General features: G+C 39.1%; 1 protein-coding gene across 1 annotated transcript; it reads right to left on the reverse strand.

Moving 5' to 3' along the window:
- Nucleotides 1-4,235: 4,235 nt before the first annotated feature.
- On the reverse strand, nucleotides 4,236-95,925 carry LOC126473286 (vigilin). The gene is made up of 21 exons (XM_050100243.1): nucleotides 95,771-95,925; nucleotides 95,210-95,412; nucleotides 92,060-92,275; nucleotides 88,323-88,529; nucleotides 75,568-75,783; nucleotides 72,773-72,956; nucleotides 71,438-71,568; nucleotides 71,011-71,304; nucleotides 70,766-70,922; nucleotides 68,796-68,971; nucleotides 68,344-68,475; nucleotides 63,739-63,885; nucleotides 63,082-63,375; nucleotides 62,770-62,988; nucleotides 59,903-60,038; nucleotides 45,664-45,812; nucleotides 45,125-45,253; nucleotides 22,437-22,547; nucleotides 22,126-22,323; nucleotides 12,709-12,927; nucleotides 4,236-6,218 (listed from the first exon to the last, which is right to left on the reverse strand). Exons 2-21 carry the CDS (start codon nucleotides 95,369-95,371, stop codon nucleotides 5,988-5,990), a joined length of 3,708 nt encoding a protein of 1,235 aa, XP_049956200.1. The 5' UTR covers nucleotides 95,372-95,412; nucleotides 95,771-95,925; the 3' UTR covers nucleotides 4,236-5,987.
- Between the last annotated feature and the right edge of the window lie 48,254 nt (nucleotides 95,926-144,179).

Here is a 144,179-nt window from a genome sequence, read left to right on the forward strand (position 1 = left end):
AATATCTGTAGAAAGGAGAGGTGTGACCTGGCAGCAAGTGGAGGAAGAAAAGTGGTGGGAGGACCGAGCCAAATGGAGAGGACTCGTCAACACCCAGACCTGGCAGTAGCTGGAGCGGGATTCGGATATAGATAGATAGATAGGTCATACTGTTCCTGCATTGTGTGGGTGGGTGGTTCATTGCCACAGTTCACATTCTCAGTTGTTTAGGTCAGGTTGTAGCAGAAGGAGTCTAGTTTTCCAGGTCAGTTTTTGTTTTATGCTTTTTTTCCTTACTCTCTTTCAACGTGGTTTTGGATTTGGTTGAGGCAGTCTACATTTCCCCCAGAGAAGAACACATCAGTATGCACACTGTTACCTGCAGCCCCTTTAACCACAAACTTACTTCATCAAGAGTCAACAATCAGATTCACTGGGGAAGACATTGACATCTATTTCACGATCTGTTGAGTAATTTAGGTCCTCAATCATGGCCGTATGAGGTGTCTTATGGATTTGAGACTTCCTTTGTCTAGGTATTTGCTTCGTGAGGTACTCAGAAGATTAGCTGCATTTGAGTCCAGTGTTCATTCACTGAAAGGACTTGCCTGAACAGCATTTGCTGTTTTCATTGTAACTATTTCCAGTTTTGCCTTGACTGGTGTATTCTTGATAGGGGTAATTCCACATTTACATCAATAGATGCAGGTCAATTTTAGGTAAGCCAAATGATCAACTGATTTATTGGAAGAATTCTATAAAAGTATCTTATCTATAAAGCAAACTATGTACAGAACACTCTCGCAACCAATTCTCAAGTACTGCTGGGGTGTCTGGATCCCCACTATGTCAGATTAAAAGGAAGACAATGAAGCTATTCAGCGGCTTGCTGCTACATTCGTTAAATTTAGATGCAATAGTAGATGTTGGTGCTGGTGTTTGTGGTATCCATTTGTGTGTCCTCATCAGCCTTTGGAGGCAAATGATTAGTTTTCGTGTGTATATTCTTTGCCTCTTGATATGTTATACACTGAGTTACGTAATTTCTTGTTTTTTCTGTTACAAAACTGGGCATTCCCTGTTCCACACTAGGTGTGCTTGACAGCAGTGGATGAAGGAGGGTTGAACTGTGTGTGTAAATTATTATTATTATTATTATTATTATTATTATTATTATTATTAGAGACTCAACTATGTGGTTATAATCTATCCTCTCATATGTCCCAAGATGTAGGTACTAGCTTTTTCCCTCCTCTCTGCTTTCATAGTAATAAAACTATGTTAAACATTTTGTAAAAGGAACATGAAATAGTAATTGGTCTTCTTCAATTCGACTGTCAAACATAAAATTAAGATCATTGGTCAAGTGTTAAAAGTATTCACCTAGTATATGTAGTTACTCCCTTATGTTCAGTGACAGAGATAGGTGAGAAGCCACCACCACTCCCCAAGCCAACAGGTAACAGTCTCATTTTTAAATCTTGTCATAATATCCACTCCTTCACTGGAAATGTACCACATGTATTATAGCTGCTTCATCATCCGCTAGAACCTCCAGTGGTGACCTAGGTCCTGCAGGTAGATCCATGTGTGGTCAATCTACATCTCTCACATGATGTTTGGCTCTTGCGGGACAACGCGGTGGGCCCAAACCATTGACATTTGAATTGTTTGGTCAGCTCTTTTTGTCTCATTTAAAAGTGTTCTATTTCATAGTTTCTTGATTGATTTAATTGTCCCCAAAATTCCTTCCCAGGCTGTTGTGTATGTAGAACGGGCATTATTATTCAAGTGTACTTCCATCTCTATTAATGACAAGTACAGCGAGAGAGAGAGAGAGAGAGAGAGAGAGAGAGAGAGAGAGAGAGAGAGAGAGAGAGAGAGGAGAGAGAGATCAGCAATAACACTTCTCCCAGGAGGAAACAAAATATTCTTAGCATTGTAGTAAGCCTGTTTTTCATTTTCGTAATGGGATAAATTTATGATTTCAGGAGATGTTCACCCCCTTAATACTGTCAGTAGAAACAATTCTTTCATACAACTACACACTTGTCTACGTTTACATAGCCACTCCACTGCTGAAGACTGTTTCATCCAACTGACTATTACAACAGCACATTACATGAAAGTAAAAGTTAACAAGGAATTTGAACAGAAATTCATTCCAGTTCTCTACAGATATAATGAATTCACAAATTAAACTGTACCAGGCTAATAGTTGGTTTCTGGAAGTGCAGGTTCCAGTACAGCCAATTAAAACAAAACTGAAAAATACCTAACTCTCAGAACCACATGTACTTTCTTCACAGCAAAAACAGACGGAAAAGGTGCAATTCCATGAAAAGAGGTTTGAAGATAATTTCTTATGGGGAGTAGGGCAGGATGAGAGAGAAAACGATCTTCTGTCACTTAAAATCAGTATATTTAGAAAACTTGTGAATTATGTATTTCTCATCTACAGTGGAACACCAATTTTACGTTCTCTGATTTTAGGTTTATTGCGATTCTGCAAGTTAATTTTGTAGCCCCTGTGAAAAAGCCATAAGGTCAATAGTAAAAATTCCCCAATTTTAGATTTCTTCCTAGTAAGGTTTACCTCAATTCTAAGTTCTTACCCAGTGTCTTACTCGACTTCATCCTGTTTTCTTCCTATTGACATGTGATGTGACTGAAAAAGTTTTAAGTGGCTCAAAACACAGATGGTTCACACCATCGGTGGTGGCGGAATTAAGGGAATATTTTGAACCATTGTGAAGAGAGGATATGTGAGGGAGGAAATGCTGACTTAATCCACAATCGGTGTTGCCAGCACAACTCGCAACATTTAGCTTCACCGTGCAGTTGTGATACCACTACTGCTGGATTGCAGAGGTAATGGAAAAATAAGACAGTTGGCACAGTGTTCTGGACCGAGCCGATACGTGACTAAGGGGCCCAGCCACCATCTTTTTTGTTCCACTTGTAACTCACACTGGGTCTCTAAGAACACACTCAGTCATAATTGAGGAAACATCGTCCATTTCCGGCTAGTGAACTCTTATTGGCTGGCAACTTGTTACGTCACCCAATAACCAGCGCAGCCATCACACCACACTAACGCACATACAAGGGTGAAAGCATTTTGTGAAGTGCTGAAAATATGCTTTTCATGCAGATGATATATTACGACAGATGTCACATGGAAATAGATAGCACATTTTAAAGACTTTTGTGATCAAGTCTGACATGATACAGTTGCAACAACTACATACACTACTATGTATATACTTTGCATCACACACTAGATCATAAAGATTGGCAGCAGTGATAAACAGCATGGAGCAACACTGTAGTATCTGAGCTTTCTTTCAAATTAACATTTTACACAGTGTACAGAAATTCACAGAGCCGACTTCCAGTACACACATAATGTCAATTGGTGAAAAACTCTCTCATCTAGCCTAAAATAACACTTCAACTGTGGTGAGCATATGAAGTGCACCTCACAAGAAAAGCATTAAACAAATAACAGCAATGGTGATAAAGTATGTAATTAAGCAGATGTCTGCATTTATGCTTATGGTTTAACCATTTAGCTGCTGTGATGTTTTTGGTTTAGTTCAAGTTCATCAATTTTTGCTTTTTCTAGGTGAGCACAAAGAATAATCTCTCAAAAATGCACGTTTTGAACGTATAATTTGTAGTTGGAGCAATTTGGGAAACAGCTCAATTACCTTGTACCCAAATACCAATTTCAATTTTAATGAGTTTTTATTTGCTGTTACACATCTGGAATTTTTAAGAACTGATGAAATGCATTGCCACAGGTTAGTGTATAACATTGTATTGTACATTTAGTTTCCTTCACTTGGATTTTATACAAAGTATTGGACAGGATTGCAATTATAAATCATATATGGCAATTACATGTGTTTTGCTCATATTTTATGGGATTTTCACATTTTCCTCAATTTTCTTTTTTTTTTTAATCTGGACCACATGAAAACACAAAATGGGGTTTCACCGTGTGTATAATATGGGTATCTTGCTTGCTAAACACAAGTCAGTGATTTTCGTCAAACTTCAAAGAAACCCCATTTTATGTTCATATATGTGAAACTGACAATTTCAATTTGCTAACCTAAAGTCAGTTTTACAACTGCCTTTCCTCATTCTCTCGATAGTACTAAGAACTTATAGCTGTAAATCTGAACACATTTTTCTGAACTGCTGAAAGAAGAAAGGATGGGGGGGAAAAAATACCTCAAAACAAAATGTTCAGTTTAACATAAGAATTTTATTTCAAATTTTGTCATTTATGTTCAGCTGTGTTCATAGCACCAGAGTTGGAGTCTATAATAATGGTTTGAACTGTGTTGTACAATACTTCTATGCAATACAAATTTTTTTTTGTTTGTACAAATGTATCTCACGATTCATATCACTTAATGGTGTTCAAGAGACTGTCTTTGTAAATATAAACTCAACATTTATAAATGTCTAAATCTCTTTCATAACATATAGTGTGGAAAAAGGAAGTGGTTTGTGGAAAAATGACTACAATCCGTTTAGTGGTACCGTTTTGCACCACAATTTAACACATCAGTATTTTGGATGGTATGGTTCCCAGTCACACTTTTAAGAATTCATTCCACAAGTGTAAATAACTATTGTATTACTACTAATAATAACAATAATAAAAAGAACAACAACAATAACTATGCAACAGACTTACATGCCAAAGGAACATGACAGAGGTGCTCAAACCTCATTCCTTGCATACCAGATAGTTTGGAATACACACACACACACACACACACACACACACACACACACACACACACACACACACACACAATCAAACAAACATACGTACATTTGCAATAAAGAAAAGTAGGTCAAGAATGGTAAATAAGAATTGAGTTGAGACTGTAACAGATGTCATACATTCTTATTTCACTTATTCATCTGATACATGATATCTCTGTATATGAAGACACATGAGATGTATGACAAACCATGTTCCACTTTTCCACAATATATACATGTGTATATACATATGTATATTGTATATATATATAAACCTCCTTCACCCATATTACAATGCTAAGGCAGTTTCGTTTGTAAACAGCAAAAAGAATGAGGAGGGACATAAAATAAAAGTATATAAATTCCCACATTTCAAACAAAATGTCTATTAAGAAAAGCACTCACACAAAGTTGAGAAGAGGCTGCAATCAAGGCACCTTGTTGTATGTTTCATGCCTGCTTCCACAAGAAAATATATATTTCTATCATTTAAAAAAAATGCTTTGGCAGTCTGAGGTCTGCCCTGGGCATGCTGAGGTATCCAAAAGTGATATAATCAGCACTAATAATCACAGTTGTGTAATAAAAATCCAGCTTTCCTGTCCCATCTCCCACTAAAACCGATCCTTTTATTTCAAACACTAAAACCGAAATCCAAACCAACAGGGACCCCAATAAGAGTCCTGTGGCCAAAGTACGCCAAGCATGCCTCTGCAGAGCAATATATCTGAACTTTCGTATCAACTTTTATTGGTGTTATTTAATAGGGAGGATGGGGGAAGACCTTTGAAACAACATCCAATCTGCAATACCAATTGTCGGAGTCCAGAGACGCAGGCCTAGGTCGTTAATGCAGCAGTCAGTGAAGGACAAGGGAGCCAACATACAGAACCGACATTTCCCACACTTGGTTACACAAAATCACAAGGGACATCTCCCAATTAGTTTTAAAACTGTGCCATCTTCCAAGTCAATGAATATATAAATTGATCATTTTCATAATACAGCTGTCTATGTGTGTTATATTAAAATGCAGTATACTTACCAGCAATATGTATTAAAATTTTAATTTAACTTGGAAGTGGTGGTTTTCAAGTGCTTTTATCACAATTACTTGATTCTTTTAGGTTAATGTGTAAATAATTAAACAACCCTCATAGTCACCCCAAAAAGGAATATATATGTGAGTATATTTGGAGGTACCACGAAAGCAGTGGGTACTAGCGTCTCGCTCCCCACGCTCCTGCAGGAGCTACACTTTGCGGGATGTCACCACCTCCACCGAAAGATGGGAACTCTGAAGTACTAGCAGTATCTGGGGCTCTCTGTTCCCACGGTGCTCCTTTGACCACAAAACCCGGATTGCTACCTCCCTGAGATGAGCTCCCTTCAGCATCGTGTCCAAAAATTGAACGGTTGTCAGGACGCTCATTTTCAGCTACATCCTGCAACTGATCACAAACAAGTCAACATTAAAACAAGAAGAAGAAACGCCATGGCCCTAATATAAACAGGAAATGTAGTAACTCCTCCTCTTTTTACAAAATACAATATATACTCTTTCTCAAATAATTAAACTTATGACATAGAAGTTATTAACAGAAAAGGAATATGTTAGCAATTGTGTTCAGAAAAACTATGCAACAGTTTTTCTCAGTAGATACATTTCAGCGCCAACCTTTAAGAAAAATTGTTAACAATCTTATGTCAGACTGCAGACTTCCAAAGAAAAAGCAATCATAACTAGTTCTCTCTGACTGCCATTTTTTTATACTGTATCTTCGTTTAGAATGAACTACAGTCTCAATTCTACCTGCTGTGTATCATGTTCTGATCAACTACAACATCTCACTGACCTTTCTCTTAAATATATCCTTGAGAACAAACGATACGAGATAGACCATTTCCCGCTGCAGGAGTGGAGCTACAAGACTCCTCTATTTACCGCAATGGTTTAGTGATACTTTGTTTAATAGCTGATCTGGTAGTGTGATTAATAATGAAATAAGTCTATATTATAATGTATTGACAAAATCAAACAATAGAAAATCCAAGACAGAATAACAATATTATGACAATATATATTATTTTCATGATATTATCATGATGGTCCGACAATCATTTTCATCATGACACACAGCACAAAAATATAACTAAGGTGTATTATTGTGTGTTTTTACCTATCTATTCATGAGCATTCTTGCAGTTAGTGGAGGGAAACAGAAAAATATTTCCTGCAGCACACACAACACACATGCAAAGGCATGTTTTCCGGAACACTGTCCATGGTAAACACATCTCAGTGTATAAAAACATTTCTTAAAAGACAAGTGAGGACAACTGGATATGTATCAATGCATAAATTTTGATAGCATTCACACTCTCTCTTAATTCTCTGCTCTGCTAAGATGTCGCAGGATTCTGAAGTCGTGCAATGACGTTCTTTACCAGTCGGAAAAAGTAAATGTCACATGACTGACAAAGAAAGGTAACATTTCGGTGGTATCACTTGCACCATGCAGGTCGGATCATCATCATCATCATCATCATCATCATCATCATCATCATCATCATCATCATCTAAAAAAGACCTATCCACTACATCATGTATCTCTAAGAAAATAACTGTCAATACATTAAAATATATATTTATTTGATAATTAATCTCACATTCCAATTTTTTACTTCCAAAAAGGCAAAGAAAGTATTCCAATTACCAGTATATCATCAGATAAACCAAAAAATATAGAATGAAAACAAAGGCCATGACCAAGAAAGGAACACAAACCAAAGTTTGGTGTTCTATTGCCTTGATCGCTCAGCTGCTGACTTCACTCTGCTGAACACACTGAATGATGGGTACCCGAGATACAGCATGGAAACACAAAAATGCTAATAACTAATAATTAACTTTGGACCCCATATTATAATAATAAAATGTTTGTTTTTAGATTATCTTTGGCTGTGTAACAGTGAAAATTTGATTTTCAGTCAACTTTAACCTAACTTTTTTCAAAAAATAGGGAGTGTCTAGGAAAAAGCTAAAGCACATGTGTGTGTATTTTCAGTATAGAAGATCCTTGCAAAAAATGAACAAAATTGGTGGACCACATGCAGATCCTTTGTTAGTCAAATATTTTGCAAGTGAGTAAATTCCATTCCTGAGGCACTAACTGAGATCTCCAAAGGTGTGTGGCTGCCACATTCTTAACATCCTATGCTAAATCTTTTTCTGGTTACACATTTCTTTAAATGTGGAAACAGTTTAAACTCAGTGAGCCTAATCTAGTGAATATTGTGCACCTTCCAAAAATTTCTACGAAAAATCCTTCCATGTACCTACAGTCTAGTACATCTGCAGGCAGTTGCCTTTTCCTGGTAGGAGGATTCCATTCTCTAACAATTCAAACATTCTCTCTTATTTTTTAAATCTAGTTCATGCAGAAGTTCACATATAGCTAGATAAGCAATATGAAGAATTTCTTTTCCATTCCAGAAAACTCTCAATAATCCTTAAGAGTGTGACAAATCAATTTCATTTATTCTGTTGCAGGACCTCCAACTTCCACTCAACTCCCTGAATGCCATTTTAATTTCTGTTGGTATTTGGTGTACCCTAATTTCATTCACAGTAACAACTCAGCACACAAAAAATGCAATCCTTTTTAAAATTAGTAACCCTGCCGAGAAACTGATTGAATTTGACATTTACTTTTCATTAAAGCCCTATAAGTGCCTCACATCTCTGACAGAACTTTCTCTTAGTTATTTCTCATGTAACATTAATCCTATTCCAATATGCTAAGAGGAGGGACATGAAAAGTGTGTGTTGCAAATAATAAAGTGATAAATGGAGATTTTTGTCATTAATACAAAACAGGAGTCTTTTATTAAATGTAATAAATTTGTCATTTTCTTTGCTCCTACATAAAAATGTCACAACTATAAGGGCAGCGGTTTACTAGTACTGGTAACAGATAATTACTGAAAGCTGAAATTCAGATTCTGAGTTTTTCTGAAGGTTGTGGCTCACATACAATCAAAATGAGGGATCATCTTCCATGCAAAGAACTATGGCTCTAGATGTAATGTCAAAAATATTCCGCTTCCAATGAACTCCAGTCAAGTAGCAGTTTTAGTTACCAATGTTACACAACCAGAAGTACCACAAATGCAGCATTTTTAATATATTCAATGTGGTGCATCAATTAAATTGCATATTTTCAAAGTACACCAGTATAAATATGAAAACCATCAGCTGTAACACATTGGTTTTGTAAACATGTAAATCAACACATCGGCTTCATTTGCTTCTAGCAGCCAAACATAGCACAGAATATACTACAGTATGCTAACATCACTGTCTTCACATAATGATACGCTGCAGAATTTAAAACATGCTGCACAAATAGTATGATAGTGTCTTACAGAATCATACTCAATGGATTATAACCAACTCGCAACCTAAAGTGGACCTCAGGCTGCACACGGATCAGGCTGTAGACACACTTTTCTTACACAAAGTTCTGTTTTACCACCAGAAAAAAAAATTGTGTGTAGTCACATGTTGTGTGCAGTGACTGGCTGATAGAAACAAACTGAGCATCTACATCTACATCAATACTCTGCAAATCACATTTAAGTACATGGCAAGAGTTCATCGAACCACCTTCACAATTCTCTATTATTCCAATCTCGTATAGCGCACGGAAAGAATGAACACCCATATCTTTCCGTACGAGCTCTGATTTCCCTTACTTTATCTTGGTGATCGTTCCTCACTATGTAAGTCAGTGTCAACAAAATATTTTTGCATTCGGAGGAGAAAGTTTCTAATTGGAATTTCGTGAGAAGATTCCGCTGCAATGAAAAACGCCTTTCTTTTAATAATGTCCAGCCCAAATCCTGTATCATTTCTTTGACACTTTCTCCCATATTTCGCGATAATACAATATGTGCTGCATTTCTTTGAACTTTTTCGATGTACTCCGCCAGTCCTAGCTCTTAAGGATCCCACACTGCACAGCAGTATTCTAAAAGAGGACGGACAAGCATAGAGTAGTCCGTCTCCTTAGTAGGTCTGTTGCATTTTCTCAGTGTCCTGCCAATAAAACACAGTCTTTGGTTAGCCTTCCCCACAACATTTTCTGTGTGTTCCTTCCAATTTAAGTTGTTCGTAATTGTAATACCTAGGTATTTAGTTGAATTTACGGCTTTTAGATTAGATTGATTTATCGTGTAACCAAAGTTTAATGAGTTCCTTTTAGCACTCGTGGATGACCTCACACTTTTCGTTATTTAAGGTCAACTGCCACTTTTCGCGCCATTCCAACATTTCTTCTAAAACGTTTTGCAGTTTGTTTTGATCTTCTGATGACTTCATTAGTCGACAAACGACAGCGTCCTCTGCAAACAACCGAAGACGGCTACTCGGATTGTCTCCAAAATCGTTTATATAGATAAGGAACAGCAAAGGGCCTATAAAACTACCTTTTGGAATGCCAGAAATCGCTTCTGTTTTATTCAATAACTTTCTGTCACAGATCCAGTCACGTAACTGAGACGATATTCATTAACACGCAATTTCACTACGAGCCACTTGCATGGTACAGTGTCAAAAGCCTTCCGGAAATCCAGAAATACAGAATCAATTTATTTATTTACATGTCAAGTTCCGTAGGACCAAATTGAGTAGCAAATCTCCAAGGTCATGGAACGTGTCAGTACATGAACTTACAACATAAAAGTAATAACAGATAAAAATAAATGTTCATGAACCTGAAAGAAAATCAGTCCATAAGTTTAAGCAAACGCTATCAGCAATACAATGAGAATCAGCTTAATTTTTCAAGGAACTCCTCGACAGAATAGAAGGAGTGACCCATGAGGAAACTCTTCAGTTTCGATTTGAAAGCGCGTGGATTACTGCTAAGATTTTTGAATTCGAGTGGCAGCTTATTGAAAATGGATGCAGCAGTATACTGCACACCTTTTTGCACAAGAGTTAAGAAAGTCCGATCCAAATGGAGGTTTGATTTCTGCCGAGTATTAACCGAGTGAAAGCTGCTTATTGTTGGAAATAAACCAATATTGGTAACAAGAAACAACAGTAAGGAATATACATATTGAGAGGCCAATGTCAAAATACCCACCCAACGGGGGCGGGGGGCTGGAGGTCACATGTAATATCATTTGATGTCCCCATTTGAGCTTATGAACTTGTTTTACCCACTATTTTTACCCGATGTAAAGTTTGAGACATTCTCATCCGAAACTTCAGATGGATCATCCTATATAATGGGAATGTCTGGCTACAGCCAATAGGGATTCTGAAGTAATCCAAATTCCTTGATAACTTAGTGTAAGAGCAACTGTCCATGCCAGCAGGAAATGTGGACATTGTAAAATGTTTGATGTTGCACTAAAGGCAATTTGTTTCCTGTGTTCAAATATATAGGTTGTCCCATTTATCTTAATCATCCCAAATAACTTTGTCCAGAAGCAAAATAAAAAATGTATCATACAAATGTTGCTTGTGTTTCAGGAGGACATTAACCAGCCTGAATCATTATCTGCTGATTTTCTTTGTTATTTCTTTAAACAGCACCTTATTTTTTTTTATTTTGAATTCACTTCCTCCCCTCAGGGTCTGTTGAAAAACTTATCACAGAGTGTCATTCACATAAACATGACATCATTAAAAATTTAAAATAAAACTGACTTTGACTCTCTTACACACAATGCAGGTACTTTGAGTAATGTAACTCTTCCACTTGCTGGAGTTGACAGTACACACATGGAAAAACAAGGTAAACGTACATTGGACATTCAGTCCTGTTTATCTTTACCATTCCAAGTGAGCAGCAATTTTACTTTCTCTTCACACAAACCTTCACATGAAGATTTTTTAACATCATGTTTGTGTGAATGGTATGCTGTGCTATGATTTTGAATAGGTCTTGAGGACAGGAGTGTATTACTGAACAAAAGAAAACTTACTGCAATTCACAGCTTCAGAACAAACGAAGTCATAAGAAAGGCAATTGTGCTGGTTTATGAACCCCTGGTATGAAAAAATTATTTGCTTTGTAACAAAGTTATAGGGGTGGTTAAGATAGATGAGACATCCTGTAGACTCCAGGTGGCTTTTTTCACACTACAGTGAATTGCTGACAGATGAGCACTGTAATGTCTTAGTAGGCAACTTTGAAGTTATAACAATTCTATTTTATGGAAATCTTTAAAGTCCTTGGTTACAAGTTATTTTTTCAGCAACTGACTAGATTAAATAAGTATAGCACAAACTTTTTTTCCTTCAATAATGTAATACATATGATATTGACGTTGATAAATAGAATGGAACTGATAGGTATATCTTCATTTTCAATGTAACACATTGAGAAGCTGGAATAAACCAAAAATAAAGGACATACAATACTTCAAAAATTAGGCATAAGAAACTAATACGAAAACTGGAAGAGGGTAACTATAAAACTGACAAAAAATTAACACCAGAATCAGCAAAAAAAAAAATAAATAAAAAAAAATAAAAACCATTATTTCCAGTCCCCAGCTAAATAAATTATTTCATTCAGATTTAACTGCAACTCCTTCATTCCGGGATTGTACACTTTTGCTACAATTAGTGACTGTTTCCAGAAATGTGAATCATCAGAAAGTTAAGTATGACACAAAGACACAATAAAACATAGAAATTTAAATTTGTTTATCACACAAAGAGACCAGTAATCCAAACTGTTAAGTATGTAAATGAGAAAAATGTATTCTTTTCACAGTCATGGTCACAATATACTTGTGCCAACTGCATACAAATATCTTTCCTTTTACTCCACAGACTGGATAGTTTCTACACCATTGAAAACACAAATTAACATTCAGGTAATTTTATGGGACATGCTCGACAACATGTATTTCACTTACATATTCTTCTTCAAGGTTCAACAGGTGGTCCCGAGCATCGATAACATTGTCTTCCTGGCCAATAACAGTCACAATATTTGGTTCCGCATCCGTACTTCGAGGAAACTTTATGTCAACCTTGAACTGCTCCATTATTTTACGAATGTTGCGTCCACGTGCACCAATAAGTCTTGAATGTACCCTAGAGTCTATACACACTTCTTCCTTCACCAAATCATTCTGAAAAAGAAAGGAGTAATTTTTTGTAATATAATTGTAACAGACAACTGTACTCAAGCAGACTCAACCAGAGTCAAAGCATGATAGGGAGGTCTTGGGAATTCAAATCCATGCAGAAGCAATAGAACCTAAGTTATGTTTTTGCTGATAACATTCTATCAGAACCAGCAAAGGACTTGTAATATCAACTGAATGGAATGGAGAGCCTCTTGAAAAGAGGTTAAAAGAATAATAGCAACCAAAGTGAAAGAACAGTAATGAATTGTAGTCAAATAAAGTGATGCAAACAGAAATACGGTAGGAAATGAGATACTAACAATAATGAAAGGTTTTTCTGTTTGGACAGCAAAATAAAAAGTAGTAGAGAACATGTAAGATGCAGATTGACAATAGAAAGAAAAATTTTCATGGGAGGGAGAAATATGTCAACACCTAACATAAATTTAAGTGATGTTCATGTTCTACATATAAACAATTATTATTCTCATATTACAATTTTTATTGTTTTAAAAAAAATTTATTTCAACAAATTTTATTAGTTAGCTTCAGCAAGAATACCTAGAAACAAACTACTTTCATAAGCTTTGAATCATCTGCACATCACAGCCTCCTCCTTCACAGCACTTAACCTTACAGAAGTACTATAGAAGCACAGTGAAATACTGAAGCGTTAAAAATTTTAAAATAGCACATGTGTATTAAATGAAAACGACTATAATATACCACTGCGCCATGACAGTTGGTGACCAATATGACGTGATAGAGAGGGACGGGGGAAGAGGTAATATAATTTGTGCGCGCGCGCGCACCCACCCACCCACCCACCCACACACACACACACACACACACACACACACACACACACACACACACACACACGCGCGCATCTATTGTTTGTATTATAAGACACTATCTTAAGACGTCTGAATTTCAGAACAGTATTTTGGTTGGTTTGTTTGGGGAAGGGGACCAAACAGTGAGTTCATCAGTCCCATCGGATTAGGGAAGGATGGGGAAGAATGTCGGCTGTGCCCTTTCAAATGAACCATCCCTGCATTTGCCTGAAGCGATTTAGCAAATCACAGAAAATCTAAATCAGGATGGCCAAACACAGGTTTCAACCGTCCCCCCCAAAATTGAGTACAGTGCACTAATCACTGCACCCCTCACTTGGTGAAACAGCATTCCGTAATAAGTTTTAATTAAAGTCTTCAAAAATTGAAACTTGTGATTTTTATGTTTTGGGGGAGAGGTGGGGTGGGGGATATTGTACGGTTGAAGAGATGCATTCCAGCATGTAAAATTAAGCACTGGTCCAAACCTAGAACTCTATAATACATCAACTATTTCTTTCACTACAGCCCAGGTATCTGTGGCAAATTTATCTGTTCCAACTTCAAATCCATTAACACCTACAGGCTGTCCTAGCAGGAATGGTCAATATTCAGGCATATGACAGGAAAAATCATTCAAAGCAAAATTTTCTAGAAACATGAGCTCTAAAATGCATATGTTAAAAGCTATGAGCCTGGTTCAGCAGAAAAGACGTGTTTCACAGTAACTAATATGAACATAGCTCTTAAGGTGTGCACTTTAGAGCCCATGTTCACTGGACTTTTTTTGCTTCGAATTATTATTCGAGTCATATCCCTGAATACTGACTATTCCTCTGGAGACATCAACAATTTTTCCTGCCTATTCTGCAACAACCCCATAAATCTTGTCCCTTAACAAAATTTCCTGGACAATCTTGTCCTTTCCTTCAAACACAACTCCCAGGAAAGAGAAAAATCTTGCTCGTCACCCTAAATGCCTCATTAAATCGTTTCAACAGGACTATCTCAAGTCTAGCCCTGAAATGACAATGTCTCCCCGATATCCACCCACACCATCCACTGTCACTTGTCAGCCTCCTAACCTTCATAAAATCCTTGTCAGACCATTAGAGACCTACTATCTCAAGATTCCTACCCGCTGCAAAATCTGCTCCTTGCATCTGCATACCACCACTTTCATCAGTCCCACCACCGGTAAATTCTACGACACAGATGAAATGTTCTCCTTGCAGACACCAAGCGCCCTATTATTGAACACACTATACAGTGTGGCTAAAAGAGACTTGACAACCTCCCTGACTAGTACTTTCCCTGTAGTTCAGAGAAGGGAATTTGCTCTCCAACATGTTCTCACACTCTGTCATCCTGCTGGAATTAACCTGTTAACAGACCCTCCCTCTCTTTTTCTCAATGGTAATATTTCGTTATTTACTAAATTACTTTTTTATCTCCTCCTCTATTCACTCAAGTTTTCCTCTTCTATTGTTCAACCTGTTTCTGAATGGAATTATTCATACCACTTTTCATTTTCCTACCCTTTCACTCATCTTTATTTCTCACTCTGTCTCTTTGATCATCTCTGGCAGTTCAATCTACCTTTAATCAAATGTAACTATATGGTTCAGGAGAGCTTTTCAAGTCACGCACATCTGTGATTTATATATGCAGACTGAAGGGACGAATGAAATTTTGTGCCAGCCTTTGTACAAATTTTCATCTCTCACTTCAGTCTGCAATCTACCTTTAACATTCATTTCATATTCTCTCTCTCTCTCTCTCTCTCTCTCTCTCTCTCTCTCTCTCTCAACTTATTTCCTGTGGAAGGAACTTCCACCTCCTGAAGCTTAGAACTCGCCATTCTCACTCAGTTTCATTGCAACTAAAGAAACAGTATCTAAATATTGTAAATTTAGGAATGATATGAGGTTATTTGATGCAAAATGAGGTGCTACTGCTACTACTACCACTACAATTGATAGTAAGCACTATGGACAAAAAGATCTGTCACCCCCAGGAGATATAATACTGACACTGTGCATAAGTGCCTCTAGCTTTAATAATAGTCTTAGCAAGGAAAAGAGGCCACAAGTTTTTTCAGGTATGCCAATATCTAGATGAAGCCATTCACTGCTGATTAGATCCCATCAACCTACTAAATTGTGGGAATATGGACTGCTATGTTTCACCAATCATTCCAAATTTAGTCCTAGACATGTTCTTTGGGCTCAAGGTCAGGCAATTTAGTAGACTAGACGAGGTGCGATGGGGGCTCGTGTCTTCATCACATGGAATATATGTGTGCATCCCAGTGAGCATCATCCTATCTCGGAAGACAGGAGTGACTACAGTAAAAGTCACCATGAAGATTGGTTGCCGAGAATGTTGAACAAACAGTAAATGAATGAGCGAGCCCAAATAATGGCATAGAAAGCACTCCCAAAACATTATACAACCTCCTCCCACCTAAATTACACTCTGGACACAGAGCAGTTAAAATAACTCATTGTATCATTGAGGCAATCTACACCTTGCATTCATTTGAAAAGACACAAAATAGTGATTCATTGGACCACACTACACATCTTCTGTCAATTACTGTCCAGTTTTTGTGTTTTGACCCACTGAAGATGACCAGCTTAGTGTGCCACTGGGAGCAAGTTTGCCTTCCAATAGGTACTAGGCTCTAATGTGCATTGTATGCAATATCATTTACAATATTCATTCAGAAACTGGTTGAGATGGATCTGCATTCATTGAAGGAAGCAATTCCTGTCTGATTTGAAACTGACTGCTATTGACAGGGCATGACACTAGTCTCTGGCTCCTGATGCATTTTTTTATGAGCATTGTTCGTCCACCATGTTATGTGGCTGGGGGTATTACGTGGCTTGTAAACACACTAGAATCTACATCGGAATTTCAACAAAACCTGGGATGCTGATGTGGGAAGGCTGGATCAGCTGGCCAGGAAAGAGAGAGTAATATATCAATAAGTTATGCTGAAAGATTATAACCACTTCCACATACTCATTTTTAGGATAAAATGTTAAGAATTCAAGTAAATATTATTTGCTTCATCGTGCAATACCAGTGATTTGAATGAATCATTATCTTGCAGTGCAAAGTACTCTATTATATTTGCCTGAAGTTGATAAAAAATGTTTACGAACTACAAGGATAACATGAAATATAGGTGCTAGTAAGTGAAACCAATTCCCATAACAAAGTTAAGAATACTGATCATAACTGTGGCCAAAACAATGGTTTCATCTGTAACAGTGTTTTTTACAATATGACACAATACCATACCCAGAAAACTGTCACATTAACTGACTGGCTGCAGAAACCTCCACAATTACGTAAGGTAAGAATGGCTGTACTTTAAAGAAATGCATATCACAAGAAAATTACTTCATCAATTATCTTACTGACAAGACGTCCCCCACACATGGAATCAACTTTTTAAAACTATCTATAGGGTGTAGTACATAAGATCCCAGGTATCACACCCTGCAGCTTTTCACACTGGGGGGCCCTCCTTTGTGAATAATTTTTGGAATTTTGCATCATGCTCTATAGCTTTAAAAATGGAATGTTACATGGATTGGTTGTGTATTGTAATGGATAGGGTATAGTCTTCATGTTCCAGGAGTTGTGGGTCCGAATCTCATCAAGTGCTTTCAAATTTTTTATTTTTAAATCTTTATTGAAACCACTAACATCCTTATTTTTTCCATTAATTGATTTAAATGTATTTTTTTTTTTTTGTTTCTATTTCTTTACCACATCATTTTAATAACCATATGAACTCATCTGCTCTCATTTTTTTCCCATCATTCTTTTTCTACTTGGAATTTTTGTGCATGTGAATTTAATTATTTTTATTCATCTATCATAATATTTGAACATATGAAAATGCTGATCTATTGGATGAAAAGACAAAATAATCTATTGATACTGACAGTGCAATGGTATCAAAGAAGTATTTTTCATTAGAAGATATACATTTCTCTGGGTAGCCATACAAACATTTGAAAGATAAATACCTATTTCACTATGGACAAAACAAAGCAGATGAAGATTTAAGTGGAAGAAGGGATTATAAGTAAAGTGAAATACAAACAAAACGAGGAATAGAAATAATGACCAACAACATTGACGAAAATAAAGGCTGCTAATAGGAAAGAAATTATATCAAAGCTATTATGTAGAAATAATTAACATCACAAAAAAATCCTAAGTGGAAAGAGAATAGGAACAAATATATGAGCAAATGGAAAAGTATCCTCGGAGTCTTTCATGGCGGCATGACTGGATAAAATCTTCACGGTATTCAAGCAGTGTCAATTCCAATAAAATTATCAAGCTTTCGATGTCTAGCTCCACCACTGTCATCAGGAGTAAAACTACTGACTGCCAGGACCAGCACCATTTCCCACTTTTATACCTACGATTAAGGCCATTGGCACCAATCAAAGAGGGCCAAAATGACGAGTGCGCAGAAGGCAAGTTGGGCAGCTCACAGCAGCTCCAGCCCGCCACGGGACCAAGCGATGTCAGGGAGTGTGAGGGGCCAGCGCCATGTTTGAAACTGCAGCTCCCGTCTTCCTACAAGCGTTAAGCATCTGCCATTGCAGCCTTTTGACATCTCTGATTGGAGCCAGTGGCCATAATTGTAGGTATGTAAGTGGGAAATAGTACCAATCCTGGCAGTCAATAGTTTTACTCCTGACGACCATGGCAGAGCTATCCATCAAAAGCTCAAGAATTTTATGGGAATTAATGCAGCTTGAAAACCAAGAAGATTTTATCCACCAAACAGAAAAATTAATTTGATAATTAAAATGGCATGTGATAATGGAATACAAACAAACAAAAATTAGATTTATACCAGTTAACTGATTCAAAACATTGATCAAAGCCATTTTGCTAAAATTGAAAAATATGATTTTTAAAGCACCTGAACAGGTTTAAAACCATATGAGGACAGTACCCTAGCCGTTATGCTACGCAACCAGTCCATATATCATCACTTTTTAGAACTATAGAGTATCACATGAAATTCCAAATTTCTTTGGTCGATTACTTGTAAAGAAGGGCCCACCAGGGTGAATATTTTTAAGATGTGATACCTGGGATCCTAACCTATATCACTACATAGTAGGTTTCAGAATGTCAATCGCATCAATGGTGAGAATTTAATGCCTTATCTGGATGGTTAACCACATTCAAACAATGTCACAGGATTTGTGAACTTACTGTGCAAGGAGAGTGGCTTAGTTCAAATGTTACCAGCCAATTCCTTCTGGGAAGAGTTCCAAAAATTTGTGGAAGAGGAGAATTTCACATCAGAGCAAATTTATAATTCAGATGAACATGGCCAGTACTGGAAATGTATAGCAACCAGAACCATCGCTTTTAAGAGCAAAGTTTGTGCGCCTGGATATAGGTCATCTAAGGATGCATTGCAATTTTGTGCACAGCTAATTCTTCTGCGAACCACAATGTGAAATTACAATATTAGTAGCTGAAAAATAAACCCAAACATTCAAGGATATCACAGCTAAGGCTCTCCCTAGGCATTATTACAACCAAAAAATAGCACAGATGGATAGCAAAATTTTCAAATACTGGTTCCACACACATTTTGTACCACAAGTTCAACAATTTCATTAAGAGAAAGGATTGCCACAAAATTCTGTTCTATTGCCTGATAACACCCCATTACACCCCAATGAGAGGATTCTTTTTATCTGATAATGATCTTATCGTAACAAAGTTTTCATCTCCTAACATGACTGCCATTATAAAGCCAGTGGACCAAGGTGCAACTGCACAGTAAAATGGTGCTATCGGGCTGCTGTACTGAGATTGCTAGTTCAGGACCATTTGGTGGCATTCTGGAAGAAGTTGACAATTCCAGATGCCATACATGGGATTTCGGATGTCTGGTGTGAAGTCAAGCCAGACTCAATAGTTTCACCACACAGGAAAATTCTTCCAGATACAGGAGAATGTGATTTTCAAGGTTTCAGTGATGACGAAAAAAACAACTGCACAAATGTATCTGGCACAGGTTTAAATGATTTTGAAGTAATTGATGAAGAAAACTTGAATGAGGGGCTGAAGATTGACGCATGTGAACGCACTTCCAGTACATGAGTGACACAGAAATTGTGACTGCTACTTCACAACAAAACAAAGAGGAAACTGAATGTGAACATGGGGATGGAGACAGTGTTCTTATCAGTCACTGTACTGCATTGCAATTTAGTTAATTTTCTTGATTATATGGGCCAGAGAGGGTTTCAATAAAATATTAATGCTGCAAGAAAACTTGCAAAGGCAGTGCGAAAAAGTATTAACTCCTTTCAGAAGCAGACCAAAATCACAGGCTATTTAAGAAATATACAGGCCTACCATACCTACACGAGAACTTGGATAAGCTTAAAAAACAAAGCATACATGTTTGAAAATATCTCTTTCTTTCTCTACCTTTTCGGTTATTAGTGCACCTTATCCCCACATTGCCCTGAATAATCGGGACTATGCTGTATAAATACATTATGACACTCTGGTACGTATATAAAAAACAAGCGCATATTCGAATGCAACGTTGCGTCAAAATTCCAAAGCAATCTGTGGAGAAATTTAGGAGATTTATTTAAGATTTTGTACAAATGAACATTTACATTTTCATTTATATGCATAATGTTAAGATCTTCAATTATGGCATCTAACAGTAACAACCCATGTTCTCCAGAACCACTGGCACACTTTCTTTCACTCCAAAAATCCATTCATGATTTATGCACAAGTAGAAAACTGTTTCAGAAACAATAATAAATTCTGGACTTAAGTTCTGGAATTTATTGTGTTCACTGACAAACACTGAGAATTTGGAAGGCCCCAAAGATAGAAGTAACAAGATTTCGAATTACATAATTTTTATTAACATATTCATATTGCCATTATAAGAAACTTGCCAACCACATAACCTGATGAGAACTCTTTTACATTTTCTGCACCCTAAACTGTTTTATAGTCTGTATGCATGGGAAGTCTATTTTGCTATTTCACGTGAGCACACAAGTCTTGCGTGGAAAGTAATTTACACATTTTGGAGCAACATCAAATTCAAAAAGCTTTCAATTAACTGTCCACAATTCCTAAGCAACCCATCAGTTGAACACTTCAGTGGATCAAATACAGAGTGCAACCTGGGAAATGAAAAAGTCTATCATTGCTTACAAATAGTGAAATGCATTTTAATTGTATATGATGTTACACAAATTTCTATCCTGATAAATAAGGTGACGGTAGAAGCTATTTACTAGTTTTAGACTGGACCTACATTTTGTGTACTGTGGACTATACAGCACGTCTTTTTTTGAGCAAATTTCAGTACAGGTCCAAGAGCACCACCACCTTTCCCTGTAAGAGACTTGAGTCTGGCAACTATCTTTCATGTCAATTTCAGTGTTCAGAATCTAGCAATTAATTCAATGATGAGCCTACATTTGATTTCCAGTGACTATTATGTGGATAAGTTCTTGTCCTGGAACATTGAATCACAGACAGATGCAAACATGGTTGCATTTCTGCACCACTGCAAGCCGTTTTGGCACACTTGCCTTACAGGCTTTATGATATTTACATGTGACAGATTAATAGATAAGAAAAACCAACAATAACTAAAGAGGACAAAGTAGCTTACCATTTGTTAATACCTTCTGTCAAGCATGCTTTATCTTCTTCTTGGTAGGTGAGAGTAGTTCTTCATACAACATGACTGGTTAGCCACTTTTGAAATTTATCCATTCACTCAAATTTCTGTTACACTAAGATTGTCCTTGTGGTATAAACCTTTGATGAATTTCAACACTCATAACCACAGCAACTTGTTCTTTTTTCCTGATTCTCCTTTGTGTTTACAAAGGTACAGCAGTAAAGAAATCAATGCTATCGCAAACAAAGTTCTATAGCTCATCCAAAACATACCTAACTTCGGTTGTATATGTGGATCACATTCTCTCATTCACTTCGTGCTTTGGAAATGAATAATTTTGGATGCACTGTTGTGTTTATGAATGTGACCATGGTATTTGTGTGATTTACTTATTAACGGCACCTTTAGACTGCATTACTTTGCAATAACTTATTACAGATATTCTCACATTAACTATCATTCCCATCTGCTTCACTGCAACTATGAACAATTGCCACCAAAATAATTCTGTACACTCTGCTCTGGTAACTGCCCAGTCCTCATTCTAGGCCTGGCCTTCCTTTACTACCAGACTGTCCTGATTCTTTGTAATCCCTCTGAGCAATGATCATTAAAATAAAATATATAACTTACCAATTCATTAACAATCTTCATTATATCATCTTTGGCTGCTTGGGCATTCTTTTCATAGCCAGTGATAGTTATTATATGTTCCTCAGGATCACCTTTCTTTGGAAAATTTATCTGTACATCATGATCAGATCGAATTTTACTTATAACAGCACCTTTTCGGCCTATAATCTTTGGATGGTAGTCAGGATCAACTTCTATCTGCAAGAGAAATTTTATAACAATTGTGATTTAGAGCCACAGAAAGACATCTAAAATTCTTAATTAAAGATCTCTGCATGTCTGTACACTATTTGTTGAAAAGCAATGGTTACCTTCAATTCGTATGACTTCAGCATTTTATCTTGTTTTTCTTTTTCCAGCTCCTCACGGCGTTCTTCAAGTGCTATCTTTGCCTGTTCAACATTTGCTGGTGTTCCAGTAATCTGAAAACAAGATTTAATTATAATTTCAATGTTTATGCTTTAATTCTAATGTGACACAAAGGTGTCCAAATCATCTGCAATTTGTAACACCTCAAAAGTGAGTTGAAAAAACGATGGAGACTTAACAAGTATAAATTTGCTATGTTTATTTTATTAAATGTTTTTCACTATTTGGTTACATTCAATTACACACAAACTATAAAGTAAATCCGGTACATAGCAGAATAGTCATCAGAAAGAATCACTTTCAATAGGTCAGATACCAGTGATCTGTCTAATGTGGAAGCACAAAGCAAATTTCAGTACCTCTGAAAAATGATTTTTAAATTAATCTTGGTGAACTGAATTGCAATCTAGACCTATTACTTTTAAAGGTAACATCCTGGAAAGTAAATTTGCACATACGGTGTGCATTGAGTGAAGTGCCTCAACATGTGTGAATTCCTCCATAGTTTAAAGAATGAAAAAGCCATGGTGGAATGTAACACTATAATAGTTACTAATAGTTGCTACTCACCCTGTAGCGGAGATGCTGAGTCATAGAAAGGCACAAGAAAAATAAAGTCAGAAAGTTAGCTTTTTGCCAACAAGGTCTTTGTCAAAAATGGACACACACACACACACACACACAGTCTCTGGCTCCAGCTGTGTGTTTTTGAGGAAGGCTGTGTTGGCTGAAAGCTGAATTTCCAGTCTTTTTGTTGTGCCTTTCTGTGACTCGGTATCTCCTGTATAGGGTGCAACTCAGTATCTCACCTATATGGTGAGTAGCAACTATCCTTTTCATTATGTTGTTTCATAGTTTGACATAACAAAACTGTTGTCATGTCACATGCCAAGATGAGAAAGGTGGTGGAAGAGATTCAGATGGTAACCTCAGCCTAAAATTCAAGTAATCTGAATTCAGTTTCAGTGAATGAAAGAGTTTTCAGAGGCTAGCTTTTATCACCACAACTTTATCAGTAAAATGCAGCGATAGTGAACAACCTCCATTAGTAAAACTGTGGAAGAACTGATGGGGAAGCAATTGTGTCACCACATTTTGCTATGTGTCTCATCGATTTGATAGTTCCCTTTTAATACTTCAATCACCCACTACAGCAATGTGTCATTACTACCTCCAGACAGTTGCGCAAAATCTTTTCTTCGTTTAACAGACTGGTACTGTGGAGCATTTATTCATTACTTTCCTAGATGCAGTGTACTGGGTAAGCTGTAACGAACTATTTCCTGTGCACGAATGGAGAGCTGCAGGCAGGCTTTCACAACTTACAGAATGCATTAAAAACTAAGAAAAGGTAACAATGGAACTTTTGATTTATATCAAATTGCAAACATTGACTTATTAAAACAATTCCATCTTTTGACAAAGACTTGTTAGTGTGCAAAAAGGTTCCACATTATCCATTTGGTAAAAGAGGCACAACAAAGATGAATGATGGAGCTGATGTGCAAGAAAATAAACACGACATTGAAGTCTTCCCTCTAGTAATGACAGTGGTGTCACCTGCCACAGAAAGAGACTGCCCCCTGTGCCTAAATATCCTCTAGAGATAAATGGATCTTTTCAGTGCTGCCCCGAAATCATTTTGGCAGACAAGCACTGAAAATTCATTAATCTGTGTTCAGTGCACCAAGAAAACTGTATGTTTTGGCCACTCTGAAAATACCTACACCTACAGTCATTTTTCACGGTAGACGGTACACTGCACCATTGCCAGTCATTGACATTCTTTTAAAACTCACAAATAGAGCATGAGGAAATGTTGGCTTGTATGCCTTGGCATAAGCCTTAATTTTCCTTATTTTATACTTGTGGTCATTTCACAAGATGAATGTTGGTGGCAGCAGAATCATTCTGCAGTCTGCCATAAATGTTAGTTCTCTGACTTTTCACAACAGGGTGTCCTGAAAAATTATTCTTCCTCATCCCAAGATTTCCCATCTAAGCTCACAGAAAATTTACTTGACATTCTCATACTGGCTGAATCAACTTTTAACCAATCTAACAACATGCCTCTGAATTGCTTTGATGTCTTCCTTCAGTCTGATCAAGTGAGCATTCCAAGCACTTGAGAAGTACTCAAGGATCAGTTGCAAGCTGTTCTGTTCGCAGTTTCTTTTATCGGTATGGTGTTCTTTGCCAGAACTCTCCTGATAAACTGGAGAGTCACCTCCCATATAAATGACATCACAGTGCTTGCCATTTCATGTTATTTCCCTATGTTATGCCTATATACTTAATCAGCATGAATTAGTCAATCAGCATACTACAAACTTTATTTGAACACTGTAGAAATGTTCTCCAGCCCAACCCCATTGATAATACGAGGGCGGTTCAGAAAGTAACCTCCGATTGGTCACAGTGCGGGTTGTGGGGGGAGTAGCGACGCCATCTGTGCGTTCACGCACTCAACAGGTCAGTCGACATCAAGCCGTGGTCGAGTGAACGTCGTACCTGCGCTAGTTTAGTTTTTGTGGCAGTTTGAAATGTGTGCTGCAATAGAAAACCCCGCCAAATGTGAAGTGCTTGCTGTCATAAGGTTTTTTACAGCCAAAGGATATTCTGCAGCAGCTATTCATCGTGAGCTTTGTGCCATGTACGGACCAAGAGTTATGAGTGAAGGAGTTGTCCGTGAATGGGTACGTTTATTTAAAAGTGGACGAGAAAACGTTCATGATGAAGAGAGGAGTGGTAGACCATCATTGGTGACTGACGAACTCGTTCAGACAGTTGATGCAAAAGTTCGTGAAAATCGACGTTTCTCAATGTCGGAGTTGTCTACTGGTTTTCCACAGATTTCTAAGACTCTCTTGTACAAGATAGTGACAGCAAGATTGGGTTACCGTAAGTTCTGTGCACGATGGGTGCCCAAAATTCTTACCGACCACCACAAAACTCAAAGAATGGCCTCTGCATTAGACTTTCTGTCACGTTATGAGGACGAAGGAGAACCATTGTTAAACAGAATCGTGACCGGTGACGAAACCTGGATTAAGTACGTGAACCCTGAGACAAAAGAACAATCAAAGATGTGGGCACATTCAAATTCGCCTACCAAACCAAGAAAAGCCTCGCAAGATTTTTCTGCCAGAAAACTGATGGCAACGGTGTTTTGGGATGCCAAAGGGGTGTTGTTGGTTGAATTCATGGAACGTGGTACGACCATTAATCAAGACGTGTACTGTGAAACAATAAAAAAGTTACGACGGGCTATACAGAACAAATGCCGTGGTATGCTGACTTCCGGTATCGTTTTTTTGCACGATAACGCCCGTCCTGACTCTGCTCGCAGAACAACGGCCCTTCTTGAGTCCTTCAAGTGGGACGTTATCAACCATCCACCTTACAGCCCAGACCTGGCGCCAAGTGATTATCACGTCTTCATGCATTTCAAGAAATGGCTCGGGTCACAGCGGTTTGATGACGACGAAGAGCTCAAAGATGCGGTCACAGGCTGGCTCCAGGCACAAGCGGGTGATTTTTATGCAGAAGGAATTTCAAAGCTTGTGAAGAGATACGATAAGTGTCTCAATCGCTATGGAGACTATGTAGAAAAATAGTACAAAGATGTAGTTGTAAGATGTATATATTAAAATATTTTTATTTAACTTGGTGTATTTTTTTAAATCAACCGGAGGTTACTTTCTGAACGGCCCTCGTACTTATCCACATTTTAAAAAAGCTACCAAATGCCAAAATAGGAACTCTGTCCCAATCATTCCAAATTCCTTTCCAGTCACCTGACGGTTGTTTCTCATCAACATTTGTCCAGTACAAGTGTTGTAACTTACAACATACAAACACACAAGACGACACCTCCAGAAGAAGTATATTTAACAAACTCACAGGATAATAGTTCACAACAGATACAATGTATGGCATAGCTACCTGGCAAGAACGGCACAGTACAGTTCTAACTGCCATAATAAATAGCACAGTGTGTGAGAGCAGCAACACAGTTGCTCGGTGGTGATGGATATTTAGAGGGCATGTCCAAGGTGGCGCTAGGCTACATCTATGCAGCTGCCGTGCAGGGTCGCTCAGCCATGTTGTCTCCTCCTGACTGCCACACTTCACAATAGTGGATGCAGAGTGACTATCACGTATGAGGCAACCATGTGATGATGGTCGACATCGGAGACAAAGGTTGGTGGTTCAGACCTTTCTTAAAACTCTGTAGTATGGCATAATGATAAACATTCTAATGAAATCTAGCAGACTGCTGTTATAAATCCATTGTACACAGAATATTGTATGTGAATAGAGAAACCTGTGTCTTGTGCAGCAGAAGCTTTCAAAATACATGCAGATTTAAGGATAGAATGCCCCGATCTTCACAAAGCACTGCACGGGAACAACAGAGTCATGTCACCACCACAACTCTCTTCCTAAAGCACTGGTGTGGCACATGTTTACAGGCAACAGTCTAATGAATATCACATGAATAACTTGTTGCGCTACTGCTGACCTCTCGTGGTGATTCCAACAACTTTTCAAACCACCCTCGTACTGTGTGAGAAGGCCCAGAAATTACTCTGAAGTTCAGTGTCAAAAGTTTCAGCGCATCAAATGACTGGCTTTTTTTTCTTTTTTATCATAACCTCTTTCGCTGAAATGAATGTGTGTGTGTCTATATAGTGAAACATTCCATGTGGGAAAAATTATATATAAAAACAAAGATGAGGTCACTTACCGAACGAAAGCGCTGGCACGTCAATAGACACACAAACAAACACAAACATACACACAAAATTCAAGCTTTCGCAACAAACTGTTCCCTCACAAGGAAAGAGGGAAGGAGAGGGAGAGACTAAAGGAAGTGGGTTTTAAGGGAGAGGGTAAGGAGTCATTCCAATCCTGGGAGCGGAAAGACTTACCTTATGGGGGAAAAAAGGACAGGTATACACTCGCGCGCGCACACACACACATATCCATCCACACATACAGACACAAGCAGACATATTTAAAGACAAAGAGTTTGGGCAGAGATGTCAGTCGAGGCGGAAGTGTAGAGGCAAAGAAGTTGTTGAAAGACAGCTGAGGTATGAGTGGCGGCAACTTGAAATTAGCGGAGATTGAGGCCCGGCGGATAACGAGAAGAGAGGATATACTGAAGGGCAAGTTCCCATCTCCGGAGTTCGGATAGGTTGGTGTTGGTGGGAAGTATCCAGATAACCCGGACGGTGTAACACTGTGCCAAGATGTGCTGGCTGTGCACCAAGGCGTGTTTAGCCACAGGGTGATCCTCATTACCAACAAACACTGTCTGCCTGTGTCCATTCATGCGAATGGACAGTTTGTTGCTGGTCATTCCCACATAGAATGCATCACATTGTAGGCAGGTCAGTTGGTAAATCACGTGGGTGCTTTCACACGTGGCTCTGCCTTTGATCGTGTACACCTTCCGGGTTACAGGATTGGAGTAGGTGGTGGTGGGAGGGTGCATGGGACAGGTTTTGCACCGGGGGCGGTTGCAAGGATAGGAGCCAGAGGGTAGGGAAGGTGGTTTGGGGATTTCATAGGGATGAAGCATTTCCTTTCATGCTGATCACCTGCCACCCTACCTAAAACCTCTTTCCTCATTACCTTAGTCAGCTTCATCCTGACCCACAACTTCTTCACTTTTGAAGGCCAGACATACCAACAATTAAAGGGAACAGCCATGGGTACCAGGATGGCCCCCTCGTACGCCAACCTATTCATGGGTCGCTTAGAGGAAGCCTTCTTGGTTACCCAGGTCTGCCAACCCAAAGTTTGGTACAGATTTATTGATGACATCTTCATGATCTGGACTCACAGTGAAGAACAACTCCAGAATTTCCTCTCCAACCTCAACTCCTTTGGTTCCATCAGATTCACCTGGTCCTACTCCAAATCCCATGCCACATTCCTTGACGTAGACCTCCACCTGTCCAATGGCCAACTTCACACGTCCGTCCACATCAAACCCACCAACAAGCAACAGTACCTCCATTATGACAGCTGCCACCCATTCCACATCAAACGGTCCCTTCCCTACAGCCTAGGTCTTCGTGGCAAACGAATCTGCTCCAGTCCGGAATCCCTGAATCAAATCACCAACAACCTGACAACAGCTTTCGCATCCCGCAACTACCCTCCCGACCTGGTACAGAAGCAAATAACCAGAGCCACTTCCTCATCCCCTCAAACCCAGAATCCCCCACAGAAGAGCCACAAAAGTGCCCCACTTGTGACAGGATACTTTCCGGGACTGGACCAGACTCTGAATGTGGCTCTCCAGCAGGGACACGACTTCCTCAAATCCTGCCCTGAAATGAGATCCATCCTTCATGAAATCCACCCCACTCCGCCAAGAGTGTCTTTCCGCCGTCCAGCTAACCTTCGTAACCTGTTAGTTCATCCCTATGAAATCCCCAAACCACCTTCCCTACCCTCTGGCTCCTATCCTTGCAACCGCCCCCAGTGCAAAACCTGTCCCATGCACCCTCCCACCACCACCTACTCCAGTCCTGTAACCCGGAAGGTGTACACGATCAAAGGCAGAGCCACGTGTGAAAGCACCCACGTGATTTACCAACTGACCTGCCTACACTGAGATGCATTCTATGTGGGAATGACCAGCAACAAACTGTCCATTCGCATGAATGGACACAGGCAGATAGTGTTTGTTGGTAATGAGGATCACCCTGTGGCTAAACACGCCTTGGTGCACAGCCAGCACATCTTGGCACAGTGTTACACCGTCCGGGTTATCTGGATACTTCCCACCAACACCAACCTATCCGAACTCCGGAGATGGGAACTTGCCCTTCAGTATATACTCTCTTCTCGTTATCCGCCGGGCCTCAATCTCTGCTAATTTCAAGTTGCCGCCACTCATACCTCAGCTGTCTTTCAACAACTTCTTTGCCTCTACACTTCCGCCTCGACTGACATCTCTGCCCAACCTCTTTGTCTTTAAATATGTCTGCTTGTGTCTGTATGTGTGGATGGATATGTGTGTGTGTGCGCACGCGAGTGTATACCTGTCCTTTTTTCCCCCTAAGGTAAGTCTTTCCACTCCCGGGATTGGAATGACTCCTTACCCTCTCCCTTAAAACCCACTTCCTTTCGTCTTTCCCTCTCCTTCCCTCTTTCCTGATGAGGCAACAGTTTGTTGCGAAAGCTAGAATTTTGTGTGTATGTTTGTGTGTGTATCGACATGCCAGCGCTTTCGTTCGGTAAGTCACCTCATCTTTGTTTTTATATATATATATATATATATATATATATATATATATATATATATATAATAGAGGGAAACATTCCACGTAGGAAAAATATATCTAAAAACGAAGATGATGTGACTTACCAAATGAAAGTGCTGGCAGGTCGACAGACACACAAACAAACACAAACATACACACAAAATTCAAGCTTTCGCAACAAACTGTTGCCTCATCAGGAAAGAGGGAAAGACGAAAGGATGTGGGTTTTAAGGGAGAGGGTAAGGAGTCATTCCAACCCCGGGAGTGGCATATATACATACATATACACACACACACACACACACACACACACACACACACACACACACACACATATATATATACAGGGTGTTTCAAAAATGACCGGTATATTTGAAACGGCAATACAAACTAAACGAGCAGCGATAGAAATACACCGTTTGTTGCAATATGCTTGGGACAACAGTACATTTTCAGGCAGACAAACTTTCGAAATTACAGTAGTTACAATAGTCAACAACAGATGGCGCTGCGGTCTGGGAAACTCTACAGTACGATATTTTCCACATATCCACCATGTGTAGCAATAATATGGCATAGTCTCTGAATGAAATTACCCGAAACCTTTGACAACGTGTCTGGCAGAATGGCTTCACATGCAGATGAGATGTACTGCTTCAGCTGTTCAATTGTTTCTGGATTCTGGCGGTACACCTGGTCTTTCAAGTGTCCCCACAGAAAGAAGTCACAGGGGTTCATGTCTGGCGAATAGGGAGGCCAATCCACGCCGCCTCCTGTATGTTTCGGATTGCCCAAAGCAATCACACGATCATCGAAATATTCATTCAGGAAATTAAAGACGTTGGCCGTGCGATGTGGCCGGGCACCATCTTGCATAAACCACGAGGTGTTCGCAGTGTCGTCTAAGGCAGTTTGTACCGCCACAAATTCACGAAGAACGTCCAGATAGCGAGATGCAGTAATCGTTTCGGATCTGAAAAATGGGCCAATGATTCCTTTGGAAGAAATGGCGGCCCAGACCAGTACTTTTTGAGGATGCAGGGACAATGGGACTGCAACATGGGGCTTTTCGGTTCCCCATATGCGCCAGTTCTGTTTATTGACGAAGCCGTCAGGTAAAAATAAGCTTCGTCAGTAAACCAAATGCTGCCCACATGCATATCGCCGTCATCAATCCTGTGCACTATATCGTTAGCGAATGTCTCTCGTGCAGCAATGGTAGCGGCGCTGAGGGGTTGCCGCGTTTGAATTTTGTATGGATAGAGGTGTAAACTCTGGCGCATGAGAAGATACATGGACGTTGGCGTCATTTGGACCGCAGCTGCAACACGGCGAACGGAAACCCGAGGCCGCTGTTGGATCACCTGCTGCACTAGCTGCGCATTGCCCTCTGTGGTTGCCGTACGCAGTCGCCCTACCTTTCCAGCACGTTCATCCGTCATGTTCCCAGTCCGTTGAAATTTTTCAAACAGATCCTTTATTGTATCGCTTTTCGGTCCTTTGGTTACATTAAACCTCCGTTGAAAACTTCGTCTTGTTGCAACAACACTGTGTTCTAGGCGGTGGAATTCCAACACCAGAAAAATCCTCTGTGTTAAGGAATAAACCCTGTTGTCCACAGCACACTTGCATGTTGTGAACAGCACACGCTTACAGCAGAAAGACGACGTACAGAATGGCGCACCCACAGACTGCGTTGTCTTCTATCTCTTTCACATCACTTGCAGCGCCATCTGTTGTTGAAAATTGTGACTACTGTAATTTCGAATATATCTATATATATATATATATATATATATATATATATATATATATATATATATATATATATATATATATATAAAGATGAGGTGACTTACCGAACAAAAGCGCTGGCAGGTCGATAGACACACAAACAAACACAAACATACACACAAAATTCAAGCTTTCGCAACAAACTGTTGCCTCATCAGGAAAGAGGGAAGGAGAGGGGAAGACGAAAGGAAGTGGGTTTTAAAGGAGAGGGTAAGGAGTCATTCCAATCCCGGGAGCGGAAAGACTTACCTTAGGGGGAAAAAAAGGACAGGTATAAATATGTCTGCTTGTGTCTGTATGTGTGGATGGATATGTGCGTGTGTGCGAGTGTATACCTGTCCTTTTTTCCCCCTAAGGTAAGTCTTTCCGCTCCCGGGATTGGAATGACTCCTTACCCTCTCCTTTAAAACCCACTTCCTTTCGTCTTCCCCTCTCCTTCCCTCTTTCCTGATGAGGCAACAGTTTGTTGCGAAAGCTTGAATTTTGTGTGTATGTTTGTGTGTCTATCGACCTGCCAGCGCTTTTGTTCAGTAAGTCACCTCATCTTTGTTTATATATACACTCCTGGAAATGGAAAACAGAACACATTGACACCGGTGTGTCAGACCCACCATACTTGCTCCGGACACTGCGAGAGGGCTGTACAAGCAATGATCACACGCACGGCACAGCGGACACACCAGGAACCGCGGTGTTGGCCGTCGAATGGCGCTAGCTGCGCAGCATTTGTGCACCGCCGCCGTCAGTGTCAGCCAGTTTGCCGTGGCATACGGAGCTCCATCGCAGTCTTTAACACTGGTAGCATGCCGCGACAGCGTGGACGTGAACCGTATGTGCAGTTGACGGACTTTGAGCGAGGGCGTATAGTGGGCATGCGGGAGGCCGGGTGGACGTACTGCCGAATTGCTCAACACGTGGGGCGTGAGGTCTCCACAGTACATCGATGTTGTCGCCAGTGGTCGGCGGAAGGTGCACGTGCCCGTCGACCTGGGACCGGACCGCAGCGACGCACGGATGCACGCCAAGATCATAGGATCCTACGCAGTGCCGTAGGGGACCGCACCGCCACTTCCCAGCAAATTAGGGACACTGTTGCTCCTGGGGTATCGGAGAGGACCATTCGCAACCGTCTCCATGAAGCTGGGCTACGGTCCCGCACACCGTTAGGCCGTCTTCCGCTCACGCCCCAACATCGTGCAGCCCGCCTCCAGTGGTGTCGCGACAGGCGTGAATGGAGGGACGAATGGAGACGTGTCGTCTTCAGCGATGAGAGTCGCTTCTGCCTCGATGCCAATGATGGTCGTATGCGTGTTTGGCGCCGTGCAGGTGAGCGCCACAATCAGGACTGCATACGACCGAGGCACACAGGGCCAACACCCGGCATCATGGTGTGGGGAGCGATCTCCTACACTGGCCGTACACCACTGGTGATCGTCGAGGGGACACTGAATAGTGCACGGTACATCCAAACCGTCATCGAACCCATCGTTCTACCATTCCTAGACCGGCAAGGGAACTTGCTGTTCCGACAGGACAATGCACGTCCGCATGTATCCCGTGTCACCCAACGTGCTCTAGAAGGTGTAAGTCAACTACCCTGGCCAGCAAGATCTCCGGATCTGTCCCCCATTGAGCATGTTTGGGACTGGATGAAGCGTCGTCTCACGCGGTCTGCACGTCCAGCACGAACGCTGGTCCAACTGAGGCGCCAGGTGGAAATGGCAAGGCAAGCCGTTCCACAGGACTACATCCAGCATCTCTACGATCGTCTCCATGGGAGAATAGCAGCCTGCATTGCTGCGAAAGGTGGATATACACTGTACTAGTGCCGACATTGTGCATGCTCTGTTGCCTGTGTCTATGTGCCTGTGGTTCTGTCAGTGTGATCATGTGATGTATCTGACCCCAGGAATGTGTCAATAAAGTTTCCCCTTCCTGGGACAATGAATTCACGGTGTTCTTATTTCAATTTCCAGGAGTGTGTGTGTGTGTATATATATATATATATATATATATATATATATATATATATATATATATATATATATATATATATATATATATATATATATATATATCTCTGCATCTATACTCCGCGAGCCACCTTACGGTGTGTGGCGGAGGGTACTTATTGTACCACTATCTGATCCCCCCTTCCCTGTTCCATTCACGAATTGTGCGTGGAAAGAACGACTGCTTGTAAGTCTCCGTATTTGCTCTAATTTCTCGGATCTTTTCGTTGTGATCATTACGCGAGATATATGTGGGCGGTAGTAATATGTTGCCCATCTCTTCCCGGAATGTGCTCTCTCGTAATTTCGATAATAAACCTCTCCGTATTGCGTAACGCCTTTCTTGAAGTGTCCGCCACTGGAGCTTGTTCAGCATCTCCGTAACACTCTCGCGCTGACTAAATGTCCCCATGACGAATCGCGCTGCTTTTTGCTGGATCATGTCTATCTCTTCTATTAATCCAACCTGGTAAGGGTCCCATACTGATGAGCAATACTCAAGAATCGGACGAACAAGCGTTTTGTAAGCTACTTCTTTCGTCGATGAGTCACATTTTCTTAGAATTCTTCCTATGAATCTCAACCTGGCGCCTGCTTTTCCCGCTATTTGTTTTATGTGATCATTCCACTTCAGATCGCTCCGGATAGTAACTCCTAAGTATTTTACGGTCGTTACCGCTTCCAATGATTTACCACCTATGGCATAATCGTACTGGAATGGATTTCTGCCCCTATGTATGCGCATTATATTACATTTATCTACGTTTAGGGAAAGCTGCCAGCTGTCGCACCATGCATTAATCCTCTGCAGGTCCTCCTGGAGTACGTACGAGTCTTCTGATGTTGCTACTTTCTTGTAGACAACCGTGTCATCTGCAAATAGCCTCACGGAGCTACCGATGTTGTCAACTAAGTCATTTATGTATATTGTAAACAATAAAGGTTCTATCACGCTTCCCTGCGGTACTCCCGAAATTACCTCTACATCTGCAGATTTTGAACCGTTAAGAATGACATGTTGTGTTCTTTCTTCTAGGAAATCCTGAATCCAATCACAAACCTGGTCCGATATTCCGTAAGCTCGTATTTTTTTCACTAAACGTAAGTGCGGAACCGTATCAAATGCCTTCCTGAAGTCCAGGAATACGGCATCAATCTGCTCGCCAGTGTCTACGGCACTGTGAATTTCTTGGGCAAATAGGGCGAGCTGAGTTTCACATGATCTCTGTTTGCGGAATCCATGTTGGTTATGATGAAGGAGATTTGTATTATCTAAGAACGTCATAATACGAGAACACAAAACATGTTCCATTATTCTACAACAGATTGACGTAAGCGAAATAGGCCTATAATTATTCGCATCTGATTTATGACCCTTCTTGAAAATGGGAACGACCTGCGCTTTCTTCCAGTCGCTAGGTACTTTACGTTCTTCCAGCGATCTACGATAAATTGCTGATAGAAAGGGGGCAAGTTCTTTAGCATAATCACTGTAGAATCTTAAGGGTATCTCGTCTGGTCCGGATGCTTTTCCGCTACTAAGTGATAGCAGTTGTTTTTCAATTCCGATATCGTTTATTTCAATATTTTCCATTTTGGCGTCCGTGCGACGGCTGAAGTCAGGGACCGTGTTACGATTTTCCGCAGTGAAACAGTTTCGGAACACTGAATTCAGTATTTCTGCCTTTCTTCGGTCGTCCTCTGTTTCGGTTCCATCGTGGTCAACGAGTGACTGAATAGGGGATTTAGATCCGCTTACCGATTTTATGTATGACCAAAACTTTTTAGGGTTCTTGTTTAGATTGTTTGCCAATGTTTTATGTTCGAATTCGTTGAATGCTTCTCTCATTGCTCTCTTTACGCTCTTTTTCGCTTCGTTCAGCTTTTCCTTATCAGCTATGATTCGACTACTCTTAAACCTATGATGAAGCTTTCTTTGTTTCCGTAGTACCTTTCGTACATGATTGTTATACCACGGTGGATCTTTCCCCTCGCTTTGGACCTTAGTCGGTACGAACTTATCTAAGGCGTACTGGACGATGTTTCTGAATTTTTTCCATTTTTGTTCCACATCCTCTTCCTCAGAAATGAACGTTTGATGGTGGTCACTCAGATATTCTGCGATTTGTGCCCTATCACTCTTGTTAAGCAAATATATTTTCCTTCCTTTCTTGGCATTTCTTATTACACTTGTAGTCATTGATGCAACCACTGACTTATGATCACTGATACCCTCTTCTACATTCACGGAGTCGAAAAGTTCCGGTCTATTTGTTGCTATGAGGTCTAAAACGTTAGCTTCACGAGTTGGTTCTCTAACTATCTGCTCGAAGTAATTCTCGGACAAGGCAGTCAGGATAATGTCACAAGAGTCTCTGTCCCTGGCTCCAGTTCTGATTGTGTGACTATCCCATTCTATACCTGGTAGATTGAAGTCTCCCCCTATTACAATAGTATGATCACGAAACTTCTTCACGACGTTCTGCAGGTTCTCTCTGAGGCGCTCAACTACTACGGTTGCTGATGCAGGTGGTCTATAGAAGCATCCGACTATCATATCTGACCCACCTTTGATACTTAACTTAACCCAGATTATTTCACATTCGCATTCGCTAATAACTTCACTGGATATTATTGAATTCTTTACTGCTATAAATACTCCTCCACCATTGGCGTTTATCCTATCCTTGCGGTATATATTCCATTCTGTGTCTAGGATTTCGTTACTGTTCACTTCCGGTTTTAACCAACTTTCCGTTCCTAATACTATATGCGCACTATTTCCTTCAATAAGAGATACTAATTCAGGAACCTTGCCCTGGATACTCCTGCAGTTTACCAATATTACGTTAACTTTTCCTGTTTTTGGTCTCTGAGGACGGACATTCTTTATCAACGATGATAATGTCCTCTCTGGTAAGCCGTCAGGTATTTTATCGTTTCGCCCAAGGGGGGGTCCCTCTAACCTAAAAAACCCCCGTGTGCACGCCACACGTACTCTGCTACCCTATATATATATATATATATATATATATATATATATATATATATATATATATATATATATATATATATATATATATATATATATATATAGAGAGAGAGAGAGAGAGAGAGAGAGAGAGAGAGAGAGAGAGAGCAGGGAGGGGGGGGGGGGGGGGGAAGAAGCTGTTGACTATTGGGAAAATTAGATACTTTGCTATGGCTTATTCAGCATTACGAGCCTAGGAAAAGTTTCAATGCTGATGAAACTGTGTTGCCATAAAATTTACTCTGTAAGAAACATACAGTAAGACACCAAATTAACAAACCCACATTTAAGAAAATCCAGTGTTTAACAAACATTTGTCAGTTCCTGCAACATTCCCATATGAACAATGTTATTCCTACCCTCTTAATGCTATCAACATTAAGAAAAAAAATCTGTTTGTGAAGAATAAAGATGAAAGATACTGCAAATTAAAATTAATTTTTACACAATTCCTAACACATCCAAGTATGTTTCCAATTTCTTTCAGTTTCATGCAGCTCATACTTCATGTAATGTGGCAGCAGTAAATAGTAATCAATTCTTTCAGTTGACATGGACCTAGACAATAGTTTTTTTCAGTCAAATTTCTTTGTAGCAATAGCAAAAAATGCATTTAAAGAATTGGAAAGCAATTTCTGCCCTGTCTACAATGCGACCTTTATCACATTATCTGATATCACAGTCACTGAGCCTATGAAAAACAAGCTGGAAAGTATAGTTGTTTGTAATCATATTTATCAGTTTTACTTTTGTGACATTATGACCTCCAAATACGGAAAGCTTACAATTCAGCGACAGCTGGTGATCAACCACAATGTCTGACCCAATCATAACATAAAACATTCTGACATGGCGAAGCACTGCAACTTGGTGCCCTTTTCATTGTGCAGGAAACTCAAAAACAAGGAAACATTTTTAAAAGCTGAAGCTATCAGTTCCTCTGGGTGCATAAGGAAGAATATTTGCATGTCAACATTCAGTGATGTGAAAAATATTCTTTTAGAATGGCTTAAGGAATAAGAAGTGATAGCATTTCTGTATGCAGAAACAAGAGAAGCACAGAGAGAGTAGAGAAAGTGAGTCTTTGGATTAGGAAAGTGTGAACTATTGGAATAAAATTACATTGCCATGACAGACCATTTTTTATAATTTACTTCTTGCAAAAACATATTCTGTTGAAGTAGAAAAAAATCACTGAGATAAAAAAAAAATGCTGTGTCTAATAGTAACAGGAAAATTTAAAATGCCCAGTTGTCCCAAAAACATCAAATGTTACCTCGTCCTTATAAGTCAAGAGGCCCTTACTTACTATGGATATAACTGAGGACTGTAATTTTGTGTTCCTTCCTCCGAACTGCAGAAGCACCTGCAGCTTCTGGACCTAATACACACTGACAAAGCCAAATACATAGTAGCAGCAGTCCAGAAATCAATCACGCCCTGAGAGAAAGGAAGTTATGAGATTTCCCATTAAATTAGCTGGCCATGTTTGTTGCTGCCTGGAAGAGTGTAGCACGACAGACTTAGGAAGTTGCTTAAAAGAAGGCTAGCTGTGGTACATCAGTTGCTGTTGAAGACTACATTGTTCTAGAAGAAAAATATAGTAGAATACAAAACGTTACTGAAAATGTGGCACTTTGATTCTTCTAGTGATAACATCCTGAATTCCAAATCCTAGATGTCTGCAAGTGAGAGGAGTGAAGTGTTTGTGAAGGAATACTGTGAGGCAATAGGTGGTAGTGATGATGATGATGATGATGATGATGACTGATGCTCTGGCACCAAGTTTTGCAGTTGCTGTGCAAAGAATTTATACAATTAGTAACCGTTTTCCTCTTTTAATATACATGAATCATGTCTAACTAATACGAACCAACTCGAGTGGCAATTTCTGGCACTCCAAGGTGCTGGAAGGACATAATAAACAACTCTTCGTGACTGATGGACAGAAAGGGGCACATGTTAAAAGTGATTTTTGTGTGTGTGTGTGTGTGTGTGTGTGTGTGTGTGTGTGTGTGTGTGTGTGTGTGTGTGTGTGTAAAACGGTGGGGGGGGGGGGGGAGGAGAGAGGGAGTGAGAGTGAGAGAGAGAGTGAGAGAGAGAGTGAGAGAGAGAGAGAGAGTGAGAGAGAGAGTGAGAGAGAGAGTGAGAGAGAGAGTGAGAGAGAGAGTGAGAGAGAGTGAGAGGGAGTGAGAGAGAGTGAGGGAGTGAGAGAGAGGGAGGGAGTGAGAGAGAGGGAGGGAGTGAGAGAGAGGGAGGGAGTGAGAGAGAGGGAGGGAGTGAGAGAGAGGGAGGGAGTGAGAGAGGGAGGGAGTGAGAGAGGGAGGGAGTGAGAGAGAGGGAGGGAGTGAGAGAGGGAGGGAGTGAGAGAGGGAGGGAGTGAGAGAGGGAGGGAGTGAGAGAGGGAGGGAGTGAGAGAGGGAGGGAGTGAGAGAGGGAGGGAGTGAGAGAGGGAGGGAGTGAGAGAGGGAGGGAGTGAGAGAGGGAGGGAGTGAGAGAGGGAGGGAGTGAGAGAGGGAGGGAGTGAGAGAGGGAGGGAGTGAGAGAGGGAGGGAGAGAGAGAGGGAGGGAGAGAGAGAGGGAGGGAGAGAGAGAGAGAGAGAGAGAGAGAGAGAGAGAGGAGAGAGAGAGAGAGAGAGAGAGAGAGAGAGAGAGAGAGAGAGAGAGAGAGAGAGAGAGACTCTGCGAACAGTAGCCATAGTGCTCCACTCTGTGGCAATAGAAAGTCACTTTAAAGTCTATCTCCTACAAAAAACATAATTAAAAAATGAAATTCATTTATGCTACAGCTTTCTAAAGCTGCCATGTCAAAAATATGTTCTTAATTTTAATCAGTCAGAGTTATATTAATTTTTTTAACAAAATTTCCGAAAGTTCCAAATTTATCATTTATTACAATGAAAAGCCTTTTAAAATCCATGAATACTTTTTTTCACTGATTTACAAAATACCACATTCAACAATGCCTGTTTCTATAGTTCTGTATCACATTGTGTTCGCTCTCTAAAAGTGTCAAGAAACAGCATTCCCCTCCATCAATATTTACCTCTTGACAAGAAGTTTGAAGTCCCTTATCTCCTTCCAAAAAGTTCTGAAATTCACATATGGCACAGATCTCTATAGCCTGTATTTGCATCTATGTGTACATCTACATACATACTCCACAAGCTGCCATATGGTGCACGGCAGAGAGTATTTTGTGCCACTACTAGTCATTTCCTTTCCTGTTTCACTTGCAAATAAAGTGAGGGAAAAACAACTCCATATATGCCTCTGCATGAGCTCTAATTTCTCTTGCCTTTTATCTTTGTGGTGTGAAATTTACGTTGGCAGTAGTAGAATCATTCTGAAGTCAGCTTCAAATGCCAGTTTCTTTGTCAACTGAGCTTCAAGAAAATAGCGTTGACTTTACTCCAGTGATTGCCATTTCAACTCAAGAATACTCACATGTTGATCATATCTACTGGTAACATATCAACAGTCCACCTCAAAGTCTTCCTTTAATCTGACCTGATGGGGATCCTAAACACTCAAACACTCTAGCAGCACTCAAGAACTGGTAGCACTAGTTTTCTATACGCAGTCTCCTCCACAGCGACAACACTACACCTAGATATCTGATCGATGTGACTACGTCAAGTACCAAACTACTGAAACAGTATTCGAACATTATAAGATTGTTTTTCCTACTCATCTGCATCAACTTTCAAGAAATTGTCTAAGTCATATTGTATTGTCCTATAGTCATTTAACAACACCTTTCTGTACACCACGGCACCATCAACAAACAGCCCAAGGTTGCTGCTTGCCCTGCCCATCAGACCATTTGTGTATGTACAGAACAAAAGCTGTCCTGACGTACATCCTTGGGGCACTCCTGAATAACCTAGTCTTGAACAACACCCGCCATTGAGCACAATGTACTGGGTTCTATTAATCAAGAAGTCTTCAACCCATTCAAATATCTGGGGATCTGTTCTGTATGTTCATACCTTCATTAACAGACTACAGTGGGGCACTGTGTCAAATGATTTCCATAAATCTAGGAATACGGAAGCTGCCTGTTGCCCTTCATTCATGGTTCGCAGAATATCATGTGAGAAAAGTGCAAGTCAAGTTTCACACCAGCAATGCTTTCTCAATCTGAGCCGATTTGTGGACAGCAGCTTTTCAGCCCCAAGGAAATTTATTATATTTGAAATGAGAATACATTCAAGAATTCTGCAGCCAACCAATGTTAAGGATATTGGTCTGTAATTTTGCAGGTCAGTTTCTTTTTTACCCTTTTTATATACAGGAGTCATCTATTTTTTACAGTTGCTTGGGACTTTACACTTGGCAAGAAATTCACGATAAATGCTAGGTAAATAAGGTGTCAATGCTGCAGTGTATTCTCTGTAGAACCAAATTGGGATTCCATCTAGACCTGGCGACTTGTTTGTTTTCAACTCTTTCAGTTGCTTCGCAGCACCAGGGATACCTATTACCTCCAAACAGGAGTCTGTGCGACAGACAAACACTAGTATGTTTGTATGACTCTTCGGCACAAATGATTTGTTGAACAGAAAATTTAAAACTTTGGCTTTTGTTTTGCTGTCTTCTATTGCCATAACAGACAGATGAACGACTGACTGGGTAGATGCCTTTGACACACTTAGCAACTTTACATAGGACCGGTGTTTTCTTGGTTTCTCGGCAATATCTTTTGCTAAGGTATGATGGTGGTCGTAGTTGTATGCTTCATGCATCAATATTTCAACAGGTGCGAAAATGTCTAATAACTTTCCCCAGTCGTCAACTGAGTGTTCTTTTTGAACAGAAAATGCAACTGTCTCTGCTTCCTCGGCATTTTCCAAATTTTGTGATTAAACCATAGTGTGTCTTTTCCATCATTAATCCACTTACTTGGCACATACATCTGCAGAATGAAGTTTACAATCCAACTAAACTTCGCCCTAAATTCTTCTACATCCATCATTGTTGTTGTTGTTGTTGTTGTTGTTGTTGTTGTTGTTGTGGTCTTCAGTCCTGAGACTGGTTTGATGCAGCTCTCCATGCTACTCTATCCTGTGCAAGCTTCTTCATCTCCCAGTACCTACTGCAACCTACATCCTTCTGAATCTGCTTGGTCTCCCTCTACGATTTTTACCCTCCACGCTGCCCTCCAATGCTAATTTTGTGATCCCTTGATGCCTCAAAACATATCCTACCAACCGGTACCTTCTTCTTGTCAAGTTGTGCCACAAACTCCTCCACAATTCTATTCAGTACCTCCTCATTAGTTATATGATCTACCCACCTACTCTTCAGCATTCTTCTGTAGCACCACATTTCGAAAGCTTCTATTCTCTTCTTGTCCAAACTATTTATCGTCCATGCTTCACTTCCATACATGGCTACACTCCATACAAATACTTTCAGAAACGACTTCCTGACACTTAAATCTATACTCGATGTTAACAAATTTCTCTTCTTCAGAAACTATTTCCTTGCCATTGCCAGTCTACATTTTATATCCTCTCTACTTCGACCATCATCTGTTATTTTACTCCCTAAATAGCAAAACTCCTCTACTACTTTAAGTGTCTCATTTCCTAATCAAATTTCCTCAGCATCACCAGATTTAATTTGACTACATTCCATTATCCTCGTTTTGCTTTTGTTGATGTTCATCTTATATCCTCCTTTCAAGACACTGTCCATTCCGTTCAACTGCTCTTCGAAGTCCTTTGCTGTCTCTGATAGATTACAATGTCATCGGCAAACCTCAAAGTTTTTACTTCTTCTCCATGAATTTTAATACCTACTCCGAATTTTTCTTTTGTTTCTTTTACTGCTTGCTCAATATACAGATTTAATAACATCGGGGAGAGGCTACAACCCTGTCTCACTCCTTTCCCAACCACTGCTTCCCTTTCATGCCCCTCGACTCTTATAACTGCCATCTGGTTTCTGTACAAATTGTAAATAGCCTTCCGCTCCTTGTATTTTAACATCCATCATACTGGAACTAAATGATATCCGTTCACTGTCTAAATGGTATGCTGACAACTATGGTTTGTTGAACTAGCCACACAAGACAATTTTCCAAAAACTGCATTCGAAAGTACTTCACAAGACTGCCTATCAATAGCACCTGCAATGAACGAGAAACACACACACACACACACACACACACACACACACACACACACACACACACACACACACACACACACACTTCTACTCGATAGGTTAAAGTCTCATCCAACTAACATTGTACATTCTGGGTATTTCCACGGGACTGAGCACTGATTTTCTTTGAAAGAATCTAAAACTGTCACAGCAGAATTGGGTAGCTGATAAAAATGTGACAATTAAATTGTGTTCACCTACACCTGTTACAAGTAATCAGATAACTTCAGTCAGACTCAATTTTGACCTCGACAAACAATATTTTTTGTTAAATTCAATTACCTTCCCCCCCACCCCCCCACCACCTGTGGCACCTAATCTGTCTTTCAGATATACACTACATGCCTCGCTAAATATTTCAGATCTTTCAGGTCTTTGGATTTCAGTCAGTTAGCTCTAGGTTCCCAGAATAAATTGAGCGTGACAACTTTCCTGGAAGCGTGTGAAATCAGGAACTTTGTTACAAGTATTTCGGCAATTTACTGTTAAAATTTTGAAGGTCTGTATGTCTTTATAGAGTGGTCCGACTTCACCCTCTGATTATCGACTGGGGAGCATTCATTCACGAGAATACCTCAAACGATCACCTTGGCTTAAAAACCACTACTCTAGTAGATGCTTCCTTTGTGTGGTTCACCCCCTATCTATCAAAGGAAGCCCTACAATTCCTGAATCCATAACACAGGTCCAGAAATCTGTAACCAAGATCAGCACAGAAATGATGGATCCTTTGGTTGAGACACTCCACTCGACTTCAAAACAAAGGACCCGACCAATTCTGAGAACAATGTCACAAGTTGCATGGTCTTCTTGCATACTGCAAGTGAGGCCAGCAGTCTCCACCACCTTTGTCAGCTACCTATATGAGTTGGTGGACCTACATCTTCGCAGACAACTGTATCCTGCACGTTCGATAGCCACAGAGAGGGCCACCTCCACACCTCAAATTAGGCCCCTCAGCAGACATACCAAGCGCACAATGGATTTCTTTGTGGTTCTGGGAACATTTCCGTAAGGGGCTCTATAATACTACAAACACTTGAGCTTTTGGTAATCAGCAAAACCGTTTCTGTGTGTATCTGCTCAGACCCTGCTGAGGGAGAACCTCGTGTACACTCAAAGTGTGAATGACCAAGGCCAGAAGCCTGCCTGCAGTCTGTCTGAACACTTCAAAAATCTGTTACTTTTAATAACAGCAAGGGTTATGTTTTTCTTTGGAACGGGCAATATGTTTGCATCTAAAAGGTTTCCTACTTCAGAACTGATAGGTGCAATATTTTCAATATTTTGCGCAGCATAAGCAGTAACACAGTGGTAGGCTCCAATGCTAGGCTCCCATTGCTGTATCGGTGGTGAGAGCACTCTAGACTGCTAGCCATCACAACACTAACTACTTCAGTTGAGGAAACATTAATGCACGGATGAGGGCAGTTTCTAAAAAAGCTCAGACGCAAATATGGGTGCAGCAGGGGACCTTATGCATCGAAACACTAGATTATTTCCTCTAAACATTGTTAATTTTCTGCCTGCTAATAGCACAAACCACCTGCATCCTCTGAACTTGGGCATTATTCAGTCATTCATTCATTCATTCATTCATTCATTCATTCATTCATATTATTGTACTACACAAAGTAACTTATGCAGAGGTCTAATTCATTCCTTGAGATAATGAAACTGAGCATTTTGCAGGGTGGCAGTTTAAGAAAAAAAAGTCTCTGGTACCCAGAAATTCATTAAAAAGGGGTTTTACTGTAGCTGTGGAAAACTTAAGTGCTACAATTTGAAAATTTTCATGTTTCATCAGTTATGGAATTATTGTATTCAGAATTAAGTTACACTGCCACAGTGGCACAAGAACACACACATGCATGCACAAGAAAAGATGCATGTTTATGCTACAGAAACCAGAGATAACTGCTTAAGAGTCCAAAGCATCATTGTGCATAATTTTTTTGATATATAAATGTGTGACTTACACTGCACTATTTCTGTTGTATATTCTTTTACCCGATAAATGGTAAGTACATTTACACACGAATAACCAATTTTAAATACATCATTAATAAATCCATTTATTATTTTCTTAACTTATGCATAAGTTAATACTTATCATTTAATTTATTTAATTCAATTATTTGAAGGGCTTTATCTCTGTCAAGGATATGCCCCTCACCACCAACACCACCACCACATGACAAATTATTTTAATTTCTAGCTACAAATGTGCATTCATTCTCCTGTTGTTTAACATCTTATGTGCAAGATACAATGATCAACACAAACAAAATGAAATGCAACAGTAATATGGCATGGTGTCAGATTACACTAACCTTTATAACGTCTAAATGTTGATCAGCTGGGGAAAGAACGATGTGTACATCATATCTGTCCATAAGTTCACGAACATCACGGCCTTTGGTTCCAATGATCGATCGATGGAAGTCAAAGGGCATGTCCACCTGCACACACAAAGTTACAATTATGCAGTAAGAGAAGAAAGGAATGTTTAACTGCTCTTTAAAGTCAATATTTTCCTTTTTTTAAAGTGCCACAGTAAAAAACATGTAAAAAGGCATTATGTTGCATATGGGGAAGATCCTCAAGTAGAGTTCTAATTTTCCTACATTCCACAATGGCCCTTTGAAAATGAATTCCAATGAATGTCAGTAAAATCTGTGTTTCAAGCTTCTTTCTACTTATGCTGTTTACATGTCCACTCAAAACAAAATTTGTATCAACTGTTTCAACACATGTATCAAATAGAATATGAGTAGAAGGCAGCATGTGAAATTAATGTTGAGAGAGAACATTATTGACCAATCTTTGATTGGTCAACAATAGATAAAAATTAGAAGACAGCTACACCTACCTCAATAGTAACAGGAACCAAGTCAAGTAAAGCCTGTTTTGCTGCTTCACAGTTTTCCTTTTTTCCTGTTATGAGTATGACATCACATTTACGAACTGGAGTTTCCTCCACTTCTCCATTCTGCTGACCATTGTAGCCGATGTATTCCTCTGAAATATTCAGCAGACAAATATGTCAAAAATTAAAAGTTTGCAAAACACAATCCAAGCAAGACATTATCATTTTTTAACTTCACTGTCCTTCCGTCCGAGTTAAATATACTAAAAATCCTTGATAGCGCAAAAACTAAAATTCTCCAAATTAACAACAACAAAAACATACAAAAGCAACATCTATACACTGATAGAACTAAATGGAATGGAAGAAAAAATTGGATAATGGAGATAAGCAACACAAGCAAAATAGGAGATTTCTACGATGCTTTCATATTACCATTAATTATGATGTAACAGACGATTTACACCATAAACACTGATTATTTTTGCACAATTGACAGCATAAACACTGATTATTTTTGCACAATTGACAGCCTACAATGGCAATTAATCTTGCGATGTTTTTACAGCCTGAAATAAGACAAATTTTAAATTTAACAGTCCAATAATCTTCCATTTCATACCACTGACGTTATCCAAGAAAAATAATCAATAATTGCATCTTTTCACTCCTGTTGAATGTCTGGTGACTTTAGTTTTGAAAAGCTGGTATTTTGTTAAGCTTGACCATATCCAGTGAACAAGAAGAGTTGTTAACCCACACACTGTGTTTATGAGTACCTTGTAACCATCCTTTAAATTTTATATACAAAAATTGTTAGAGGATTTAAGGAATATTTTGAAAAAAATAATGCATGCTTAAGTCTGGGAAGACTTTTCTTAAACTTTGCATTTATGCAAAACTATGTGAAACTTGTGCATTTATGCAAAACTATGTGAAACTTGTGCATTTATGCAAAACTATGTGAAACTTGTGCATTTATGCAAAACTATGTGAAACTTGTGCATTTATGCAAAACTATGTGAAACTTGTGCATTTATGCAAAACTATGTGAAACTTGTGCATTTATGCAAAACTATGTGAAACTTGTGCATTTATGCAAAACTATGTGAAACTTGTGCATTTATGCAAAACTATGTGAAACTTGTGCATTTATGCAAAACTATGTGAAACTTGTGCATTTATGCAAAACTATGTGAAACTTGTGCATTTATGCAAAACTATGTGAAACTTGTGCATTTATGCAAAACTATGTGAAACTTGTGCATTTATGCAAAACTATGTGAAACTTGTGCATTTATGCAAAACTATGTGAAACTTGTGCATTTATGCAAAACTATGTGAAACTTGTGCATTTATGCAAAACTATGTGAAACTTGTGCATTTATGCAAAACTATGTGAAACTTGTGCATTTATGCAAAACTATGTGAAACTTGTGCATTTATGCAAAACTATGTGAAACTTGTGCATTTATGCAAAACTATGTGAAACTTGTGCATTTATGCAAAACTATGTGAAACTTGTGCATTTATGCAAAACTATGTGAAACTTGTGCATTTATGCAAAACTATGTGAAACTTGTGCACTTCTGCAAAACTATGTGAAACTTGTGCACTTCTGCAAAACTATGTGAAACTTGTGCACTTCTGCAAAACTATGTGAAACTTGTGCACTTCTGCAAAACTATGTGAAACTTGTGCACTTCTGCAAAACTATGTGAAACTTGTGCACTTCTGCAAAACTATGTGAAACTTGTGCACTTCTGCAAAACTGTGTGAAATTTACATCATGAATTAAAATTTGTTATGAATAAAAACATAGTTTTAATCACCAAATGAACAGCAGTTATGATAGAATTAATGGTATTATCAGAAATGGATGGATGGCATGTTTCAAGATACTATGGAATGTGAGAAGCCAGTTTTTGTTTTCTCACATATGACAAAGGTATAGCCTTTGCAGTTAGGGCATTTGCATGTTGTTCTCTTCTAATTCTACACTGACCAGGGATTAAAGGGATCTAATACTATATCCCCCCCCTGAACCATGGACCTTGCCATTGGTGGGGAGGCTTGGGTACCTCAGCAATACAGGTGGCTGTACCGTAGGTGCAACCACAACGGAGGGGTATCTGTTGAGAGGCCAGACAAATGTGTGGTTCCTGAAGAGGGGCAGCAGCCTTTTCAGTAGTTGCAGGGGCAACAGTCTGGTTGATTGACTGATCTGGCCTTGTAACACTAACCAAAATAGCCTTTCTGTGCTGGTACTGCGAATGGCTGGAAGCAAGGGGAAACTACAGCCATAATTTTTCCCGAGGGCATGCAGCTCTACTGTATGGTTAAATGTTGATGACATCCTCTTGGGTAAAATATTCCGGATGTAAAACATTCCCCCATTCGAATCTCCGGGCGGGGACTACTCAAGAGGACATCGTTATCACGAGAAAGAAAACTGGCGCTCTACGGATCGGAGTGTGGAATGTCAGATCCCTTAATCGGGCAGGTAGGTTAGAAAATTTAAAAATGGAAATGGATAGGTTAAAGTTAGATATAGTGGGAATTAGTGAAGTTTGGTGGCAGGAGGAAGAAGACGTCTGGTCAGGTGAATACAGGGTTATAAATACAAAATCAAATAGGGGTAATGCAGGAGTAGGTTTAATAATGAATAAAAAAAAACAGGAGTGTGGGTAAGCAACTACAAACAGCATAGTGAACGCATTATTGTAACCAAGATAGACACGAAGCCCATGCCTACTACAGTAGTACAAGTTTCTATACCAACTAGCTCTGCAGATGATGAAATTGATTAAATGTATGATGAGATAAAAGAAATTATTCAGGTACTGAAGAGAGACGAAAATTTAATAGTCATGGGTGAATGGAATTCGAGAGTAGGAAAAGGGAGAGAAGGAAACATAGTAGGTGAATATGGATGGGTTATGAACTGTAGATTAAAACTGAAGAAACTGCAAAAAGGTGGGAATTTAAGAAAATGGGACCTGGATAAACTGACTAAACCAGAGGTTGTACCGAGTTTCAGGGAGAGCATAACGGAACAATTGACAGGAATGGGGGAAAGAAATACAGTAGAAGAAGAATGGGTAGTTTTGAGGGATGAAGTAGTGAAAGCAGCAGAGGATCAAGCAGGTAAAAAGATGAGGGCTAATGGAAATCCTTGGGTGACAGAAGAAATATTGAATGTAACTGATGAGAGGAGAAAAAATAAAAATGCAGTAAATGAAGCAGGCAAAAAGGAATACAAACGTCTCAAAAATGAGATCGACAGGAAGTGCAAAATGGCTAAGCAGGGATGGCTAGAGGACAAATGTAAGGACGTAGATGCTTATCTCACGAGGGGTAAGATGGATACTCCCTACAGGACAATTAAAGAGACCTTTGAAGAAAAGAGAACCACTTGTATGAATATCAAGAGCTCAGATGGAAACCCAGTTCTAAGCAAAGAAGGGAAAGCAGAAAGGTGGAAGGAGTATACAGAGTGACTATACAAGGGCAATGTTCTTGAGGACAATATTATGGAAATGGAAGAGGATGTAGATGAAGATGAAATGGGACATACGATACTGCGTGAAGAGTCTGACAGAGCACTGAAAGACCAAAAGTCGAAACAAGGCCCCAGGAGTAGACAACATTCCATTAGAACTACTGATGGTCTTGGGAGAGCCAGTCCTGACAAAACTCTACCATCTGGTGAGCAAGATATACGAGACAGGCGAAATTCCCTCAGACTTCAAGAAGAATATAATAATTCCAATCCCAAAGAAAGCAGGTGTTGACAGATGTGAAAATTACCTATCAGTTTAATAAGCCACGGCTACAAAATATTAACAAGAATTCTTTACAGACGAATGGAAAAACTGGTAGAAGCCAACCTTGGGGAAGATCAGTTTGGATTCTGTAGAAATGTTGGAACATTTGAGGCAATACTGACCTTACGACTTATCTTCGAAGAAAGATTAAGGAAAGGCAAACCTACGTTTCTAGCATTTGTAGACTTAGAAAAAGCTTTTGACAATTTTGACTGGAATACTCTCCTTCAAATTCTAAAGGAGGCAGGGATCAAATACAGGGAGCGAAAGGCTATTTACAATTTGTACAGAAACCAGATGGCAGTTATAAGAGTCGAGGGGCATGAAAGGGAAGCAGTGGTTGGGAAAGGAGTGAGACAGGGATGTAGCCTCTCCTCGATGTTATTCAATCTTTATAATGAGCATGCAGTGAAGGAAACAAAAGAAAAATTTGGAGTAGGTATTAAAATCCATGGAGAAGAAATAAAAACTTTGAGGTTCAAAAGCAAAATGAGGATAATGGAATGTAGTCGAATTAAGTCAGGTGATGCTGAGGGAATTAGATTAGGAAATGAGACACTTAAAGTGGTAAAGGAGTTTTGCTATTTGGGGAGCAAAATAACTGATGATGGTCGAAGTAGAGAGGATATAAAATGTAGACTGGCAATGGCAAGGAAAGCGGTTCTAAAGAAGAGTAATTTGTCAATGACAGTTCAAGTTGAAATGCTTCGAAATGATCGTTGTGCATCTATCAGGAGCTCACTGGAGGAGCTCACTAGAATTCCTATAAAGCAACTGTGTATTGCAATGTAGTTGAAAATTTGGGGAAAAAGAAGCTCTGTTGTCACTTCGTGCCCCACTCACTCACGGACAATCAAAAACATTGCAGCGTGGAACACTGCAGAGAAATGAAACAGTCGCCCAATGGGGACCCAGACCTCTTGTCATGCATCGTAAAAGGTGATGAAATGTGATGTTTTCAGTACAAGCCACTAACAAACCACCAGAGCTCAATATGGGAAGGTCCACAATCTCCAGAACTGTAAAAAGCACAAATGCAGGAAAGTCATGTTAAGACACTGCTCACAGTTTTCTTTGATTCCAAAGGAATTCACCCCAGAAGGTCAGATGGTGAATGTACATTATTATTCGAGTGTTCTAACTCGTTTATGGACGAGGACTGTTCAGGTGAGATTCAAATACCGTAACCAAGGAGCATGCTGTTTGTTGTACGACAATGCTCTGGTGCACAAAAGCAAGATTGTACGCCATTTCTTGGCTCAAAAAAGTATCACTGCACTTGACCACCCTCCTTATTCCCAGATTTGGCTCCATGTGACCTCTGGCTATTTCCCAAACGGAAAATGGTGATGAGATGACAGTGTTTCAACCCAATTTCCGATATCCAGAAGCTCACAACAACGGTCCTGAAGGCAATTCCAATTGTTGACTATCAGAATTGTTTTGAATAATTGTTCTCGTGCTCCCAATTGTGTACTGACTCACAAGGGGACTATTTTGAATAAAGAAAGGCATGTACACTTCAAACAACCAACATCTTGTATTTCTGTGGGACAGACTGTGTATGAGTAGCCCCTCTAGTAGTCTCAGGCTCACTATCATTATCTGCAGATTCCAGATCATTTAGTTTTAGTATGATATTCATCCAAATCATCAAAATCTAAGCCATCTTCACTGTCAGACAGACATTGTAGGGCTTTTAAGTTCTTCATAAGACATCACTTTGCATCATCCTTTTTCAAAACACGAGTAACTTCATTACAAAACTCTTAACTAGCATAAGAAAGTACAACAAATCAGAATGAAAGAAACACTAATCTGTCACCATTTGAGTGTGGACAGGAGCAGTACTATGCGCTATTACACACATACAAACAAAATTTATTTGTTTAGTACTTGTGCATTTATTAGCAGAAACACAAGCTGAACTGAGCAGTATCTTCTCCAAAGATTATAGAAGCACTATATATTTTTTACATTCACATATTCCTGCTTACAACTATCAACAACACCAACAAAGAAAAGATCAGTGTGTGCCAGACTGACAGTGCTACACAGTGTAGCATCATATGCTCAGCAGCTCACTCTAATGGTAGATTCTTTTCAACTACGTTCATAAACCAACATTGTCCATCTGCAAGGCACTTTCCAGTGCTAAATTTCAAGAACAATGATGAAATTAGAATCAAACCCTTGCTTTGAACATCTGCAATGCAGCACAGTGAAGAGTTAAGATCAACTGCAACCTTCCTACCTTGTAATATAAGAAATTTCCAAGGAAAGGTGTGGGGGAAAGGACAGTGGCCAGGAGTGCGACACAAAACTAGATACTTTAATTAGACAACCAACATTGGTATTTTTACAAGTCTGTACATTTAATCTGTAATTCCCATAAAAAAATATTGCTAATACTTTGCTCCCTCCTGTTATATACATGAAATTAGTGTGAAGCTCATACCACATTCCAACATTGCATTTAAATAAAACAGAAAAACATTTTTTCTCAAAAACTAGTACATTGTGTGCCATAATATGACTAATCAACAGTAGGGAGGAAACACAACATCAGGAACCAATCCATGAAACTGCACATGCTCTGTACAGTACTTAAAAAAAAAATAATGATCATCACAATTCTAGTCACTGGTTGGATGTCTACTGCACAAAAAATTTTGTTTCCCTCAAAAGGGAGAAAAAGAGACAGCAGCACTCATTTCTGGGACATCCAACAGGACAACAACATCTGAGGAGGAGGACGAGGGAATTAATGCTTAATGTCCTGTCGGCAACAAGGTCATTAGAGACAGAGCACAAGCTCGGATTAGGGAAGGATGGAGAAGGATAATGAACCAACCCAGCATCTGCCTTAAGCAATTTAGGGAAATCATGGGGAAGCTAAATCAGGATCACTGGACAGGGGTTTGAATAGTTGTCCTCACGAATGTGAGTCCAGTGTGCTAACCACTATGCTCCCCCATTCAACCAACGTTTGAGACCTGCAGTATGCAAGAGATGAGGAATATAAGATTACTGCTTCATACACTGGGAAAGGAAATTGATCTTGGCAAACAAACCATGGGTATTTTCATCAGGATTTAGTTGCTTCCCTCACATTCCACATACATCCTGGACAGCCAAATAAATATGCAGACAATGCTGTGACAATACATGCTTTATTCTAAATACATTGTTCACTCTAAGAAAATGGAATTCCAGTTCCATGATTGAAGATGTTGGTAACTGCGCTCTAACTACTTGAAAAATTCGCATTTGCAATAAATGGAAATATTATGAGGGCCATCCAGAAAGTAGATTTGAAAGTATAGATAAAAATGTTTTATTCATTTGAAAGTGACACTTAAATACTACTTTTCAACATAGTGACCACACAAATTTAGGCACTTACAATAGCAGTGAACAAGCTTTGAATTTCCACTGTTATAAAATTTTGCCGCCTGAGGCTTCTACCAGTTGGTCACACCCTCCCACAGTTCCATGTGATTGTCAAAACACTGTGTTGTGCGCCAGGTCTTTGAACAAATCGTGACCCACAATGCTCGGTCATCCACATCGCTCTTCATCGTTAACTTCAGTTCAGCCACTTTTACACCTATTGCACCATTTGCACATTTCACCTTCAGTGATTATGTTCTTTCTGTATACTTCACACAGTTGCTAATAAATTTGAGTCAGTTTATGGTTTCTTGCCAACAAAAACCTGGTTAATGACTGCAGTTCACAACTCACAGGAGTTTCAATTCAAGCACACATTTAAAACTTTTACAGTGAAATAATGGGAAATGACATGAATTTCACACTAGCAAGGCTGATGTCAACTGAACTGACATACACTCAAGACAACAATATGACCACACCAACCCTGGACATTGTTGTTGCAGGCAAAAACATAATCACTTTCTTGATAGCCCTCCCAGATGCAAATTTTGTCTCAAAATATGAAAACATGAAATTACCTAACAAATGCTACTTCATACCAAACTTTATCCAAATGGACCATGTTATCAGAGATTGTCTGAAATAGCTTGATTTTCTGCATACAAATATCAAACACACTGCAGGAGAAAAAAATTAGTGCACCCTTTTAGAGTCTCCCAATTAACTTGATATTTATTGTTGCAATGGTGCATATGGAGTACATGAAATGATTACATTTACAGATCAATAATACATGCGGGGTACCACGTATCGACCCATGCTGAAATGCCAATATTTGGTGGTGTAGCCTCCACGGGCAGCAATGCAGGTGCCAATTCTGGTATCCAGTCAATCTTATAGACAGTGACTAGTGTCCTGGGATACATTATTTCATATCTGCTCGACCTGTTCATGTAGTTCTGTAAGAATTGCTGGTTGATGATTAGCACGAGTCACTTATCATGCCATCATATCCCACCTATGCTCAAATGGAGACAAGTCCGGAGATTATACCGGCCAGGGAAGTTGCTGCACATCTTGCGGAGCACGATGAGTTTCACGGGCAGTGTTGTTGTTGTTGTGGTCTTCAGTCCTGAGACTGGTTTGATGCAGCTCTCCATGCTACTCTATCCTGTGCAAGCTTTTTCATCTCCCAGTACCTACTGCAACCTACATCCTTCTGAATCTGCTTAGTGTATTCATCTCTTGGTCTCCCTCTACGATTTTTACCCTCTACGCTCCCCTCCAATACTAAATTGGTGATCCCTTGATGCCTCAGAACATGTCCTACCAACCGATCCCTTCTTCTGGTCAAGTTGTGCCACAAACTTCTCTTCTCCCCAATCCTATTCAATACTTCCTCATTAGTTATGTGATCTACCCATCTAATCTTCAGCATTCTTCTGTAGCACCACATTTCAAAAGCTTCTATTCTCTTCTTCTCCAAACTATTTATCGTCCATGTTTCACTTCCATACATGGCTACACTCCATACAAATACTTTCAGAAATGACTTCCTGACACTTAAATCAATACTGGATGTTAACAAATTTCTCTTCTTCAGAAACGCTTTCCTTGCCATTGCCGGGCAGTGGGTGAGCATTATTCTGTTGGAACAACACATTACCTTTTCAAGAATGGCAAAGGAATGAGTCTAACAATGTTCTGGACATATCAAGTGCTGGTTAGCATTCCCTCCTGGAATATCAAATGTTAATGAGATTTGGCACCCCAGCCCATGAGGCCTGAGGTGTGGCCAGTGCGTCCTGGATGAAAGCACGCTATGAGACAGCATTAAGTAAATCCACATCATACATGCAAACTATTATCACTTGTGTGCAAGAAAATCTGCTTTCACTGCTGAGGACCAAGGCGTGCCATTCCATCTTCTAAGTGACCCTCCGATGGCACCACTTGAACCGTACATGTCAAAGTTTTGGCACGAGTGGAAGACTGGCTAGAGGTGTATGTGCCCGTAGTACCACTGCTAATAACCAGTTTGCAACAACTTGTGTTGACACATTGACTCTGAAACCCTCTTATCTGTGCTGTGGTAGCAGCACAATCTGCCACTGCTGCCCTCACAATAAGACAATCCCGGTGGTCATCTGTGCTGCGTGGACATCCTGAATCTCATCTACAGGTGTGACAATGTTCATATGACCACTGATACCACAATCGATACACAAGTGACAAGCGCATACGACTTGCATGGCAATTGTCCGAAAGGACCCTTACATATCAGTTAGGCCACCATTTGACCCCTTTCACACTCATTCAGTTGGAAGTAGAAAGCACGTATGTGTCTCCGTGGCGTTTTTGCCTGCTTGCTTCATATTTTTGCATGACACTGAGCTTTCTGGCTGTGAGCATTCCCTATTAAAGGGTAGATACAGATGGCATTCTGGTAGTCATACCAGATTGCTATCTGTAGGTGGACAACATTGAAACCATTATCAGTACATCTACTATCCGCTAGGTGGCATGTCCAATCATCGAATCAAAACTGAGGTTGTATTTTCAGATGTACTAAAATATTTCCAGCAGTATGTAACCCGTTTCCAGTTACTTGTACTGCACACCATATGGCAAAGGCTGATTTGGGGATGCTTAGGAACATGTCTGCAAAATATAAATGCAATGATGTATAAGTGCACTTTATGCTCTGGCACCATACCAGTTGGGGGCAGATGACTCATCTGTATAAGATAGACACCTCGTAATGCAATGTAGGATTCTGCTGTGGAGCCTTGCATCCTAAAACAAGAACACACATGCCTGGTTGCTTAACTTCAAAAGTCAGTATAATGCAGAAACTTTAATGTGACAATTTTAGGTGGTGAGCATTTTGAAATGTGGCCTGATCTTCCTCGTTTACAATACTGCCAATCTCAGCAACCAATTGGGTGGTAGACTTCACCAAATGCATTGTAGTGTGCACTGCTCATTGTTTCCTTTTCTTATTTTGAAATGAGTGAGGAGACTAATTCCATTCCATTACGGAGTTCAGTTACGACCCTCACATCACCAGAAGGCAACTGGGTCCCTTTGACCATGTTTATTTCTGCTTTTGGAGAAAAACAAAACATGGGTGCATGCTGGATGCCCTGTGACAAAGATGCGAGGCTTGTTTCCCCACACCATTCCTCTCCTGGTCATAATTCTAGTTTTTTTGTTATCGTTACTGCCAACTACCAGTTTATAGTGTGTGCACTCTTCACAACAGCGACTAGAAAACAAAACTTGTTAACATAATACTATCAAGCCAAAAGTCTTCCCCTCAAGTGCAAATAAAGTTATTTTCTATGCCAAGTACGTTGTCAGTTCTCTCTGTAGTGTTGTTAAGTATGTGTCGCATGGTTATGAATGCCCACTAAAGGTTGAAGTCAATATTCTATAGATTCTGTAATAATCAATTTGGGTGAGAAAAGAAAAATAATGTCGAGAAACACCTTGAATCAGAGAAGTACTATGTTCATGGGGACAGAAAATGCTGCTTCTCAATAGGAACAAAATTTGTTGAAATCTTAAATACAGCAAAGAGGAGAAAACAAGAAATGACCAGTTTGGGAACAAAAATAAGTGTTTAAGTATGCTTTTGCACCAACATTCCAATGAAAAAGCTCCCCAATCAATACTTCTATTTAACTGTCAATTTCCAAGTACTGAGGCTTTATCTTCGAGCACGTTAGTTTGACAATCTTTTAAATTTGTAGGTCTAGTCATTTATAAACAAAAATTTACCTGTGAAATTCGCCGAAAATACATGCTACATTTTCTGTATTGGACTCCACTCTTGCGTCCCCTTACAAGGAAACCTCCCCATCGCGCCTCCCTCATATTTTGTTATAAGTTGGCACAGTGGGTAGGCCTTGAAAAACTGAACACAGATCAATTGAGAAAACAGGAAGAATGTGTGTGGAACTATGAAAAAATAAGCAAAATATACAAACTGAGTAGTCCATGCGCAACATAGGCAACATTTAGGATAATGTAAGAACACGAGCACAGTGGTCCCGTGGTTAGCGCGAGCAGCTGCGGAACGAGAGGTCCTTGGTTCAAGTCTTCCCTCGAGTGAAAAGTTTAATTTTTTATTTTCAGACAATTATCAAAGTTCAGGCAGTCACACATAATCAACTTCGCTCTCCAAAATTCCAGGACATGTTCAGATTTGCTTGGACATATGCAGGATTTGACGGTCTACACAGGGAAAAATTTGAAAACGTTAAAAACATATGTTTTGACAGAGCCCAGGAAAAACTGTGCGACTGTGAAACTGTTGCATTCATTTGTTGCAGTTTACGTGATAAACTGTCATGTTTTTATCACTTTTTTGGGAGTGGTTATCACATCCACAAGAAAACCTAAATCGGGCAAGGTAGAAGAATCTTTTTACCCATTCGCCAAGTGTACAAGTTAGGTGGGTCGACAATATATTCCTGTCATGTGACACTCTTGCCGTCACCAGTGTCGTATAGAATGTATCAGACGTGTTTTCCTGTGGAGGAATTGGTTGACCTATGACCTTGCGATTAAATGCTTTCGATTCCCATTGGAGAGGCGCGTCCTTTCATCTACTAATCGCACGTTTTTGCAGTTCGGTCGCAAAACACAAGACACTAAACTTATTACAGTGAACAGAGACGTCAATGAACGAACGGACAGATCAAAACTTTGCGAAAATAAAGACAGTAAACTTTTCACTCGAGGGAAGACTTGAACCAATGACCTGTCACTCTGCAGCTGCTCACACTAACCACAGGACCACGGCGCTCCTGAACGCACACTCTCCTTGATGTTGCCTATATTGTGCATGGACTACTCAGTTTGTATATTTTGCTTCTTTTTTCAAAGTTCCACACAACTTCTTCGTGTTTCCTCGATTGATCTGTGTTCAGTTTTTCAAGGCCTATCCACAGTGCCAACTTATAACTAAATCTGATGGGGGTGCGATGGGGAGGTTCCCTTGTTAATATGCATTGCTGGTACACTAACCAGCCAGTGTTGCATCGCTGAAGTCTTGGAGCCTGTTGTCCTCCCATAACATCATAGCTTCCCAACAGCCGAACAGGATGACGCATGGGTACACAGGACACGCAATGTTCAAGACTTCATCACCTATCAGATTGCACTGCTGCCTTGGCCTCACTGTTCTCCAAATCTTTCATCTATCGAGAACGTCTGTTTGATGACTATGGAATGGCTGGCCCGGGATACGCCACCTGCTGCTACACCAGATCAACTCTGGCAATATGTGGAAGCAGCATTGTCTGATATACCACAATAACACATCGTGAGTCTCTGACGTAATGCAGAGGCTTGTAACAGGTGTTATAGCTGGCAATGACAGCAACACTCTATACTAATTTCATCACCTTCCTCACTTCACGCGGGGCTGTATTTCAAATCATGTGATCTTTGTACAACATATTGTCTCCCAAATCTATTTTGAGTTGCATTTTGAATGGCCAACAGTATATAATTGCTTCTGTACTTCCTTATCGTCACACACACAATCAAATCATCAGCAAATAACACTTCAGTTAGCCTGTCTGTCTTGTCATTACATCGTCCATCATCAATATGAATAGTAAAGGAGATTGTCTGAAACAAGGAAGTGCACTGTCATGTTGTTCTCTATTCTCTCTTCCTCTCCTTTTATCTTCAGCACAGTTTGCCTCTACCTTTCTTTTTAGCATCTCCCAAACTTTACTTCTGGATGTGGTGATATATGCTTCCTCTAAATCCAGAAAGGCTATCAGCAGATCTGTCCCATACTCAGCAGTTTTACTGCAAATATTCCTAGCCTGAAGCCATACAGTTTTTCCCTTGGCAGTTTATCCACTGTTCTCCGGAATTGTCCAACAAGAATCACGAAGTCATCAGTTCCTTCCAAACAGCTTTCATAACACCATAAAGCCACTGTGCTGCCAGCTCTTCTGATGCTCTGATCATTTCCTCAATGCCTTTCCTTTTCTTATGTTCTTTACTGCCTCTTCAATCACATTAGATCTTTTCCCAGTTTCAGTTCATTCTCATCCACTCTATGTTTTGATAATCGTCCACTGTTTCATCCGGGTTCAGCAGATCATCAAAGTATGTACTCCACAGCTCTAAGGTCCTATTCCTACTCCTCATTTTTATCAGCTATTATTGCATTCTTTGTCATTTCTGTTTCTTATCATTCTATATAGTATTTTCTTCCTTCGTTTATTATCCTGTTCCATCATCATGGTCCATTTTTTCATCCATTTTTCTTTTTCTTTACAATCACTTCTTGATGCTTCTCTTTCTCATTTTAACACTCTTCCTTTGGTTCTAATGTCCTTTGCTCAACCCATACTACAAACATCTTATTCTTCTCCAGTAACTGTGGCATGAAAAACAATAAAATGTTAAAAAAAACACTGAAAATCAATGTAATCATTTCACTCAGACAATGGAGGAGAAGCAAACGCCCAGTAGTTGGACATGAGATCAAAAGTGGAATTCATGCTATAGTTTTGTCTTGTAATTAATACCTAGATCCTAACATGATTGACACCATGTTACCTACCATAGCAACAATCACCAGAATGTTGCTAGGTTACATATTTTTTGTTTACCACTGCCACATAACTCTATTTCAGGTGCTGCTACAAGAGTGAGGTGCAGATTATGCTTCTTACCAGTAAAATACTTGCAATTCATTTCCATTGTGAGCTCTTTTACTCAGAAAAGATGTTCAGTGCACAGAAGAGACTGGCAGCGAAAGCACATAGAAAAGTTATAAGGGTGTTACTACAACAGAGAGATCTAAATATTCTACAATAATAAGGAGCATGTGAAATTACTGTGTACATAGCTCCCAGTTACACTCATCACAGCCATAATGCATACACAAAAAATGGAAAAAAAAATACTGTCACTCCTTTCTGCACCCAAGTGTCAAGTTACCTTTGTTCTGACCTAGGGAAAGACAGTATCATCATGCAACTCACCTTGGTTATCACGGTCTGGGAACTTAATCTGGACATCATGCTCTGATGTAATATACTGGACCTTGCGTCCTTTAGCACCCATTACTGTACGATGGTGTTTCTGAGGTATGACACATTCAATTGTCACTCTAGATTCCTGTTTTTAAAGAGATAAGCAAATGTAGTCAATAACAATCACTTTGCAAATGAATTACATTTAAAAATCAGATAGGAAAACTGAGTCCAAATTGGTTTATATAAGCAATTTAAAAAATACCCAGATCACAATAACAAAACCATTGACATCTAGCTTTCACAGAGCTGCTACAACAACAACAGCCAAACAATGTGCATGGCCACACCTCCTGTTCCTTTCATCGTTGCCAAATCTATCTGCTACTGCAAGTAGCGGCTACTGTAGCCAGTTGCAAGCAATGATCACGGCCGGTAACACAAACAGTCGTGGTCAGTTTCTCTGTGAGGCGTGTTTATTTTGCACTACAGAATATCTTAAGCTTATAGTAGAAGCGTTCAAAAAAAAGTGTGGCTGGTAAACAGAAAGTTCAGCAATCTATTAATGTTCTGCATGGTCAGACAAGTGAGTTTGTAGGCTCATTGCGGAAATATTTTGAGAAGCAGAGAGAGCAACTCCATTGTCTTTAATGAAGGTAGTTGAAAGAACTGCACACGCCTTGAAGATACACAAAAATACTGTCACCTAAATTTGGAAGGAGAAATATTGTGCAGAGAGGAAGAGCCTGGTTCATCCAAACTATGGACACCTGAAAAGAAGAAGACAAACTATGTGTAACAAACTCTGACTATTCAACAAGATGCTGTTCACCATCACATATATAGATGTTTCATGAGAAAGGAACATCGAACAAGAAAAAAAAACTGTGTACTCTTTGCAAGGCAGAGTCATTCAGTGGCAGCAAAACATCTTTGTTAAAGATTGTCAGAGCTCTCTGTTTCTGGAATAAAAAAATTAATGGATGAAAAATTATAATGGAGGTGACATCGTAGCCTGGCACTATCAATTTTTAAGAACTATGAAAGTGCCATTTGAAGCCATTGAGTGGCTTGACGAAACATGGACAAATGCCATTCATTCCGTCTCAAAGAACTGGACAGATGATAGCATATGTGGAAATTCTGCTGTTCCAGTGGGAAAGGGCACAATAATTATTGTCTCGCATGCTGGAACTGCAACTGTTTCGTACCTAATTCTTCCCTTGTTTACAAATCAAGGATATTAACCACGATAGTTTTCTGAAGTGGTTCAAGGGGGGCAATTACTGATAAACTTAAATTGGTCATCTGTCACTATAATGGATAACGCCCCATACTGTTCAGTTATTAAAGATAAAGCTCCAATGACAGCAACGAAAAAAGCCAACACTGTTGAATAGTTAAAATGCCACAACGTGAAAATTCAGGATGATTTTTGTAAGGCAGAACTCATGAAAATAGGAAAGAAAAATAAGCTACAGCTTCAAAAGTGTGTTATGGACAAGGTACTAAAGAACATGGCCACAAGGTTCTAAGGCTTCCACCATACCACTGTCAATTTATTACCAACGAAATGATTTGGGCACACATTAATAATTATGTGGTAACAAATAGCAAAAGCTTTACTGTGGCAGAAATTCAAAGACTGTTAGAGGAAACAGTGGCACAAATAACACCAGAGAAGTGGAAAAGTATTGTACGCCACACAGTAATGGTTGTTAAAGAAGCATGGAAAAGTGGAGTGAGTGTAGAGAATAATATTGACAATATAATTATATTCTTAGACAATTCCAGTGGCGCATCCACTGACCAGAGCTCAGATAATGACAATGTCTGGGAAGAAAGTGGTTCTGAACTAACTAGCTTTTACCCTTTGCCTTAATTTGTCTTTATTTGACTGCCTGTATTTCGTATTTTTTATTGAATCTTGTGTACTGCAGTTGCACAGTAGAACTCTTATTACTAAGTAATACTCCTCTGCAAAAATATAAAACTCTACATGCACACTACAGTGATTGGTAAGTGCTCAAACAGTTATATTATTTTAATGTTGTTTGTTACTGAATTTACATCAATAATTCAGATCCATTTTAACACCCTTATGTACTAAGTAAGACAACTGAATGTGATTCATTCTGATTATTGTAAAATCAGTGCGCTTCCTGTTGCTTTTGTTGAGAAATACAAATAACAGGAGCAAAGTATAATCTTATAAATGGGAGTGCGTTTGTTAAGTTAGATGGATACAACGATCCTGTAAAGTAACCTCAACACTGCACATTAATAGGTGGTGCAAGAAGGTAGTCCAGTAGGGAACCACACAGCTGTTGCTTCTACAGTCCTAATGCACATGCATGCTTCGGCAAACTGACATCACCCCTTTCCACACTCAACTGTGCTTTGTCGTCAAACACACTGTTATTCTGATACAGATACATGTATAGCCTTTGAGTACTTTGCGCAGTGAAACAAACATCATTAAGTCCTCAGCAGCGCATTACCCTGTTTCTCAATTTAGTAATGTATACAGAAAGAAAATCTCCACATTGAATAAAAATAGGTCATTTACTATGGTCATGATTCAACATACAATACAGTTATACTTCGTATATTATATGAGGCTTCACTATGGCCACTTACTGAAAACTTACTGTTAACATTGAGGTCTCTCTTAAAATCTCATTAAGAAAGTGAAACAAAGGATGCGTGCCCCAAACTTTATTTACAGTTATATCAGCATAAAATATCTCTGAACATGGAGACCCAAATTAGTAACATATCTGATAATCCCAAAATAAATAAGTACCATATCTCTGAAGCCAATTGGGTACTTATCTGCAAGTAGTTGCTTACAGATGGCACAAAATTATACTAACCAGATCAGTGACAATTTCCTGAATGCGCTGTTTTGCCAATTCAATGAATTCCTTGGCTCCTTTTAGAACGACTCTGTCACTCGATACACCAGGACGTGGGAAGGATATCTTTACATCCCCAAATTCCTCCGATATCCTATTAAGCACTTCACCTCGCCTCATAACAAAGTGACGGTGATGTTTCGGATCAACAGTCATTTCACTTTCCACAGTATTATCCTGAAAGCAAAAATGTAGAGTTTACCATTAAACACAACTTTATTACAGATATAGAATGAGAAATAATAGTTCCCAAGTGTTAAAGAAACTGACTATTTCTTTAATATCTTCTTCAAGCAGTGCCTTTGCTTTTTCCACAGCCTCTTTTCGTCCAATAATCATTATTGCTTCTTTGTCTTGATCATCCTCAGTAGGGAATGCAATACGGGCACCAGTCGTATCCCTGATCTTTTTAATTTTTGCACCATTTTTGCCAATGAGGAATTTATGATGTTGTGGTTTGGCACGAACTTCGGCTGTGTAGCTGGAGAGCTGCCGCTCATTTAACAGTTCCCGGAGTTGCTGACATGCTTTTTCAACATCATCCTTTGGACCCCGTACTGTAACCTGTACAACAGTGAATCAGCGTTAGGCCTTGGTAAGCCATCTGTGAAATAATATGTTGCTCTTTTAATTGGTAATATTCTACTTATTTCAAATGTAAGAACACCTCCTAGATTTGTGCACTGATTCCATAGAGCTTGTGATACAGAGCACATAGAATTTCAACACTTTAATGATATTAAAACACATTACCACAGTAAACATAAAACAAATATTTTAAGTCGTCTTTGTACAGAAATTGGCTTTACACACTACTTAAAGTAGATATTTTTTAAAATGTAAGATATGAAGAGTTAACTGATACTACACTAACCACAATGTTTCCACTTATATATGTTACAGCATGCAGTAGTTAAATTTTCTTACCTTGTCACTGTTACTTTCAGCTGGTGGGAACTTTATATTGACTCCACCACACTCATCCATGATTGTATGTATCAGTTTTCCACCTGCCCCAATTAAGGAGTTGTAGAATTTTGGAGGGATAGTAATTTCTTCTGTCACTATGTTTGCCTAAAAATAAATATCAAAGTGAGTCTCTCTCTCTCTCTCTCTCTCTCTCTCTCTCTCTCTCTCTCTCTCTCCACACACACACACACACACACACACACACACACACACACACAGTGTTCAGCAAGTACCACATTTCTATACATAACTAATATCAAGAACACATACCGCATCTTCCCGAGTCACCTAGTCCAGCCAAGAGAAGAAAAAAATGACTAAACAGTTACACAAAACCATGTAAAACATAAAACAGATGTCAAATCAATGCTAACTCCAAGTTTACCGTAACAACAGCCTATACTTATATGCAAACCTAATAATCTTGCATTGTAAAATGCATTTCCTTGACACTGAGAATTCGAAATTCATTGAGTAACTTCCACATCTTTGCTATGGAAAAAAATTGCGTAAACTTACTTTCATCAATTCCTGTCAATCAATGGTTCTTCACTGGAAATTCCAGTTGCAATAGTTTAGTTATCTGTCACATTTGCGTACTCTTGTCCTTCGGCACTCAACACACACTCCACTTCCTAACTGGTAAGCAGAGTTTCATTTTTCTTGTAATGATTTAACTGCCCAAAGCCAAAACACTCAATGAAGTATATTTTTTAACCACTTGCACTACTTCGCCTTGAACGACAATTATTGAAATCTAAGGATATATTTTCTTCTAGTTTCTGGACCTTCCTGCAGTACTCTTCCTAGTTATTAACAGATCGTTATTAGACACATCTGCTGATATGCTACACTCCCTGAACAACATTTTCAGTTTTGCCCATGCCATTTCCACTGCACTTAAATCACAATTATAGGGCAGCAGACAGACATGTGGCCTTCCTCTTTAGCCACTTCCATCAACCACATACAACTTTTTACCAGACGTATGTTCATGAATTAAGGCGAAGAAAAGCCTGCCTTCTTGAGCTCTCACTGCAGCAAATCACCTCTTTTGCAGCCACTGCAAGAGCCACCCTCATGTGTTATTTTGTCCAGCTGCCTTATGGTGTGGAGAATTTTCCACTACAATGACTGCCTTTGAAGGAAGATTTTGGAGAATCATATTCACAAACAGTCTCCAAGTTTTCAAAATTCATCTGACCTCAGTTGTTACTTTTTGTGGATTTAGCCAAAAATTCTAAATGGGCCTCCCTGATGACCCCTTGCTTGATCAAACAATTCCAATAATACGTCTCTTACAGGTGGTTCCCCACCTCATAACACCACGTCATCCTTCTGTCTACATTTCCTATCATATTACTATCTCTGCAAGTTTCATTCACGCAGAATATTTCTGTGGCTTCCCTAATACATTTCATTTCTACAATGAAATATGACTGCCAGTCAATGTCTTCATGTTCTAGCAATAACATTATTTTATTCTGCACTTTTTCCAATGTGAGTGCCATCAACAGCAAAATATTCCTCACAGACAGAAAACCCCAAGCCCAAATAACCTTTTCCTCAAGTACACTTCAAAATATCCACAGACTAGGAGCAATCTTCTGCATTAGGTAGAGGTCTTTGATTGTTTGTCACGTGACAACCCCAGCGATGTTATCCAACTGGATTTTTCTCAGTGCATCTTGGCCTAAGAGAAAAAGAGTAAAAGAAGTCAAAGTAAAACTATGTTCTACGCAGAATGTATAGTTGCTAGCAAGGAGAGGTGAGATCAACTTTCTGAAACAACTTACATAACTGTGTTGGTTACGTTCCCAGGTATCACATCATGCAACCACAATTAATTGAATGTAAATAATGAACAATGTAAAAAATAATTAACACGTGATAGGACTCCTGTCCACTTTCTTCGGCATACCCACTATAACTTAATGCTGACATGAGGTTTCAAAAATCAACATTTTTACTGCAGCTTTAATCATGCAATGGGTCACAGGAAATTCTTTCATGTTATTTTCTCACAACTGAGGGCCCACAATGGTACATGATTGCAGTGTGAGAGAGAACACCTGGGACACTACCCTACATAGCCACACATTTGGTTTTAAAACGTCAATACCACTCCTGGGGACCTCTGCTTGCAAGAGAAACATAACCAGAAAGTAGTTCAGGCAAAGAGCAAGACAGTTCCAAAGCACCGTTGAACTGAAGAATTTGAACTGATATTTATCAGGAGTTTCTGGTGATTTCCCAGGATTACTGCATTTGCCAGGTATAAGTTGCACTGGCATAAAAGACGCACCACACTTTTAAAGGTTTTTATTAGGAGAAAAATTTCTCACTTAATATAGCTATTGCAAAACAATTGTAATACTTATGTTCACATACATCAAATATCTAGGCAATAGAAGTAGAAGAAAGTGCTCACCTTTTAATTTTCAACCTCAAATCTGCAAAATTCATCCTCAGGGCTGAAGGAATAAACACTTCAAGCTGGTTGTCAGAACCTGAAGCCTCACACAATAAATTGTCTTCCATATCATCCTGCGCATTACTGATTAAACACTTCTTAAATAGTTTTTCTGTGCTTCAGTTTTTATAGAGCCCTATGAAGCTTTGACCTACACTCAAACTTGCGAAATGCTAGGTCGTCTCTTCCTTCCTGAAGGTGCAGTTTCGAAATGTGTACATTGCATCTGTCTGTTCCATTCCTCTTCCATAGGTTTCTTGAATGGTCCCTTGATACATATTGAAACTGAGTCTTCAATTCATTCAGCCCATTTTTAATGTCTGAACCCTTACTGATAGGACAGGCTTCTTCAGTAGGCCTCCAGGTCACCTAGACTAAGTTTTATCTATCCACATCATTCCTCCTCCAACCATCCAGCCAGCCTTTGTGTACACAGACAAATGCTCCTTTCAGCAATTGTTCCTTAGGAAGCATCTTTCTTTTAAAAATCAAATGTGGTGGCAATTTTGTTCCATCAGTACAGCAGGATAAAGCAAGTGTGCAATGAATTTTATCATGCCCTTAAGTTTTAAACATAACACTTTTTGTGCCCTTGGAATCCACACATCTGTTAGAAGGCACATCAAAGGTTAGCAGAGTCTCATCCACATTTCCAATTTGTGGAAGTTTCTTTTCTTTTTTCCCTTGAGATTATGTCAAATCAATGAAATTCAACAATTTGTTCTTTTTATTTGGCTGGCATCTTCTGTAACATTTTTGTCTTGGTCTGCATACAAAGCAAATCTCTCCTGATAAGTCTTTATTATGATGTTGAAGTCAGTGATCCCTTTGTTAGTGAATATTGCTTTTGCTTGATGAATGATCACTTTCGTACAAACTGAAATTACCAGTTGTCTTTCTAAAATGTAAGTACTGAGTTCTGCTACAAGTTTTGGCCATTAACAGTTCCTCTTTTTAGATTACATTTACTGCGAGGTACTTTCTTTAAAACATCTTCCCGATTCCATCAAATTCTTATCTTTTTTTCTGTTGAAGAAACCTATAATGCCTTTGTGCTGTCCTGTTTCCATATTCTTTAGCACATGTAATCACTTTCAGGTTAAATAAATAGTATAGCAATGCCGTTTTTCAGTCATAGTTTGCAAATAAAACCAGATTACAAGTATGACAAGTGGATCTCCACTGTAAACAATACCAACTGAAGCTTGGAAGAACAATATACAAATCATTATTGATGATGCATGTACATCCCCTGAACTCTATACGACTGAAATGCTCCAAATTAGCAAGGAAGCTAACAATAAATTGCTTCAAGTTGGAAAACAGAAATTTGAATAAATGGAGCCTCTACATTACATTTTCAAAGGAAAAAAAGTGTGTCATACATACCGGCAAATACAGTATGTTTGCAAAAATTTCAAATTCTTCTCACAGAGCTAACGCTTGCTCCTGCAAACATCACTGGCCATTTAATAAGCTGAGAGAGGTGGTGGAGCAACTCTATTTTTGCTCACTTGCTCAGAACATTCAACAACATTATTATTTTTTGATTCCAAAAAGTACTTCTCCTTGCACTTCCAAAGGGCTGGAAAGAGCATTTGCCGCACCCTATGATGAGCGTGGAACTCCATCACTCAAATTCTGGTGCTGGACTTTGTTCAATCTTTCCAAATTCTGAATATTTACACTTCATTTCATGTTAAGTGTCACCTTGCAGTTTTACAACAGGTGCATATTTTACGACTCATTATAACAGCAAGTAGTTCCTGAACCACCTCTTTCTCTGTGACATCATCATCTTCCTGCCACTAATAACTTTCATTTTGTTTCTACAGAACAAGTCATTTACTTGAAATGAAATTAAACTGGAAATCACAAACTAGTATTATTATTAGTATTATTTATTCAGACTATGTGGTTACATATTCTCACCACCTTCATTGCATTCAAACAATGTAGTTTAAAGCTCTAAGCGAAATATTACCAGAATAATCTTTATAATCACTTGTAAAAGAGTATTACCACCTAAAACAATTTCTGCGAAACTTAACCAGGATGAGATAATGACATCTAAGGATCAGACCACTGACCTGTTCATTCTGTATTTCTTGTATACGTCTTTTTGCTTCCTCAACATTCTCTTTCTTTCCAGTTATTCTTATGACATCACTTTTCTCTCCTTCAGAAGGAAGGTCAATTCTTGTCTGTGTTTCATCTCGAATCTGAAATAATATGGAAGAACTTAAGATGATTTATTCCCAAGAAGAGTATAACGAATTGTACAACATGACATACTATTTGCTCTTTAATCCACAGTGTAAAAAAAAGACAAATAATGACACCAAATGATCTGTCCCATTTGAAGAGAGAAAACTGAGATGCAGCTCCCCCCCCCCCCCCCCCCCCACGAGCCCGCACACACGCACGCAGTCACAGTCACCACATGTTCAATTCAATTTCAAAGATCTATTACAGAATATTCTGTCGTTACGATACAAGTAGAAAAAAGTTTCTGAAAATTTATTTACTGAAAACTAACTACCTTTTTTATGTTTGCACCTCCTTTGCCAATAACAAATCTGTGAAACTGTTTAAAAATTGGCACTTCAAGCATGCAGCTACCTTCAGTCAGCTCTTTCACAACTTTCATTAAATGTTTGTGGCATTTGTCCACATCTTCCCGAGGACCTCTTATTTTAACGACATCACGTTTTTCACCTGTAACACAAAACAAATTTACTGCAAAAACTTCTTCTCCAGATATACATCTCTTGTTATTGCCATAGAACTGGACAATGTTTCAGAAACAGGAGATGATAAAATCTATAGAAAATACCGAACACAACAAAATACAACATTAAAAAGCTTTGCTTAGCAAAAAAAATGGGTACTGTGAGAAAGAAACATCAAAAGGGAACTATTAGGAGTACGAAGACCATAATTACCACTACCCAGCTAACAGCAATCAAAATGCAATCTGCAAATGTGGTGACATCACAAGACAGTATATTCCACATCCACATTTTGAAAATTTATTCCGCCTGTGATGATACAAACAGCCTGCCTGACACCATTGTTATCCTGGGATTCCAAGCCAGCAAAGAAAGATTTCAGGTTAAACAAGAAATTAAAAGAAGACAAAGCAAAGTACGGAGTGTATAACAAACTAGGAAATTTTTTCCAGCATTTGAAGTAACTCACTACATTTTATCCTCTTCATGAGGGCAAGAATTGTCATGGATGGAAACAGCACTATGTCTTAGTATGCTACATCACTTTATGCTGATCAAAGTAATTTTTGTAGGATGTTGTGACAAGATTTAGCACTGATTGGAGTGTGGTGCAACACTTAGCAATTCATCTTCTCTTCCCAAAAAATTCTGCACATAAACTTCCATGTTACTTTGGCTTCATGGCAAGGGCATGTGCCTGAATTATAAGAACTAGTGTTTCGTTTCTTGATCTCCTGGAACATCCACATCTCCTCTCCGATTCACAATGTGAGTCAAGAAATCCTCATTTCCCTCATGGTACACAGTGCCAAAAATGTAATGCATCTTGCCCCTGCCCCCTCCTCCTTGCCCCCCCCCCTCCCCCGGTGAACTATTACAGAAGATAGTGTATCTTTGGAACAACCCTTTCAACAAGGGTTGAAATGACTTTACAAGGATGGGAGAATTCCAATGCATTTCTGGAATACTAGTGTTTCCAAACTACATACAGTATCTCTTGGAAGCAAATTAAAAGCTGGTTAAACTCCATAGGGCCCACTCAGCATTCACGTTTTTTGTTTGTTTCTTTTTTTTAAAAAAAAAAAAGAGAGAAACACCAAATGGAAAAAAAATTAATTATAAGGGATGTACACTTTTAGCAATTCTAAAGTATTAGACCACCTCGAAAGAAACAAAGTAACATCCAAACAGCAGAAATAATATGCACAGTAATGAATTGAGATTAAGAATGACCTCCGGTCTCAAGTCAGAACAAAACAAAATATCTAAAAGACACCACTATGAACATGCTGTTTCAGTGTTTAGGTGATATACCTCAATAGTTTGAATATATAATGGCAACGAGCAGTACATGTACAGCTTTCACCTCTAGAAAACACAACTTAAAGGAAGAAAGTTAAGAATTAAGCAAACTTGCTGGGAATTGTGAGGTTAAAGATTGAATGAGTACATCAGCGACCACTAAATGTACAGAAACAGAAGAAGAAGAAGAAGAAGAAGAAGAAGCAGCAGAAGCAACATTTATACGAATAAAAAGGAACACATTCACATTGTACCCAGAATTCAGTTGAAATTCAATAACTACTCTCAAAAACAGTAAAACTTCAAACAAACACTTGTGAGTACAATTGGGGAATAGGTAGAAAATATCATTTAGGGCTATCGTAATGCTAGTAGATTTCCTTAAACATCCAATACATACATGCCACTACCAAACTACGGCAATCAACATGTTCAGTTCTATTTAATTTCTTTTTTTATAAAGAAATAATGTACACACCTGGTCCTGGGAAAGTTATTTGCACCTGATTAAACTTTTCTCTTATTTCACGTATGTTTTCACCTTTAGCACCAATTATTGTTGGAAAGAAACCATGCTCGATGATGATATCTTTTTCTTTCTCATTTTCAAGTTTATGTAACATCTCTTTAAGTTCCTTTAAAACATACACACATTATTAAACTGATTTCTGAAAGTACTTCATGAGAAATCAAAATTAAATTCATAATCACAAATAACCTTACCTCTTGAGCTTTTTGTACACCTTCTTTATTACCTTCAATGTGTATAGTGGTAATGCCATCACTCTCACCAATGTTAATAAGAACATTCAGGTCCGTTTTCATTCTGTTAACGTTAACACCATTTTTCCCAATTATGTGTTTCGCAAATTTTGGGTCAGCTGTCATTTGAGTATATGTTAGTTTATTGATCAAATCATTTGCCATCTTCTGCAATTCCTGTTTTGCTTTCTCCACTTCTTCAGGGGGACCTTCAATTTTTATCTTGTCCTCTTTATCAGTGAATTCAACATGAACCTAAAATAAGACAACCCACACCATCACATCTAAAGAAAGTAAAATAATAGCAAGTCTTGTGTAATCCATTGCAGTCTATATAACATTATCAAACACAAATTTTGAGTAATTAAAATTCCTAAAGATTATCTACCTTTGGCAAATCCTGAGTAATTGTTCTAATATTTGCCCCTTTGCGGCCAATAATATACTTATGAATCCAATTTGGAGCTTCAACCACATCAGTTTCCATGCTATTTGCTTTATCATACACCATAGTCAAGGCTAAAAAAAGAAGAGACCAAACAAATCTTTTAAGGCATACAAGCTGACAACACTGAAGAATAATCAAAGTATATATTCCAGTAGCAATTCTCTGACACACTTTGAAAAATAAGCCACAATAATAATAATGAAAATAATAATAATAATGAAAAACGGAATGTGGAAGCACCCTCAATGAATAACTACTCAGGATATAGAAAATTTTCCCACGATAATAAATCTTAATGTGCTTAGTTGTCAAAAACTTCTGTACTTTATTTGTAACAATTCAGTAATGACAGTGCAATACATACATACATAATGCACAGGTTAACAGGAGACAAAATGAAATGACAATAACAGAGAAATATTTTAGAAATAATAACCACAATTTAGTACGAATAATGAACACCTGTAGGTGGAGTCAAACTTCTAAGAATTATGAGTCATGGTACCAACCAGTAGCACAAGTGCAAAATTTCGCCAATGTGCTACAACGTGGCGGTCTATAGCCTTTTTGACTTACAAGGGTAGTATTCATAACTGTATCAAATATATTAATTTTGCGCATATAAACTGAACTGTTAAATGTATTTAAATTTTATAATTGTTTAACACATTAAGGAACAAAACAAAATTACAAAAAAAAATATTAGTAACAGTGGGAATCTAATCTGGGCCAATGAATTATCAGTCAGTTCTGCAAGAAACTCACCCACGGAGCAGTTGCTTCAGTTACTCCTATGAAAACCCTCACACTATGCTTGCACAATATGTTACATATAATTTCAAAGAAAAATATAGACCAAGTGCTGCGAGCAACATAGTACTCTTAGTGCTGGAAGGAATGACACTACATCAGAGTACGTTTAGTTAAAAACAGACAACTGCGCCCCTTCTCTTGATTCAATCATATCGCGGCTGACCATCTGTTCAGCACTCAACACTGTTATCTACCTATCACAGGAAGAGGGCTACAAAACACATTTTTGTCTTTTTATTTGCATATCAGCACGGATTCTAAGAGAAATAGAGTAAGTTTAGTGCAATTTCAGCTCACATTAAAAAAGAAATTGCAGAATTTTAATGTGATATTTACAGAGTGCTGCAGCACATTAGCACATGATAGCTGGCCACCATTGCAGAAAACAAAAAACTACAACACTTACAAGAAATTACACATTATACACAATAATTTGATCAGTAACAATACACAAACACTTACCTTTACCTAACCGATCATGTGGGCCTCTCAATGTAATTGTTCCTGTACTTGAATCTTGAGGAGGCATTTCCACACTAACACCAGTTTCTCTGAGGATTTCTTGTATACCTGTTCGACGGGTGCCTATGATGTATTTATGCTTAGCCTTTTGAACCTCTACCGACACCACAGTACATTTTTTCTCCTGAAAAAGGAAAATCAATAACTCAGTCAGTTCAAATGTTCAGCAGTTACAATGCAGAAAACAATAAGTTTTATTATAAATCCTACCAAAATTCACACAATAACTGTCCATAACTGCAAAAGTGTTGCCAGTGCAGGATTTTGGCCATGAACTGACCTCTTGACTATGTCCCATAAATGTTCATGGGATTCATGTTGGGCGAAATGGGTGGTCAAATCACTTGGTCAAAGTGTCCAACGAGTTCCTCAAATCAATCAGTAATTTGGTGCATTGTCATTCATAAAAATTCCATTGTTGTAGAATGCAAATGATCTCCAAGTAGCTGAACATAAAAATTTCCAGTTAATAACCAGTTCAGTTGGACCAGGGGACTCAGTCCATTACTTGTGAATACAGCCCACACCATTATGGAGCCACTAGCTTGAACAATGCCTTATTGACAACTGGGATCCACAGCTTCATGGCATCTGTGCCTCACTCGAACCCTACCATCAGCTCATAACTGAAATAAGGACTCGTCTGACTAGATCACCATTTTCCAGTCACGTAGGGCCTAATCAATGTTCCGAGGCCGAGGAGAGGCACTGCAGGCGATGTCATGCTGCTACCAAAGGCACTCTGGTCAGTCTTCTGCTGTCATAGACCATAAATGCCAAAGTCTGCACTGTCCTAACTGATATGTTCATCGTATGTCCCACATTGACCTCTGCGGTTATTTGACAGTGTTTCTTGTCTGTCAGCACTGACAATTTTACACAAACGCCACTGTTTTCTGAAGGCCATCTGCCACTGCATTGTCGGTGGTGAGAGAGAATGCCTGAAATTCAGTATTCTTTGAACATTCTTGGCACTGTGGATCGTGGAATACTGAATTCTCTACCAATTTCCAAACTGGAATATCCCACATGTTCAACTACCAATCTGCATTCCATGACAGAAATATTTTCAAATGAATCACGAGTACAAATGACAGCTCTGCCAATGTACTTCCCTTTTATATATTCTGTACACGATACTATCGCCATCTGCATATGTGCCTATCGCTATACCATGACCTGTCATGTCCGTGTATAACAGATGACCTGTTTTAAACACAGTTTTCCTTCTCACCTCTTTCCTCTGCTCAAAATAATAACTTGAAGCCAAATATAACAACTTGCCTAAATACTCAAAGCATATCTCTTAGATATTGCACATTACACAAAGATTAGTTATAGAAGTCAAAGTAGACATGAGTGGGTGGGCATTATCATCACTAGTACTTAATAGCAATGTCTCGTCAAGGAGCCACACATCATGATGGGAAGCTGCTTCAGTTATTAAGACAGAGAGAATGGAAGACATCAAGCTGCAACATAAGCAGGCACCATGGTTGTGACCCTAAAGTCATTTGCAAGTGTGTGTGTGTGTGTGTGTGTGTGTGTGTGTGTGTGAAGTGCAGAGAACTAAATGTAAAGTGTACAATTATTTTTTTTTATATTACTAAGCTAACCTGTTTTTATATAGAAAAATAAGAGCTTAGTACATTAGGTACATCATCACAATGCAGAGTATTTATTATCCCTCAGGGTAGGGAAGACTGAGGCTTATTCTCTACCTGGCCATCCAGACTTAGGTTTTCTGTGGTTTCCTAAATCACTTTAGACAAGTGCTGGGATAGTTCCTTCAACAAGGCCACTACCAATCACCTGTCCTCTCCTCATGAGACACTTGTTTATATTCGAATACCTGTATTTAAGACTTTTTACTTTGAATTAATCTAACAGATCCTATACCTGTTGTACAAGGATCTTGGGTAAATAATTACTGCTATTATTTCTATGGCTATAAAAAAAAAACACACATTACTCTAGCAAAATAAATAGAGGTCTAAATGTCAAAACGAGTCATTATACACAAAAAAATCCACTGTAGCAAATATTTACGAACATCCATTACAGCTAATCATTTTTTGTTCCACAAGCTTCTGACACTGGTGCACAACAACAAGTATGCACAAGTTCTGACTGATGTGTACAATTCTTTTTATTAAAGGTGAGTTTCCATAAAACTGCAATGAAATTAATTCACTTTAGCAGTTTCACATCATCTAGTAAGCATATTGTGCCTACTTTATTCAATCTATGAATTTATGTTATCTCTTCTATAGATCCTAAAATTTGTTGATTAATTAGCACTTTATTTGTCCTTTCTCAACTGTAACATGCAATTTTTATTTCAAAAATATGAAAATTGGGTATTTCACATGTTCCAATTCATTATATATTTTGCTAACAATAACTACTTCCTGATATGAAAATGTTGAAGTATTTTACTTCAGATGAACAAGCAATACTGCTGAGAATGGTAGATAAACAAAACAATTCAGTAGATATGATCGACAAACTCAATATAAGATTGTTCTTAATAGTTCCAACCATCGATAGAATTTATTAGATTTCACAAAGAAAAGTGCTGAGCAATTTGCAATAGCAATGGTGTGTGTGTGTGTGTGTGTGTGTGTGTGTGTGTGTGTGTGTGTGTGTGTGTGTCCCTAAATGAAGTTCCACTGTACACTGCAGTTTAAATGTTTCACACCTTCAACAAATGTTTTTTTTATGGACAAACTTACCATTTCACGGTAGATATTCATGATTTTGTCTTTTGCAACTGTAACACCTTCCTTTTCACCAGCTATTGTGATTTCATCCTTTTGTACTGACACAGGAGGTATGTTTATTCTCACTCCTGTTTCATTCATCAGTGCAATCACATGCTCGTTATTTGCACCACATATAAATGGGTGATATATCTTCGGAATATTGAGGCGTTCATATGCTTGTTTTGACTGAAATAAAAGAGAGACACAATTTGTGACAATAATGAAATGCTCTGAATAAAAAATTACACTACAGATATGCTTGCTTATTACACTACTTTTTATGCAAGTTATTTCCATTATTGTTAAGCTAACAAACCCTTAAGTTGTAAACACACAGTTTCACACACGCACAAGATGATATAACACACGCATATGAGAGAAAGATAATTTAATTATACATTAAAAAAGAAATAACCTTTTCCTCTATATGAATATATCATTAAGTATGATCTTCCTTTACACAAAATCAGATGAAAAGTGAGAATTCCCGAAAGGACACTGGTAAGTACTAAGAGTCTTTCATGCACCAATGTCATTCCGACCCTTCAACAACATGGATGTGTGAGTAAAATCATTTTTATGCAAAATGGCGCTACTCTGCAAATTACACCAGTGAAGCATCTGCTGCAAAGGCATTTTGGAAATGCTAGAATTATCGGTCATTTCCCTACAGCCTAGCCATCCAGATAACCTGATTGTAATCTGTGCGACGTCTGGATGGTTCAAATGGCTCTGAGCACTATGGGTCTTAACATCTGAGGTCATCAGTCCCCTAGAACTTAGAACTACTTAAACCTAACTAACCTAAGGACATCACATACATCCTTGCCCGAGGCAGGATTCGAACCTGCGACCGTAGCGGTCACGCGGTTCCAGACTAAAGCGCCTTTAACTGCGTGGCCAAACTGGCCGGCGACGTCTGGATGTTGGGTCACCTGAAAGATGATGTGTTCAGTGCTCCAATCACAGAAGTACCTGAACCGAAAGTACATATTATGCAATGCATTCTGAACTTGACCCAAGACACTCCAACCTGTTGTGGAACATACGGTTTCTCAGTTTCAACTTGTGGCAGAAACTGTGTACAGCATATTTAACATGTCTTGTGCCAGTCTCACAACAATTAAAAATAGATTTCATTCTTGCTTTTTGGCCTCAGGACAATTAATTCAGATTTTTCCCATCTGATGTGGTACAACCTTGATGTGGTGGATGGGCTTACCTAACTAACAGTGCCACAATTGTTTAATGCCAAACTTGTGTTGTCACATACACTGAATAGTATGGTTGGTTTAATGTGCAACTCTCAGCACAGCCATCATACTGTGATTCATCTGTCATTTGTAGCCGAATCAATTTACAAAATGACACTGAATGGACAATGAACAATTTAGTGGGATTTTTTTCTTTTTCAATGTTTTGAAATTGGAACTTCAATTATAACAACCCTGTGGTTTCATCTAAACTACTTCTATAGAGGAACACCTGGTATATTTGACAAAAAAAAGATACTTCAGCTGTCATGGATATTTCAATGAGCACATTGTTACACAGTTTTGTAACTGCATATTTCACTCCTTTCTGTGCCAAAGTTAGACTCACTACAAGGACGTGCAGAAGATTTTTCCTTTTAGTATTGCAGATGATTGTTGACGGCAAAATTTAATTAGTGAATAAATTTACTGTGAGGCTGTGGTAAATATTTCCAATTACTTAAGAGAGAAACCAGCAAGATGTATGTGTGTGATACCCGTACACAATTCTAATTACTTTCTTTTGCACAAAAATATTTTTGGCTATGAGGAGTTATCTTAAGAGTACTATCCCATTGGACAAAAATGAATGAAAATATGTAAAATACTTTAACTTCCCCAAATTTGGAATTTATTCTAGTGGCAAAAAGTAGCTGACCCTTAACATGTTAGAAGGTCCACTCTGTGCTACAGTCGGTCATCAACTTGTACATCCACGAACCTTTCTGCCCTATGTAATATTATTTGTTGGTGCACTATGTGAATATAAAGCAGAATATTTTTGGCAGTGAATTTTTTCTTAAGTCTAATGCTAGCCAAATGCTAGCCAGAGCAGATAAAACCGGGTAACTTCAATCAAAATATCATTCATTATTTTCCTTATCCATGTCTCTGTTTCCAGCTTGACAACAATGCTGATATTATTTACAAAACATATTAATTCTGTCTCCTGATGCAAGTAAAAAGGTAGTTAGTTAAAAAAACAGCAAGAACAGTAAAGGGGGGCGACGACCAAGCACTGCACGATCTCCAATTGCTATTTCTCCCCATTATAGTGTTTCTCTAACACTTTAGTGTCACTTTCTGGATCTTGTTTCTTCAACAGGACTAAACTAGACATACAAACCACGTAACCTACAAAGATTTAATTTCTCTATTAGAATATTATAACTGGCACCATCAAATGCCTTTGTTAAGTTGCAGATGATCCCAACTGGCAATATTTTACCATTTAAGAAATTTATGTGCTCAGCCAGAGTATAAACAGCTGCCTCAGTAGAAAAGTTCTCCTATAATCCAAACCATAATGGGATCAATACCCCGTTACAACACAGATGGGTGACAACTCTTTCATGCGTGATCTGCTCAAAAATCTTTGAAAATGATGTAAGGGATGAGACAAGCTGGTAGTTACAGACACCATAGTCAGTTCTCTAATTCAGAGGCCTAACAATGCTATATTTAATGTGTAAAGTTGCACCCTAAGTTAACAAATACAATAACAAAAATTCTTGGATTGAGCAATACATAAAACACGGGAAAGGCAAACGGTCAACTATTGTAGATGAATGTGTGGTGCACAGAAACATATAACAGGAAACATCATTCACACTAACTTTGAACTGTTGCTCTTTTTCTAGCACAAATATGAACATTCACACACACAACCAGACAGACATCAAAACTAACACTTCTGTGGCCACTCCAAGACTGGTTATTGAAAGCAGCTGCCTAAGCTGAAGGGAGCAGGCAGGTGGTAGGCAATGACTCACTTTTAACCTGACTTCATCCTTCCCCATTGAGTCCAATATCACTGCTATTCATAACCTGAAAAATAGTCCAGACCTTATCAGCCTTCCCACAAACAAAGCCTCCACCACAGCTGTCTTTAACTGCAGTGACTATGTGTCTGAAGGTCTCTGACAACTTTCCAACAACTCTACATGCATAACTTACCATCATGATCCCATATAAGGTGTCCAACATCACCTGAAACAGTTTCTGAAGGATTTAGGTACACAGAACCCGATACTTGAAACCATCTCCCTCCTTACGCCAGCAACCCCCCATGCTCCTACCTTTTATCTACTCCACAAACTCTAGAACCCAACCCCCTCGTCTCCCTACTGGTCATCCCATTTTGGTTGGGTACAATGCTGCCACAGAGCAAACCTCTGCCTTTGTTGAGCAACATCTCCTAAATATTGTTTGTGATCCTCATCCTACATTCACGACACTGCTCGCTTCTTTTACCTCCTCTCCACAATTACTGCTCCATTACCACCAGACTCCTTGTTGGTCACTTTGGCTGCGACATCCTTTGACATCAACATCCCTTAGGCCCACAGTGTGGCCATGGGACACTACTTTCCCAACATTGTCTTGATACCAAACTTACCACCTGCTTCCTAAACCTCTTAGGCAATCATATCCTAACTCAAGTATTTCCACTTTAAAAGGCCAAATCTATAAACAAATCCATGGTACTGCTATGCAAACTTATTTATGGACCAAAATTTATTCACTGACTGCAAATTATTTGAAGTCACCTGTATAAGTGTCATGTGGAAATTTGTGCTAGACTGAAATTCTAACCTCGACTTCCTGTTTAACCACTTTGGCTAACTGTGCACACTCCCCGACCTGACCCAAACTTCCACATCACATAATTTACATCCTTGAGCCACAGTCCATGCTTGTAAACAGTATTAATTGTATTCCCACACCAAGGATAACAAAGCTACAAGAGATCAAGACCGATGTTATCATATGCCCGGTTGGTTGGTTTGTGGGGGTTGAAGGGACCAGACAACAAAGGCCATTGGTCCCTTTTTCCATGATCGTGAAAAACCCACAAGGAACAAAAACAAGCAACAGAGATGACAAGGGACGACACAGAACAAGACAGAGACAAAGACCAAAAAAGAGGAATTTAAAAACACACAGAGTGTTACAGTGGTTGGCCGACCATGGAAACAAAAGGAAAAGCCAACCACCAAGACGCACACTAAAAACCCAATCTAAAACCGTAGGCCAAAGGCCAAATGTAACACACAAAAGAAAAAACCCTCAGATTGAGTGATAAAAGCCCCCTGCTCGAATAAAATGCAAAACTAAGCCTGCCATGGCAGCGTCATCTGTTAAAGTGCAGGGAGCGTATCAGGCAGTGCAAACACCTGCCTCAGCGCAGTTAAAAGCGGACAGTTCAACAAAATGTGGACCACTGTCAATACTGAACCACAGTGACGGAGAGGTGGGTCCTCATGGCGCAATAAATAACTGTGCGCCATACAGAAGAGGCCAATGTGCAGCCGGCAGAGTACAACAGAGTCCTTGCGAGAGGCCCACAAGGAGGAGCACCATACACCAGTAGTCTCCTTAACGACCTGAAGTTAGTGCATGGTGCGCCATTTATCCCTCCAGGTACCCACCAGACGAGAGTGAGGAAAACACTGGTTGAGAGCTCGTAAACCGCTCAGGGAGTCACTACAGATAACGAAGGACTCACTTGAGCAGGAGCGGAAATACTCTAGGGCGCGAGAGATGGCGACAAGCTCTGCGGTGAAATCATTGCAGCCAGCTGACAATGAGTGTTGTTCAGAATGATCCCCAAGAGTAATAGCATAACCAACTTTACTGGCAACCATTGAATCGTCGGTATAGGCCACAGCAGAGCCATGAAATGCGGCAAGGATGGAAAGAAAGCGGCGGCAGAGGGCCTCAGGAGAGACCGAGTCTTTTGAACCCTGGGCCAAATCCAGTTGAAGGCATGGGCGGGGCACACACCACAGGGGTATACGGATATGGGCCTGGAAAAGAGGTGCGAGAGGGAAAAACTCAAGCCCAGAGACAAGAGCCCGGACGCGAATGGTGATCGTACACCCTGACCGGGACAGTCATTCTGGAAGATGGGTGACCGAGTTGGCGAACAGGAGATGGTAATTGGGATGCCTGGGCAAGCTACAAACATGTGCTGGATAAGTGGCCAATAGATGTAGGCACCGGATCCGCAATCCACAAGTATGCCATTTACAGGGTTTATGTGGAAAGCTCCAGTTACGAGTCGGATTCCGCAGTGAAGTATGGGGTCAAGCAACCGCAACGCGGAAGGCGATACTGAACCGTAAGCCAGGCTCCCATAATCAAGGTGGGACTGAATTAATGCCCAATACAGCCGTAAAAGGGTACACCGATTGGCACCCCAGCTGGTGTGACTCTGGCAACGAAGAGCGTTATGATGGCACCAGCACATTCGTTTAAGCTGCCGAATATGAGGGAGCCAAGTCAACTGGGCATCATAAAGCAAGCCCAAAAACTGATGCGTCTCCATCACAGCAAGAGATTCGCCATCAAGATAAAGCTGTGGCTCAGGGTGAACAGTGCGACGCCAGCAGAAATGCATGATGCAGGTCTTGGTGGCGAGAATTGTAAGCTGTGCATGATGGCCCAGGACTGCGCCCTGTGGATAGCACCCTATAGCTGCCGTTCAGCAACAGCAATGCCAGTGGAGCTTAAGTGCTGGCAAAAGTCATCAGCATACAAAGAAACCAATACGGACGTTCCCACAGCTACAGCTAGCCCACTGGTAGCAACTAAAAAGAGGCAGACACTCGAGACAGAGCATTGCAGGACCCCATTCGCCTGGACTCAGGAGGAACTATGGGAGGGACCAACTTGCATGCAGAAGGAACGAAGCAACAGAAAGTTTTGAAGAAATATCGGGAGCGGGCCCCTAAGACACCACCCATGAGGTGTGGTGAGGATGTGATGTCACCATGTGGTACCGTATGCCTTCCGCATGTTAAAAAAGACTGCAACCAGATGCTGACGGTGGGCAAATGCCTTACGGATGGCACACTCCAGGCAGACCAGATTATCGGTGGTAGAGCCGCCTTTACGGAACCCACCCGGATATGGAGCCAGAAGGCCCCGAGACTCAAGTAACCAACTCAACCTCCGGCTCACCATGCGTTTGAGCAACTTGCACAGAATGCTGGTGAGGCTAATGGGCCGGCAACTGTCCACCTCCAGCGAGTCCTTGCCAGGTTTCAACACATGGATGATGATACTTTCCCACCAGTGCAATGGGAATTTACCCTTAACCCAGATACAGCTGAAATGGTCTAGGAGGTGTCACTGGCAGTTCACCGAGAGGTGTTTGAGCATCTGATAGTGGATATGATCCGGCCCTGGAGCCATATCAGGGCAAGCAGCTAGGGCACTTTGGAATTCCTACTCACTGAATGGAGCATTGTATGATTCGGGATGGCGGGTATGGAAGGAAAGGCTCCAACGTTCCAACCGCTCTTTCTGGGAGGAGGAGGTCAGCAGGTAACTCATAGATGCGGAACTCTGAGCATAATGCTCCGCTAAGAGTTCTGCAATCATGTCGGAGTCAGTAAAGACTCCTCCATTCAGGGAAAGCCCAGGTACACTGACAGGGGTCCGATAGCCATAGAGTCGCCTAATCTTGGCCCAATCCTGCAATGGAGAGGTACAGATGCCAATGGTGGAGACATACCTTTCCCAGCACTCCTGCTTCCACTGGCAAATAAGGTGTCGGGCTCAGGCATGGAGCCATTTAAAGGCAATGAGGTGTTCCAGTAATGGTTGCCACTTATGACGCTGGAGGGCCCGCCTGTGATCTCTAATCGCCTCGGCGATCTCCAGTGACCACCAAGGCACAGTTCTCCACCAAGGGGATCCAGAAGAAAAGGGAATTTTAGATTCTGCTGCAGAAACAATGCCGGTGGTGATCGTGTGAACCACCACATCAATGGCGTCATGAGAAAGAGGCTCAATAGTGGCAATGGAGGCAAACGAGTCCCAGTCACCCTTATTCAAAGCCCATCTGTGGAGGTGCGCTGCGGCAGTGACAGAAAGATCGGAAAGTGGTCACTACCGCACTAGTCGTCATGTACACTCCATTGGACAAATGGTAGAAGGTCAGAGCTGCAGACTGAAAGGTCGATGGCGGAGTACGTGACATGCGCCACACTGAAATGTGTGAAGGCACTATTATTTAAAAGAGAAAATTTGAGCTGTGTCAACACTTGACAAATGACAGTGTCTCAGCCTGTTGCCACCAACCCACCCCAGAATGGGTTATGGGTGTTGAAGTCGCCCAGTAACAGAAAAGGTGGCAGCAGTTGGGCTATCAGAGCAGCCAATACATGCTGTGGGACATCACCATCCAGTGGAAGATAGAGACTGCAGACAGTAACAGCCTGAGACATCCACACCCTAACAGCAACAGCCTCTGAAGGTGTTTGAAGAGACACACACTCACTGTAAAGAGGGTTAAGGACATGGACACAGACTCCACCAGATACCCAAAGCTGCCCGATTCTTATAATAACCCCGATAGCCATGGAGGGCAGTGGTTCGCATCGCTGGAAACCAAGTTTCCTGGAGATCAATGCAGAAGGAAGGCTGATAAGTTGGCAGCGCTCAGCAAGGTGGTGGAAAAAACCGCCGCAATTCCACTGGAGGATGACAACATCACTAAGCTGGAAAGGCATGAGCACTCTAGGAGGCAGGTTACGCCTCAGGGTCATCTTTTGCCGCCGATTGAGTACATGTGCGAGTGACGTCCATTGCGTCCAAGGGTCCGGAGAGATCTAGGTCCTCAGCAGAAGCCAGAATCTCCACCTCATCCTCAAACACAGAGCTTGTAGGGACTGGTGATATGGTCTGGATTCTTGGGTGCCTTCTTTTTCTGTTTCTCTCACTGTTCATTCCGCGATTCTGGCTGGGAGGGCTTCACTGGGTCAGTCCCAGAGACAGAGGAGGACCTTGAAGCTCTAAGACCAGCTACCTGTGGTTGTTTCCCCACTGGTCAGAACCCAGGAAGGGAGGGACCCCTTCCTGGAGAGAGGAGCTGAAGAAGACATGCTTCTCCATCTGGGAAGTGGGGCATGGGGGGTGGGGGGGTGGGGGGGTGGGGGAGGGAGGGGAGGGTTGCTTCCGAAGTAGGTGGTGCAGGAGCAACAGAGAGGGAAATGCCCCACACCATCAAGGGGGCAGGTGTAATCTTAACAGCTCTGAGTGCTGACTGTAATACGTGCAACAGATGGGGCTACAACTGCTCTTGTAGCGGCGCCGTATGAAGTGGTCATAGCCACAGGATGTAGGCGCTCATATTCTCTCTTAGTGTACGTCAGTGAGTCCAGGGTCTTATATTCCATGATTTTCCTCTCTTTCTGTAAAATCCTGCAGTCCGGTGAGCAAGTGAATTATGCTCTCCGCAGTTGACACAGATGGGAGGCGGGGCACAGGGAGTATTGGGATGTGAAGGCCGTCCACAACCCCAACAGATGACTCTACAAATACAGCGGGAAGACATATGGCCGAACTTCCAGTACTTAAGGCATCGCATCAGGGGAGGGATATACGGCTTTACATCACAGCGGTAGACATCACCTTGACCTTCTCAGGTAATGTGTCACCCTTGAAGGCCAAAATGAAGGCACCAGTAGCAACCTGATATTCACTCAGACCCCGGTGGACGCGCCGGCTGAAATGGACACATTGCCACTCTAAATTGGCACGCAGCTTGTTGTCACATTGCAAAAGAAGATCCCTGTGAAATATGATACCCTGGACCATATTTAATCTCTTATGGGACGTAATAGAAACAGAAACATTCCCCAGCTTGTCGGAGGTGAGTAGTGCCCGTGACTGCGCAGAGGATGCTGTTTTCATGAAGACCGACCCTGACTGATTTTTGGACCAGCCCTCCACCTCCCCAAACTGAGGCTTCGTTGACACGAATGATTCCCAATCGACTCGCGTACAGACAAGGTACCGGGGCGAATAAGTATCACTGCCATCCTTAGCCTTTCACCCCTCCCAAGATGCAGCCAGGGAGGGGAACTATTTGGGGTCATACTTCTCCGCATTTAAGTGAGTCCTCTAACGCTTTTAGACCGCTGGCAGCTGGCCACCAGCAAGAGATGATGTACCACAATTTATTGCTGGTCATCTGCCCTGATGCCACCCACAGGTCCCACCCAGGCTCAGCAAGGGCCACCTGGCAGGATGGCCATTGGCAGGATGGCCATTGTCAGGAGTCCTGATGCCCCAGGGAGATAGGCATCTACTCCTTGGCATATCTGGGGAGATGACAGCGCAGGCATCAGCAGAGCAATCCCTGTGTTGTCATGGGGCTACAACCAGGAGGGTACATGGCAGCCCCACCACAACAGACTGGCCACTGTGCCAAATATCAGGTGCAAAGAAGTCTATGGTCGTTGTCTCTGCAGAAGACAACACTGCATAGTGCATGGCGGAAACTGCACCCAGGAATGTATCCTTGTCCAAGAGAGGGAGAACAAGCGGGACTGCAATGCAATGATGAGAAAGGGGGCTAAAGATCTCAAAGCACTAAGGACACGATGCACCATGTAAGGCTACCATCCCCAAATGGCTCGCTCTTTGGAAAAATTTTTAAAAATGGTGGTCAAACACTATAGGGATCCATCACATAAAGGCCAAAACATATGAGACTCCTTTTAGTCGCCTCTTACGACAGGAAGAAATACGGAGGGCCTACTCTTATCCCTGGACACGCAGTGGGGCACCATATGCCCATCTAGGTTCATAATACTTACTTCTATTTTTGACAATCCACAGTTGTACAAAATAATCTGAGTCATTACAGAGAGCATGCACAGATGGACGAAGCGGTTAAGGCGACCAGTTGCAATAAGTGGGAAATCCAGATCTGAGTCCCAATATGGCACAAATTTTCATGTCACTAACAGGTATGACATCCATACCTTGTACAGTTAGAACTAGTCTTTGCAGCCAGCAAATAAAATTTGAATTATTTTATATATAGCTGTGGATTGTCAGCAAGGTCTGTTCCTTCAGACATGCAAGCAATTATTTATGTGCCATCCATAGGAATCCAGTCAAGACAAACTCTTTGTCTGGCTAGGCTTCACTAAGAAGAATTTCATGGACTGGGCTGATGATAATGACAACTTCTGCTCTTTCCTTCATAAACCCAAAACCAACTTCCAAATCAGCTTCACTTGGATCTTCTCAACTCATCGAGTCACCTTCCTAGATGTAAATGTCTCAGATGGCCCCATAAATACGTCTGTCCACAACAAGTGTACCAACCACTTAAGTACCTCTATTTTGACAGCTGTCACCAATTCCATACCAAAAATGTGTGTTTCTTACAATCTCGCCATCCACACTCACCACACCTGCAGCGGAAAGCAGGAGTTGTCAAAACACACTGATAACCTGACCAGAGCCTTTAGAAACTGACTATATCATATCCAGCTCACCCAAAACAGATCTCCTGTGGCATCACTTCCTCTGAGACCAGTAAACCTGTTAACCAGCTACTGACTAGCACTCCTCTGATCAAGTATCAGCTTGTCCTTGTGAAGCTCAACCACAAGGCTTCAATTAACTCAATTAACTATCATCGCACCCTGAGATGATGCATATCCTACCCAAATTCCTGTTAACACACCAAAAGTAGTATTCCACCACCCACACAATCAATCCTTGTCCATTCATACTTCATTTCTACCCCCAATCCCGCACTGCATGGGTTATTCCCCTACAGTCGGACCAGCTGCAGTATCTGCCCCTATACACCCACCCACCACCTACTACCACAGTACAGTCACAGGCATTTCCTGCCCAATAAAAGGCATGACCATGTATGAAAGTAGCTATTTTATATGTCAGATAAATACTGCAATTACAGTACAGCATTCTACATGAGCACAACAAGTAACTGTCTATTCACATGAATGGCCACCACCCAACTGTGACAAAATAAACTTAACTATCCAGTCACTGCAATACAAGTCAACAGCTGCTTCACTACACGCGCCATTTGGCTACTCCCTTCCAGCACCTACTGTGGTGTCCTGCCCCCATTCTCTTATAGGATGCCTAAAGGGTGCTGCTTTCTCAGATAGCTATACAGCAATTCAAGCAAATCACATTAATAGTTTTTATTTCAATAAAGTAGATTGACAATACTTAACTTTGGATTTACAACGAGTTGTTACACACGATGGGCGACATGCAAATAATCAATGTCCTTCGATGTATACAATGTTCACGCCAATTATCACCCAAGGTCATATGGATCACTAATCACGGCTGTTCTAGTGTGTGGTTCCTAATCCGGGTCTGATAGTATGTGTCTTCCACTGTCCAGCCATGGCTGGCAGAAGCTGTGCTTATATTCTCTTTGTATAGAAGCCACTCCTGTCGTGATGCGGTTCTAGTCAGCATACTATTGGCTGACGTTATCTCTCCGCCTTCTCTGCAGTTACGTTCCTTATCTTCATGCCGGCACTTGTCGTTATGCTGGAACACTTGTTTCTCTGAATTGTGAATGGGAATTGTCTCTCCAGCATATCCTGCTTTCTCACAATCGCCACTGCCTCTTCTTTTTTCCCTTTCTCTCCTGTCCACACAACTCCTAACCTGTCCAGATTGTGGACTATCTCCCCCTCCCCTCTCAGCTTTCTCTCCCCCCACCACTCCACTTCTGTTTCACTTCTCTCTCCTTTTCTCCTCTTTCCCCTACCCCTCACTATATCCTTTTGCTCTACCCTCTATACTCCTTTCATCTTGTTGTGGAGCCATCTGTCCAAAGACCTGACTCTTTCCTACTACTCCCACTTTGCTTCCTTCCCTACCCCTCCATCAGCTCGGGCAACTGTTTTCAATGAACAATTATCAATAATCAGTCTCTATGTGACCACAGAAGTGTTCATCTGTGTGTGTACTTTTTCTAGAAAAAGAGCAAGAGCTGGAAAGCTAGAGTGAATGCTGTTTCCTGTTCTCTACTCCCCATTTTGGTTCACTATAATTGAGTTGTTGCCTTTCCTTTATTTTATGTATTTAACAATGTACTGTGTACATGACTGAGAACAATAACTATTACAGAGCCACAATTTTTAGTGTCTTAACACTAAAAGTTGTGGCTCTGGAGATATCAAGAACTCCATAAGAACTTTAGTTTTACATTGGTAATGATTTCCCTTTCTTCAGATAGGAATAAGAGATAATTTTTCATTTGATTAAGTTTTATGTATTGCTTCTTCATATCTAATTTCAAACAGTAATTATAATGAATATTTGTTAAACAGCAACTATATTTCATAATGTTTCCATTCTCTTTGACAGATACGGTGTCACCTATGTTTTCTTTCCCTGTCTCCTTTTTAACAATATCCCATATTTATCTGAATATATGTAGCTTAATCTGGAGAATTTCATAAACAACCTCTGTTCTAACAGACCAATGCTAAGTCAGCACCATAACATGAATACAATTTAAAAACCTGACAAACAGACATAGAAAGAAAAGCTGCATCTCAAAAAAGCAAAGAAAACTGAATACAACAGGATGATAAATGAAAGAATATATTTACTTAAAGTACTTTCAGATTACTGCATTTCACAAAACACTTTACTGGCAATTACCTGCTCATCAGATGTGACCTTTATTTCATGCACAGCTTTCTCAATTCCTTCCTTTGTTCCTGTTATAGTAATTCTGTCAGAAGGATCATTCATATTTGGAACAGATATCTTAGTTGCTGTATTCTTCTCCAAATCTCTCAACTTTAAATAGTTCTTTCCCAGAATGAAACGATGGTGTTCTTTCGGTATGGCAATGTTCACAGTTGCCTGAAAATATTCCAATCAATGTAAGGATGCAGTGAATTATTCACAAGACAACATATTTCATAGGAAAATGAGATGAAAAACTGTATAACATTTTCACCTGATATGTGGTTTTCAGTTAGAAATATATTTACGTGTGTTTGATCAAGATACAAGTAATCTTGCTGAAGCAATCACCAGAGCATTTCCCTGAAGCAATTTAAAAAGAAACGCAAAGCCCTATATCATTTATGGAATCTCTTGTTTTGAATTACTTTTAGGAGAAAATTTGCTATAATATTTTGTTTACGTACATTCTTCAGATGTTACTGAATTTGCACTCATAATGAATTCAACATATTGGGGTCACACACTTTTATAGTGGAAGAAACTTAATTTATGTCAGAATATTCTTTTAGTTTCACACATTTTTTCTTTGTTATAAGTACCTTATTTGATCGTTAGTAGAAACGATGGTAGTTGCTTGAATATGAACTGTGGAACAAACAAATTAGGCCTGTTTAAAAAATCCCAGAACTTTGTCCACAAAATTTATCTACACTTACCTTTCACTTATTGTGCATTGTCTCTTTCGAAATACTCTCTTCCACTATTGATACACTGACCCAACATTGTTTCCACTTCTGGAGGAAGTCTTGGTATGCCTCTTACAGGATCGCATGAAGCGCCGTCTGTGAATTTTCTTTTATCTAGTCTATCACTGCAAATCTTTGTCCTTTCAACAGGGTTATCAAATTTGGAAATAAAAAGAAGACCACAGGTGCCAGGTCTGGAGAGTACGGAGGACAAGGCAGCACAGTATTTCGTTTTTTGTGCAATAGTCACACACGAACAGGGATGAATGTGCAAGTGTGTTAGCATGTTACAATTTCAGTTACAATCTCCTGCAATCTCTCAGACAGCCAGTCTTCAACTGGCACACACTATTTCGTTGGCATTCCTGGCATGAGCATTGTTTGTAGACATCGAATGGCGTCCTGAATAAGGGTCACCTTTAATTTCTATCTTGTCATTTTTAAACAGTGTGAGCTATTCATAACACTGAGTATGGCTTACGCACTCATCTCTTCATGTGTGTCTGTATAAGTTTTCTTGAGTTTCATGCAAAATTTAATGAATGATGCGTTGCCCCTCCAGCTCTGCCATGTACAAATTTGCAAATTGTGCAACAGCTTTCTACTCAATACACAATAACTAACAGACACACTACTTTGAAACTTCCAGCAGTTACACATTAAACACAGGTATGTGCGGAGATTCCAACTGCATGCTGCGTGAAATTATGAATGTTATGAATGTTCTGGCACTTTTTGAAGAGACCTCTTAGTTTCAGTTGAAGCAAATGGTTTCACTGGGAGGGGATGCAGAAGGGAGAGCAAGGGGGGGTCATTATTCTCTTTGAACTGCAAAATATGTTGCATGAACAAATTAATATAGAAGCAAGAAAGCAAGCTCTGTGCTCTTCGGGCTCATTTGGAAAAAGCCAAGAGAACGAGGGAGAGCGGGAGGGAGGGAGGGAGGGAGGGAGGGAGGGAGGGAGTGGTGAGTGGGGGTGGGGGAGGGGGCAGTCGAGGACTGGCTGTTGGTAGAAAACATTTTGATAGTATTGCTGTGTGTACCAGAATCACGTTCCAGCTGCCAAAGTTGTGCGAAGAGGATCCTCAAGATGATATAGTAGCTGGAAATGTTTGGCAGACTATGCTAGGAATATCACTGAAGAACAAGGATTACTGCTGCTATGTAGCAGTCATGGTAGATGTATGGGCTCTCAATTACAGAAGACTTTAGGGAAAGAATATCAGCTCCATGCCATTTTTGAGATAAGTGTCTGGCTGGTTCAGGTGGCTGAGGTATTAGAGCTTTACAGTAACAATTTCACATAACATGATCAGATTGTGGTATTGGGTGGGCCAAGGAACAGTTTGAATAGGGACAGGGCATACGACATGGATAGTGACCTAAGCAAAGTAACTTCCAAAAATGTTAGCATGACTGAGCTGTTCCAGAGGCAGGATCAGCCTCATCTTGGCTGAGCTGTATAGGAAGTCAATGTGGAGCTGGAACTGCTGACTGCTGACTAGGCACACATTGTGCTGGTGCCTGAGGGAACTATTGAGAGAGAGTGTTACACCAGGCAAGGCCTGCACCTTAACAGAACTGGGGAAAGGAAGTTGGTGGAATTAATTAGTAAAAGTCGAAGGATGCCACACATGGTGCAATACTTATTGTCATGGGTAGGAGGACAATGCCTTTTTTTCAAGTCAGTCATGACATCAGGCTCCCCTCCCTTAAATATGTAACAACCAGTTTAGAGATTTTTTCACACATGCACATAAGGTAAAATGTACCGAGAGAGAGAGAGAGAGAGAGAGAGAGAGAGAGAGAGAGAGAGAGAGAGAGAGAGAGAGAGAACAGAAATTTGCTCCAAATTATCTATTCTTCAGCAAAATATGTACATATTAAACATGAAGTACACATCTTAAAGCTGAAGTACAGTCTTTGAATAGCACAGTGGAATGCATTACAGAGCACTTGTGCAGAGACACAAAAATAGAGCATATAGTACTACCACCACACAAAAGTTTAAGATGTTACTGTAGAACAATATTAAATGGTGGGGGATGGTATATTTATATCAGAGATAGTACATATTTTAAAGATCTGATTACAATTTGCATTGATAAACATTTTGAATCGGCACCCGCTGAACAAGAAGTTAGACAGCCACGAGAAGTTAATTATGTTGTGCGTGAAGCTCTCGCCTAATGGTAATGCAGACACTTTCTTAACTAATAAACTGAAGGGGGAAAAAAAAAAAGTCTCAGCCTCCAAAACCAACATTATAATATGTGGGGCATAAATATTAACACAGCTAGTGAGGGTGAAATTAATAACAACTTCCTAAACATTTAACACACTTTTGCATGGCACAAATTGTAAACAATGCTACGAGGATATGAAGGATTTTAGCACGAGTCTCGGAAAACGCACTTTTGTAAGATATTGGCCTCTCTAATGATTACTGTCAACGATAAAACTGATGACAGGCTTGTTGAAACACACAGAACTGCAGGCATACAGAAGACCATTCTCAGAATGTAAAACAGGGAAGCAAATCAAACCTGGTTTGAACCATGTATGGAAAGCAATACAGACACTAAGTTGTGAAGAAAGTCAAACAAATATAGATAAAGTTTAAGTCTCTATTCTAAAGGTGAGCTTAGACAGCCTACAGACCAGTATAGGAAACTACTGGCCAGTTTCACTGTCAGCACCTTCAATTTCAGGTATATCATAAGCATAATTCAACAACATATTAAGAGTGTTTCATTTACTGCAAAGGGTTCACATGAAAATCAATGGTTTAATACAGACAGCAAATTATCATCTATGCCTCAAGACCCATTAACAACATGAACACAAGTGTGTATCATCATTTAATTATAAACTGCACAAGTGATACAAATGAATTTCAATAGTTGGGACTCCAATTCACCAAAATTTCAGAACATAGTATGTAATTTTTAATTTACCTGTGTTTGGAAATTTGTTAAAATCCTTCTTCGAGCATCCAACACAGAATTTTGTTTTCCTGTTACTAAGAAGGTCAAGGATTGATCTTTGGATGAAGATATTTCGATATGAGCTCCTGTGTCTCGCATGATTTGCAGACATGTTCTCAATGACTCTCCTTCTCCGAACTTGTCACTGTGATCAAATTTTCGTTCTTCATAAGGTACTCTGAATACCTGTAAACAATCAATCAATGTCGTTAGTGTACAAGGGGGAGAGTGCATATATAATTCAGCTGCTTGTTTTAAGTATTTCCTCGCCTTAAACTAATGGATCACAAGTATCATAACACTACTTCTGCAGTACACAATGGTTAACTAAAATCTTAGGTCATTGAAATAAATGGAATGCCCAGTTGTGACAAAAATTTATGAATTCTGATGTCACCCTCCTTCTTCCAATAACTTCACAGCATATATTACCCAAGTTTTGGCTTACAGTCTGCTAACAGCAGTCATCAGAAGCATCCAATTCCAGCTATCTACTTTGACCTGTAATCTAAGGGTGGCGGCAGTGTGTGAAGTCACTATGGCACAGTATTGTTGTGTTTGTTGATGTCATGTTGTTGTACCTGATGGTGTCCTCTGGCGGTGGATATTGACATGTTGAGTGTGTGTAGTACTGGGTTAATGTGAGTCTTACCACTGAGGTAATGTGGTTTGTCACAACTGTAACGTGGATTTGGTAGTGTTGGCCTTGTTTTCATTTCGTTGTTATGGTTTTTATTGTGTGTGTGTGTGTGTGTGTGTGTGTGTGTGTGTGTGTGTGTGTGTGTGTGTGTGTGTGTGTGTGTGTGTGTAGTATTTCAGTTGTGTTGTAATTGATCTGGTGAATATGAGGGTTTTTGGGTTTTCGAGTTATTGGAGTTTTGATTTTGGTGGTGTTTGTGAGTTATATAGGTGTGTAAACTTTGCAGATGTGGTTTTATTATTAGTGGTTTGCCAGTAGGTATTGAGAGCAGTATTTGAGCTGTATAGGTCAAGGGAAATGTCCGATTCCACTTTTCATAGTTGGGGTATTGGGTTTTTGGTATCAAGGGCTCCGTTGGAATTCTACTCATCAAAGGAAATGTACAGTTCCACTTTCCAGAACTGCAGATGTTAGTTTATTTTGTATTGTAGGTTTTGTTTGGGCTATACGGGTTGAGTAAAGAGTATGACTCCTGATTGTTTTGCGGCTGTAGCATTGTGTCATAAGTTGAAATATTTTCAGTTTTTAAATTTGGGATGGTGTGGATTTTGTATTGTAATACATTTAGCTAGTTCCGCCCTAAACCCTCTTTCCTGTAGCTGACTCACTAGTTTTATTTTATTGTTGGAGTGAGACTTTTGCATATTTTCATTTTTGTTCACATTTGTTGCATCAGTGTCTATGACGACATTCGACCTTGGTGCCATGTAGTATACGCTGGAAGTAGGCATTTCCGCCACACTGATGACATCATGGGTCAAAGCAGACGGGTGGAATCAGCTGCTTTCTTAATGCCAATAAAAGTTACGCAATGTGACCCCTCATATTTTTCATAGTTTGTATACAATATATGTGCATAACATGCCTCCAGATATTTGACACATATTTGTCCACATCTGAAATAGTTCTCTGAATTTACTTTGCAATTTTAGTTTTTACAATGAAAACAACATTAAATATGGCATGGACGTAAACAGTAGGCTATGCTTAGGTCACTTTGTTACTATAATCTTTACTTGCGCATATCCAAGACAAAAACGAAGCTTAGAATGTGGTCTCAATTATCCACTGCATACTGCAATGACACGTTCATTTATAGCACGTTATATTTAGCAGCCTACATACAACAGCAGTATTTTAAATTTTGTGAACGTTTTTGATACCGTTTCATGTGAACAACATTCTGTTTACGTTGCACTAAGGCTCAGCCCACAACCAAACCTTGCATACAGAAAATTTATACAAATAGCCAGTAAAAATGTACATCCACGCTGTAGGAGATTCTGCAGCTGCATCTTCCAATATCTCGGAAACCTAGTCAGTACTGGTATGAGATGGCAAATAATGCACAGTTGGTCATAATTTGTGCAGTTTCTCACAAAAGTCACCAGAAAATGAGTATAAATATGAAAACTTCTCAATACATGGCAATAGCAAGATTCTGTGCTCAGACCAGTAATGTTTATTCTTAGTGTAAATGATTTCCCATCATATATATAAAAGAGAAATTTACACTACAATTATACGTGCATTGGGACAAATGAGAAGCTTTACAATGAATCACTCCTAAAACTGAAACTGCAAATATCTATTTTTAAGAAGCATCTGACAGGAGGGTGGGGGGCAGATATAGATGTATTGAGTAAAAAGATACAAACACAGATTTTCCTCGTGCGCAAAATGGTAAAAGTTGTATATGCAAAATTCAGAACAGTGTACTATGGACTAGTGTTCCCACACTAAATTCATATATGAGGTAGGGCACACGATAACTACTTAGAAAGAATATTTAAAATTCAGGAAAGAGCAGTGACATGTACAGCCAAAATACCATAAAGGCAAACTAAGGCAAAATTTTGTAGATTATAATATAATAACGGTATACTCACTATCTCAGAGCATTATGGCAGTGAGGGTGAATGATAAGCACCTCCTACATAAATGCGTACATGACCATGCAAAAAGAGGAAACGAAAATCCTACACAAGATGACAAACTGACAAGTGAAGCCTCCGGGGTTTCTCAACAAAATTCTAAAGTTAATTAAGGAAGTGAGGAAATTGAATGTATTTAAAATCGCTTAAAAGTTTATCTTACAGAGAAATGTTTATCCAGTTTGGTATTACCTATCAGATTAAATATTAGCGGTTATATTATCACAGAAAATATGTAATAACCTCTAATGAGTCTAAAAAACGTAATCTTGTTTTCTTTACTGTACATTGGTTGTATACATAGAAAACTGTATGACACATCCTTCCCTCTCAGCTGAAAATTATCCGCTCTAGCCCATGGGGAATGAATGAACTAACAAACAAACACACACACACACACACACACACACACACACACACACACACAAGGCAATGAATGAATGAATGAATGAATAAGCACACACTTTGCGTGTGTTTTGATCTCACCTGAGTTACAACAGATGATCCAATCCTCATTTTATTGTTCCATTGCCCGAGCTGATTGGTGGCCGGGGACGAAGTTGCTGACTCGGGCAAGGCAGGGAAAACTTCATCGTAAGTGTAAGCTGGCTCGTACGCGGCTTCCTCCTCCATCACTGCTTGCTGCATTTGTGGGTTGTCCTGATTCGCGCCAAGTCGTTACAGTAACACTACAAATGGATGGAATCATGTAAGATGCGCGAATGTTCTGATATGCCATAATAACATTATTTACACAAATGCCTGATAACATGAGAAAATATAGTCTTTCTGTTAAAAACAACGGTGTCCGAGGTACCTTGGTCTACGATATTTAAAGTACCTTATGGAAACATTCAGCACATGCTACAACGAAAAATAATTAAACAAACAATATAATGTAAAACATGCATCGTAATAATTTGGAGTATTACTAAATAATAGGCACAACATGTGTTGTTGCTTCTGCCAAGCGGTGCAACGGCGCATGTTTGTCAGCAGTCGACGTGTCACTATGTTCTACGATTCACTGACATGGTAATTACTTACTGTACTGTAATCCAGAAAATCCGTCCTAAATGAGCCTAAAATACATTCCCTTCTCCAGTTTGCCTTGGGGTCTACCTGAAACAATAGAAAATATAAACAAAATTAACAATCATGTGTTCAACGCGCTGTGTGTATTTCGGTAAGCAACACACCACACGCGCACCCACCGACGTCCAAGAACAAAATGAGCCACGATGAAGCGCATGCGTTATAGAGCGCAGTTGCGTAAGACAGTGATAATAGAACGAGAAGTAATGACACATTAAATATGACATAGGAAACAGCATGTAATTACAAACTGCACGTTAGTATTTAATAATTAAAATATGACTTCGAAGAATAATAAATTTCGAAGATCGAAAATACCGTGTTATTGTAAGTAAATGGTGCTCAGTTTCAGAACATCGCAAAGGATGCTGCTCGGTACAACAAAAGCCAGAAAGACTAATTTACGTTTTATCGGACAGTGCGCCCCTACTCGTTTTCGTATTTCCTTTCCTATCTTTCTCGCTCTGTCGTTATTACTGCACCGAAATGAAAGTTAATTACATAAATGTGATTTTCCAGAATATGGTGTCCCTGATAGAGAAAGACAGGAAGAGTTAGTAAGACTCAAGAAAGAAAATGAAAAATTCGCGAGCAGTAGACTTTCACACTTTCAGTCCAATTTTTATTAAAAGGTAAACGTGAGATCGATGTGCTAAGTCTCGTGACAAAATGGTGTGCACATCTACAACAGTTCGAGACTCTACTTGAAAAACTGTTTTCAGTTGCGGCGCCGATGTAGCTACGTTGAATTTTATACGCATCTCATAACAGCGCGTAAAACTCGTACAAACAATAGCAATAATCATCTCTATAATGCGTGGAAAAAAAGTCCAACAGAATCTTTAAAAAAATGTTAGTTATTATAGAGATATGACTACTGCAAATAATAACTGCGGTACTTAGCTTTATATTTGGATAAATACATTATTAATTTAAATTTCATAATAAAAGTGCACAGAAAATAAGTTATTTATTCAGAATCATAGTATGTAGTTCTGATGAGATTGCGAAGTATGGAAGATGCGTAACTGCGCAATCCAAGCTGACGCTCGGGGCGGTGGCTGATGGGAGCTATCACAATGTCATTCACCGTTTACAGTCACTACCGATCACTGTAGGCTTTTCTTGAGAGCAGAGCCGTATGGTAACTACTGTATTATGACATCTCAACGCCAGTGAATGCAGTAGTACTATTCACGCAATCCACGCTTATATTTGGCGCGGTGGCTGATGGGAGCGATTATAAAGTCAATTACCCTTTACAGTCGTTCTCATCACCCACCGCGCCGAATGTGAGCATTGATTGCGTGTATAGTATTACTGTACTGATTACCGATAAGATGTCATAGTACAATAGTTACTAGAAGGACTCTGATCTTAAGAAAAACCTGCAGTATATGGTAGTTGAGAAACGAAGTGCAGAATCGCGTTTGAAAGAACTCAAGTGTGAAGGTGGTCACAGGTATCCAACGAGGTTCTTCATATACGCCAATTTGATGTTCGTCAGGGAACACTGAAATGGAGTTAAGCTTAACTCTGAAACATGTAAAACTACATTTCCAATGTAGCAAATGTCAGCCACATTGAAGAATAAATTTAAAGATTTACATGTGCAAAAAAAAAAAAAAACTTTAATCACATTTTGATTTAAACTAAGGCACTGTTGTGATTGAGTGCACTCTCACTTACTCTGTTTTCTTGGTGACTGATATACGCACCTAGTAGTATCTTAACTTATTAGTATCCTTGTAGGATCTTTACCACATTTTTATAGATACTTTCACTGTGTAAGGATCAGAGGAACAAAACTTCGTTTAAGTGATTTTACAGGAGAAATTAAAAAAGTATGTTAACATGTAAATTTCGGGTTTCAGTGATGTACCTGTAATACAAACTTTATTCAGAAATCTCCATAGCACTAAATAATGCGCTTAAAAAGCTCTCAGATGATGATTAAAGATAGTCCTTACTGGTTCACAGTCATATATTGTTTAATAGCGCTAAGAAGATAATTCATTATGATCCTAAGTTAATCAACCTAAATATAAATATTACATTTTTGACTAACAGATTTGTCTGAGAAAATATAGTACAAAAATTAATTTCCACATTAAAAACGTATCAATCCCGTTAAAATAAAAGCATATTATTAGATATTAGTACAGATATTACCACCGACTGTTCACTTTCTCACTAACCTTGTCACAACCATAGCCACTGCGATCTGAATCTCCAGGTTTCTCTTCTTGAAGAGTTTTGTAAAATGTGTTATACGGATCCTTGATAATGCTGGCGCAGCAATGATCCTTGAACTCTTTCATTTTCTCTTCCTGAAGATTTAATGCTCCATGGTATTTCAGTTCCCATTGGAAAACTATATAGGAATGTTGGGATTTTTTAGAAACTGGCAAACTTTTTAAATGTTTATCATGGAAATATTTGAAACAGATGTGATTAATATCACTTCAGCCTTATTAAAGCTGTATCACCTTAAGCGATTGTACTGATTTTTTTCACCATCAATTTTCGTATTTTCTAACCATTCTTTCTGCTTATATCGAATTCTAGGAAGTCCTCCTGGCCTCTTACAGCCATTTCATACAGCCGTTGTTTCGAAGCAGTATGAACAACTTTATACCACCCTGAAGAGTCATAGATATTAACACTTTTTACAGCCCCCTGTTTATTGGCATCGACTGAATCACACTCCATTAAAGAGTGGCAAGGCTCAAAGAAACACTGCTGTATCACAGGAATGCTCAAGAGTTTGTACAACATGAATAAACATGGTGCGCATATTGACATTCTGGTTTTGCCCACACCAGGTCTCAGAGGACAAAACAACTGGATCACCATCTGAAATCTTCTGTGGTTATTGAAATACACATTATGCAACTTAAATTAACCCATGTTTAGTCACACATTCATGCCACAAGTAATTTTTAGCCCTGCTTAGACCCACTCTTTTATATCATTTTCTTAGATCTTCTTTTTTCTTCTTCTCTTTAGGTGTTCTGAGTTGCGGTCTGTCTCTGTCTATTGATTTTCTTTGGAAGATTTTGAAAGTGATAGCAGTGGCCATATACATTTTTTCTAGGTACATGACAGCTTAGGTTAAACTCTGTACTGAATATTTCTCTGTAAAGCCAATATTCTTCAGCAGTAACCTGTTTCTCTTCGCAAAGTGTCATATATAGTTCATGCATTATTTATTTGTATGCGCGTATCTCCTGGTAAGAACTGTCACACAGTGCACTGTCGGCGGTAATGTGATGGAACAGTAACAAACCATTTTATATGGTTCATTATTCTCTGATTTGCCTCCTCTGGTCGCCTTATACTGGTCCATGGCAACCTCTCTTGTCAGCAGTCAAAATCGTGTTGCTGCTGTCTCTTTTCTTCTGTGTATTGAACAAATGTTTCTGGTATGTTAAAATGGCTAAGGGAAAACCCTAGTCACACTTTCAGGGGAACATAATTCTTTGTCGCTCCTCCTCAAGACTGTGTACATGAAGAATGTGACATTGCTTTAAGCACTTCCTTAATAAGTTCAGGTAAACCCTGTCGGTGCTTTTTTATATCTTTCATCACTAAGAAGCCACTGAACATCCCTCTCGCTTCAGTCTCACTTTCTAGACGTTTGCAGTACTTTCTTGAACATTTGGAGCAATCCTTTTTTGCTCAAATGTGCTGTCTAGCATTTCTCTCTTAGCAGGTGATGTGTATGCATTTCCCTACTACCTATTCATGTTTTTTATATTACTTCTCCACTTGTCTTTGTTCTCACTTATTTTTCGTCCCAACTCCATTTTCTCTGTGAGATTGCTGAGGTTTTTTATTATTAGAATCAACATTCCGTGAATTTACTTCTTCCTGGTGCATGTTCATTAACGCCTCAAAACCTTTGCCCAGATAAACTGAAGAATCAGACTGAATAGCTGATTTGCTGGTGAATGGGGGCTTATGCAATTTATCTCCTCTGTGACATTGTCTGGAAAGAAGACAATTATACAGTTTTATTGATGTTATTGACTTATCTAGCAACTCTGAATTTCACACCGTTCCACTGGATTATGAAACTCATAATATGCCATAATTGTGACCAAATCTACTGTTTTTCCCAAAGACAAATGTGGCCATAATTCTACCTAAATGCAGTTCTCTTTCAGTACACAGGACAATAGTGCATAAGTGCAGGAAAACGATATTATGCAAGACAAACTGATAATGACCTCTGTGGGGTTAAAAAGTATTTCCAAATTTACTTCATAAAGTGAGGACTCATAAAACATAAGTTCAGATACGTTTTGCTGATCCCAAAATTAAGATACAGTACTTCAAGATAGAAGAACTTAAGTGCCAATACAGCTTCTTCCTGGTTCTACAGCCCTTGATGGAACTTGACCTGCTCTAGGACATCGTTCTATTCATTCCTGTCCAGCGTCTTGCGTCTCCATCCTCTTACATGAATAATTTTTAAATCTTCTTGTATGTCATCCAAATATCGAAGTCTTGGTCTTCCCCTGCTTCATTGTCTCACTGGGTTTTGAAGAAGTACCATTTTTGTTTGGTACTCATGTTACATGCAAAAAACATGACTGACGTATTTCAAATGGTGTACTGTAATGGGCTTTATGATTTCAATATCTTTTTATAATCTGTAAAGTTCAAAATTATATCGTCTGCACTATGTTCCATCTTCATTAGTTGCCCTGTGAATGAACAAGCCCAGAGCTTTGGACGACAACTGGCCACTGCACATCGACCACCATATCCTGCACAATGTATACTCTCTTTATGCAGGCTGTATTTACCAATCGTAGGGGAGAAGATCCGTTCCTGCCCTACCTTACCATTCACATCTAATATCACCATTTTTATTTAATGTTTTGGACATTGTCGATATACTTTCTCCAGTTTCTCATAGAAGATTCCCTTTTGTTCTGCTGTCTTCTCCTTGGCAGCAGCATGTGTATACAGCTGGCTGTAGTTAAAGAATTTCCCATTTATTAGCATGTAACACATCCTTGGACTTATTCCTTTAAATCCTGTGGCTAGCTGCTCAGTGCTTTGGTTGACTTTAACTCCCACACCAAATATGTGCTCAATATTGTGGCCACTATAGTACATAGTACACTGCTGTTTCTGGGAGGTACAATGTCCAATAGATCTTATCTCTTGCAAGGCCATGATATTCACTTTGTATGTTTTCACTATTTCGATCAGGCTTCCAAGCACTCACATTCCATGACCCATGTCTCCTCTCCTACTCAATTCTGTGTCTCAGGTCCAAGTTGGTGAACCCCGGGAACATGAGCAGCCATGTGGAAGATTCGGTACCCAATCCAAGTGGCAAACAGGGTCAGGGCAGATGACAGAGATAGAAATGGTCCTCCACAGAATAGGGGGTTGGGTTATAGGCTAACAACCGATACCTGGAAAAAGCCTTGTTACAAGAGCTCAAGGAAATACAGATGGATGGATCCTAAGACAAAGACATAGTGACCAATACATCAGCTTGTCTCTAAAATGAACTTGCAACTTGTAGATACACAGTGCCTTATTCTCGCCAGAAGAAGAGATACGAATAGCTTGTTTTCAAACAAAACAGAGCTGATTGCTGTGAGAATATATGTTAAAAAAGCCAAAAATCTCGTATTTGGAGAATTGTTCCTCTAACTCTCTTATGACGCTTTTATGAAATTAAATATTTTGGTGAAAGACTGGAATCGACACAGACCTCATGTCACAAATGCAGGCTCAAATCGTAACTTTTCTTAATTGTAGGAGAATATAACATGAGCAATACAGAAGTGTTTAGTAAAGGGTATTTGATAATGATTAAAATAAAAAGACGTAGGAGTTGAATTTTACATTTTCATTTTTTAAAAGAAAATTTGCTCTCCCATAGTCAACATATCAGCCTTTGTATAGAAGCTGCTTACAAAGGCCGATTTTACTATGCAATCTAATGAAAAAGTTATTTAAATCATATAACCAAGGGCGATCATGTAGACATGTCTGTATCATGGATAAAACAGGAGAGAGAGATTATGTGTGTATACTATGGGCTACTGAGAGGAAAAAATTAGATGAGTATTGAAAAGGTTGAAACTGGAAATCGATAAAAGACAGAGTTATTGTCTCTTTACTTGCTGCTAATTGATTATTGTCTTTGACTGCTAGTAGATTAGTCCATTTATATCAACATTAGAGGTGAAGAGGATATTACAGCCTCAAGCCCCACAAAGGTGTGGTAACTTTTACAATTTTATACAAGCAGCACAGTTTGCTTTTATGGTGACAATGTTTATAGTGATAGCTATAGCTATCACCACTGGGGCATCAACAAAGTAGATTCCATGTATTCCTGACTCCACACCCAATACTAACTGCACATCTGCAGGAAGTGGGTGGCAGTGGCAGCTGACGAACCTCAGGCCAAGATGGGCTGGTGTTGATGTCCCGGTGCCAGTGCTTCTTACTCAAGTGGTTTGGCAGTGACCCTGCTATCAGCACATTCCAGCTGCCCCACACCGCAGTGTCAGGTGGTGGCACCTCTGCTGTTCTATCTGTGGCAGAGCAAGCCAGTACTCAGTCCAGCAGTACTTGTCAGTGTTGCTGAGGTTTGAGCCCCAGAAAGTGGTGTTCGGCAGTGTCGTACCAAAGTGCTTGGGACTGAGAGGACCACTATTTAAATCCCAGTCCATCGAGCCTATAGATGGAGCCCCTTATGGGATGGCAGAAGAGCATTGGGGCCTCACAGCAGGATCTAAAACACAACAAATACTGGTTCAAAGCCCAGCTATAACATGCCCATCCTAGCCAGATGGCTATATTTTATACATGACAAGGCAGGTCTTGTTGCAACTGTGGTCATTTTCATAGCCTGCCAAGCCCCCTCAAAACGTTTCGAGCGGTGATGATTGCCACAGCACTCTCATTGTGGCTGCAGATCCACTGGTTTGACATAATGCTAACAGCTGAACCAGTGTGTGTTGGGAAGTGTCTGGATTGCAGCATCTGGCGCTGGCTTAAGTCTATGTCGATGCACCCTTCCACTCTTGGAATAATTTGGCCCACCAATTGCTGAGTTGATCAAGTCTGACCGAAACAGAGTTGTTGATACATTTACAATGTTATCTTTTCGATATTTGCAATGAAAACTCAAGTCTGGAGTACAAACTGTAGGTTATCTGATTTATGACTGTACTCTTAGTTCTCTACTTTATATTTGCACAATTCACACCATTTCACATCCATCACTATGTCTTAATTAGTGACTGAGCCCCATGGATGTGAAATGGTGTGGTTCATCTCACTTTAACTGTCATTCATGTCTTAACTTGTGCCAAAACTACTAGTATGGAACCACAGCTTAAAGGATGGTAACAGTAAAATCTGGCAACTCTATGCTGGAGATAGCAATAAACAATGCCTACTGTCAGCAAGATTGTGAATGCAACCGATAGGGTACTTCCTACTTTGGTGATTCAGTGCTGACATTCGGTATGGTATTTTTTCACTTGTCCAAGCAGATATTCCACCGATTCACAGTTATTCTGAATGGCCAGCGTCTGGTCCAGGGAGGCGATAAGGCTTAGGTCTAGGGTGTCATGTAGATAGATTAGATTTTGTTAGGGTGAAATTTCGAAGGGAAAGCCAGTAAGTAAAGTAGGGAGCAGGTGATGTAGCAGGATTGTTGGTTCTGGAGATGACGGTGGATAACTGGAAGGCTGAACCAGAAATATCACAACTAGTGCCACTGATCAACAGTCCTTGGCTCTGCAGCTCTAATAGCTGTGTGCTAATAAAGTGATATTGGTGATAGCAGGTACAGATGAATAATGGTATCTGTTACTGAAAAGAGTCAATGTGATCCTACTTTTTGTATTACCTCCCTAGGGAACTGAAATGCAGGTTTCTTGGTTTGGAACAGGTTGAGGACTGGTGACCTTGCTACTGTATGCAGTAGTTTTATGGGGCAGATGCCAACTCGCTCAGCCTGGCACTGCAGAAACTCCAAAGAGGAGAGCAGTGCGTGGGACTTCCTGTCTGGTGCTACCAGAAGTATTCTGTGTAGTGTCAGATATACATTCTTCTTCAGATACCCCAAATGAGCAAACTGACTCGTTAACAACACCCTTCAGGAAAGTATAAGAAAACTTGAAGCTAAATACAAGACCAACAATCCCACATGGCAATGTACTTCCTATTACAAGTACATACTGGACAGAAAATTACTTCTATACAAACCACTAGTACTAAGACAGGCACACAATTCATTAAATAATTAACACATTATATTACATAGCAGCAGTTTTTCCTAATAGACCAAATTAAACACACCAAGTTTCTACCGTCATCACAACACTGCAAACAGAATTTTACCTGAAAGTTCCACTAACCTAAATGAAATTTCTCCTTATGCTCACTTGTAATCCTCTTGCATAAATTCAACACAAACGTAGCTATCGTATATACAAACAAATATCTATAGTAGCTAACAAAAAAAAAACAGATAAAATTATATATGTGTGGTGTCTGTGCTTTCAGATGTGTTTGAAAGAACAGACACTATTTATGGTTTGTGGCCATATGTACACGCAATATAAGTGAAACACAACATCAACCACAACTGGCATTGAAATAAACACAATGGCAATAAGTGAAAATTTGTGCAAAACTGAGACCTGAACCCAGATTTTCTGCTTCACATGAGGGGTCACCTTAGCCACTTTGGCTATCTGAACATGCTTCCTATCCAGCCCAAATTCTCCTGAGCTAGTGGCACATTACATAGGTAACATCCACTGTCTCTCATAGCAGCTTCACCTGATTCCTACAAGAATTTGGACATAGTGTGCATTCCTATTGAAAGTATAGTGAATGGCTGTCAGTTATGTGTATATATATATATATATATATATATATATATATATATATATATATATATATATATATGTGTGTGTGTGTGTGTGTGTGTGTGTGTGTGTGTGTGTGTGTGTGTGTGTGTGTGTTCTTCAGCTTGTTCCTTATAATCATTTATTTATAATAAATTAACAGAGCATCATTTGAAGTAACATATTGGTTCGAAAAATATTGTAACCAAGAGAGTGGACTCGCTTGAAGTAGATATTACTACAGAACAGTCAATACTGTAAAGATGTTTTTTGTATCAGTAGATATAAGAATGATAACTTTTTGCTTTAGTCATTGGGAGTAAATATTATGCTGAAGTGCAAATACAAAATTGATTTGTACCTTTAGAGATTTAAAGCTACCCTAGACCTCTTAGAGGTCGACTTTTTTTTTACTTTCTAAAGGAGCCTATGCTCTTCCACAGGATTCAATCTATCTCCATACCAAATTTCATGGACATAGGTTTGGCAGTTTACTCTTGAAAAAGAATTACATAAGCATTGTATTATCGCACTGAATCGCATTATGCAGAACATGCCAAACAATGAAAGCATTTTTACAAATATGGTAAAGCTCAAAAATTCAAAGAGTAAACAGCCTTTCCAAAAAGCAAATATTTTTCACTAATTCACACACTGTAACTCACTTCACTAAATATCTTGTACCATACACACTCTAAAGTAGCCTCTGTTCTTACTCAAGCTGTCTCCACACAAAATTTCATCAAAATCGGTTCAATGGTTTGGTCATGAAAACATAAGACAAACACATTTCCACATTTACTGTATTAGTATGGATTGCTGAATGCTATAATGAGACTCCTACCACATGTTTGAACAAAATTACATCACTTTACAAAGTATTTATTTAACTGAAGATTAAGCCCATTATTTTGTCATGATGCTAATTATTCATGTACATATGGGTACCTATGTAGAAAATTAAATAACTACCACATAACTCACATGCACAAGTATTCTGCAAGTATCTATTGTAACTTAAATCATAACTAATTTAACATTCAAGAAATAACAATGTAAATTCTAAACTGCAAATAAATACTCTTTGCTGAAACAAAGCTTCTTTCTTTGTTTCTTGTTATGTCTTTGTGCACACTGACAGAAGTCACCCCTCCCTTTTTCTTTGAACTGAATGCTTCTGGAATATTGTGGTACTGGTACTTAACTTGTCAGCCTGCCCTCGTGACGATTGGCGGGGCTGTTTGTGTCATGACAGCCGCTGGTGGATTGGTATTGGCCTCCTGTGTCTCTTGGTTAGTGCAGTGTCATTCGATATTGAAGATTTGCTGCAGGCTGGCAGAAAACTGCCGGAACTGTATGCTGACGTTCCTCCCTGTGGAGGTAGGCAAGTTTTAATCGCTCTACTGAGGCTGCTTCATGCTATTCCTTTTGATCTATTATGAAAGTGTTCTTTCCTTTTTCCAGCGTTTTGTATGGAACCTCTTGAGGTAGACAGGTTTTACTAACTCTGCTGAGACCATTTCATGCCTTCCATTTTGATCAATCATGAAGGTGTTCTTTCCTTTTGACAGTTCTGTATGGTCCAGTATGTGATGAATGTAACAGTGGCCACGCATTGTCGTCATTGAGCCAGACATGCAATGTTGCAAACAGCTCTTTGTGAACAATAACTTCCAGTCGTTTGAACTCATTCATTACTTCTGTTGGGGTCAGTCGAAATGTTGCCAGTACAGTAAGTTCTCATTGTACCCATAACTGCTTGCCATAGAGCAGATGCACATTGAAGATCCTTGTTTACGGCTGTTTGTAGGTTCAGCAATATCAGTGGCATAGCGACCATTCACATTGATAAGTTGCACATTAGCAGCGCCTTTAGAGTGTGATATAAGTGTCTCCACCATCCTATTAACGGCGGGATGGTGGCTGGTGGTGCGAAACTGGTTACAGTCACATAGTCGAAGGGTCTCCTGAAATAACTTCCACTCGAACTGACGTCCATGGTCATTTGTAATGGTCTGAGAAACACCAAATTTCGAAAATCTTTTAACAGCATCTTTGTCACCATCTCTGTGGAGATGTCTGGTATGGGAATAGCTTCAGGCCACCTCGTGAACGATTGACTTCCATGAGTAAATAGCAACACTGTCTGAACATTGTCAACATGTATATGTGAAAACCTTGGCATCGGTGTTGGGAACTGCGCCATTGTTGGGAAGGTGTGATGGCTGACTTCGTTGTGCTGACATTCCAGGCAGGAGTGTGCCTAATTTCCATAGTATTCCTGGCAATACCATCCTGCTTGCAACTACTTTAACCATTGCTCTGACACCAGGATGAGCTAGATTATGTAAATCTTAGAACACTACGTATCAATGTTCATGGGGATGAATAGGTTTTGTTTGTCCTGCACTGCATTGCACCAAATGCCCATGGTACAATATGAAATTGGAAGCCATCTCCATAGCAAAGTTGTGTACTCACAGTGAAGAAAGTTGCATTGCATTGTGTCCTTTTGTTGTTTCGCTCTACTTCATTCCACGGGACTGTATGCGGACTAGCACAGTTTTGTGATAAGCAGTCTGCAACAATATTACGAGCGCCCAAAATGTGATGCACTTCAGCTGTAAATTGTGCAATATATTCCACCCGCCTACTCTGCTGCAGTGATCCATTGTCTACTGCACGTTGGAAAAACTAGAGAGCGGTTTGTCATCGGTACAGGTGTAAAATGTCTGCCATCCACTGTTGACTGAAAATACTTGACTTCCTCGTAAATCGCCAGCAACTCACAGTCGATAGCACTCCAATTCCTTTTAGTGTCACAAGATTCCAAGAACAAAATGTGAGCAGTTTCCAATGGCCATCCATCTTCTACAGCAGTGCTGCTCCCATAGTGTTTTGGCTCATGTCCAAGCATCAGAGCCAGTGGTGTGTTAATGTGTGGCTGATCCAACTATGCCACTTGTGCTAAACATTGTTTGACCTTATAAAGTGCCTCTTCACTCGGCAGGGGCCAAGCTACCTTCCAGCTACCAGATGTATATTTACTTGAAAGCAGCGGTTTCTATTTTGAGCCAGTCCAGGAATGTGTCGCCAGTAGTAATTGATCACCGCTAAAAAATTGCGGAGCCGTTTGTAGGCTGCCAGTAAAGGTACATCTTGCACAGCTGTGACTCCCGGAAGTGGTGAGAAGCTTGCTGCCATGACTAAGTGTTGTAAAAATTGAACCTCTGGCTTACCAAACCACAATTTATTTCATTAATAACTAAACTGCGCTGCCGGCTGGTGTGACCGATCGGTTCTATGTACTTCATTCTGTAACCGCGAGACTGCTACAGTCACAGGTTCGAATCCTGCCTTGCGCATGGATGTGTGTGATGTCCTTAGGTTAGTTAGGTTTAAATAGTTCTAAGTTCTAGGGGACTGATGACCTCAGCTGTTAAGTCCCAGCCACTCGGGATTAGCCGAGCGGTCTAAGGTGCTGCAGTCATGGACTGTGCGGTTGGTCCCGGCGGAGGTTCGAGTCCTCCCTCGGGCATGTATGTGTGTGTTTGTCCTTAGGATAATTTAGGTTAAATAGTGTGTAAGCTTAGGGACTGATGACCTTATCAGTTAAGTCCCATAAGATTTCACACACATTTGAACATTTTTTTGTTAAGTCTCATAGTGCTCAGAGCCATCTGAACCATATACTGCACTCTTGCTGGAGCTGAAAAAGTTGTCTTAGGTACATTACATGTTCTTCTACCACAGAAGATAATAATGAGGATATCGTCCACGTTACGAAATAGGAATGTCAAACCTCACAGCACATCACGCAAAAAAACGTTACCACATTTATGCAGCATTTTGCAACCCCAAAGGTATTAAACTGTATTGAAAAAGGCTGAAAGGTGTTATTACCGCAGTTTTCTGCACATCCTCTGGTGCCATCAGCATTCGTTAATATGTCTTTTTACAATCAAGGCAGGAAACTTACAGCTCGCAACATTTGAGATGGCGATCCATTGCCTGTCTGCTCCTCGTCAAAGGCTTTTTGCAGCCAAATCTCTGGCAACTGAATATGACGCCACACAAGCATTTCCTTTACTGAGGAGTAACAACATTAATCTAGAATATCTTCCATTTCCTCTATGACCACTTCTTCTAAATGCGCTACAGTTATATATTTGTCTTCGTCCTCGCGCTCTCCATGTTGATGGAAGTTGCACCCTATATACTTGAACCACGTCTGTGGACGATAAAATAATAATGTCGTGTGACTAGGGCCTGCCGTCGGGTAGACGGTTCGCCGGGTGCAAGTCTTTTGATTTGACGCCACTTCGGCGACTTGCGCGTCGATGGGGATGAAATGATGATGATTAGGACAACACAACACCCAGTCCCTGAGCGGAGAAAATCCCCGACCCAACCGGGAATCGAACCTGGGCCCTTAGGACTGACATTCTGTCGCGCTGACCACTCAGCTACTGGGGGCGGACTGTGGACGATTATGCAATAATAGTGGAAGTTTGATGTAACCCAGTCGAATGGTGCCATACATCTCTTGCTGACTGCTGTTGACTACTGCTCGTTGCTGCACAGTTGGTGACCTTAACTTCCGTTTCTGTCGAAGGCGGTGCTGTGTCTGTCGTTATCGTGTACGAGAAAAAGATTTTCAGTCCCAAATCTCTTCTTCAGCATATCACTTCGGGTTCACCAGTATGGGTCATTACGAGGCAAATGAAATAACTACCACCAAATCGCTTCCAAAAGTATTCTACAAATCTTTATTGTAACTTAAATCGTAACTAACCCAACACCCAAGAAAAAAATGTATAAATTCTAAATTGCTGATAAATGCTCTTTGCTGAACCAAAGATTCTTTCTCCATCCCCTGGTTCTGTCAGTTTGCACAGTTGCTGATTTCGCCACATACACTAACAAACGATTCAAGACGTGTACAGTCTAATCAAAGAGAGCAGAGTGAGAGTAGATCCACCTACCAGCAGTTTCTGAAGTTCTTAGGTTATGGTGAGGGATGCTACATCGTGTAAAACAGCTAAACAGCTTTTAATTTTTCTCATTTACACGTAAGCTGACATGACAGTGTGCAAGCAGGGTGCTTCCACAAGTAAACTGGCTTAAGGCCAATTGGCACTGGCTGTCACATCACGTCAAAACATACCACAATGCATACAAAACGGCGAATTACACACGGGCCATCAATGGACCGTCATGTCACTTCAAAATTTCTCGGGAAGAAATTTTTCTAACATTAGAAGTTAACCTAATTTCACCACGCTCAATCTGGTCATTCAAGTCCGCTGTGGCCGTTCTAGGTCATTCAAAGAAAATCTGCAGCCTGTAGCGTGTAAATAACCAGAACATGCAGGGCTAGTTGGAGGCGACTTTAATCTAACGAGTATAAATTGGGACGTCTATGTTTTCATTGCAGGGGGTACAGACAGACAGTTATGCGAAATACTTTTGAACGCGTTTTCTGATAACTGTCTTGAGTACCTAGTTCAGAAACTTAACACGTAGTGGAGTTATTTTAGACTTTGTAGCTACAAATAGGCTGGACCTTATCGACAACGGCAGTGTAGAAACGGGGATTAGCGATCATGATGTCATTATAGCAACTATGTTTACGAAAGTTAATAAACCACTCAAGAAGGTTAGTAGAGTGTTTCTGCTAAATAGAATAGACAAGCAGTTGTTACCATCTTACTTAGACAGTCAATTGACGTCATGTAGTTCCAGTGAGATGGACATAGAGGAATTATGGGCCAATTTGAGGCAGACTGAAAATCGTGGTCTGGAGAGTTATGTGCCTAGTAAGTGGATTAAGCTTGGAAAAGATCCACCGTGGATTAATACCGAAAAGGAAGCAGAAGTTGTTACCCTCTTGGTTCAAAAGGGAACACACAAATGACGACAAGCTAAGGTTAGCACGGATTCGTTCGTCTGTGAAAAGGTCTTTGCCCGAAGTATCAACTACTACCACAGTCACATCTTAGAAAAAGATCTGGCAAAGGGCCCAAGAAATCTTTGTAAAACTACTAAGAGGGTCTAAGGCTTCCGCCCAGTTCCATGTAGACCAGTCTGGCATGGCACTTGAAGATAGCAAAACGAAAGCCGAAGCATTAAATTTCGCGTTCGAGAAATCGTTCATGCAGAAGAATCGTGCAAACATACCTTATTTTACCTTCGGACAGACTCTCGTATGTATGACAGAGTACTAAAACCAGTCCATATTCAGGCCACAAGGTACGCAATCCTGGTATAGAGTAACAGTTGAATGAGTTGAAAGGCAATACGTCACCTGGTCCACGCTGAATCCCAGTTTGGTTTTACAAGGAATACTCTATAGGAATGGCCCCTTACCTAGCTTGCATTTATCGCAAATCTTTCACCCAGAGCAAAGTCCCAAGCCACTGGAAAGAAAGTGAAGGGACTCCTGTATACAAGAAGGGTAAAAGAGGGCCCACAAAGTTATAGACCAGTATCCCTAACTTCGGCTTGCTGCAAAATTCTTGAGCATATTCTAAGTTCGAATATAATAAATTTTCTTGAGACTGAGAAGCTGTTGTCCACGAATCAGCATGGTTTCAGAAAGCATCATGCGTGCAAAATTCAGTTTGCCTTTTTCCACATGATATGCTGCAAACTGTGGCTGAAGGGATTCAGGCAGATCCCTAGAGAACCGACATTTGAAGCTGACTGCCGAACGATTCTACTGCCACCATCATACACTGCGTGTTAAGGACTGCGAAGATAAGATACTAGAAATTAGGGTTCATGTGGGGGTATATAGACAAACGTTTTTCGCTCGCTCTGCTTGTGAGCGTAACAGGAGAGGAAATGACTAGTAGTGGTACAGGGTTCACTCTGCCACGCGGCGTATGGTGGCTTGTGGAGTATATATATATATATATATATATATATATATATATATATATATATATATATATATATCTGTGTGTGTGTGTGTGTGTGTGTGTGTGTGTGTGTGTGTGTGTTATAGTAATGGATTTTGTGGTTTTGAGTCTTCTTAATCTTTATTTTGTTATTGTTTTTTGTTTTCGTGGCAAACTGCAAATGTTCCATGGTGACTTGTATATTTCTTGGAAGAATGCTCTTCCACAAGCGAGATGAGATATCTGAAAGTGGAAATTTATTTAGGTTTCACAATAACATAACAGAACTGACGACCACACTGTATATAAATAGCAACATTAGTTGAGGAAGCAATTTTTGGTAAACAACTTTTTAAGTGAAAAGTCAGCTCTAATGAAAAACAAAAATACAGTTGCTTATAATGTTATTAGTTCCATAAGAAAAAAAATGGATATGGTTAACAGGCTCTACTTATTCCCTTATAAATATTACTTGATGTGTTTGTATTGTATGATTATATTTAAAATGACGGTGTTCCTGGTGCAGCAGTGCAGGCTACATATATCATCAGAAGCTGAAAAACTGAAGGTACCTTCATTAATTAGTGCTCCCATAGAGTATGCTGAAAAAAATAATAGTTCTACTTTCTGCACCAGTTGAAAAATGGTACAGTAAGCAGTCGTAATGTGAAATGTTTCCTATTTTAATGTAGTATGTTGTTTGTTGCTTGGTGACATGTGTTGATTTCTTATGTGAAGTGACTGTTACTGTAAACTGTTGAAAGAAGAAAGACTGTGCACTGCTGGTAAAGTTGTTTTATGAGAATGGCAGCGATAGCAGCGCTGCATTGCGGGAATATCGCTGACAGAAACAGCTGCGAAGATTCCCCACGTCAATAAATGGGTTGAAGAATACGACCAAAAAATCTGAAGAATCAGGTGAATTAGGCGGTGCAGCAGGGAGAGGGAGGTGGCCCAATCCCAACGTGGTTGTGGATTAAGCTATTTTAGCTATAACCGATCTTGCAGTATGTGACTCAGATTCTAGTTTCAAGACGTATTGCCTTCCAGATACCCTGTCCTAAATCCAGGTAACTTCTGGTTATGGGGATGTCCGAAATATCATGGCTGTCAGGGATGTATCCAGACTCTTCCTGATCTGAAGGATAACATACAACAACATATCACTCTGGTTACACTGGATACGCTGTGGGCAACTGCACGCCAGGCAGTGTTACAGTACAGCGTCTTGCTGAGCTGGAGACCACTCCGAAGACAAATTCTGACTTGTGAGTACATCGTAATAAATGTGCCAGAAGCCACGTTAATGTTTGATCGTTCCTCTCTGTTTCCTGCACAGACAACTTACACCATTTTTCACCTGGTGGCAAAAAATGAACTATTATTTTTTCAACATACTCTGTGGGCGCACCGATTAATCAGCATACCTACTATGTTTCATTGTCCTGCGATGTATACAGCACTCACTGCAGCACACAGAACACTGTCAGTTAATTATAACCACCAAGTATTTCTGCTACCGACAAATGTCGATGTTTTGGAATGTTGTTTCCCTTCTCAACATTTCACCACAAAAAATTGATCAAGAACATATGTAAGGAAATTTGCTTTGGCCATTAATAAACTTTATCCTTGTTAGTTCTTCAGTTCTGATACTATACTATGACTTATGGGTATCACAGATGATAACTCGTAACCACATATCATTAGAGGCAGAAAAATACAACTCAGAAGTGCTGCTGGTTGTAACATTAGAAGTAACTGCCTCTTCATGTTCTTTGTGTCATAGTACACTATGAAATAAAAAGCCATATGTTTGTGACAAGGAAGAATATCACTGTTATTGCTCCTCGTTTCAGCCACAGCTATTTAAGCTGTCCTCTCACCTTCCCACCTAACGATACACATGGAAATAGTCACATATTCGGCAACAAACAGCCAGATATTTTTAACAATGAAAAAATATGGATTTTATTGGTCCTTGGATCACTTGCAGCAACTGAAGCTATCCATTTAGTTTTCTCCCAAACCACACGCTCGGAAATCGCCACATATTCGGGAAGAAACAGCGAAGTATTTGTTTCAAGGAAGAATATGAATTTTATTACTCCTTAGTCCATTTGTAGCAATTTCAACTGTTCTACTGTTAGGTTCCAGCCTAATCACACACTCGGAAATAACGACATGCTTGGAAATAAACAGCCAAATGTTTATTTTATCTTTCATTTCCTAATCAGAAGGAAGCGCAAATAACATCGAATATTGCAGCACATATTTTGTTACATTCAGAAGAAGGCCTGGGAATCTGTTAATGAAAAGATGAAAAAATCAGAATGTAGCAGACACGAACCTACATCGTTTGACTCTGTAATTCTTGAATTTATCCATTGTGCTACGGTGAAATCATGGAACTTTCGTGTTCTGTCTTGGTTACCATAGTATCTCTTGAAGGCTTGCATTTGTGATGCATCGTTGACTGACATTTAACGATGATAGCACGAGTATGGTGTAATAGTTTATGTGCCTAATTGATATACACTGATGAGCGAATATTACGACCACCTGCTTAATCGCTTGTCTGTTCGTCTTTTGAACAAAATAATAACTCATTCTGTGTATCAGAGACCCGAATGTTTGTTGGTAGGTTTGTGGAGGTATGTGGTCTACGCACAGGTCATGTAACTCACGTAAATAACGGACCAATGATCTCCGTATGTGGTGATAGCATCCGATAATAACCCAGGTGGGTTCCATAGCGTTTACACCAGGCGAACTTTGTCGGCGAGATATCAACGTGCATTCACTATAATGCTTCTCAAACCACTATAGCACAGTTCTGGCTCTAATACAAAGACAATTATATCGCTGAAACATGACATCGGCACTGGGGAAGACAGAAGCATGAAAGGATACAAGTGGTTCACAGCTTTCAGCATGCCTGTCATGACCATCACAGGTTCCATGCAAGGCCAGGATGATATCTCCCCCAAAGCATAATAGTTATCCCCACAGCCTGCATCCATGGTGCACTGCACTTTTCGAGTCACCATTCACCTTGATGATGGCTTTGGTGGAGACGACTAGCGACCTAGTGCAGCAAAAATGTGATTCACTGAAGACTCCACACGTTTCCATTGACAGTCGTATTGCGATAGTCCCATGCCCACTGCAGTCGTAATTGACGATGTCGTTGTGTCAACATGAGAACACGTAGGGGTAATCTGCTGCAGAGCCCGATGTTCGGCAATGTAGAATGAATGGTGTGCTCTGAACCACTTGTGTAGGCACCAGCATTGTGCTCTTTTGGAAGAGATGCCACAGATTACCATTATCCTACTTGACAGAGCAGACAAGCCTTCGAACCCCACTTTCCGTAAAGAGTCGTTGACTTACAGCCATTTAGCGACTAGTGGCAGTTTCTCTGTCCTTCTGCCTGTTTCCGTAGATGCTCAAGATAATAGCATGTGAACATTCGACCAACTTTGCCGTTTTCGAGATACTCGTTTACAGGCTCTACATAATAATAATCTGCCCTTTGTCAAAGTCGATTTTGTCAATGGATTTCTACATTTGCAGCCCATATGTTCGCTAGAGAGACCCCCCATTCGTTTCCGATCCGATGACATACTTCTGTTACCGAGTCATGTGCCCACAACGCCAAGATATAACATTATGACCACTGTCCATCGTGAAGTTGGATTAATGTCCACTGATAAGCCATAACATTATGACCACTGTCCATCATGAAGTTGGACGCTGCCTACGGCGTTGTGAGCAATTGATGTGGTAACAAAAGTGTCCAGGCAGATCACACTCAAGCAGAGGATCACTCTAGCAAATATATGGACTGCAAATGCGGAAAACCGTTAAGATAAGGGACTTTGACAAAGGACAGATCATTATTGCACAGAGCCTGTGAATCAGTGCCTCGAATACGAGGAAGCTTGTCAAATGTTCACATGCTACTGTCGTGAGCATCTACAGAAAGAGGTAGAAGGACAATGAAATTACCACTAGGCACTAAATGGTTGGACATCCACGACCCTGCACAGAACGTGGTGTTCAGAGGCTTGTCTGCCCTGTAAAGCAGGATAGATGGTAATCTGTGGCATTTGTGCCAAAAGAGAAAAATGCTGCTGTATGCGTAAGTGATCTGGAGAACACTGTCTGTCGTACATTGTTGAACATGATGCTTTGGAGGAGACCATCCCAATGTGTTCACAAATTGATCCAACGAGATTGTCAATCATGAGTGCAGTGCACACGGGGCCATTGGAAGTCGACTATCGATCAATGGAAACGTGTCAGCTCTTTGGGTGAATCACATTTTTGCTACACCAGGCCACTGATCGTCTCCATAAACACCATCGTAGAGGTGAATAGTGGCTCAAAAAGTGCAGTATGCCATGGATACAGACTGGTCGGAGCATTATTTTGCTATGGGAGACATTGTCATGTGCTTGCATGGGACTTGTGGTATTAATTGAGGACATGCTGACAGCTGCAAATCAGCTGCATCCCTTCATTCTTGATGTCTTTCCGATGGTGACGTTATCTTTCAGCAGTATAGCAGCCCATGTCTCAGAGCCAGAACTATGCTACAGTGGTTTGGCGATCATTGTAATGAACTGACCTTTATGTGCTGTTGATCAAATTCGTGTCATGTAAATCCTATGGAACACATCTGGGTCATTATCGGCCGCCATGACTCCATACACAAATCAGCCGTCCATTATTTATGAGAATCACATGACCTGTGCATAGACATTTAATGCCACATACCTCCACAAACCTATCAACAAATTGTCGGATCACTGATATGCAGAATTCGTTCCAAAGACGGACAAACAAACTATTAAGCAGGTGGTCATAATGTTTTGGCAAATCAGTGTATGCTCTCATAAGGTTACTTTCACCATTGGTACTGGGGTTAGCGAACTGATGTGATGGGATGTTACACACAGTACGAATGCACCCCACTGCGACAATTCCTATGACATGATGTGATGTGACATGATGGGATGTGATAACAGTGTGCATACACCGTGACATGGTGATTCCATTGCATGATGTGACATGACGTCATGGCTAGTGTGAACTGGCCTTTACGTAAATGGTGGGGGAAGAATGCAAGTGTAAGTAATTTATGCCTTCGAAAACGTGGCTTAAGGCATTAACGTGCATGAAGGTGGTCACTTGTGTTGGAGTGGGATAAACAGTCATATTATACACATTATTATTTACTGAAAGAACAATTGTGTGCACTGTTAAAGAAGGCAAACGATACTTCCTTTTAGCAGAACAAAGACTTATTGATTTTTCACTGTCTTATTAAATAACGGCAATGTTAGATAATCTAGTCACAAAAAACGAACAAACTAAGTTGCTCTTGTCCTCTTGTCTTACTCTTAACACTTCCTTCCCTCCACCTCTCGAACTATAAGCTAAAAGTTAAATCATGTGTATCATTTCGAATGCAAACACTTTCTTAAATGATATTTACGACTATTCTGAAACTGTGTCTTTGTTAACAAGTCTGCTTGATTTGTATGTATCTAAATGAAACTTATGTCAGTCATTCCATCTATTACTTACTACTTACTCCCTGGTTAAATGGTGTTTTATGGCAATACGTTTTGTTCTTGATTTAACTACCAGCAGACAACTCTTTGAGCATATAATTTCCCTATGTTTATTTCTTTCAAGTCAAGACTCTTCAATAACTCACTTCATACAACCTATATCTTGCACAGTCTGCCACTGACACAATTTGGGGTCAATGGAATTGCCAGTTTTTTTCATTTTCTTCCTGTAAGCTAGAGATCCTGCCAGTATTATATCACATTTGAAAATATTTTTATGATCATCTGTACAAGTAGCCCAATAAGCCCTAGGAAATGCTTCAAGTATTAGACCAGTGGGATAATATTTAAGTTCGTGATATGCTGCATCCTTTATATGTGTTAGTACCCTTTTTGCTGCATCCCAGATTAAATTCTGAACAATATTATAACAACTTTACCACCAAGAAAGCTGCACCTATTTGAATCTGTTGTGAAAGACATCATCAGTAAACTCACGACGTGGAAGGCTTTTATCTTCATCATCACATTTCTCATCAAGGAAATTTGGTTCCATTTCATTGGAATATCAGCACCCTTAGCATTCTGAAGTCCAAATCTGTCAAGTACTTGATTACTATTCTCCCTCTGAGGAAGACTTGCTATACCATCTTTGCTGTTTTTAAATTTCAATCCTAACATGTGTGATACCATGCAGACATGCTTTATTTCAAAACAACTTAGTACTAGGGTTTTCACCTTTGGATCATCTCTTCATTCTTTGCAAATGTAAGTGTGTTATCCATGTATACTGACAGAATAGCTTTTCTTTCATTCGCATGGAACTTATGTACACATGGATTTATATAATTTCGAATAAATCTCAGTTTTTCTAGTGAGACTATTAAATGATCATTTCAGCACCTGCCACATTGTTCCTGTCTATATACTGACTTGATAACTTGCAAACTAAACTTACTTGACGCTTCTTGATGAAACCTTCTGGCTGGAGCATGTACACATTTTCCTTTACTTTGGTGTGCATATACACTCTCCTCACATCATACTGATCAATATGCCGATTTTTCTTAAAACTGGCCGCTATCAACAGATGAATTGTTTCAAAATTTGAAACAGAAGCATAAATCCCATCTTGGGCTATGCCTTCTACTTGACTAACAATCTTTGCAACTAAACAAGGTTTAAAAATTTATTTATCACCAGTTGTCTTTCTTCTAAGTACCTGTCTGTTCTTTACTTTAATTACACCAAAGGGTAGCTCGATAATTCTCAAGCGTCATCATTCTTCAAAGAGTTAATTTTTTCCTTTGTTACAACTGTCCATTCAGCTCTCTCATAACAATTAACTGCTTCATGATACAATAATGGTTCATCATTGCTCCTTCACTGTACAATGTTTGTTTGTGCGTCTCCAGTAGAAGCTTTCTATTTGGAACATAGTGTCGTTAGATGAGATATGCTTTAACCCAAGTTTTCTTTCATTATACCCTTTCTTGACCTGCATCATTTTATGAAGTTTCGAGTTTCAACATCTTCCACAAGTTTGTGATTAGATTAAATTAATAATGGCATATTTTCCAAATTTTCCTTGTGATATGAGAGACAATAAAATTTTTCTTGAGTGCTCGTATCTTATTCATTCAGATTCACAGAACTGAGTCCATTTCTGCGAAAAGAATTCTAGGGCATTGGCAGCTTGTATTTTCTTCAAGAATCCTGTTGGTTTTTCCATTTGAATATTCCATTTCTTGAATTCTTCACGTACTTCATCCTTATTTTTTAAGTTATGCACAAACATATATCTATTTGCATCATCCATGATACCCATTAAATAACTATTGCATCCCAAACTTGAAACATTAATAGATCTCATGAGATCACCATAAGCAAATTCTAAAGTGGCCATTGATTCCTTCAAATTTTGTGATAGCACCTTCTAAAGCTATCTTTGTGTCGATTTCCCAGCTAAACAGTAGTCTCAAGGATTTTTTTTTTGCCTTTTTGACTGTCTAATTTCAGTACTGCTTCCTTTATATCACATAATAGGTTGTACTCTTACTGACATGTATTATTCAATAATTCCAATTCCACAAGTCTAGTGTTTCTGTGTTAAATCTATTATTAATTTTTTTAATATGTTTATTTATCTCCCATTATCAGCATATGGTTTCGTATTTATGTAATATACATGACCTTTCACTTGAATTTCAGTGAGTGATCTTTTAGAGTCGTCATAGACCTGTCAACCTTCTTTATCGACAATAACCTTTCTGTCGTTTACTGTGACCTATCTTCCAGGTAAGAGTGTATTTTTACCTACAATTTCTTCAGCCAAACATTTGTTGCTAATTATCTTTATCTTTATTGCACCTTTCCCCACGGCTTACGTTTTTCTGCCATCAGCTAAAGTCATGTGATGACTAACCAGTTATCACCATCCAGTATAACTGTAGCATATAAACTGCACCTCATTTCTTTTGCTCTGTTTTAAATTTCCTCTTTTCAGTGCAATTTCTCAACATGAGACCGACTTCGTGACAGTTCAGACAAAGAAAATTATCTTTTTAGTGTTGATTCTTTCTTCGTTTATTCCTGTCCTTTGTCATGTTGTTCTGTGAAGTCGTTTTTTGGAACCTTTTATTACTGGTATTAGCTTTCAAGGACTATGAAGAAATTCACTATATTCATGATGTCTAGCATATTTGGGAGGCAAATGTCTTTTAACTGTAGCATATTTAAAATCAGTATCTGCAAAATTGTATAAGTTGTAACTAAATCACCTCATTCATGTGGATGTCGACATAGAGTAGCCATTACTAGAACTCCATCTTCAATTTCGTCACCAATGTTTGACAGATCTGGTACAGCTTTGTTCAGCAGTGCTAAATAATTTTCCATAGCTTCACAATTCTTTAGTTTTAGCGAATATAATTTCTGTTTCAATTACATAGTGTGAAACTGTCATGATTAAAAGATGTAATAGAGAATTAGTTAAAATAATTACTCAACTGAATGACTGCAGTATCAGAGAACATACTCTTCTAAATGAATCCAGGTGCAGTGCAGTTAACCCAGAGTACAAAAAGGATTGAAGGTATAGCTTTCAAACTTAAGGCATTATCATTAATACCCAGCATCAGTAACGTAATTGAAGTTGTATTGCTGACACAATTTGGTGAGTACTTCTCAAAAATTAAGTTACTAGCAGAAATACAACACAGTTTCTAAAGCGATAACAGCACTATCAAATGAATTATGGAGTTTATTCATAAAGTACATGGTGGCCTTCATCAGGAAATGCAAATGGTAGGCATATTCGTAGACCTCACTAAAGCCTTCGATTTTGTAAAACGACAGTTACTCATTAGTAAACCAGAGGCATAAAATGTGTGTACCTGTACAATTACTGACATCCCTAATTAAAATAAGCAGTGTACAAAGCTGACTTACAAAAGTAGTGATCAGTTCACAAACAAGGTGTATCCCAGGCCACAATTCTGGGCTCCTTCCTTTTCCTAGTATATGTCAAAGATGTATAGCCACCTTTCAGCTCCCAGTTGATAAGCTATACATGTGATAACTCACTGCTGTTTGTTGGCAGACAATATGATGAATTAAAATTGTCTCCAAATGAGCGACTAGGTCAAATAAATATTTTTTTCCAGAATAAAGGTTTGAAGGTTAATATCAATAAGTCTCAGTTGTTACAATATAAACTTTCAAATTCACACCAAGCCTCTGTCCATAACATAGGCAGAATTTTGGCAATAGATGTAGATAAATTTATATTGCTACATATATACTTAAGTGAAAATCTATGATGAGTAAAAAATATCAGTTTTATCCATACTACTGTGTAGTGCAAAGACTACACATTAACTTCGTTAACAAAAAGTTGTAAAGTTTTTGACCAATTTACTTCAACTTTTTACACGATACTCCAGTATCTACTATATATGTAGAGAGAGAGACAAATACACACTGATCAGCGAGAACATTATGACAATCGCTCCACTATCAATATACACGACCATAGGCTATAGCAGCGTCACCTGACGGGGAATGACAACTAGTCAGGTACATGCATGGTGCATGTAGTGTCAGCGAGCATGCTGTCCATGTGTAGGAGGAGAAGAGCATTCAGACTATCTGAATTTGACTGAGGGTAAATTGTGATGGCCTGGAGGCTTGGCATGAGCATTTAAGAAACTGCAAAACCTGTGGGGTGTTTGAGGAGTGGTGTGGTGAGTATTTTCAATATGTGGCGACACCAAGGTCAAACCACATCTGTGCTTGGGAGGCCATCCCTCAATACAGATGTCTGACATTGTAGGCTGGGCAGACATGTAAAATAGGAACTGTGACAGAACTAACACGAGAGTTTAGTGTTGGACAGAGTACAAGTGTTTCTGAACAATAGGCCTTCGCAGCCAATGAACCATGCATGAGCCAATGTTAACACGATGACATCAGCAACTACGATTGAAATGGGTATGTGACCATAGGCATTGAATGTTTGCACAGTGGCAGAACAGTGCTTTCTCTGATGAATCCTGATACCTTCTTCGTCATGCTGATGGAAGGGCGCGAATCCGTCGTCTTCCAGGGGATCAGCCCCTTGACACCTTTATTGCAGGATGGAGACAAGCTGGTGGTGGCCCCATTATGCTCTGATGACATCCATGGATCCAGTGGAGCTTGTGCAAGGCACCATCATGGCCAAGCAGCATCATGTACAGGTTGCAGACCATATACATTCCTTTCTCAACGGTAATGGTATTTTTCAATAAGATAATGCTCCATATCGCAAGGCCATAAGTGGAATGGAGTGGTTTGAGGAGCACAGTGGCGAGTTCCAGTTGATGTGATTCCCCCCCCCCCCTACGCCCCCCAACTCACCAGCTCTGACCCTGGCATCAGAGCTCATCGCTACCCTCCCTGGAATTTACGGGAATTAGGTAACTTGTGTGTGCAGATGTGGTGCCAGTTCCCTTCAGCGAAATACCAAGGCCTCATTGCTTCCATGCCACGATGGGTCGCCACTGTTATCTGTGCGAAAGGTGAACATACCAGCTATTTGGTTGGTGGTCAGGATGTTCTGGCTGAGCAGTGGATCTAATGGGAAAACTTACTAAAATTCTCGAAAAGTTCTTGATCAGTTTACTACAAATTTTTACACAATAGTTAATAAGCATTTGGACAGACATAGGCAAAATATCTCTTCGATATATATTAATATAAATATTTATATAATAATAATCATAATATTACAACATGAATACGAAAATTGAAATATCGATTTTTAATATTAGTTATATAAGGAAGCCAATGACCATATGTAACTCGAAAGATACTTTGCCATAGATGTGTGTAGAGAAAAAAATTATGTGTGTACATCTCTGTTAAGAGTGGTAAAAGGAAGTAGATGGCTTCATATTCATAATTATGATCATACCTTCCCTATCACACATTAAAATCTGCAATATGTTAACATTGGAAATTGAAGTGCTACCAATATCTGCCCTGCAAATCGAACAGGTGATATGGTAGAAATGACACACAAAAGTAGCAATGTTTTGTGTTATTGTGATGTTAGAGCGTTCATGTTTACTTGGTTCATTTGCAGTAACACATGTATACTTGGCAGCTTCTGTGCAAATCTGCTAGGTCACGAAGTTTCAGCAATGGAAATCAAAATACCATAGCAATGAAGTCTGTTAGTAACAGTGTATGCTGACGTCGCTATTTCGCTTACTCATCTGTAAAAGTAGCTTTGTGGTCATTTACTGTCTTTACCAGAAAATTTGAAGTAAGTTCCTAATTTCTGATTTCTTCATTTTGAATATCTGTGAATTCCAACTTCTTTTATTAAAATAAAACAATGTTTGCTTTACACTAAGCATAGAAGGAGAACACTAATAGGTCAGTGTGAAAGATGCAGAACTAGACAGACAATTTTTGAGTAAAGAATGTAATAGGAATGTGGACATTCATAATCATAATGCAACTGTTTTATTGAACGATCATAATATTCATGCTTGAAAATCGAAAATTGAAGTACCGATTTTTAAAATTAATTATACAAGGAGGCTAGTGGAATTTATATAGTTGAAAACGCACTTTGCCATAGATGTGTGCAAAAATATTGTGAGTAGGTAGAAATACAGAGAGGTAAATATCTATACATAAGAGAAATGTTTTCCTCTGTCTCTCACACTGCGAACATTGGTATCAACACCAATCAGGTTCTATAGTAGAAATCAGACACAAAAGTAACAACATGTAAAATCACATTGTAGGGGCATTTATTTTTAAGTGTTCCAGATCGTTCATTTGCAGCAACTCAGGCATACTGGGTACCTAAAATGTCACAACTACTACGTCCCTGATGCTGTCAGCATTGGAAAATAAAACGCAGTAACAAAATCGTCGTGGGCAGCAAACATGCACTCTATAAGCGTCATTTTTTTCACTTCCTTTCGTCTAAGAGTAAACGGAACTAACTTTGTGTTCCTTTGCTGCAGTTACCAAAAAATATAAATTGTTCCTTGTTTTTAGTTTCTTCCCTTTGAATAGCTATGACTTCCCTTGTTACACAGAAACTACATTTATTTTAGGCTGTACCACAAAGAAGAACACTAATGGGCCAGACTGAAAGATAAGGAGCTAAAGAAAAACAATTTTTGTGTACACAAAGAATAGGAATAATGTGGATGTTGATAATGATAATTCTATTGTTATATTGAAAGATAAATTGAAATTTGCATTGTATATTATTCCAAATAATTTTGAGAGTTATAATTGCCATTTGATGAATTTACAGTACAGATTTCGTGAAGCAAATAATTTCGCATCTGAGGTTACTTTCCATGATACTGTAGCATTCACAATGTATTGCCGTAAGGGAAAACTTAATTTGTTGCCATTAACAAAAAATCACCTTCAGGTGCAAGGCGTTTTTATCACAGATCAGGTCCCTAGAAAAAATTCGTCGAATTTCTACCGTGGGTGTTACCAGTAATAATAATACTCTATAATGACAAGTAATAGCTTAATGTTGTTTCAAAAAATATCTGAAAGTTGTTGAACATTATACTTCAGATTTTCACACAGTACTCTAATAAACATTTGGATCAATATAATCTGCATTTTTTAAATACTGCACAAAGAGCAAATTTTGTTAGGAAATATCTCGAAAAGTTCTTCATCGATTTACTTCCAATTTTTACATGGTACTCTATTAAATATTTGAGCAGACATAGGCTATGCATTTGCAATAAATATAATTAAGAAATATAGCATTACCATATAACAAAAGAAAGTTGTTAGTAAAGGTCGCAAAAAATTCTTGACCTACTTACTTCAAATATTTACACTACGCTCCAATGCACACTACAGCAGATGTAAGTCTTATATGTTTTTAATATATACAGTACATAAATGTATAAGTAATATATAAAGTGACGAAATTGTTATCAAAAATCTCGAAAAGTTCTTGACTAATTAACTTCAAATTTTTACACAATCCTCTAATAAACACTTGGACACACATAGGATGTAAATTTTATAATATAAATCCTATATAAATATGTAAATGCTATACAAATGTGAAATGTTGCTAGCAAAAATACGAAAATGTCTTGACCAATTTATTTAAAACTTTTACACAATAATACAACAAATGTTTAAGGCTACATATTTTTGATAAATAGGGTATCTAAATATATATGTATATAATATATAAAGAAGAAACATTAGCAAACATTACAAAAAATTTTGACTGATTTAATTCAAATTTTTGCATATTGTAATAATATACATTTAGATGGACAAAGGCTATATATACAGGGTGTTACAAAAAGATACGGCCAAACTTTCAGGAAACATTCCTCACACACAAATAAAGAAAATATGTTATGTGGACATGTTAGAACTCATTTTAGTTTCGTCAGTATGTACTGTACTTCCTCGATTCACCGCCAGTTGGCCCAATTGAAGGAAGGTAATGTTGACTTCGGTGCTTGTGTTGACATGCGACTCATTGCTCTACAGTACTAGCATCACGAACGTGGTTTTGCAGTCAGTACAATGTTTACAAATGCGGAGTTGGCAGATGCCCATTTGATGTACGGATTAGCACAGGGCACTAGCCGTGACGCGGTACGTTTGTATCGAGACAGATTTCCAGAACGAAGGTGTCCCGACGGTAAGATGTTCGAAGCAATTGATCGGCATCTTAGGGAGCACGGAACATTCCAGCCTATGACTCGCGACTGGGGAAGACCTAGAACGACAGGGACACCTGCAATGGACGAGGCAATTCTTCGTGCAGTTAACGATAACCCTAATGTCAGCGTCAGAGAAGTTGCTGCTGTACAAGGTAACGTTGACCACATCACTGTATGGTGAGTGCTACGGGAGAACCAGTTGTTTCCATACCATGTACAACGTGTGCAGGCACTATCAGCAGCTGATTGGCCTCCACGGGTACACTTCTGCGAATGGTTCATCCAACAAAGTGCCAATCCTCATTCCAGTGCAAATGTTCTGTTTACGAAGGAGGCTACATTCCAATGTGATCAAATTGTAAATTTTCACAATCAACATGTGTGGGCTGACGAGAATCCACACGCAATTGTGCAATCACGTCATCAACACAGATTCCCTGTGAATGTTTGGGCAGGCATTGTTGGTGATGTCTTGATTGGGCCCCATGTTCTTCCACCTACGCTTAATGGAGCATGTTATCATGATTTCATACGAGATACTCTACCTGTGCTGCTAGAACATGTGCCTTTACAAGTACGACACAACATGTGGTTCATGCACGATGGAGCTCCTGCACATTTCATTCGAAGTGTTCGAACGCTTCTCAACAACAGATTCGGTGACCGATGGATTGGTAGAGGTGGACCAATTCCAAGGCCTCTGCGCTCTCCTGACATCAACCCTCTTGACTTTCATTTATGGGGGCATTTTAAAGCTCTTGTCTACGCAATCCAGGTACCAAATGTAGAGACTCTTCGTGCTCATATTGTGGATGGCTGTGATACAATATGCCATTCTCCAGGGCTGCATCAGTGCATCAGGGATTCCATGCGACGGAGGGTGGATGCATGTATCCTCGCTAACGGAGGACATTTTGAACATTTCCTGCAACAAAGTGTTTGAAGTCACGCTGGTACGTTCTGTTGCTATGTGTTTCCATTCCATGATTAATGTGATTTGAAGAGAAGTAATAAAATGAGCTCTAACATGGAAAGTAAACGTTTCCGGACAAATCTCCACATAACATATTTTCTTTCTTTGTGTGTGAGGAATGTTTCCAGAAAGTTTGGCCGTACCTTTTTGTAACACCCTGTGTGTGTATATATATATATATATATATATATATATATATATATATATATATATATATGATTGAAGCGATTTCACAGCTCTACAATAACTTTATTATTTGAGATATTTTCACAATGCTTTGCACACACATACAAATACTCAAAAAGTTTTTTAGGCATTCACAAATGTTCGATATGTGCCCCTTTAGTGATTCGGCAGACATCAAGCCGATAATCAAGTTCCTCCACACTCGGCGCAGCATGTCCCCATCAATTAGTTCGAAAGCATTGTTGATGCGAGCTTGCAGTTCTGGCACGTTTCTTGGTAGAGGTGGTTTAAACACTGAATCTTTCACATCACTATGCGTGAAACTTGCCCGCACGCGTTCAACCGTTTCTTCGCTCACTGCAGGCCGACCCGCTGATTTCCCCTTACAGGGGCATCCAGAAGCTTTAAACTGCACATACCATCGCCGAATGGAGTTAGCAGTTGGTGGATCTTTGTTGAACTTCGTCCTGAAGTGTCGTTGCACTGTTATGACTGACTGATGTGAGTGCATTTCAAGCACAACATACGCTTTCTCGGCTCCTGTCGCCATTTTGTCTCACTGCGCTCTCGAGCGCTCTGGCGGCAGAAACCTGAAGTGCGGCTTCAGCCGAACAAAACTTTATGAGTTTTTCTACGTATCTGTAGTGTGGCGTGACCATATGTCAATGAATGGAGCTACAGTGAATTTATGAAATCGCTTCAGTCATTTGTAATAGCCCTGTATATATATATATATATATATATATATATATATATATATATATATATATATATATATATATATGTATATGTATATTTTGCTATGTAAAATCTGAATGTATGCAGTAATTACGATATTTCACCCAATGTGGCCACGTTAAGTGCAGTGATGCTTTCATCATGGGCATGTAATCACTGATGCATGTATAAGTCTATCTGCTCTCTTTTTGTATAAAACTTGTAAACAGTTGCTATTACATTTGCAGAAGTCATCACTGGTGGCTCCATGCAAATAATACGATAAAGAAATCAATTTGCTATGACCCAGGAAGGGTAATTTACTCTATTAGATTTCATAATGCTGCATTTGTTCTCTACCATCTCTGTGTATCCATAAATTATCTTATTGTTATTACAACACAGGCTAGTGTTAATTTACATTTCCCTTCCTTTTTTAAAGAATTTTTTGAAGAAAGTGAACATTAAAATAGAAGATTGCAAGACAACATTGATCACCTGTAGGAATTTTAACATTAACAGATTGACTGAAAGTGAAGAAAAAAGACAGCTTCAGAATATCCTAAACAGCTTCCACATGAAACCATTCTTTATGAACCCCAGTAGATTAATAGAGGTTTGATTTCCAGATTAGATAATATCTTCACAAACAGGAAAAATGTTGTCACTAAGGCACAAAATGGAAACTTAGGTCTTTCAGATCACAAAATACTCATCACATGTATAAATTCTTCTATACCCAAGGTAATAAAACGTAAGTGAGAATGTAAAACACACTTCTGCACAGAAAAAGTAAATACTTTTATTCAGATATTAGCAAAAGGATCCTGGGAATATGTATTTTCTCAAATGAACAGTCCTTTTTCTAGTACTTTCATGACCCTATTTGAGACACGTTTTACAAAAGCTTTCAAAAGTCAGTGTCATGCCAAGGAACAACAGTCAGTGGATATCACCTGCTATCAGAATATCTAGTCAAACTCTAAAACATCTAAGTGAAATAAAAAACGACAACAAAGAAAAACACTTTGCAGACTATTTTAAGTCATATAAAAACATTCATAGAAAGATGATTAAAAAAGCTAAAACAATGCACAAGTACAAAGTAATTATAGGGTTAGCAAACACATTAAAAGCAAAATGGAATGCACTTAAAAAAAGAAATGAACAAAAGTGTTAAAAGTCAAGAGGACATTGTTTTAAAAGATGATCATGATATGTTACTCAGAAATCTTACCCTTTAAATTACATAAATGAATACTTCTAAATACTCCAGACAACCTGAATAAAAATTGTCTTAGGAATAGTGGAACCTCTATTCCTCAAGAACAAAGTGTCTGTTCAATATTGCTATGCCCCACAAATAAACCAGGAGTTCTATGAATAATAAAAACAATGATGAATAAAATGTCTTCAGAGACTGATGAAGTATCTGATTCAGTCATAATAAAATGTACTAGTGTCTAATCAGAAACACTCTCACACATCATAAATATATCATTATCGGAAGGAGTGTTTCCTCAAAGATTCAAAATTTCAAAAATAAAACCACTGTATAAAAAATGGAATACATATGAAGAGAGAAATTGTAGACCAACAGCTTTGTTAGCTGTAACTTCAAAGTTAATAGAGATAGTCATGAAACACAGAATTACAAATTTCCTTGAAATATTCTATCTCTTGTCTGTAAACCAGCATGTTTTTTGTCAAGGATTGAGAACAGAATCATCTATTTTCCATTTCATTGAAAATATTATAATGAGGCTAGAAAGAGTACAATAGAAATAAATCTGGACTTCGAAAGTATTTTATGGTGTCCAACATGATATCATGCTAGAAAAAGTAGAAGCTATTGGTATATGAGGAATTGCGAAAAAATATTTCCACTTATAGCTCCACAATAGAAGACAGGTAGTAGAAATTACCTCAGACAACATTAATGACCTAAGTATTGCCTACTGATCTGATTTTCGGACAGTACCTTCGGGTGTACCACACGAAAGTGTTCTAGGACCCCTCTTATTTCTAATTTATGCAAATGATATCAAAATTCCAGTCAGTGGTACTCATATGTTCCTGTTTGTTGATGATGCAAATATTGTTGTAACTGATGCAAACCATGTATTACCAACATCAACAACTACAGTTTTGGAATATTTAAAACATTGGTTTGAAATGAACAAGTTAACTTTAAATATTTTAAAAACTAATTATATCCATTCTAGTAAAACTAAGTCACAAATGACCTGGAGAATACAAAATAGAGAAGAGAATATCTGTCACATAATTTTAAGGTGTCAAGTAGATGAAAATTTGTATTTGAAAACCTACATCCACTATCTCGCTAGTAAGTTAAGTTCTGCTTGTTTTGCAGTATGTGTAATTAGTAATGTGTCTAGTAAACAGTGTATCAGAACCGTCTACTTTGTGTACATTCACACAGCTATTACCTACAGTCTCAGTTTCTGGGGTAATAATATGACAAATTTAGAAACCATCTTCACCCTACATTAACGAGCTGTTAGAATAATTACCAACAGTTCAAGGCTAACACCCTCCACACAGCTATTTGAACAGCTTTACTATGCTTCTACATACAAAAAGTGTAACTTACATAAAAAGGTGCACTGAAAATTTCAAAACCAAATCAGATCTGCATTCATATAATACAAAAGCGTGCAATGGTATCCACATAAAAAAGAGTAAACAGGGCTATTAAAAGGAAACAAACAAACATTCAAGGTACAATACAGAATAACAAACATCCAGTGTAAATAAAAGAAATGAAAAACTCTACATTAAAGGAAGCAAAATTCAAGTTGTTAATGACCAACTGCTACTGCAGTGTGAACAAATGCCTTTAACAATCTAGTAGCAAGCAATTATATTCATGTACTATGTTTATACTCTATCAGCATCAATAACATTTTTGGTCAAATGTTTGTTATGATCTGAATTACTATTTTGAACAGAAGTATTATTACTAAAATGTTTTTATTTAAGTAACCCATGAAGAATATTTTCTATATAATTAAAAAAAGTTGTGTGTTCAGGTTTCAATGTAAGATTGTGTAGAATACTGTGCACCCTTGTATTTGTAGGATACTGTACATCCTTATATATATATATATATATATATATATATATGTGTGTGTGTGTGTTTGTGTGTGTGTGTGTGTGTGTGTGTGTGTGTGTGTATTTATTTCTATATGCTATGTATTTTCTGACGAAATTCATACAGTGTAAATTGTCATTGGATGAATAAACTGCTACTGCTACTACTACTACCTCAGTATTTTTGGCACAGGTAGTTATATTCATATAAGCAAACTATTCCCTTAAGTTCGATGATAATGATAACTTGTATGTCAAAGAAAAAGATGTATCTAGAAATAAGATTCCTTCTAAAGGGCCAGAGGATGTGTAGTATTCAGTCAAATCACACCTGAAGCTGTTTGTAGTTCTTTTTACGATCTTGTTAAATTTGACATTTTCTGGCAATAATTTCAAGATCTGTATCAGCTGAACACAGTATTGGAAATAGAGGGTGGCAAATGCAATGGGCAGTATGTTTTTCAGTTGTCTAATGATAAATAAAAGAACGAAAACACTAAAAAAGACAATGTGGATAGAAAGTGATAAATCCTTGATGCTAACAGAGCCTGGTGCTGATAATATTTACATCCAAACTGCTTTGTGGAAGTCTTCTGGTCCAACAATAAGGACACATGCTTGCAATCTATTCGTGAGCAAACTGAGTCCTAAAGAAATACACTTCTAAGGTGTCAGTTGAGCTCCCTAAGGACGACATAACATTGTATAATCACTGGTTTCTAAGTTAAAAAGTGAAAGATAATGATAGAAGTGACTTCAAAGCTCAGAGGGCTGCAGGAGGCAGCAGGAATGACTACAAAGATAGTCCTGTTGAATATTACAGTACTATCTGAATTTTACTATTTGTTGCAGCTTCAAAGAAGGAATTTTATGTTCAGACAGGTTTTTTAGGTGGAATACTTAAGAGTGAAGTACATTTGCAACAATTAAAATAAACACTGATCGAACTTGTCTCCTGAAAATGAGTCACAGCATTACTGGAACAAGTGCTTTTTGAAAGTTATGGAGAAAATGGACTTTAAAAGTCAAACAGGCTCTTGCCTCTTTCATTGCAAACACAATGACAATATACTAGATTAGCAATTTACTTGGCTAATGGTGCAATAGTTGGTTGTTGCTAGGAAGAACCTGCTGTTATTTGAACGCAGTAGAACGTGAATTTAATATAACAACAGACATCCTTGGCAGTTTATTCGGGTAAAAATAAAGTTACATGAAGATAGAGTGACAATAAGTCAAGAGAGGTACATAAAAAAGATCTGGAGAGATTTTCCATGGTAGCATCCAATAAACTACCATTATTTGTGACGGTAACGATTAAAATGAGGTGGGTTTATCTTCTGTTCCAATGTCAAAGCATTTGGATGCCGTATATTGATCCTCATATATGCAGTGACAAGTGGGTAAGGCGTTTAATAGCTGGAACTGTGGTAATGTTCTCTTTTAGAACGGTATCATAGAAAAACCAGATATTGAGGATAGTGGCAAGATCCACAATTAAAGTAGAAACCATTTTCTAAGTTAAGAAGCCAAAGAGTGAATTTCGTTACACCATTTAATAACTGAATTTTTTAAAATGCCCGAGTATCTCTGTTCACTGAAATAACGTCAAGAAAGGCCAAAGAGAAGAAAAAACCTATGATATAGTAATAAAACCAGTTGGGCAACATTTCGAATACTGGGTATTAGTAAAATCACACGCAAAATCATTATAAGTCAATGACCACACTCACAAATTTTATGAATGTCATCTCAAGCCATTTAGAATGCAGCATATCGACCATAGAATCTACATTATTGTCTATAGAATTTATATTAATTCTAGAAAACGTTATGCACTGCAGCTTGTGAATAACACCACAGTATATCACCAATGAAACGAGAAGTTAACAAATCAAGATGATGCATCAACTTGAAAAGAGTACAATTTCAGAAATAAGTGTCAATTACTGTTTTTTCCCCTTCATGGCAAGCCATTCTGGTCTTACATTTCAGCACAATTATACCCCCCCCCCCCCTGGATATTTCGAGCGTTTCTTCCACTTGTCTCCGTGTTTCTCAAAACCTAACTTGGCCAGCCAAGATCGCCAGGACCCTCCACCCAGCTCAGGATTTTGTCGATCTAATGGACAAGTTGAAGAGAATTCCGTCAGGAAGACATCCAACAACTCTATCAATCAATGCCAAGCCGAAAAACTGACTACGTAAGGGCCACAGATGGACCACCACATTATTAATTTGCTCAATTTGTGAAGCTCTTGAATAAACCATCCAATTTTTCTGAAATTGTAATCATTTGTTTGTCTGCACATGTACATCGCATCTACCAGTTTCCATCCCATTCAGACAATTCCTTCGTGGTGTGTTTTTTTGTGTTAAGAGTATTGGTTAAATAACTGGTTCAATGTAATTCCAATGGATAGTGCTAAGGCACTTGTTTATGGTGGTAGTATTTTATTAGCTTCACATAACACGAAATCAGCAATCTCTAACTATGTGGAACAGTGCGTGACTGGTACACGTGACAATGAAAACAGAGGCAACAAATTAGTGCAAATGAAAAGTTATTCATACCTAAGCTAGATAGTATATTTCTGTAACATGTTGTGCATCAGTTTGTAGTGTTTCGTAACACTGTGCTATTTTCTGAGGGAGCATAAGCACAATAAGAGGTCATCTACCGTCGTCGCCGTTACCACCATTTATTATTTCCTTCGAAGCCACCTGCACAGCTAAAAGGCCAGTCCACAGTCAACACCTAAAGATCTGTCTGAGCAAATGTCTGTGCACAGCAAATCCGCACAGATAGATAATAGGATATGGCGAGAAGATCTGCAAGATATGAGGTGTGTGCAAACCTAGAAGCTGGCGTTGGAGGTTTGAGGAAAACTGCTCAAATCTGTGGGCGCTAATCACATCTGTGGACGGGAGATCACTGCAAGATTTGGCGAACACAAAATGTTTGAGTCAGTTGTTTGTTCAGTGTAGTGTTTATCGTCTTTGCGTATACAGCAAAATATGAAATTATTGATATGTGCCAGTATTTTATTGAGGTCATTGCTGAAATTATTTAAATCTGTAAGTGTCACACATATTTGTTGAAAGTTAAGAATAAGGATTACAGTGATCGAGTTGATTATTGTTTAGTAGAGTGTGCTTGAGCAGTTGACTCTATGACAAACAGGGAAACCATAAATTAAAAAAAAAGTTGCAGACTGAAACAAAATTATTATTCACTTAATAAGGTGATATTCCACAATCTTCTGCAGCAATACAGATAAAATAAAAATATTTATTGTACAGAATAGAGTGGCTGTAATATTGGGCTATGTTAATAAAACTATCAATAGACTATGGATTCCTGCCTAGAATTCAGAATGGAATTTTGTATTATGGTGCAAAAGTTAATAACAGGTTGCTGGTAGACTGAAATTACTCATATACTCCTATACAAAGTATAAAGATATCTAACTGGTCACTTATATACTTTATTAGAATGAGTCTAAAATGAAAAACTATTATCTATTACATTTCACTACATATGCATCAGGTATTGTTTTGCTCAGTGCTTGTCTGGACATTGCTGTCGGAAATTCTAAATCTGTAACTTCTTCCTGTTGCCAGGAACCATGATGATTGTATCAGCAATTCATGTGGTGAAATCGCTTTCCTTACACTTTTTCTATGTTAAATGAGGATCCACAAGCACAATTAGACATTTGTATGTCTCCAAGTACACTTGGAAAATAATTTCGCCAGTTTTCGGGTTCATAGTGAAGTAAGTTAATATTTGAACACTGCTGTCACTTAAGGAGTCATTGTATAGGCCACTTAGATCGTTCTTTCTGCCTCTGACACTTGGTTAACATTTTTTAAATGTCTACAGAGAGGAGGAGGAGGAGGAGGCGGAGGAGATTGGTGTTTAATGTCTCTTCGAGATGGAGCACAAGCTCGGATTACAGAAGGATGGAGAAGGAAATCCACCATGCTCATTCAAAGAAACCATCCCGGCATTTGCCTGAACTGTCCCAGCATTTGCCTGAACCGTCCCGGCATTTGCCTGAAGCGATATAAGGAAATCAGGTTGGCCGGACGCGGATTTGAACCATCGTCCTCCTGAATGTGAGTCCGGTGTGCTAACCACTGCGCCACCTTGCAGTAACATTTCCTGCATTAATAGTACCCCACTGAAAGTTCTTTATTAGACAGATGAAATGAAATGAAATGATCGTGTGGCATTGTTGGCCGGGAGGCCCCATGCGGAGACGTTGGACTGCTGTGTTGCAAGTCCTCTTTAGCTGATGCCACTTCGGTGACTTGCTAGTCAATGATGATGAAATGATGAAAGACACACAACACCCAGTCATCATGAGGCAGAGAAAATCCCTGAACCTGCCGGGAATCGAACCCGGGAAGCGAGAACGCTACCGCAAGACCACGAGCTGCGGAGTAGATATAGACCAGACTAGCCACAAACTGAAATGGGTCACACTGACATACGAGATTTGCAGTTATTCAAGCACATGTATCTGGGAACAGCATATTCAGCTGTGTATGGGATTATACCGCCATGAGAATATTAATTACATAACTAACTTAATACACTAAAAAATATAAGTCAACAATTTGAATAATTTTAGTAGTGATTCCATTACAACCACATGATCATTTACTTTTGAGAGAGTAGATAACAACGAATACTTCTTTTGGAGGTAACTGACTTTTCTAAGAAACTCTATGTTATCTGCTAAGGAAGTGTTCAAATCTAAGTTAACTGCTACAAACAGGAGAAAGGTCATTAAATTTCAACGATTTTCAGTCTGCTTTTGATCAGTTTATTATCTACATTTACAGAAAATTTCCTCATATCCCTATGTATGTTTCCTAACTCATTTTTACTATGTTCTAAATAGTTCTTATTTTGTTGTTAGAGGAACTTTATTTTTAAAAAAATGGATTTTAATGCTTTCATTACATTGCTTTGAATTTAACAGCTCACGTCATGGGAATGTGATTAACCCTCTATCATCTGTGCTTCTTGATGGTGAGTAGTGTCATCTCTCAGGTTTTTATGGTATTCTAAATCCATTTGTAACCTAGGGTATAGCAGCATTTTTTCAACTTATGACAACTTCTTAGGACAACAGTTTTCAAAGTAACTTATAACTACGTTAAATAACACAGTATTTTTTCATTGATGACAAGTGGTTAAGGCATGTCGTCTTCTGTTGATGGCTGTAGAAGTTTCTATTCTGATATTACAATTATGGCATTGCATCATTGTCAAGCGTTTGCAATTATTCGATACCAGGTCATGGTTCAAATAGAACTTATGTATCACATTATAGCAATGGAGACATTAGTTATGATCATACCTGCTGTCTCCATTACTAATTTACGTCTGTCCCATAAGAAGCCACTGAGTACATTAAATGCTTGATAATGGGAAATACCTAGACTACAATAGCAAAATAAAAACTTCTGCAGTCATAAGTGCCAAATGACGTCAATTAAACAATTTATGCAGACTGTGGACCCATCTCACAAAATATTAATAACACAAATGTGTTGAGTTAAATTATTGTTTATTTTAACAACCGGTTTCCCAGCCTAAAGCTACATCATCACATGCAACCTACATGCTAACATTCAAAGTAAAGTGTCACCACACCGGGTGGATATTAAAAATAATAAAGGAATGTCTAAAATATGCTTACAACATTAAAAGAGCACTGTCATTTCGAAAATAGATCTTGAATTCTTCAATTCCTTTTTCATTATCTTCTTAGTTTTCCCATTTTTTTATATTAAACTTAAGTAGTACACAATTATGATTTGAGAAGCCATTAACTGTAGAAAATACACTATGACTCTGCAATTTCAATGTGTCTGTAAAAATCTTGCAATAACTATACTGCTGATTCCTATAGCTTGTGTTGCTGATTTATGAAGTGAGTTACATTATATGAAATGGTAGGAAATTCAATCGTAGCTCTTGAACAGATACACCCCAAAAATATTAAACAGAAATCTCCATTTAGTAAATTACCTTATTCTTGTTGCAACATAAGTAGTTAAATATTGCATTAAGTTGTCTCATAAATAACTCAAATTTACCAAAATTGGGCATTGTATACTGAATGTTAGTTTTCATGAAATTCTATTTCTATGACACAGTAAGAGTATCAATGCTTTTAATTTTTTTCATTCCTATGTGGCAGTTCCTCCTTTCTCCATACCTGGTCTGTCCTAATTAGATAAACTATATGCATATGTATTCAGCACTCCTTTGTTAGTGGTCAAATGATGTACAGAATTAAGTACAACATCTAAATGAATCGTTAGCTAAAGTTGATCCAGACAAATCATATCACTGATTTTATTTTTTAATCCTTTAATATTTTGAGCAGTAAGTTTAACTTCCTTTTTGTCTCCCCTTAAAGATTCTGTTAGCATCAGAGCTAATTACCCTTTTTTATTGAGGTGTAGACAATGTAACATAGAATGCCAACTGCCTATTGCATAAAATAAAACCAGACTCACGTTTGGCTTCATAAGTAACACAAGCAGTCTTTTGAACTCTATGTTGACCCAATTAGCAGAGTTTGCAGGAACAAATTCAGCTTTTTTGTAGTTAGTTTACAAAGTTGTAGTTACCAGATCACTCTGATGCTATTGTGCTGATCTCTGCTCATATTATCCCCTGTCCCTATCGTAATGTGATCCTCCTTTCCTAAATCCACGTGCAAAGATACTATTTCCCTTACCACATGCTCTGTGGACAGATGATGCAGTAACAAAATTATGTAAGTGGAGCAGACACAGCCAGTGATCACCCTAGCGGAGATATGGGCTGCAAATGGGGAAAACCATTGAGATATGCGGCTTTGACAAAGGGTAGATTATTATTATGCAGAGCCTGTGAACGAGTGTCTCGAAAACGCCAGAGCTGGTCGAACGTTCACATGCTACTGTCAGGAGGATCTATGGAAAGCGTTAAAAGGACAATGAAACTGCCACTAGCTACTAAATGGTTAGACGTCCACAACTCTTCACAGATGTGGGGTCCGAAGACTTCTTTGTTCTCTAAAGTAGAATAAATGGTAGTCTGTGGCATCGCTGCCGAATGAGCACAATGCTGTGACCTACGGAAACATTGGATCGACGGTCGTCTCCACAAACGCCGTCATCGAGGTGAACAGCGACTTGAAATGTGCAGGCCACAGATGCAGGCTGTTGAGAGCAGTGGGATGTTGTGGGCGAACATTCTCCTGCACTTGAGTGGGACCTATGGTAGTAATCAAAGATACACCATCCGCTGCAAACCACCTGCATCCATTCATGTTTCATGTTTTTCTCGATGGTGATGTCATCTTTTATAATTGTCAATGTCTCAGAGCCAGAACCGTGCTTCAGTGGTTTCAGGAGCATTATAACGAACTCACGCTGATATCTCACCAAGTTGGTCTGATGTAAATTCAATGAAACCCGTTTGGTTCGCTATCAGGCGCCATCACCGTGTACGCAAATCAGCTGCCTGTTATTTTCGCATATTACATGACGTTTGTTTAGACTTCTAATACCACATACCTCCACAAACGTACCAACAAATATTCAGATTCATTATACACAGAATGAGTTATGTATTTTGTTCCAAAGACGAACAAACAAACTAATAAGTGGGTGGTCGTAATGTTTTAGCTCATGAGTGTAGATATCATAAACTGTCCATTAACAGGAAGGCCAAGATACATTTATAACCAGACTCCCTCATTTTTGTTTAAAGATAATGAAACTCAAGTCACTTATCAGAAATAGGAAATAAGAAGGACTAGGCAATTTTCGACCCATATCATTGTTGTCTGCATTTTCGAAATCCTGGTATAAATGCAACGGTTTTTATCCACAACACAACATGCTTCCTGAAAAGTCCAGTCAACAGAAACTGTGGTATTTTAAATTCTTGGCAAATCGCACCCAAAGCTTGCTACTGGTGAAACAGTCACATAATGCCTCATGATATCATTGGCATCAAAGACGCACCTAATAACTGGCTAAGATCATACTCAACAGGCCACAAGCTAGGAGTAGAAATAGAATTTCATGAAAATAACAAATTATACAGTCATTATTCTTATTACAAGTGAAGTATGTTACGCCACAATGGTCAATATAGGGGCCCATTCTATTTATTATTTATGTAAATGATCCAACATTAATCAAAAACTGCTGTACCACTATTCAGTCTGCAAATGACGCAAGCATTGTAATCAGTGATAAGACAGAAGAAAGGTTTCAGAAAACACTATCAGTGACACTCTGTAGTATTGTAAACATAATAAAAAGCAAAAAAACTAATATCCATAACATCAAGAGAAATAGTGAAGAGGACATAAAATTCAGAAGTCCAACAAAGATACTGTAATTGTGACCAGTACTAAATTTCTGAGGAGATCTCCAAGAAAACTTCAGATGGGATACAGGTGCTGAAAGGATATTTAAATGATTGAGTAGCCGGTGCTGCTTTATGAGAATGCTGGAGATCTATTGCTATAAACACTATCTAATGATTATGTACAATAGCGTATACATTGAACCTTAAAGTATGGTATCATGCTCTGGGGCAACTCACCAACCTGTCTAAAATTCTTTGTGATGCAAAAAAGTATAGTAAGAATCATGGCAGGACTCAAAAAGATCAAATCCTGCAGGCTGTCCTTAAAATAATGGGAAATCTTCCTCTTTCATGTACTTGATTTCATAAAAGATCAGTGTTTATTGAGAAACATGCGATAACAAGTTCAAGCTCCTTCCTTAAAAATGAAAACGTTCATAATCACAATACAAGACAGAATACTAACTTCCACATGCACCAAGGATAAATAAATATTAGCAAGAAAAGGAACATCACACCACCATCAAATTATCTACAATAGCCATCAAAAGTCATTAACAAAACAAACGACTTCACTAATTCAAGGGAGCCTGGAAAGGATATTTACTTATGAGTAGTTTCTACAATCTAGACAAGTTGTTCCAGAACAGTTGAGCCTTCAACAATCAGTATTATGTGTAATATGGTTCAGTTGTTATTATCCTTGAGCCTGTATATGGGACAGTAAGATAATCAATACTAAAGCATACATATACACTCTACATCTGTTCAAGAATATTATTATCATAAAAATATTCTGTAAACAATAACATTTACTCATTCATGTGCAAGTAACAGATATTTATTTGTAACTGTCTATTTAAATTTTGTATAGTAATTAATGATTTGTCAATTATCTAATGTGCTGTGTTGTACATGTAAGACCATATAAACATACAATAAAATACAATCTAGATACATATTTCTTTTCAAATGTAGTAAATATTTACATGAGAAACAAATTTGTAACAAACATTTTCACAAATATATATGATGAAAATATTTGTCTAATCACAAGAATACACATTAGCACTTTCATTTCAGTTACATCACGTTGCTATTTCTACTGCCTGAGCAACAACAGGTGAATTAATTTGTCAAATTATAGTCATAATGAATACACTGTTATAATATATGTATTTCACGTGGACCATGCAAATAATATGAGAGTGTAGTACCTTTGTATGGATATCAGTTTAAACTGTGGTGGCCACTGCTTGCTGAGAGTCATTGTCTTTGTCTGAGAGAAGATGGAAGCCATTTGTTACAATGCTCAGTGTAGGTTATTTTCACTAATGTAATTGGAAAAAGCAACTAATTTAATGTTTATTATGCATGTAGATTATCATTATCCACCAGTGCTTATGTCATGATATTGTAACACTATGAGTATGTCCTGCAAGTGCTGAAGCTATATACAATGCACGATGGTTTCTACTGACAGGTTACCTTTATTCACTGAAAAGAGTTGAAATTATTTTGAAGTGTCCCTGAAACATCATGAACTAGAAGCCATTGAAAAGCAGAGAACAAAATTTTTTAATACATGAATAGCAGTCTGAATGTAAAATTAAATCTGTCTCAGATTGGGGAAGCGTTATTTAATCGAGCTATGAAATAAGAAGCCCACAAGTTCTTCTGTTAACAACCACTGTGAAATGTTTATTTTTATGTGTGAATTAATTTAAGACCCAAAAACTACAATAATTTATGTAAGCCTACGTAAGAAACGCTGTATTTTTGTATTAATTCCGTGTATTGTCTTTAAGTTGTCTTATAATGTAAAATAGTAATTAATTTTTCTTTAATGTGACAGAGCATACAGACTTTAATACAAGCAAAAGAGAGCAATTTTATTTTTTAATTGGGAAATAATGTATCAAACACAGTGCAAGTGGCGACAACAATCAAATGTTATGCAATCAGCCATACTGAAAAGGAGTGCAGCTAAGTCTCTCGAATATTTTTCCACACAAGAGGCTTCTAGAACAGCAGGAGACTGAGAAAAAATGGCAGTAAATTTGCCTTTAGTTGTCTACTTGCATATAAACATGAGCGGCATCTGGCTCGCTCCCTCTCGAAATATCTTCTCTCTCCCGAGACCCACTCTCTATTGATCTATCCACTCTTTTTGCTCTCTCAAATCAGGCAGCTTTACTTGAAAGTTATTTTTTAGGTGTGTAAAGTATTCATCTATGCAAAAGAATCGTCAGTATATGAATAATTGTTATTGCTCATCAACGTTTCAAGAATGTTAACCTTGCCTGCCAACCTTTCTATGTTTCAGCTAGGAAAACTACAGGACTACTGACATATCATTTGCTGGCTGCTGCTGAACATCATTGATGTTCGAACCTGTAGCAGCCACTCGTGCGTCCCTGAGATATGTTAGGCCAATCTGTAAATGCAGTTTCTGGGCAGCATTTCTGTGCATAACGCATAACATTAATAATCGGCATACGGCCAACAAACGATGTGTGTGGTTAATCCACTCCAGCGGTAGTCAAAATCTTGAATTATTTATTTTCTCTCTCTTAGTGGTAAATTTATCTGTGCCATGTGATAATTTAAATCTATATTTTGTTTACTTGGCTGCTTCTTTTAATTAACAGTGCTCCAGTTAATTTCCTTTCATCAAGATTCAATTTTCATTTATCACTAAAGAGAGCTACACAAAATAGAGAGAAAGCTTTCCTTTTCCAAAGAAAATAACAATTCAACTAGAGCTCTGAGCTATCATTTTGATAAACCAGTAAACCTGTCAAACAGAAAAATTTGCACTCAAGAGCCAAAACATTACTAGCATCTGTCTAAAAGCGTGTTGGTCAACATTTGAATGCATTACAGCAGTGATTCTGCTTGGCTTGGATTTCTTGATAGGTTTCTGGAGGTATGTGGTACTAGATAACTATGCACAGGTCACACAGTTCTTATAAATTATGGGCTGTGGTTTGTGATCCAGAGCTGTTGCCTGATAGCATGCCAGATGCGTTCCATTGGATTCAGATAAAGTGAATTTGGTGGACAGGACATTAAGTTGAGTTCAGCATCATGATTCTCAAACCAAGGTAGCACAATTCGGCCCATGTGACATGTGACATGTGACAATGCTACAAGATGCCATCAAGGAAGACACTAAGCACTTATGGACTGAACAGATCCACAATAATGTTCACATAGCTCAAAACTGTTACAGTGCCATGATTGGTATCACAGTTATCACTGAATCCCTAGTGAACATCTCCCCCCGTAACATAATACAGCCCCCACCAGACTGTTTCAATGACACAGTGCATACTTCAAGAAGCTGATCACGTGGATCACAGCGTGTCCAGTCACAACCATCCACCTAGCATAACAATAAACGTGATTCATCCAAGCAGGTGACACATTTCTGTTGATCCACATTTCACTTCAATGACACCATGAGCACAGCGATTGTAATAACGACGATGTCGTTGGGTCAACAAGGTAACATGCAATGGTCGTCAGGCATGAATTCCCATGTGTGCTGAATGGTGTGCTGTGGAGCACTTGTGCCTGCACTATAACCATACTGTCATCAGATCTATGGAGACCGCCACTTTCACTGCCTTACAGCAGGCAAGCCTTCAATGTCCCCATTTTGCTACGTGAAAAGTCGCAGCTAGGGCCTTTCCCCTCCTTTTGAAGTTTCTTGCCAGCAGTTTTACACTCACATTAACTGACTGAGAAGCTAATAACATGTAAACAGCCAAAAATGAGCAATATTAGTAATACTATACTCTGGGAAGTGTTATCATGAAATAAACTTGCAAAACATTTTCCTTATGCCTCAAGTATACATTGCTATTGGGTGCAATTTTTAAAACCATTCCATTCCCTTAAGATTTATATAGTTCTGCTATCACCATTGTCGATAACATGATTAATACAGAAGTAATTTGAAAGTAATTAAAATAAGAAAAAATTCAGTCATAATCAGTATTGACTATATATAGTTTAAGACTAGTGAAATTAAAAAAAAAGAAGAGAATCCCATTAAAATACAAGTGTAACTATTACAAAACATATCCTGTTTACCTTTTAAAAATTTTTTTACTAAAATGAAGTACATTTTTATTAAAGCTAGGAAACATGCTATGAAGAATTTATGTGCTGTATTTTACGAATAATACACTAAAACGTGTTGTTACAGTTACTTATCTAAGTATTTTCATTCTGAATAAGACTGCTTTATAATGAATTTCTTGTGATATATAGTATAATTTTTATTTTACGGTTTATTCAACGTTATTTAACATGCTGTTATCTGTCAAAATACACTTAATCCTTTAAATTTATATTTTTAACAATTATATCATTGTAAGAAAATCTTTATAATGCCCACACAGAGCCACAGCTGTAGGCCCAGCTTTGCTTGAAGTATCAGTGGGATACCAGTGCCAGTTAGTTAACATGTAATCGATTCTAAACAGCAGCTTTGTACACTTGTATACTGAAATAAACAAAATTGAGGCTCAAAACAGTGTATGGCACGAATTAATGAGAGTATTACACCCCACTTGGTCAGTATTTGTACCTCCAGGACGTCGATTTATCCTTGTTTTCTATAGCAACTGCAGGAAGATCAAGTCTTCAAAGCTGAGAACACAGTTTAAGTATTTGGTCCCTGTTGAAGAACAGCTCTCTTTTTATTTGGAAACTTCTCAAATGGAACGTAAACATCCAACACCCTATCGCCTACTTTTGCTTTTACCACCTTTCAACTATATCCCATATATGCTCACACATCCATCAGCTGACTAGCTGGAGAAGAGGTGGTGCCATAAGGTTTGTGATCACCAGACTTTTTGTCAATGTCCTGGTTTAAATACCAAATCTTTCTGCAGTGTCTCATGAAGTGAGGACATGTGGCACTGTTGATGGTGATCCATCCGTCAGATGGGGACAGTAAGCTCAGCAGCCACCTTGGTGCTCTTCGAGAGGAGTAGGCTGTGTGCTGTCACCAGTTTTCACCCTTCCCTTCACTGATCCTCTCGACCAAGAACATGATACTGTACACACAAACACACACACAACCTACAGTCAACTACACTAAACAAATACACGTATGCACACAGATCTTGTACTTTGCGAAGAAAAGGTGCCTGCAGGCGTGAAGGATAGAGAGAATCTTTCCAATTAGGCAGCTGAACCTGCCTTTTGAGGTTTCCCAGCCACTCATTCCATATGACTTTACCTTACTTTACTATCTCTAGATTATAAAAGGACTCCAGATTAGCCTTTATTCAGATATCCGGAAAGAGACTGCCAATGGAGAGGTGATAATGAGACAAAGGG

Source organism: Schistocerca serialis, chromosome 4 (assembly GCF_023864345.2).
Source record: "Schistocerca serialis cubense isolate TAMUIC-IGC-003099 chromosome 4, iqSchSeri2.2, whole genome shotgun sequence".
NCBI classification, from domain to species: Eukaryota; Metazoa; Arthropoda; class Insecta; order Orthoptera; family Acrididae; genus Schistocerca; species Schistocerca serialis.

Bases quoted from the DNA above. Each gene is read 5' to 3' on its own strand.
- LOC126473286 (XM_050100243.1), bottom strand. From the start codon at position 95,371: ATGCAGCAAGCAGTGATGGAGGAGGAAGCCGCGTACGAGCCAGCTTAC. The intron at 75,784-88,322 runs GTAATTGCCAGT...CTTTTATTTCAG, and splicing joins AGGTCACATCTGATGAGCAG to TCAAAACAAGCATATGAACG. The intron at 71,305-71,437 runs GTAGATAATCTT...GTCTTATTTTAG, and splicing joins TTACTCAGGATTTGCCAAAG to GTTCATGTTGAATTCACTGA.